This window comes from Scaptodrosophila lebanonensis, unplaced genomic scaffold, assembly GCF_003285725.1.
Source record: "Scaptodrosophila lebanonensis strain 11010-0011.00,11010-0021.00 unplaced genomic scaffold, SlebRS2 tig00000168-arrow-arrow-pilon, whole genome shotgun sequence".
Taxonomy (NCBI): domain Eukaryota; kingdom Metazoa; phylum Arthropoda; class Insecta; order Diptera; family Drosophilidae; genus Scaptodrosophila; species Scaptodrosophila lebanonensis.
Genome location: NW_022060601.1, coordinates 663,710 through 807,888, shown reverse-complemented (window position 1 = coordinate 807,888; position 144,179 = coordinate 663,710). Strand labels below are relative to the sequence as shown.

The following is a 144,179-nucleotide window of genomic DNA, read 5'->3' as shown; positions in this document are numbered from 1 at the left end:
AAGTTATTAGCGAAACAAATTCTCGCCAGTACAACCCCCACAAGCTGCAGCAACAAGTTCGCTCTTCTTCTTCCTCTTTTTGCTGCTGCTATGGGCGCATATAACTCAGTGACGGAAGTTTACCTGGGTACAGGGTATTACACTGTCGGGCTTGCTCGACTGTAGCGTTCTCTCTTGTTTTTTTTTTTATGTTTGTTACCTCGGTACACTCGACTGGGTGAACTGTTTTTAATGGTTCTTATACCATTTGAAAGCTGGTGCTTCCAGAATGGTCCCATATAAATTTAGTCCAGTTCTGACAATGGCATCCATGAGAAAACAGCATAAGTCTTAAATTTGTATTAAGTATGTGCAAGGCAAATGAACGAATAACTTTATATCACGCTAACCGATTTGTATGATTATTTTTTATTGGAAAGGATGTACTTCAAGGGTACTTTGATGAGAGTTTGGTTAGGTTCTGCAAACGGGGACGTTCTCAATTCGACTGTATTTTTCATTGTTACCTCAGAACTTTCGACTGTGTAAACCGATTTTGATGATTCCTTTTGTATTTGAAAGCTGATGATTCCCATGTGGTCCCATTTCAATATAGTCCAATTCTGACAGTGGCATCCATGAGAAATCCATATAATTCTTAAAATATACAAAATGTTCATGGGTTTTAGATATCATGCGAAGGCACCCGGTAGATGAGTGTCAAATTTAAATGAGATATCATGTGAAATAGAATTTCAATTTCAGTATAATGCCGTCGAAAAAATCTAACCGTAACAATGCGTGTAGCAAAAATACACCACCCCAGCGTTCTAAAAGCTCAAAAGTCAGAAGAACAAACTGCAACAAGACCGCAACTCAACAAATCAGAACAGTAGATATTCGCAGACGACAGACAGACAGTGTGATGAACGTTTTCGACAAAATATATTGAGAACAAGAGTGGCGCTGTCTCATATGAGAAACACGTTTATTAGGTCTACCCATATTCATACACATTAGTTAGTGTACTTCACATTCACTAAAAATCCAAAAATAAACAACAATTTAAACAAAAAAAGAATACGATTTCAAACTATTAACAGGCTCTAAAAAGTAAAAAATAATTGCGTATTCTTCTACAAATTAATATTCAATATATAATGTAGATACTATTATTGTTATTTTTGGAGTCGGTGTCAGCCAAGGAAACACTACAATATATCAATCAATCTACCAGTAATAATATGAGAATACTTTAAGAAATACTTTTTTTACAAATTAACTTTTATACGAACGACAATATACTGTGACAGATTACCAATACCTAATTAAACCCAATTTCAAATTAACTTTTATAGGACAATACACGTATAACTACTGTGACAATATCTGCTACCTTGAAACAACAAATAAACCGGTACCTAGTTAAACGAATCAAACGAATTTTAATACGACATTATGCTGAGACATACGGGTAATCAAGGAAATGCTGATACGAAAATATAGTCAACATTAAACAAGGAGTTACCGTAAGAATGACGAAGTAGATATAGAAAGAGAAAAGAATCTGAAATGGTTCGTAATGAAGGGCCTCTTTCTCTTGACTGGCGCGGCGTGCGACCGCTGACACCGACTCCAAAAATAACAATAATTGTATCCACATTATATATTGAATATTAAGTTGTAGAAGAATACGCAATTATTTTTTACTTTTTAGTGCCTGTTAATAGTTTGAAATCGGTTTCTTTTTTTGTTTAAATTGTTGTTTATTTATATATATAGATGTAGTTTAGAAATGAGTTTTATGAAGTTATTAATATTTACATTATTTGTCTCTGCGAGTAGTTGATTTGGCGTGGGAATTTTCAAGGAAGTACATTGGTTGAGGATAAATTGGCAGTAGTTGGTGAAGTGGTCTATAGTTAGAGTGCTTGCGTTGCAGTAAGGACATAGCGGTGATGATTTGGTGAGCAAGTATTCGTGTGTAAGTTTTGTGTGTCCAAGTCGGATTCTTGTGTATATAGTTGCGTGTTTTCTGTTTATTGCTATTGGTATATCTGTTGGCTTTCGAGACGGATTTATTGTCTTGTAGTGGTGAGTGTATTCACCCCAGATACTTTTTAAACATATTTTGCTTGTTGTGTTAATGAGATTGTTAAAGTCTCTTGGAGCTGTTGTGAAGAATTAGTGGAGCTGTTGTGGCGGCTTTCGCTGCCGTATCCGCCCGTTCATTTCCTCTTATACCTGCGTGTCCTGGTGTCCACATAAGTTTGATTTTAGTTTTTCTTGCGGAGATCGTGTCTCTAATTTTGCTTATGGTGGGTTCGTTGTTGTTGGTGTTTTGAACAGCAAGGAGTGTTGAAGTTTGTTGTGTATATCTCCTTAGGAGTGGTGTCCTTTTTATAATGTGCGAGTTGGAAAATGATTGAGTTGGTGTCAAAAAACCAGGGAGGAAACTTTTGTTTGTATCTTCGCTGGGGGGATATTATTATGTTGAGTTGCGAGGCTTTTTTGATGATGAGTTGGAGGCTTGATGGGATTCGTTGTTCTTTTTTGCGTTTGAGTTGGTTTATTAGTGTTGTGTGCAGCGACGAACCAGATGTGTTGTTCAGTCTGTTGATTTGCCTGCCAATGCTCTATTCGAATCTGGTACTCAGATCTGGGAGTCCAGCTTCTGCGAGAATGTTGGTGATAGGAGTGGTCCGGAAAGCACCCAGGGATAGTCTTATGGAGGATTGGTAGGGGGTGGATAGTTTGTTTTTATTTGTTTTGTTTGTTTTGCCGTACACGCAGAGACTGTTTTTGATAATATTACAGCTTTTGTAATATTAATCAGAGAGGTTGCGTTACATTTAAGGTTTTGGTTACTTAAACATTTTAGTATATTTAATCTATTGTTTAGTGACTTTATTAATGTTTTAACATGTTCGTTCCAAGAGTGCTTAGTGTCAAAAATTAGTCCTAATATTTTAAGGTGTTGTGTTTTAGGTACAATTGTATTGTTTAATCTAATATCTATGTTTGTACATGTATATTTTTTACATATACTATGTAGGTGTGATGACTTTTCACTTAAAATTTTGGTGCCACTTAAATTGCACCATTGGCTTACTTTAACAAACAGATTATTGATTTGTATGTTATAGCCGGCTTTTGGGTTAAATATTAGGCAGAGATCGTCTGCGTACATCGTATGTGAAAAAAATTTATTTTGATTAATTATATGGCTTACTTTGTTGAAAGCTATCAAGAAGAGAGTCACTGACAATGGAGATCCCTGCGGGATACCGTTGTGCAGTTGTTCTTCTCTTGAGAGGGTATTATTAACTTTTACACGGAATCTTCTGTTGCTAAGGTAGCTGCGTATGTAATTTATTATTTTTGGTCCGAGCTTCCATTCATATAGCTGTTGTATGATGCAGTGAATTCCTACTCTGTCAAAAGCTTTTTCCATGTCGATGGAATGAAGTGAGACATAGTTTTTTGTGGATAGACTCTTGCAAATATGATTATCTATTATTAAAAGAGGGTCTATGGTCTACCATCTATTTGGTTTATATGCGTATTGGCTTTGGGAGAGATTGTACTATATTCTTGATTAAGAAACCACATAATTCTTTTTGATTTTATTTTTTAAGGGTTTTTGAGAGACAGGAAAGGAGTGATATTGGGCGGTACCCATTTATTGAATTTTTTGGTTTGTTGGGCTTACTGATAGGAATGATTGTTGCTATTTTCCACTGCTGGGGGATGATACTGGTATCTAGTATTCTGTTGTAGAGGTCGAATAGTTTGTTGATGCCGGCTGGCGGTAAGTTTTTTAAAATTTTATAAGGTATGTTATCAAAGCCGGGCGTGGAGCCTTTTAGATTGTCGAGGCAGGACTGGAGTTCTGTTTTTGTAATGGGTGTTTCGATAAGTTTGGCTTTGTCTTTCGGGATATATGTTGGGAGTGATTGGGCTATGTGTCGGTGTTTGTTCTACAATTCTACAAAAAATTCTACAAAAGAGGTTTTTTGAGCTTTCTTTGCTTCATACTTAGACTTTGCATTTGTTTTTTTGTATCTTAGCATATTTTCTGTGCTTAATTGTCTTCTGAGATTATTTAGGCATTTAACTTTTTCTCTTTGTAAGTACTCATATTCCCTGTTCCACCAGTAAGTTTTCTTTTTCGTAGGTCTTTTAGGGTTTGTGATTGGTATGCATTCGTTTGCAGATGCCTTAATAATTTTGAGAAATTTGGCAGCGGCTTGGTTTGTGTTGTTTGAGATATTAATTCTGTCTGACCATCGGTTGATGTTATTTTGAAACTTTTCCCAGTTCGCTAGGTGTAATTTGTATCTATGTGCTTTGAAACCTATGTTACGCGGTTCTTTGGGAAAAAAACGTATGCATATCGGGTAGTGGTCGCTTCCATAAACTAGTAGGTCTTCACAAATAGACCAGGATGCATTAAGGTTAACTGGTGGCGAGCAGATGGAGATATCTACATACGTGAAGGTATTGTGAGTTGTGAATGGGTGTGATTTCCACTGTGAAGGAGAATCAGGCCGCTATTTTGTATAAAGTTTGCAACTACATTGCCCCGCTGGTTGTTAGAGGAAGATCCCCAGAACGAATGCCAGGCGTTAAAGTCGCCTATCATAAGTATTGGCTTATTAAAGTTGTTGAATAGATCGTGAAGATAGTGCTCGACAAATTTGTCAGTTGGTGAAATATAAACGCTTAAAACTATAAAAGGAATTTCAGATTGTATTTCTGCAGCGATAGCAAGAATGTTGGAATTAAAGCTTATTATTTTGTGTTGGATGGATTTTGATACAAGGAGAGCAACTCCTCTGCTTGCTTTTGTGTGTAGTGGGTGTAACAAGTAGGATTACTTGTTATATTTAGGATTAAAGTTTCATTATTTTAATGTGCGTCTTGCTTCATGCACGCTACATAGTCGATAGATTCATGCGATAAAATATACAGAGTTATCTTAAAACTATCGTTCATCGTTATTATTATTACCTCGATTGTCATTATTATTACACGCCTTTTTTTTTTTTAAACTTGACGATTACTTAATATAATAATATTATAACATTAATCCCAACCATATCTATTGGGAGCTCGTATAGTCGTATAGCGTGAGACTTTATTATTTTCTTCTCTCTCTATTATAGGACTGTTTGTATTTCGTTGTGGATCAATTTGCTCATCTTCTGAACTATAACTATTTGGGGTTTCATATTCATCCGAAGATTCTGTTAATTGTTTGCTTTGACTTTCTTCATTAGTGGACTGTTCAATTTCAATAGTTTAATTTTCAGGACTAACATTATAATTGTCATTTGAGTTTTCACAAAAGAAATCACTTGGGTCAAGTACATCATTATTGGTTTTAGCTATTAGTCTCCTATTTCTTCTGAAATATTTGTTTAAGTTATCTTTTACAATATACGATCTATTATTTACTTTTCTTTCAATGATTCCATAAGACCATTCATTTGCCATTTTCTTAAAAATTACCCGATCTCCAACATTTAACAAAGGTAGAATTTTTGCATGTTTGTTATAGTAATAAGATTGTTTTTCTTTCTTTTCCTTAATTTTGTTTTTGACTTCATCCTCATTTATCATTTTACGATACAGTAATGTTTTTTTAACTAGCAACTTTGTTTTACAAACTCTTCCAAAAAATAATTCGCAAGGAGCGTAACTTAAATTCGCGACAGGGGTCACATTATATTCGAGTATTCGGTATTGATACTGACAATAGTCATTACTTTCTAAACAGCGTTTTAAAATATTTTTAGCTATTGCAACGCCCTTTTCTGCCAAACCATTGCTTTGTGGATACCTTGGGCTAGAGAATTGCAAAACCATATTACATTCATTCACAAATTTTCCAAAAACACCTGCATTAAATGGATTATTATCACACTTTAGTTTGGTTGGATACCCATAATTGTTAAAAATATTTCGCAGCACCCCAGTAATATATTCTGCCGACTTGTTCTTCAATTCTCTTACAATCAAGAAATTGGAATATGCATCAAACATTGCAAGATGATCCTTCCCTGCATATTCAAATATGTCCATGCCTGCTATATGAAATGGGTATTCTGGTAGTTCGTCTTCAACTAAAGGTTCTTTCTGATTGTTCCGTCTAAACTTTTCACAAATTTCGCAAGAACTGACCATGTCCCTAATTTGTTTATTCATATTTGGCCAATAATAAGAACTTCGTGCTCGAGCTAAGGTTTTTTCTATTCCACGATGTGGTTCATGTAACTGTTTTACTACTTGATGTTGTAAACTAGTAGGTATTATTAATTTGCAGTTACGAAACAGAAGACCTCCTTCAAAATGCATTTCTGATTTATGTTTATAAAATTCTTGACAGAGTTTGTCCATCCTTTGAAAGGAAGGCCACCCATTCTCAACGTATTCACAAATTTTTTTATAGCCATCATCTTTTTTGAGAGCTGAGCGATAGCAAGTGTAACATTCTTCAGATATGCAGGCTGCACGAGTAATAATGTGTACAGCGTTAGCTAATTCTGGGATTTCCTCTTCATTCTTTAGCTGTGCTCGCGATAAACAGTCGGCCACTAGCATTTCCTTACCGGGCTTATATTGAACTGTCATTTTAGGGTATTTTAATAAATATAACAGCATTTTTTGTAAACGAACAGTGACTGCATCAATGTCTCGTTTCACCAATACTTCTAGAGGCTTATGATCACTTTCTACGTTAAATTCCCTGCCATAAACATAATAGTGAAACCTTTTGAGGCATCAGTCTGAATAGTAATTGACTTAGAGCTGTCATATACTCGCAATACTGGGTCGTTTGTAATTACTTTAATAAGATCATTGAGCTCTTTCTGACGCTCTTTATTCCATTCGAATGGTACCTCATTTCTGGTTAAATTTCTTAGGCCTGTCGTTCTGCTGGACAAATTTTGCGAGAAACAATCCTAAAATTCGCAGAACACCTGATTTGTTCTCTGGAGGTTTAATATTAATGATAGCTTGAAGATGTTTTCTTTGGGGCTTGATCTGGCCTTCAGACAAAATATGGCCCATAAATTGAACTTGTTTTTGTCTGTTCTGGACTTTATCAGAGTTAAATCGCACACCATTAAGTTTTGCTCGTTCTAGCACACGCAACAATGTTTCATCATGTTCATCTTCCGTTTGACCTAATATACATATGACATCAAAATATACAATTACATTCGGTAAGTCACCGAAAATTTGAACCATATTACGTTGAAACATTTCTGGTGCGCTACTTATTCCGAAAGGTACTCTATTAAATTTATATCGGCCAAATGGGGTCATAAAAGTTGTCAAATCGGAACTCTTTTGGTCTAATTCCATTTGCCAAAACCCATGGGACAAATCCAGAACAGTAAAAATTTTCTTGGGACTCATTTGGATTGTGAAGTCGTCCATTGTCTGAATTAAATAATGCTCTCTTTTTATTGCATTGTTTAATGGCTTGGGATCTAAACATATCCGTAACTTTCCATTTGGTTTTTCTACTACTTGCAAATTATTTACCCAACTAGTTGGATATGTTACTGGTGAAATAATTTCAGCTTGAACCATAGCGGACAACTCCTGTTCTAACGCTCCCAGCAGACTTTGGGGAAATCGTTTTTTATAATGTAAAACTGGTTTCGCATCTTCTTTCAAAACAATGGATTGTTTAGATGGCAGCTTACCAAGGCCTTCGAACAAGTATTTAAATTTCTCTATAAATTGATCTTTTGTTGAGGGCAAATTAAAAATTGAATCAATATTTAAATACTTAATTAATTTTAATTTTACTGCTGCTCTAAGTCCAATTATTGGTTCACATTTATCATCCACAACTAAAAATTCTGTTCGAGCAATTTCCTTTGTATTAAGATCCACACAATCCAATTCAACTGTACCAAAATTATTAACTTTAGCATGATTATAATCATAAATTAGGAACTTTTCATTTTTCATTTGTAGCTTAAGAGCTTTAACTAAACTTATAGGGATGCAGTTCACATCTGCCCCTGTATCAACTTTAAATGTTACAACTTTTTCATTAATTTCATATGACTTCATCCATTTTGCTTTGTCTGATCCACATTCACTTATACTAAAATACAATTGTTTAGTACTTATACTTTTTCTATTTTGCTTCTCTTGTTTTTTACCTGATTCCACCAACTGAATGCTATTTGATGTTCTCCGTTCTGTTGTCTCACTTGCGCCGTCCTTCAACACCTTTGGCTGCTTGCCGAATTTTGCGAAATGTCCCAGTTTTCCGCACGCGTAGCACTTGATCTCCTTTGTTCGACACTCCTTGTAATGCTTAGGTCCAAATACCGCTCCACAATTGTAACACCGGCGTGCAACTGCATTTACTGCTCTCGATTCAGCTACTGTTTCTTTGCCTCCACAAATACTTTGGCAATGATTCACGCTTTCTTGCAACAACACGGTATGTTTTGTTGCCGCTTCATAACTTTTGCATTCATTGATTTAATCCTCCAGCGTTTTATTATTCGATTCCAATAACTTTAGTTGCAGCTTTTTATCACGCACTCTAATGATCAGACGATCAAACAGCATGCGTTTTTCAAATGATTTGCCGCATTCGCATTTGAATTCACATAGTTGGGCCTGCTTTCGAAGCTGCGTTTCAAAATCAATGAACGACTGACACTCTGCTTGTGCTATAATGTTGAATTTGTACGACTCCATGGTTAAATTTTTCATGGGTGTACTATACACATCAAATGCTTTTAGCACATCTTCTAAAGTACGGCCTACAACAATTGCGTTGCTTGATGAAGGCTCAGTACTCAGCGGGCATGACCCCACCATTCCACTGACAGATCCATCGTTCGGAAAAAGTGTGTTGTATATTTCCGTATAAGAATATAGCTATTTTCTTCGACTCCGGCTCCTTATCTTTTCCCGTTGCTAACATGTACATAAGAAATGTACTTTTCCATTTTGGCCATTCATATGCCAACAAGGAGCAGTCGATTTCATTCAAGGCACGTTCCAGTGAGTTCATTACTCTCCACTCTTTAATAATTTCACTTCTGACACCATGTAACAGTGGGTCTATGTCGTTTTTTTGGTATAAGAAGAATTGTTTTGGAGTTTGAAACGATGCGTTGTCGTGGACGAGATGGGTTTCTTGTAGCGCTATTATCTTTGGTTTGTATTTAGATAGTAAGAGAGAGATACTGTAATAATTGTTCTTGTATCCGTTAATGTTCCATTGAATTATATTGAGTGTCATTGTTTTGTTTGAGCTGTTTTTATACTCTGTACATGAAATGTACAAGAGTATATTAGGTTTGCGGGAGCTGAAAAATGTAACAGGCAGAAGGAGGCGTGGCAGACCCCACAAAGTATATATATTCTTGATCAGCATGACGAGACGAGTCGATCTAGCCCTGTCTGTCTGTCTGTCCGTCTGTCCGTCCGTATGAACACCTGGATCTCAGAGACTATAAGAGATAGAGACACCAAATTTTGCACAAAGATGCGTTATGTGTGTATTCTATACGAGTTTGTTTTATTTTTTTGATTTTCCCCCCCACTTCCCCCCTATGGGGGTTTTCCCGATTTTCCATTCGTATAATCGCCTATATCTCGGAGACTATAAGACCTAGGAACACCAAATTTTAGTCCCAGATGCCTTATGTGAATACGCAGAAAATGTATATTTTGGAATTCCCTCCCCCCTCTACCCCGCAAATCGTAACTCCCGTAATTCTTGGAATTTCGAACTAAAATTTTGGAAATACCCCCAGTTGGTTATTATATATCCGTATACCAAGTTTCACTATGATAGACCGATTTAACGAGAAGTTATAGCCATAAATATATTTGCTGCTGCAGCGCTGCTCAAGCGCTGCCCGCGGCTGTTGTTGATGTTGCTGTTTGGTTGACTGCGAAAATGCTTACACAGACACGAATAGATGCGCATAGGCATACATACACTCACACAGACGCAATTGCTATGTAAATGTGCAATTATAAACCCTTTACGTGAGTTCGAATACCGAGAGAGGTAAAATCGATCAAATTTTTTTTTTATTTTCTTAATTTGTTTTATTTTCTATAATTATTGTAAACATATGTACAGAGTATTTCAAAGTCGGGACACCCGACTTTAGCTTTTTTACTTGTTTTTTTTTCAAGTTTACATGATATCTCTCTTTGCTACCTCTCTCAAAGTCGCGATAACGTTCCGATTATGCGTCGGGTCATAAAATGCGATCGTGTGCATTGAGAGTGAGAGCGAAAAGGGTATGATAATTATAGCTCAATATCTTCTCTGATATCAGCATCTGAATCAGAGAGAATTGAGTCATATTGGTAACATTTTTTCCTTAGTTGTTTTTCGTATGCTGTGAGCTCGTATGTGTCGATTTGTGAGTCGTGTGTTGTTATCATTTGTTCGTGTGTTGCTGCTTTCGAGGTGGACGGTTTTGTTTCCGTTAAGTTTTTTTCGTGAGTTGTTTTTGCGTAGTTTGTCATCGTGAAGTCGAAAGGTTTTTGTAGAGTGTTCTTCGTGCCTGGTTTTTGTTTTTTTGAGTGGTCTATTGGTATTGAGATATTTTCTTTTGTGGAGGTTTTTGGTTGTGTAGCTGTAAATTTTATAGCCTGTACCCAAAGGGTGAAAGGCTATACTAGTTTTGTGCGCATGTATGTAACACACAGAAGGAGGCGTGTTAGACCCCACAAAGTATATATATTCTTGATCAGGATGAGAAGACGAGTCGATATAGCCATGTCTGTCTGTCCGTCCGTCCATCTGTATGAACGCAAGGATCTCAGAAAGTATAAGAGCTAGAATAACCAAACTTGGTATCCAGGTTCTCCTAAGTCCGAGAAAGGACGAGTTTGTGTTTTTTTTTCTGATGCACCCCCCCACTCCCCCGCAATTCGTGTTTTTTCTTATAACTTCCGTACTTCCCGGAATTTTGAAATCAATTTTGGTAGGTACATCCAGTCCGTCTGTCTGTCCGTCTGTATGAACGCAAGGATCTCCGAAAGTATAAGAGCTAGAATAACCAAACTTGATTCCGAGAATTACGGGAGTTATAGAAAAACGCTAATAGGGGGGGAGTGGGGGGGTGGATCAGAAAAAATGAACAAACTCGTCCTTTCTCGGGCTCAGGAGAATCTGTATACCAAGTTTGGTTATTCTAGCTTCTATACTTTCGGAGATCCTTGCGTTCATACAGACAGACAGACGGACATGGCTATTTCGACTCGGCTTGTCATGCTGATCAAGAATATATATACTTTGTGGGGTCTACCAAGCCTCCTTCTGTGTGTTCCATGTGCACTCGCACAAAACTAATATACCCTTGTACCCTTTGGGTACAGGGTATATAAAGGTAACATAATAGCCAAATTCATCCAAAATTCCAACCTGATACTAATGAACGATAAATCGCCCACTCACTTTACAACTCACAACACCTTCACCCATATAGACCTCTCCCTTTGTACTCCAGATATTATAACAGAGGCTAACTGGTCCATCACAGACGATCTTAATGGAAGCGACCACTTCCCAATATCAATAAATTTATTTCAAAACACCAATAACACAGTACTACACAAGCCAAATTTTAAATTAGACAAAGCCGATTGGCACAAATTCCACTTACTTACCTCAACATTCAACACAAAAATTGACATATCTTCAAACATAAATAAAGAAACAGCCAACATCAATAAAATAATCCTTCAATCTGCCCACCTAAGCATTCTCCAAACCCCAGCAAAAAAAACTGGCCCAGTATGTCCCCTGGTGGAACAACCAATTAACCAAACCAAAACAAATCAAGGTCAACGCCTGGAAAAATCTTAAAAGAAATATAACCTCACTCAACATAATTGCATTTAGAAAAGCCAACGCAGTCTACAGGCTAGAAATTAAAAAATCAAAACGAACAGCTATTACAAAATTTACAACAGAAATCAACCCAAACACCCCCCTCTCCAAAACCTGATACAACATCAGACGCTTCTGCGGACTCAATCCTGCGAAAACTGTCTACTGTATCCAAGACCCAATATCTAACCTATACATAACAGATAATCAGATCACAGCAAATACCTTCGCCCTTCACTGGCAAAACGAATCAGACGACTCTAACTTCCCAGCTGAATTCTCCACATATAAACACTCCGCAACAACACGGCCACCCAACACCACATCAAAAATAGCCCAAACTATAGAAAAAGAAAAAAAAAGAAATAACAATAATTGAACTATCTTCTGCACTATCCAATCTCTCGGAAAAAACACCGGGGATAGACAGAATATCATACCCCATGATCAAAAATAGTTCCATAACTCTAAAACATAGAATTCTTGACCACTTTAACAATATTTTTAACAACTACATCCCCCAAACCTACAAAACCAGCCCAACTGTCCCAATTTTAAAACCTAATTCAGATAAAACAGCCATCAACTCTTATAGACCAATTTCCCTTAATCCCTGCTTAAACAAGGTACTGGACAAGATTATAGCACGAAGATTGTGGTGGTACGTTAACACTAAAAAACTTATTCACCCCAACCAATTAGGTTTTAGGCAAGGGAAAGGCGTTACTGACAACGTATTATATATAGACCATCAGATAACAAAATCCCTTGCAGCGGGCGCCCACAGCTCTATCATATTCTTAGACTTCTCTAAGGCTTTTGATAGAGTAGGCAGCCATTCAATCCTAAACCAATTAAGAGAGTGGGAAATAGGACCGAAAATTCTCAATTTCGTATCAAATGATCTCTATATATATAAAACAGTTTGTCCTGACTGACTGACTGACTGACTGACTGATTGGCAATCAACGCACAGCCCAAACGGTAATAGCTAGGAAGCTGAAATTTGGACACAAGATCCCTCTTATAGTGAAAGTGAGCACTAAGAAGGGGTTTCGGAAAATTCGAGCTCCAAAGGGGGGAACACGAGCTCCAACGTTTGTATGAAAAATCTACAATTTTTATCCGATTAACTTCAAACTTAGTTTGTATACTCTCACAAAGAATACAAAAAAAACTGTATACTTGGATTTTCAATATTTTTCCTGCGGCCTGAATAATAATGATTTTCCGGTGGAAAATTCGGTAAACGAAAAGCTATGTGCAATCAACGCACAGCCCAAACGGTTAGAGCTAGGAGGCTGAAAATTGGACACATGTTGTCTTCAGTGGTGTAGGTGAGCACTAAGAAGCGGTTTTGGAAAATTCGAACGCCAAAGGGGGGAAAACGGGCTCCAACGTTTGTATGAGAAATCTACAATTTTCATCCAATTAACTTCAAACTTAGTTTGTATACTCTCAAAAAGAATACAAGAAAAACTGTATACTTGGTTTTTCACCATTTTTCCTGGGGCATGAAAAAGGGGAGGTTTTCCGTGGAAAAATTGAAACACAATCAACACCCCACAGCCCAAACGGTAAAAGCTAGGAAACTGAAAACTGGGCTCAAGTATCCTATCATGGTGTAGATGCGCACTAAGAAGGGATTTTGGAAAATTCGAGCTCCAAAGGGGGGAAAAGTAGCTCCAAAGTTTGTTTGAAAATTCTGCATTTCTGAATCGATCAACTTTAAATTTGGTTTTTATAATCTATAAAAGAATACAAACAAAACTGCATACTCGGTTTTTCGAAATTTGTGTTGGAGCTTGAATTATTGGGGTTTTAATATTTATTCATTTTTTCAAATGAAAAGTTTGTGTTATAAATTTTGTCCGATCGATTTCAAATTTGGGTAATATAATCTACGTAACTAAAATTACAACTTTGCATTTAACGATTTTTAAAATATGCATTTTACAAATGCAGGCAGAACAAACAATACAAAATATCAAACAGTTGGGGACAACTAAGTATACATACACACACACATACATATATACAAGCAGCTGTTCGTGTAGTTGCGTGCAAACGGTTGAAGTAGCCAAAGCAAAATGTGAGACACTAATGTGTGAATATTCATTTGTACAAATGTATGTACATATATACATACATACATATGTATAAAAGTACATTCGTCTTGCACTGACAGGGCAAGAAATGTTAATTAATTAAAAATTATTAACATTATAACATAAACATTTTTATGTTATTTTTTCTTTATTTAGTACATTTGGCATAAGGGATTTTTAGGACAACGGACTACAAGGGCGTACGCAGGTTGGGCAGGGGGGACATTGCTCCCCTTAGAAAGAATTTCGCATTATGAATTACACCAGCACCATATGTATTACATACGTACATACATATATACATACGTCTGTATGTATAGTATGTACATATGTACAACAATAAGTATGTATGTACATACATACATTCTTATATACATATATAGGTTTGTATGTATGCAGTGGGCCATCGAACACTGTTGTTTAATTGTAATAAATTTTAATTGTAATAAAACAAAACTTCTTTCGTTTTGATAATTTACGGCTGTTAATTGCATACGAAAAATGCCAAAAGTTTACAGTTACCGTACACACACAAATACATTTGTATGTATGTATGTACATATGTGTACAGTGAACAATCGAATACAGTATTATAATCAATAACTCTCAAACGATGTTTTTCGATGTATTTGTATTCGACATGTATTACGATATATCAACACAAGTATCGATATTTTCGATATATCGCATTTAATTTTATTACTGGGGTTTTAATATTTATTCACTTTTTCAAATGAATAGTTTGTGTTATAAATGTTGTCCGATCGATTTCAAATTTGGGTAATGTAATCAACATAACTATATCAACAAATTGGCATTAAACGATTAAAATATAGCAATATGTTTTTTACTTGCCATATATCAAATATCAAATAGTTGGGGACATCGCATACACACACTCACACATACATACAACAAGCAACAGTTCGTGTCTATGTGTGCCCATGCATACATACATATGTACATGCATATGCATGTATGCCTGTATATGTATGTAGCATGTACATACAAAACAACAACAACAACTTTAAGTTGTTGGCTCGCACATCTTCTTTCGTTTTGACCATTTAATGTTAATTGCAAAGGCAAAACGCCAAAAGTTTACAGTTACCGTCGCTAGGCAACGACTTCGTAAGCGATAGTAAAGCAGAAACCGAATAACGGAGCTACGCATATTCTGCTTCGCATTGCGGGCAGATGTATGTTTGTTGTATGTGTATGATTTGTTCTTATCGATCTCAATAAATAATTAGATTTTATTATTTAAATATTCTGCTTATTGCATTCAAACTTCGATATTTTGATGGTATCGGTGGCTTCAACTATCGAAAGTTGTACTCTAGCAAATTGAGATAAGAATTGTCAGTGCTTTTTGATCGTGGCTCATCGCTGCAAGGCATTGACACGAGTGCCGTGTTTCATATTCCGAGTTTGTGCGTGACCGTATTGACTCAATATGGCACGAAAAGACTCAAATGTGATTTTAAAATTAGGATATACCCTTATAATTATTCCCCTTTTTTGCACATAGTCTATCTTAAAACGTTGCGTTATCTCTATATATAAAACAGTTTGTCCTGACTAATTGGTGATCAACGCACAGCCCAAACGGTAGAAGATGAAATTTGGACTCAAGTATACTTTCATAGTATCCATCATAGTGTAAGAGCACACTAAGAAAGGCTTTTGGAAAATTCTAGCTCCAACGGGGGGAAAACGAGCTTTAAAAAATATTAGTTATAGTGGTCATGTTCGTTTAACAAAATAGTTTGGCAAGAACAAAAATGTAACGGACTACTGAACAATTTTTTGTCAAGAACAGAAAATGTTCATTTAAATACCTTAAATGCCTTCCTACTGGTAACTTATAAGGTGAAAACATATGGGTAGGTTATGCACACACAAAATAAATACAATTGGAAACATTATATTGAGCCGGGTTAAGACGGGCAATACCTGCTAGTATGACATATAGGAAAATAAAAACGAGAATTAACAATCAAAAGTCAAATACATATTCTCTGTACAATGGAATACAACAGGGTTCACCAATCTCAGTAATCTTATTCCTCATAGCCTACAACTAATTAGCTTATATCATCCAACTACAAAGGAACATAAGCTTTAGTTCATTTGCCGATGATTTCCAGCTAATTATCCACCACAAAAGAGACAAAAACTCAACAATAAACTTAAATCAACTCTTCAATAAAATCCAAGAATGGTGCCTTCAATCCGGCGCCAACCTGTCCCCAAACAAATGCAAACATATGCATATATGTAGAAAACACCACTGCAATAGCCAAATTGTAATATATAATTTGTCAATTCCACAAGTGAACCAACTAAAAATATTAGGCATAACAATAAATAAAAGATACAAATGGAACTCACACATGGAAGATCTAACTCCAGCACTACACAAAAGATTCAACATTTTAAAATGTCTCTCCTCCACCCGATTCAACTGCAGTACATCCACTCTACTAAATATCTTAAAAGCACTGATAGTACCCAAAATTGATTACGGCTTAACCTTTTATGGTTACGCCCCAACAACACAGCTTAAAACAAGAAAGGAATGCTAAAGTCGAGCAGGCTCAACTCTTAAATACCCTGTACCACCCCACAAAAAAGTAATTAAATTAATTAATTAATTTAATTAAATTAATTAACTAAATTAATTTCATTAATTAACTAAATATTAACTAATTAAATATAAAATATTCCATGCATGCATACATACATTTACAATTACATCAGAATCGTGTCTATGCGTGTTTGTGTACTTGTACATATGTATGTATGTGTGCATTGAGCCTGGTTATATGGCTATAACTTTCTTTGCGATCATTCTATCATAATGAGACTTGGTATACGGTTATATAGAAAATCGTTAATAGGGGGGGAGTGGGGGGGTGGATCAGAAAAAATGAACAAACTCGTCCTTTCTCGGTCTCAGGAGAATCTGTATACCAAGTTTGGTTATTCTAGCTCTTATACTTTCGGAGATCCTTGCGTTCATACAGACAGACAGACGGACAGACAGACGGACAGACAGACGGACAGACGGACATGGCTATATCGACTCGGCTTGTCATGCTGATCAAGAATATATATACTTTGTGGGGTCTACCAAGCCTCCTTCTGTGTGTTCCATGTGCACTCGCACTAAACTAATATACCCTTGTACCCTTTGGGTACAGGGTATAACAAGAGAGAACGCTACAGTCGAGCAAGCCCGACAGTGTAATACCCTGTACCCAGGTAAACTTCCGTCACTGAGTTATATGCGCCCATACCAGCAGCAAAAAGAGGAAGAAGAAGAGCGAACTTGTTGCTGCAGTTTGGGGAGGTTGTACTGGCGAGAATTTGTTTCGCTAATAACTTTTCTTAGAATTGACCGAATTGAATAAAATTGAACAACAGTAGACAATTATATATAAATTATGTGTGCACAGTTTGGTTTAGGTAGCATTTGAAATGTGGACGCTATTGACGAAATTCTGCAGCGGGGGAAAATTCCTAACAATAAAATAAACTCGTCCTTTCTCGGACCTAGGAGAATCTGGATGCCAACTTTGGTTATTCTAGCTTTTATAGTTTCTGAGATCCTCGCGTTCATCCAGACGGACGGACAGACGGACGGACATGTCTAGATCGATTTCTCTCGTCATGCTGATCAAGAATATATATACTTTATGGGGTCGGAGATGCTTCCTTCTGTATGTTACATACTTTGCACAAACCTAATATACCCTTTTTACCCTACGGGTACAGGGTATAAAAATACAATCTATCCTAAATAGTGCTATAAGAACCTGCTTAGGAGCATTCAGAACAACACCCATAAACAACTTAATCATTGAGTCCAACATCCCCTACATTACAACCAGAAGAGACTTCCTTACCAGCAAATTGGACAAAAATGTAATATTCTCATCTAGCTCCCCTCTGGAAAAAATAATAAAAAAAACCTAATATTAACAATATAGTAAAAGTAAATTCCACTATCTCCAAAACAATAAACATTTGCTCACTCCATCACACACCATACAAACCTTTACAAATATTAACATCTACCAAACCATTCTGGCACTTCAACCAAGAATCTGTAAATATTACCCTACACCTTTATTCAAAAAATTCCACTAACCCAGCAATATTCCAACAAAATTTCATAGAGTTCAAAAACAACCACCAACAATATCAATTCGTATATATGGATGGATCAAAATCCACTCACATAACTGCTTTTGCCATCACAACTGAACAATCAGTGCTCAAAATCGGTATACTACCAACATATTCATCGATATACTCAGCGGAAATAATTTCCATCCTCGAAGCCATTAACTACTATATAACAAAACTAGAAGGGGGAAGTTCATGATATGCTCTGACTCATTGTCGGCGCTAAAATCCATCAGAAACATTGATAATCATAGCCTCTACGCCGAAATTATCAGAAACATACTTATGCGTCTACCGAACAAAATAAAACTTATGTGGATACCAAGCCATACGAGCATTAAAGGCAACGAACTCGCCGATGCATACGCTAAATCAGCCTACAAGCTTCCTCTTATCACCACAATCAATTACAACATAAACGACATCAACAAACATTTTAAGAACCAATATATTCTGACCCAACAAGGACACAATCTTAGCTCCAATTGGTACAAGAAAACTAACCCAAAAAAGACTAACATCCAAAATATCTTTAAAAATTTACACCACAACGAACTTTCAAGACTACACCAAACCAAAAATTATTAAATTAAGACTGTATAATTGCACATTTACATAGCAATTGCGTCTGTGTGAGTGTATGAATGCCTATGCATCTATTCATGTCTGTGTAAACCTGTTAGCAGTCAACCAAACAGCAACATCAACAACAGCCGCGGGCAGCGCTTGAGCTATATGGTTATAGCTTTATGGCTATAACTTCTTGTTAAATCGGTCTATCATAGTGAAACTTAGCATACGGACACATAATAACTAATTGGGGGTATTTGCAAAATTTTAGTTCGAAATTCCAAGAATTACGGGAGTTAGAGAAAATCACGATCTGCGGAGGAGAGGGGGAAGGGACGGAAATTCCAAAAAACACATTTTCTGCGTATTCACATAAGGCATCTTGGACTTTAAAGGACCTGGTGTCCATAGGTCTTATAGTCTCCGAGATATAGGCGATTATACGAACGGCGTTACGGAAAAACCCCCATATGGGGGAAGTGGGGGGAAAATCAACAAAATAAAACAAACTCGTATAGCGTACACACATAAGGCATCTTTGTGCAAAATTTGGTCTCTCTAGCTCTTATAGTCTCTGAGATCCAGGTGTTCATACGGACGGACTGACAGACAGACAGGACTAGATCGACTCGTCTTGTCATGCTGATCAAGAATAAATATAATTTGTGGGGTCTGCCACGCCTCCTTCAGCCTGTTGAATTTTTCACTTCCCGCAAAATATACTCTTGTACATTTCATGTACAGAGTATAAATATCTCAAAATTCTGTCCACTATGTCAAACCAACAGCCAAATAAATATTGAACATTGACTTATCCAATGCCCCGCATTAACAACCGCACGCACAAAATACCTAGCTGATAACAACCCCACCCAAATCCTCTCAAATCCCACAACAGAAAACATAAAACAAGTAAAAAAGCTAAATTCGGGTGTCCTGACTTTGAAATACTCTGTACATATGTTTACAATAATTATAGAAAATAAAAAAAATTAAGAAACTAAAAAAAAAATTTGATCGATTTTACTTCTCTCGGTATTCGAACTCACGTAAAGGGTTTATAATTGCACATTTACATAGCAATTGCGTCTATGTAAGTGTATGCGTCTATTTGTGTCTGTGTAAGCATTTTCGCAGTCAACTAAACAGCAACATCAACAATAGCCGTGGGCAGCGCTTGGGCAGCGCTTGAGCAGCGCTGCAGTAGCAAATATATTTATAGCTATAATTTCTTGTTAAATCGGTCTATCATAGTGAAACTTGACACACGGACACATAATAACCAACTGGGGGTATTTCCAAAATTTTGTGAATACGCAGAAAATGTATATTTTGGAATTTCCCTACCTCCCCCCTCTCCCCTGCAAATGCGATTTCCTCTAACTCCCGTAATTCTTGGAATTTTGAACTAAAATTTGGTAGTCACATTAGGTTAGTAATTATATATCCGTATACCATTATGATAGAATGATCGGAAAGAAAGTTATAGCCATATAACCAGGCCCAATGCACACATACATTCATATGTACAAGTAAACAAACACGCATAAGGCACGATTCTGATGTAAATGTATGTATGTATGCATGGAATATTTTATATTTAATTAGTTAATATTTAGTTAATTAATTAAATTACTTTTTTGTGGGGTGGTACAGGGTATTTAAGAGTTGAGCCTGCTCGACTTTAGCATTTCTTTCTTGTTGCAGACTTGACAAGTTGACTTTACCTTATTAACGAAGGCTCTAACAGATGGTATCCAAAATTTTGTTCTTATATTTGACATGATACTTTCCGTATTTTGATGCCTTGCTTTTGATGCTATGCAATTAAATATGTCAACTTATGATTTTTTGGCAATATTAAAGGTATTTTTACGTTACGTTGTGTTTTTACGCAGTTGTCATTGTTAATTCCACCGGATACACGCATAACTCCATCTTCGTCGATTTCTGAGGTTAAGCATACTATTTTACTGGCTTTTGGTACGGATTGTCCGTCCTGAAGTGCGGCTACTTTGGCTCTGAAACAATTCCGCTGAACAATGCGGCATAGAAAGTTTTCAGAAAGGCGTAATTCTCTTCTTGATGTCTAAAGACATGCTGCCTATTCTGTTTTTGAACGAGCCCACGACTCTAAGAACATAAGCGAATACTCTTATAAGCTTTTCGTATTTAGAATTCTTTTCAATTAAATTAAATATTTGACCATTTTCTTCTACGGTCGAAAACAGGAATTTTTATCCTTGCTCATTTAGTTGATCGTACTGCTTTATGTTATCGTTATTTATTTTGATTCGAGTCCATGTGAGTGGCGACATCAGTAGGGTTTTGCGATCCAGGTATCCATTTCCATTGGCTTACTTCAGTGCTGTCCAACATTTCTGCTATGCGATGAGCGACAAATTGCTTATAACGACGCACAGTGGGGCCTTCGGACTTTTTTCGTTGCAAAAATCATATCTTCTGAACGGCTGAAGCAATTTTCGTTATTCAAATTTTGTTTGAAAGAAAAATTCTTAAGTTTGAAACAAGTCATAGCGCATTGTGCTGTGATTTCTAGGAGCTGCGCAATGTGAGCTGCGAATGTGTGCAAAGTTGGATTTTGTTGCCAGTGCAATATTTGCCTAATCAAACTAATAAAAAACATTTAATGATACAATTATTTTCAGTTATGTTATATTTTTAGTTTTTAACAAATTAAAAATTGAACAAAAAATTGTTTAAATATTACAAATTTTTTTTTAAATTTAAAAATATTGAACATTTTTTTTACATAAAAAAAAAGTAAAATAAAATATTTTGTTAATATTTTATGATTACATTAATCTCTATATATATAAAACAGTTTGTCCTGACTGACTGACTGGCTGACTGATTGGCAATCAACGCACAGCCCAAACGGTAAGAGCTAGGAAGCTGAAATTTGGACACAAGATCCCTCTTATAGTGAAAGTGAGCACTAAGAAGGGGCTTCGGAAAATTCGAGCTCCAAAGGGGGGGAAACGAGCTCCAACGTTTGTATGAAAAATCTACAGTTTTCATCTGATTAACTTTAAACTTAGTTTGTATACTCTCACAAAGAATACAAAAAAAACTGTATACTTGGATTTTCAATATTTTTCCTGCGGCCTGAATAATAATGATTTTCCGGTGGAAAATTCGGTAAACGAAAAGCTATCTGCAATCAACGCACAGCCCAAACGGTAAGAGCTAGGAGGCTGAAAATTGGACACATGTTGTCTTCAGTAGTGTAGGTGAGCACTAAGAAGGGATTTTGGAAAATTCGAGCTCCAAAGGGGGGAAAAGTAGCTCCAAAGTTTGTTTGAAAATTCTGCATTTCTGAATCGATCAACTTTAAATTTGGTTTTTATAATCTATAAAAGAATACAAACAAAACTGCATACTCGGTTTTTCGAAATTTGTGTTGGAGCTTGAATTATTGGGGTTTTAATATTTATTCATTTTTTCAAATGAAAAGTTTGTGTTATAAATTTTGTCCGATCGATTTCAAATTTGGGTAATATAATCTACGTAACTAAAATTACAACTTTGCATTTAACGATTTTTAAAATATGCATTTTACAAATGCAGGTAGAACAAACAATACAATATATCAAACAGTTGGGGACAACTAAGTATACATACACACACACATACATATATACAAGCAGCTGTTCGTGTAGTTGCGTGCAAACGGTTGAAGTAGCCAAAGCAAAATGTGAGACACTAATGTGTGAATGTTCATTTGTACAAATGTATGTACATATATACATACATACATATGTATAAAAGTACATTCGTCTTGCACTGACAGGGCAAGAAATGTTAATTAATTAAAAATTATTAACATTATAACATAAACATTTTTATGTTATTTTTTCTTTGTTTAGTACATTTGGCATAAGGGATTTTTAGGACAACGGACTACAAGGGCGTACGCAGGTTGGGCAGGGGGGACATTGCTCCCCTTAGAAAGAATTTCGTATTATGAATTACACCAGCACCATATGTATTACATACGTACATACATATATACATACGTCTGTATGTATAGTATGTACATATGTACATCAATAAGTATGTATGTACGTACATACATTCTTATATACATATATAGGTTTGTATGTATGCAGTGGGCCATCGAACACTGTTGTTTAATTGTAATAAATAGTGTTCTATGTTTTCAAATCAAAATTTTTAAAACAACAACAACAAGTTATTGGCTCGCAAAACTTCTTTCGTTTTGATAATTTACGGCTGTTAATTGCATACGAAAAATGCCAAAAGTTTACAGTTACCGTACACACACAAATACATTTGTATGTATGTATGTACATATGTGTACAGTGAACAATCGAATACAGTATTATAATCAATAACTCTCAAACGATGTTTTTCGATGTATTTGTATTCGACATGTATTACGATATATCAACACAAGTGTCGATATTTTCGATATATCGCATTTAATTTTATTATTGGGGTTTTATTATTTATTCACTTTTTCAAATGAATAGTTTGTGTTATAAATTTTGTCCGATCGATTTCAAATTTGGGTAATGTAATCAACATTATATCAACAAATTGGCATTCAACGATTAAAATATAGCAATATGTTTTTTACTTGCCATATATCAAATATCAAATAGTTGGGGACATCGCATACACACATTCACACATACATACAACAAGCAACAGTTCGTGTCTATGTGTGCCCATGCATACATACATATGTACATGCATATGCATGTATGCCTGTATATGTATGTAGCATGTACATACAAAACAACAACAACTTTAAGTTGTTGGCTCGCACATCTTTCGTTTTGACCATTTAATGTTAATTGCAAAGGCAAAACGCCGAAAGTTTACAGTTACCGTCGCTAAGCAACGACTGCGTAAGCGATAGTAAAGCAGAAACCGAATAACGGAGCTACGCATATTCTGCTTCGCATTGCGGGCAGATGTATGTATGTATGATTTGTTCTTATTGATCTCAATAAATAATTAGATTTTATTATTTAAATATTCTGCTTATTGCATTCAAACTTCGATATTTTGATGGTATTGGTGGCTTCAACTATCGAAAGTTTTACTCTAGCAAATTGAGATAAGAATTGTCAGTGCTTTTTGATCGTGGCTCATCGCTGCACGGCATTGACACGAGTGCCGTGTTTCATATTCCGAGTTTGTGCGTGACCGTATTGACTCAATATGACACGAAAAGGCTCAAATGTGAATTTAAAATTAGGATATACCCTTATAATTATTCCCCTTCTTTGCACATAGTCTATCTTAAAACGTTGCGTTATCTCTATATATAAAACAGTTTGTCCTGACTAATTGGTGATCAACGCACAGCCCAAACGGTAAAAGATGAAATTTGGACTCAAGTATCTTTCCATAGTATCCATCATAGTGTAGGAGCACACTAAGAAAGGCTTTTGGAAAATTCTAGCTCCAACGGGGGGAAAACGAGCTTTAAAAAATATTAGTTATAGTGGTCATGTTCGTTGAACGAAATAGTTTGGCAAGAACAAAAATGTAACGGACTACTGAACAATTTTTTGTCAAGAACAGAAAATGTTCATTTAAATACCTTAAATGCCTTCCTACTGGTAACTTATAAGGTGAAAACATATGGGTAGGTTATGCACACACAAAATAAATACAATTGGAAACATTATATTGAGCCGGGTTAAGACGGGCAATACCTGCTAGTGCCTGTATATGTATGTAGCATGTACATACAAAACAACAACAACAACTGCAAGTCATTGACCGTATTGACTCAATATGGCACGAAAATGCTCAAATGTGCATTTAAAATTAGGATATATCCTTATAATTATTCTCCCTTTTTTGCAAATCGTCTATCTTAAAACGTTGCGTTATCTCTATATATAGAATAGTTTGTCCTGACTAATTGGTGATCAACGCACAGCCCAAACGGTAAAAGATGAAATTTGGACTCAAGTATCCTTTCATAGTATCCATCATAGTGTAGGAGCACACTAAGAAAGGCTTTTGGAAAATTCTAGCTCCAAAGGGGGGAAAACGAGCTTTAAAAAATATTAGTTATAGTGGTCATGTTCGTTTAACGAAATAGTTTGGCAAGAACAAAAATGTAACAGACTACTGAACAATTTTTTGTCAAGAACAGAAAATGTTCATTTAAATACCTTAAATGCCTTCCTACTGGTAACTTATAAGGTGAAAACATATGGGTAGGTTATGCACACACAAAATAAATACAATTGGAAACATTATATTGAGCCGGGTTAAGACGGGCAATACCTGCTAGTTTTTATTATAAAGTACTGACAGCTGCAATTATTTACATTAATATGTTTTCTTTAAAATAGTCGTCTACATTCGAAGGAATATCTAATAATTTCACCATGTCCGAAGAAGATTTACTAACTAATTCTTTTTGAGACCTCACATGTCTAAGGGATGAAACCAGTGGATCTGAAGAGGCTGACAACATATTGAAGAGATCCTCGTTTTGCCTTATTCGTGACGTCTTGCATATATGAATTTTTATAGTCCTTGTTCCTCGACTCTTGGGCTTCCTCTGACATTTCTCCAATTGGTCATGAAGTGTTACTTGCACTGACTGTTCCGTCACTATTGTGGGCTGAGGTACTGCCTCTTTCTTAGCCGATCCTATTTGTTTGTACCCAGGAAGAACATCAACATTATGCCGAATTAGGGAATGTCGCAATATTAAATATTTTTCCTCTGACAATCCCAAATCCATAAACAATGCCAAAGCCTCATCGGCACTGAACTGCTTTGGCAGTAAGTTTGGCGGAGTAGGAATGCTTTCCTTGATCCTTTTAAGTCGCACTGGGCTTGCGTCAGCAACCGCTTTTGTGATTTGCGATTTTATTTTTTCCTGATCCTTGGTGTATTTCATGGACAGCGCCTCCGACAAGTGATCCGTAGCTATGGCTTCTGTGACATCGACAAGCTTTCTTTTTCTTGTAAAATCCGAGCATTCTTCAATGGATTTCGTTGGTCTTCCTCTGGCTCGTCCAGTTGATGTAGAGGGTACATCGTCCATTGATGTATCCAAGTACGTAGTCGTTGATAGCCAGATTTCATATTTTAAATCAAATTTCTGCTTGCTATATCCTACGCTTATCCATTTCTGTTTGATTTTAGAATAAATTAATTTAAGCTTATTTCTCAACATTTTTTGCTGATCTGCACTTTCCAGAGCATCATACAGCTCTTTCAGAACAGCTTCTTCAAATTCCTTCTCATCATTGGAATTCCTAAATAGATCAAATAATGTTGCATTTTGCACAGCCATGTTAAAGAAAAATCACTTTTAAGGTATTTAAACGTAAATTATATTGAAAAATACTATTCACTGCTAGTTAGACACAACTGATTGCTTTTTAAGTCAAAATTCGACTATTACGCTGCACCAAAAATATTGGCAATATATACCATTTCTAAACGCATACCTAAGAAAATAAACTAAAACCTCTTTTTGCCTGTTCAAATGCTTTAAAGCAAAGAAATTACAATTCATGAAAGGGTCAAAAAGATTGCAAGACCTTCACCTGATATTGTAAATTACACTACCTGTAATAAATGTTATGCATAATTTTGGTTGCACAATATTAAATGTGGATCAAATAGGACCGCTTAGGTATATTTTTGTATCCATAATGCTAAATACAATGTTCCTAATAGCCGTTACAGCGAATCTACCTGCAATGCATTCTTCTTCTTATACCCGCGGCAGCGCCTTTTTCGCTGATTTTTTTCCGAAGTTGCGGCACTATTTTTGCTCTGGTGCACACCGGCGGATCCGGGCGGATGGAAGTTTTATTGCGTTAGTTAAAAGAATATTTAAGGAACATATTTTGGGCGAGGTACTTTTGGGTACTTTTTTTTTTTATTTTCCATCACAGTTGAAAAACACCCTAAAAATAGGTAGTTTAAAAAATAACGTTTTCTAGATAATTACAAATACGAAAGACATAGTTTTTATTAAATAATGCATAAAATTAATTCATCTAGCAATACAAATCAAAACATCAATGATTCGTTTCATAACTTAGCTAATATTATACCTGATAGATGAAGTATTTGCATCAAATTGAATTAACTGTTGCGAGCTTAAAAAAGGGTCGACTTTGAGTGCACATATGTCCTAAACTATAATTCCGATTTTTTTGAGAGTAAGATTTTCGTAATCTTTGCAAAATAACTATTAGACACGTTTATTCATTACTCCCAAAGCGTTCATGAAAATTTTGATTTTTGCAAGCTGTTTCGGCCCCACTGTGCGACGGCTGTTTAACTGAATCCAATTGATAACTGAATCGGACCATAAATACTTCAGTAAAATTGATATATGTGCAAAATTTGTTTTTGATATTACCGTTATTATACCCTGTACCCGTAGGGTAAAAAGGGTATATTAGGTTTGTGCAAAGTATGTAACATGCAGAAGGAAGCATCTCCGACCCCATAAAGTTTATATATTCTGAATCAGCATGACGAGAGAAATCGATCTAGACATGTCCGTCCGTCTGGATGAACGCAAGGATCTCAGAAACTATAAAAGCTTGCACACATAATTTATATATAATTGACTATTGTTGTTACTGAGTTATATGCGCCCATAGCAGCAGCAAAAAGAGGAAGAAGAAGAGCGAACTTGTTGCTGCAGTTTGGTTGGGTTGCACTGTAGAGAATTTGTTTCGCTAAAAACTTTTCTTAGAATTGACCAAATTGAATAAAATTAAACAGCAGTAGATAAATATATATAAATTATGTGTGCAAAGTTTGATTTAGGTAGCCTTTGAAATGTGGACGCTATTGACGAAATTCTGTAGCGGGGGAAGAAGGGGAAAATTCCAAAAAATAAAATAAACTTCTACTTTCTCGGACCTAGGAGAATCTGGATGCCAACTTTGGTTATTCTAGCTTTTATAGTTTCTGAGATCCTTGCGTTCATCCAGACGGACGGACATGTCTAGATCAGCGATGGGCACGTAGTGGCTTTTTGGGCTCCCAGGGCTCTTTCCGTTATGTTTTGCTGCCGACAGCCAGACGCACAAGCAAAGTACCGATCTCGAGCAAACTTACAATAACAAAATACACGCAGTGTTGTCGCCAGCCAGACGCACAAGTAGAAGACCGAACTTAAAAACCTATCGCGACAGAGTTTACAAAAACAAAACACATGCAGTGTTGTCGCCAGCCAGGCGCACAAGTAGATCGATGCAATAACAAAATACACACAGTGTGTGTACTGATGATCGATTTGCAATACCCGCTGACGGTAACTTATGCACTGACATTCAAAGTGTATTGACAAATTACAAATGATAGTGTTTCAGTAAAACTTTTATGATTTTTGTCAAGTTATTTACTTATAATCTTACTTATATTTGATTTAAAACTGAACAATGGCTAATGAAATTAATATTTCCGAGATTGAGACGCGGTATTTTTTTCGCTATTATATGTGGGAGTACATCAGTGTCTTATTTGCGGAACTGTGGTATGTTCAAAACAAGAAAGGAATGCTAAAGTCGAGCAGGCTCAACTCTTAAATACCCTGTACCACCCCACAAAAAAGTAATTAAATTAATTAATTAATTTAATTTAATTAATTAACTAAATTAATTTAATTAATTAACTAAATTAAATATAAAATATTCCATGCATGCATAGATACATTTACATTTACATCAGAATCGTGCCTTATGCGTGTTTGTGTACTTGTACATATGTATGTATGTGTGCATTGGGCCTGGTTATATGGCTATAACTTTCTTTCCGATCATTCTATCATAATGAAACTTGGTATACTAACCTAATGTGACTACCAAATTTTAGTTCAAAATTCCAAGAATTACGGGAGTTATAGAAAATCGTTAATAGGGGGGGAGTGGGGGGGGTGGATCAGAAAAAATGAACAAACTCGTCCTTTCTCGGTCTCAGGAGAATCTGTATACCAAGTTTGGTTATTCTATAATTTATACTTTCGGAGATCCTTGCGTTCATACAGACAGACAGACGGACATACGGACAGATGGACATGGCTATATCGACTCTGCTTGTCATGCTGATCAAGAATATATATACTTTGTGGGGTCTACCAATCCTCCTTCTGTGTGTTCCATGTGCACTCGCACAAAACTAATATACCCTTGTACCCTTTGGGTACAGGGTATAAAAAATCTCTACAGGACGGTGAGTTTATTAAGACCACGTCCATTGACATGCTGAAGTGCTTGGGTACCAAAGGCATTGAACTAAGTGAAATAGTATCACAAGTACCGCTTTTTTTTGCCGAACAGTGACAAGGCGAATAAACGCAATTAGTCGACAAATAAAAGAAAATCTGTTAAATAAATTTAAAAAAGATAGAACACTACAGTCGAGCAAGCCCGACAGTAAAATAGCCTGTACTCTCCACAAAAAAGAACAAGATAGAACGCTACAGTCGAGCAAGCCCGACAGTAAAATAGCCTGTACTCTCCACAAAAAGGAAAAATTAAAAAAAAAAAATTAAAAAAAAATTAAATTATTAAAAAAATGAATGAATGAATTAATTAAAATAATTAATTAAATTAAATTAGAATACATGTTTATGTTCAGTTTTAACAGCATACATTTACATCACGTACCTATGCGTGTTTATATGCGTGTATGTATGCATCACAAAGTTGAACCAAAGCAGAAACAACAACAACAGCTGCGGGCAGCGCTGCCGACAGAGCTGCAGGCAGCGCATGAGCAGCGATTTTACTTATGGCTATAACTTTCTTCAGAATTGACCTATCATGATGAAATTTGGCACACGGACACATTAGTACCAACTGGATGTACCTACCTTAATTTTAAAATTCCGAGAATTACGGAAGTTATAAGAAAAAACACGAATTGCGGGGGAGTGGGGGGTGCATCGAATCCTTGCGTTCATACGGACAGACAGACGGACGGACGGACAAGGCTATATCCACTCGGCTTCTCATCCTGATCAAGAATATATATACTTTGTGGGGTCTGCCACGCCTCCTTCTGTGTGTTACATACATGCGCACAAAACTAGTATAGCCTTTCACCCTTTGGGTACAGGCTATAAAAATGCAGATATTAATCCTTGGCGATTGATGAAAGCACTGATATCAATGATGTTGCACAAGTTTTAATATTTATTTAATTTATTGACTCGGATTTCAATGTGGAAGAGGATCTCCTAAACCTAGTTCCCTTATATACAACAACCACAGGGGAGGACATATTTCGAGCAATCGAAATAGCAGTCAATGAAATCGGCGGTTTTGAACAACTTTGTGGTATTTGCACCGACGGAGCAAGGAGCATGCGTGGTGATAATAAGGGTCTCAAGGGCCAGTTAAAGTTAAGGAATATTGATGTGCCATTTTATCACTGCCTTATTCATCAGGAAGCACTATGCGCAAAAACATTGAACCTGAACGAAACTATGGAGTGCGTGGTAAAAATTGTGACATTACCATGTTTTTGAATATTTTTTAATTCGCAGCTTCAAATACCGAAACAATCCATCGTAACAATGCTGTCCAGAATTGATGGTTTCAAACAGAAAATGGCAATTCTGCAAAGTGATTTAGTGAACAATTGCTTGAATCATTTCCCCTGTTGTCTTGAACTACTCACACAACACCCGACACTAAGGTTTGACTCATATGTTGAGTCCATACAAGGAATAAGGGAAATTTTTGAAAAACGATTCAACGATTTTGATGAAGTTAAAAAGTTGATAAAAATATATTTGAGTCCAAAAGATATAAATATAAAAGAACAAGACTCAAAATATCAAATGGAGCTATGTGACTTACAATCCGACTACCAAATACTTTCAGTTAAGGAATTTGGAAGTGAATTATGGAAAAAAGTGTGTGGCAAACAGTATCCATTATTAACATCTTCAATGCTTTAATTAGAAGCAAGTTTTGCCAGCACTTATGTGTGCGAAGCTGCATTTTCAAACATTAAATATATTAAAAATGTTTATAGGAATAAATTAAGTGACATAAATTTATCAGATTTATTACGAATTGCTTTAAGTGAAGAGGAAATAGACTTCGAAAAATTATTAAATGAATGTTCATAAATGTACAGGGTATAAAAACAAAGCAAAATATATGGTCTTTTGGATTCCAGTGTAAGCCAAAAATCTTTTCATTGATTGCCTTACATTGATCAATGTCTGTTAGGTTTGTTAGCTGTTCACTATGGTTTTTTTGGCCCTTTTTTTTGACAGAAGCTCGAAATATTAAGATTTTTACCCAAAATTTAGTTTGTACTCATATTTTAATACCTCGAGACGACATACCAAGTTTGGTTCAGTTTGGGCCACTATTTCATATAGCTGCCATATAACCGATGTGGCCGATTTTCACTAACTTCAGCCTATGCATGCAATATATTTTAGTTCACAAAATATAAATAACTAGCAGGTATTGCCCGTCTTAACCCGGCTCAATATAATGTTTCCAATTGTATTTATATTGTGTGTGCATAACCTACCCATATGTTTTCACCTTATAAGTTACCAGTAGGAAGGCATTTAAGGTATTTAAATGAACATTTTCTGTTCTTGACAAAAAATTGTTCAGTAGTCCGTTACATTTTTGTTCTTGCCAAACTATTTCTTTAAACGAACATGACCACTATAACTAATATTTTTTTAAACCTCCCCCCTTTGGAGTTAGAATTTTCCAAAAGCCTTTCTTAGTGTGCTCCTACACTATGATGGATACTATGAAAGGATACTTGAGTCCAAATTTCATCTTTTACCGTTTGGGCTGTGCGTTGATCACCAATTAGTCAGGACAAACTGTTTTATATATAGAGATAACGCAACGTTTTAAGATAGACTATGTGCAAAAAAGGGGAATAATTATAAGGGTATATCCTAATTTTAAATTCACATTTGAGTCAATACGGTCACGCACAAACTCGGAATATGAAACACGGCACTCGTGTCAATGCCGTGCAGCGATGAGCCACGATCAAAAAGCACTGACAATTCTCATCTCAATTTGCTAGAGTAAAACTTTCGATAGTTGAAGCCACCGATACCATCAAAATATCGAAGTTTGAATGCAATAAGCAGAATATTTAAATAATAAAATCTAATTATTTATTGAGATCGATAAGAACAAATCATATACATACATACATCTGCCCGCAATGCGAAGCAGAATATGCGTAGCTCCGTTATTCGGTTTCTGCTTTACTATCGCATACGCAGTCGTTGCTTAGTGACGGTAACTGTAAACTTTTGGCGTTTTGCCTTTGCAATTAACATTAAATGGTCAAAACGAAAGAAGATGAGCGAGCCAACAACTTGAAGTTGTTGTTGTTGTTGTTTTGTATTTACATGCTTCATACATATACAGGCATAGATACATATGCTTGTACATATGTATGTATGCATGGGCACACATAGACACGAACTGTTCCCAACTATTTGATATTTGATATATGGCAAGTAAAAAACATATTGCTATATTTTAATCGTTGAATGCCAATTTGTTGATATAGTTATGTTGATTACATTACCCAAATTTGATTGAATCGATCGGACAAAATTTATAACACAAACTATTCATTTGAAAAAGTGAATAAATATTAAAACCCCAATAATAAAATTAAATGCGATATATCGAAAATATCGATACTTGTGTTGATATATCGTAATACATGTCGAATACAAATACATCGAAAAACATCGTTTGAGAGTTATTGATTATAATACTGTATTCGATTGTACACTGTACACATACATACATACAAATTTATTTGTATGTGTACTGTAACTGTAAACTTTTGGCATTTTGCGTATGTAATGAAAAGGCGTAAATGATCAAAACGAAAGAAGATTTGCGAGCCAATAACTTGAAGTTGTTGTTGTTGTTTTAAAAATTTTGATTTGAAACCATAGAAAACTATTTTTTACAATTAAACAACAGTGTTCGATAGCCCACTGCATACTTGTACATACAAACCTATATATGTATATAGGAATGTATGAACGTACATACATACTTATTGATGTACATACATACATATGTACATGCTATACATACAGACGTATGTACGTATGTAATACATATGGTGCTGGCGTAATTCATAATGCGAAATTCTTTCTAAGGGGAGAAATGTCCCCCCTGCCCAACCTGCGTACGCCCTTGTAGTCCGTTGTCCTAAAAACTCCTTATGCCAAATGTACTAAACAAAGAAAAAATAGCATAAAAATGTTTATGTTATAATGTTAATAATTTTTAATTAATTAACATTTCTTGCCCTGTCAGTGCAAGACGAATGTACTTTTGTACATACATATGTATGTATGTATGTACATACATGTGTACAAATGAACATTCACACATTTAGTGTCTCACATTTTGCTTCGGCTACTTCAACCGTTTACACGCAACTACACGAACAGCTGCTTGTATGTATGTATGTGTGTGTGTGTGTATGTATACTTAGTTGTCCCCAACTGTTTGATATTTTGTATTGTTTGTTCTACCTGCATTTGTAAAATGCATATTTTAAAAATCTTTAAATGCAAAGTTGTAATTTTAGTTACGTAGATTATATTACCCAAATTTGAAATCGATCTGACAAAATTTATAACACAAACTTTTCATTTGAAAAAATGAATAAATATTAAAACCCCAATAATTCAAGCTCCAACACAAATTTTGAAAAACCGAGTATGCAGTTTTGTTTGTATTCTTTTATAGATTATAAAAACCAAATTAAAAGTTGATCGATTCAGAAATGCAGAATTTTCAAACAAACTTTGGAGCTACTTTTCCCCCCTTTGGAGCTCGAATTTTCCAAAATCCCTTCTTAGTGCGCATCTACACCATGATAGGATACTTGAGCCCAAATTTCAGTTTCCTAGCTTTTACTGTTTGGGCTGTGGGGTGTTGATTGTGTTTCAATTTTTCCACGGAAAACCCCCCTTTTTTCATGCCCCAGGAAAAATGGTGAAAAACCAAGTATACAGTTTTTCTTGTATTTATTTTTGAGAGTATACAAACTAAGTTTCAAGTTAATTGGAAATTGAAAATTGTAGATTTTTCATACAAACGTTGGAGCTCGTTTTCCCCCCTTTGGAGCTCGAATTTTCCGAAACCCCTTCTTAGTGCTCACTTTCACTATAAGAGGGATCTTGTGTCCAAATTTCAGCTTCCTAGCTCTTACCGTTTGGGCTGTGCGTTGATTGCCAATCAGTCAGTCAGTCAGGACAAACTGTTTTATATATATAGAGATTGAATATGAGTTTATTTTATTTTTTTGATTTCCCCCTCCCCCCCCCCCCCCCCCCTGCCAGGCTACAGAGTTTCGTTAATACTGTGCACATTTCAAAAGCTACATAAAAACTTTGCACACGTTATTTATATAGAAGCATCTATTTTTGTTTTAAATTTCAATCAAATCGGTAAATTTTTAGAAAAGTTGTTAGCGAAAACATTTCACTCCAGTACTACACCCACAAGCTACAGCATCAAGCTACCTCATCTTCTTTTTGCTTCCGCTATGGGCGTATATAACTAAGTGCTTGAAGTTGGTCTTGGTACAGGGTATTTCACTGTCGGTATTGCTCGACTGTAGCGTTTTCTATCACAGCTCAAAATCGCCATCAACATCAACAATCATGTTAAAAGCAAAACAATTTGTGATTTTTTGAATGGCTTTAAAGTTCGATTACAACTTGGCATGTGTTTTTTAATATAATTGGAGAAGGTTTTTAAGTTTACCGATATTAACAAAGTATTGTATTCATCTAAGATGCTTACGTTAATTTTCTGTAATACTTGTATATTCTGCTTAAATGCGTCTTCTGAGTCTTTGTTGCTGCTACAAATGTCAACAATGTTTGCATGCCCAAACAGTAGTTTTGCTGCAACAAACGCAATTTTACAGAAACGTGCAAATTGGGACGAAGTTCTTAGTAATTCCATAATAAACAAATAATAGTTAGTATTTCCACATTTATTACTTTTTGCAATTCTTTACCATTCAAAAGTACTATTCAAGGAAACACAGCGCAACTTATAAAGGTTAATTTTTAAAAAACACATGAGCAACACATGGCCCTATTACACGAACACACTTCATCGCTTTAAAACAGTTTAGGATTATAATTTTACATACCTTGATTAACGTGTGTCTTCAACGTACTGCGGTGAACAAGGGGAACTGGCTGATCCGAAAATCATTACTTGCATAACGTACATATGTGCTAGGCATGTTGACATTACTTTGTGAATCTTAGTCTTCTTTTCGAATGGCGACCTGATGAAAGATCTTGATGTCTCCACATATGGGAATGCGTAACGTAATTTCATTAAAATTATTGGTAACAGTACAAGCTGTTAAGCATCTGGTCCATTCATTAAGGTCGTATTAAGTTAGTGATGAAAATATGCATCGATACATCGATGTATCGATTTGTACGTAAGGGATTGTTTTCGATTAAAATCGATGTTGCGATCGATTTTTATAAAAATATCGATGTTACGGACATTTCTAAGCAGGGAAATCCCGGCAAATACACAAAAGTAATAAACCTATGATATGGCTTGTATCAAAGAAAGTGCTAAGAACTGCTAAGAAAACATGCCAAAGCAAGCAATTATACCCATGTCAATCGTAAATTCGAGGCCTAGCATATCATTGACGAGCTAGCAGGAATTTCACTTGTTTGTTCCTGAGTAGGGTTTTGGTTCAAATCACGCCGCAACCATAAAGGCTGAAGACTGATTTTTTTTTCGGGTGGAGGAGGGGAAATGCTCTATGCATCTCTTGATCTGCCGTCTCAGAGAGGTATGTGAGACTCCCGCCCACTAAAACCCCCCCTCCTATTGGACCTATCTCCACTTCGGTAGTGCTTTCGGATTGCTTCGAAGTGGGGTCCCTTATGCACTATGCGCTCTCGTCTTTTCTCTGCGTCCAGAGTACCCTATTGTGACCTTTCATCCAAGTCTCTCTTCTTTAGTCGAAGAAGGTCACCTACAAAGGCAGCGACTAGTCTCCAGTTCTCTTCTGTGTTCATCATTTTTCCAATTGTGTTCTCCGGTGTGATGTGTTGCGTTAGGCGGCTTCGTTGCCCAGAAAATTGTTCACAATGAAAAATTGTGTGCTCAACGTTATCCATGTCGGCGTCCTCGTATACACAGCTAGTTTCTGTGCTTTTTCCCATCCTGTGTAGAAAGGCGCTAAAGTAACCGTGTCCCGTCATCATTTGTGTTATGTAATAATCGACTTCTCCATGTTTTCTCTGTACCCAGGTTCTGATGTCTGGTAGCAGTCTGGCCGTCTATTTCCCGGTGTCCTCGTTTTCCCATATCAGTTGGCATCGATCCAGTGTCTCCATCTGCATTGTCTCCATTGGTTAATCGCTTGTTTTGTTGCTTCTCCTGTTTTCCGTAGTGTATAGCTGTCCTTCCGTTGTTTAGCCAATAGCTCGATCGGTATCACCCCTGCTATGACACGGGCTGCTGCTCCTGATACCGTTCGATATGCACTAATTATCCTTAGCGCGGTGGTGCGTTGGACAGCTTGCAGAGGTTTTAGTCTGCGTTTTACTTTCAGGCTATCTGCCCATACCTCGCCGCCGTATAGTAAAACGGTATTGTTGACTTCCATCAGCAGTTTCCGCCTCGATTGTAGAGGTCCACCAATGTTTGCCATAAGGCGGCTTAGGGATTTCGTCATCTCTGCTGGCCTGGGTTCCGCGTACTGTAGCTGTGCTCCAAATGTCAGTTTCGGGTCCAATCTGACGCCTAGGTATTTTAATACTGCTTGCGTTCTTTTGGTGTCTTCGTTAATTCTCATCTCAATTTGTGTCGGTATGTGCCGTCCAGTAACCATCAGTAATTCGATTTTTTCCGTCGCCAGCTGTAATCCGTGTAAGTCCAGCCAATCTTTTACCCGCACCCATACTTGTGTCAGCTTCCGTTGTGCCTACTCGGTGTTGCGCGAGTTACCACTTCGACCACATCCGAGATGGCACTGCCATAACCACATACCGTCATTGGTTCCTGATAGAAAAGACCCCCTGTATTTGTTCGGAAGGCTCGACTACCCTGTTTTGACCGTACACCGAAAATGCGAGCATAAAGAACGGAGAGATGGTTGGTTACAAAAGAAGCAGTTCCGATTATTGAGTCTCTTGTGGAGGACGTGTTCGACCAGCTGCTAAAAACTGACAAAAGCATAAAAAGAGTTGAATATAATAGTTTCTGACTACATTAAAACTGAAAAGAGCGTTTTATTTTCAACAAATACGTCCAGGAGTCAAGCATATCAATGTTTATTGGTAACTGGCGCAGTCGTTTTTTTATTTTTCTTTCCGAACCAAACCTCCCGAAGATGAAGGAATTAAATTTAATTTATTCGGTGTATGCTTAAGTCACAAAACACTATTGAAGTGCGAAGCGAGAAGGAATCAATCAAATATAACTCCTTGTAGTAAAGTGTAAGTGTAAAATAAAGTAAAATGTTACACTAAACATGCATTTCTACGCGAATACATACATATGTGGATTCTTACATATGTATGTATGCATATAAATTGCATTGCGGCAATATGCAACGGAATACTTAAAAAATATTTATGTGGTAGTATGTGTGTGGATATGCCAAGAATGTGCTAGTGCTGGACGTCACAATCCCAGAAAGTCGAACCCAACACGCTGGACGCGATCTAAATTCGTTGAAACGATGCCGATCGAACAGGTCACTGAAGTGTGTTACGACTGTATGGTGATGAAATTGCGACGAGCCGCAATTCGTTGGACGCGAACAATTACTGGTTGTTCGAACAGGTCACTGAAACAGTTGCGGCTCATTGAGCAACGCCAAGGTTGAGTATAAGCAGTTTGCTAGTAAACTCAATCAGCCGTCTCGTTGTAGACCTCGAGCTGCCCTACGTGTTGACGCGAATTTATTGTTCGAACTGGTCACTAACATGTTGCAAAGGTATGTTCAGGTCGAACCGAATCGGAGGCGGACAAATACAATAGAATATAGAAATACAAAAGAAAACACACGATGAATAAAATGTATGTATACAAGTGTCGCGTTGACAACTAAAGGCAACGCCTGGCAATTGTTATTTTCGTTATTTTCCCGTTACTCCTCTTTCTCTCGCTCTTTCCCTTTCATCTTATTCGAGTAAGATGTTTTGCGGCATCAATCCTGATGCCCTTCATTACACGCTCCAAAATAGTAAAGCATAACCGATTAGTCTAAACGCCTCACACACATCAACGTCATATACCTATCCCAGTTCCTCCAGTGCAGTAGCCGTCTACTCACACATAATTACAATGTGCATACGCTAACTGCCACTGGTTTGTCTCTATCCAATTTTAGTCTCATTTGGCCTACCATAGAAACAAGTGATGCAAATAAAGAGAGCATAATTTAAAATGTGCAGAATAACGAATAACAACGAAAGTGTATATATGTACATGTAATATGATTCCTTAAAGGTTCAATATAAGGAACACGTTTCGCAGTGAATCAAAATTCTTTAACAATAATAATATTAAAAACAGAACTACTACAGTACATTAAAAAAAAAAAAAAAAAAAAAAAAAAAAAAAAAATAATAATAATACAAAAAATACAAAAGGCATTTTTGATTGCTATCTGTACCTGTTGTAGACTGCACAAATATTTAAAGGCAATCGATCCAAAACATCACTTACTACAAACCACACATAATCAAGTAAAGCAAGACGATTAAAATATTATTATGAAACCATTCACTAATATATTTCATTACAGGCTCCACGTCACCCACTTACGCAATCAAATTATCTACTATTTTAAAACAGATTTATCAATACGTTGTTTTCAAAGAACTCAACACTAACACGCAACATACTTATACCACTCGTAATCAAGTAAAGACTACGATGGCAATTAAATATTTTATGAAACAATTTACTAATATAATCAATTGCAGATTACACGTTCACTCCCTTCACCAATCAAAATAAAATGCAATTGCTTTGAGAAGTTAATTAATATAACACAACTGTAGAAGAACACAGCACCAAATCACTACACACCACACGCAATTAAGCTCCACGTCACCCAGCTTCACGTCACCGACTCCTCCAATCAAAATTAATTACAAATTCTAAAGATAAGTGTACTAATATACTTAATTTTAAGAAAATTCTTGATTTGCTAAAAAATAGTAACTGGCGGAAACACATGTCTAGGATTCAGAAAGTAAAAGGGCCTCTCCCAACAACCAGAAACAAAACAAAAACCCAACAGATTGGTCCCACTAACTCACAGTTAACAGACCTAGGCAATCAAATTTTAGTCCGAGCTCAGTCGGAAGGTTCAACAATGTCCTCTTCAACAGGTTCCCCATCATCCCACCAACTGACCATTGTAAACCCAATAGACGTATTCACGTCCTTGAGAATCCCTGACCCAATACGATTCCTCCCTACCTATGACGGAAACCCCAAAACCCTGAGCGAATTTATAGCTAATGTTGAGGAGATTCTATTATTTATTAGAGGAACAGACAATACACCATGTGGACAACATTTGCTTAGGGCAATCAGAAACAAAATAGAAGGCAAAGCCAATGAGGCTGTCATAGCATCAGGGGCCACTTTAAAGTGGAACGAAATTAAAGACGCATTAATTTTGCATTGCTCTGACAGACGCGACGAACCAACACTGATGTACGAATTACATAATCTAGTCCAAAAAAGACTACCATTACAAAAATTTTACGAAGAAATAACAGAATTAAAATTAACATTGTTTAAATTAACTGAAACCAAAGAGTCAGAACCTACTTTAATCAAGACCAAGAAGGAGCTATTTGCTCAAACATGCCTAAACATATTCTTAACAGGTATCAGGGGTCCACTAGGAACAGCAGTTAGATCAATGAGACCCACCAATCTACAGGAAGCCTATGAGCTTGCGATTAAAGAGAGGAATATTTACTTCCAAGAAAATAGGAAGAAGCAAGAAGGACCGAGAATTCAATCGGCAAACCAAAGAGAAAGGCGTATTACAGGGTACCAAAGCGATAACCGCGGATCGTATAGGGAACCGTATGAACAGTGTAATCCATACAGAAACTACTCAAACAATACTTACGGTGAAGGCAGACTTAGAGGAGACAGTAATTTCAACCAGAACCCACGCAGAGAGGTTCCGGCAATAATGCCAAGACAGAAAGATCAGAGCTATCGTTTTGAGAAAAGGAATGAAAACTACACCAAGAACTATAACAACAGCAAGACTATGCATAATGTAGAAGAGAATGACCCGGTAGAAGTTAGGGCTTCACTACATAACTTTGACGAAGGGTCAAATTTTCGTATTCAAGCCTCGCGGAACAAACAGGATACATAAATAATCTAACACATACATCGACACTGCTCTATGTCCTGCTACATCTCAATAATTCGAACCCATCTAAATTTCTGGTGGATACCGGGGCAGAAGTGTCGTTTATAAGACCAGAACTAGTTAATGAGGCCTTTCAAATAGAACTCAAGACACCAGCCCTAATTAAAACAGTTCTAAACAAGCACAACATTCTTAAGAAAACTAACATTAAGCTATTTAACGAATTCAATGAGTACAGAAGCTTCTCATTATTACTTTTTAAATTTCACCCACTCTTTGATGGTCTTATAGGACTGGACATATTAACCCAAATAAAATCAGTTGTTGATATACCAAATAATGTTATAACAACACCAATATTCAATATGAACTTGTACAAAGAAAACAACAGAACTTCAGCTCTACACGTGGTCAACGAAATGTCAAAGTCCATTGTTAGGCTACCCGTTAAATTAAATGAAGGCACATTTTTTTTAGAACCAGTACACATAACAAAAGACCTTATTATTTCGGGCGGACTATACAATGCCAAAGACAATTTCAGCTACATAGAGATAGTGAATTACGCCCCACATAAGCAAAAATTATTATTAGATACCGACCTAGAGGTGTTAGAACTAAAGCAAGAAGACTTTGTTACGGTTAATGTTATAGCAAACGACGAAGTAAAAAATAATAAAGACTCTAAGGTAAACCAAGTAAAAATAGAGACAAATCATTTAAATCAGGAGGAAAAGTCAGCAGTTTTAAAACTATACTATGAATTTCCTGACTTGTTCTACAAGGAAGAAGAAACACTATCCTTCACTAATCTAGTGAAACACAAAATAAAGACCCTCGATGAGATTCCGTTATACACCAGACCATTCAGGTACAGCCAGGTAGAAACTCAAGAAATCCAAAGACAGATTATCAAACTCCTAAACCAAAATATCATTAAACACAGCCATTCGCCTTGGAGCTCACCCGTATTTTTGGTGTCCAAGAAATTAGATGCATCCAAAGAAAAAAAATGGAGACTGGTTGTTGATTTTCGGAAGCTCAATGAAAAAACGGTCAAGGATAAATATCCAATGCCGAATATAAACGAGGTATTAGACAAAATCGGCAGAGCAAAATATTTTTCGGCTCTAGACCTAGCCAGCGGGTACCATCAAATTGAGATGGATCCAAGAGATACCGCAAAGACGGCCTTTACGGCGAATGGCGGCCATTTTGAATTCTTACGAATGCCCTTCGGGCTGACAAATGCCCCGGCAACCTTCCAAAGGGTTATGGACAATATTTTGTCCGACCTAAATGGCAAATGCTGTTTGATATATTTAGATGACATTATAGTGTTTTCACCATCCTTACAAGAACACATCAAAGATTTAAAGACTGTCTTTCAAAAACTCACAGGAGCAAGACTTAAACTACAACCACATAAATCAAATTTCTTAAGAAAAGAACTAGAGTACTTAGGTCACGTGGTAACAGAGCAAGGAATTAAGCCAAATCCAGACAAGCTAGCAGCTATCAAAGCATTTCCTATGCCTAAAACAAAAAAGGAAATAAAGTCATTTTTGGGCCTCTTGGGATATTATAGAAAATTTATTAAAGATTTCGCCAGACTAACGAAACCACTGACTCAACAATTAAAAGGCAAGAAAACCTCAGTCGTTATAGGAGAGGAGTACACTAAGACATTCGAAAATTGTAAAAAATTGCTTTGCAATGATCCACTTCTGCAATACCCTGATTACTCAAAACCATTCATCCTAACCACGGATGCAAGCAATTTTGCAATAGGCGCAATACTATCACAGGGTTCCCTGGGCAACGATAAACCAATAGCTTTTGCGAGTCGCACACTCTCAGACACCGAAACAAAATATTCAACAGTTGAGAAAGAGATGTTGGCCATAATCTGGGCTACAAAACATTTCAGACCGTATTTGTTCGGTCAAAAGTTCAAAATTGTTACAGACCATAGACCTTTAACATGGCTGATGAATTTTAAAGAGCCAAATTCTAAGTTAGTCCGCTGGAAACTCCAACTACTGGAATACGACTACGAGGTCTGTTATAAAAAGGGATCACAGAATACGGCCGCAGACGCCTTAAGTCGTGTCATTTTAGATATAAACGTCAACAATGAAATTCACATAGAAGAAAATACAATCCAAGAATCCGATAAACCTTTAAACGAATTTAATATTCAACTTATCCTAAAGAAAGAACAACAGACTAAAACCGAAACGATAGTCCCATTTAAAAACAAATTAAGACGCACTATTCTCGATAGTACTTTCTCCAAAGAACAAGTCGCGCTAGTTTTTAAAAGTTATTTAAAACCTAACAAGACGTGTGCGATTCTAGTGGCAGACGAAACCTTCGAAATTGTCAAAACAGTATTTATGGAATATTTTTCCCAATCTGGAAAATATAAAATCATAAGATGTAAAACACTGTTAAAAGATATTACGGATACGAAGCTGCAAGACATAGAGATCAAAACATACCATACCAACAACAACCATAGGGGAATAGATGAAACCTTACTGCACTTAAAGAGAACGATTTACTTCCCCTATATGAAACAAAGAATAGCAAGCATTATAAATAGTTGCGAAATTTGTCAAACATTAAAATATGACAGACAGCCGCAAAAGATTATGTTTAAAGAAACCGAAACCCCAAAGAAACCTTTAGAAATACTTCACCTAGATTTATATACAATCAATAATAAAATGATTCTAACAATAATCGATAAATTCTCCAGATTCGCAGTTGGATATACAATTCCAGCTAGAGATAGTATCAATATCGTTAAAGCAATGCGAAACTATATTAACACATTTGGTATACCACTTAAAATCGTTTGCGATCAAGGGACGGAATTCGCGAATAAATTATTCAGTGACTTTTGTAAACAGTACAACATCCAAATACACATAACTTCGTTTCAACAGTCATCAAGTAACGCACCAGTAGAGAGACTGCACTCTTCCCTTACGGAAATATACAGAATAATATTTGAAAAGAAGAAAGCTCTAAAGATTCTGTTAGACCACGAAGAAATTCTGTCAGAAGTTTTTACCACGTATAACAACTCAATACATTCAGCAACAAAATTAACCCCATTTGAATTATTTACCGGACGTACACATACTTTTCAAAAAGACATAACGTTTAATACCGAGCATGAATATCTTAGGGAACTCAATGAATTCAGGCAAAAATTATACCAGGAAGTAAAACAGGAAGCGGAAGCATCAATAGAGGCCAGAACACAAAAATTAAACAAAGAAAGAACAAATCCCATTCCGTTACAAAGAGAAGACATAGTCTATAGGAAAGAAAACCGACGAAATAAGCTCACGCCTAGATTTACGAAACATAAAATTGAAGAAGATAACGATTTTACAATAACTACCAATAAAAAACAAAAAATCCATAAGTCTAAGACAAAAAGAATTATATTAAACATGTCCAAAAATAATAAGATTATTTATAGCCCATGCTGCAAAGCCTGGGGGCTGGTAATCAAAACACAATGCCCAAGAACAGACACCGCCTTTTACAATTTTTCATCGAATTCTAGGATCTCCATGACAACATTGAAAATAGAAGATTAGAAAATATAAAGAACGCCTCCAAACACTAACCCCTAGGCTAAAGAAAAGAGGCATTGTTAATTTTTGAAAATACACAAAAACAAATCATCGAAGATAATATAAGAAACATATTTGAAAGCATTAATGAACAAAACTTCATGATTGAACAGAAGAACTTTCATACTGTTACATTGTTATTATTATATTACTAAAGTTAGAAACACTTATATAAAATAATTTTTTTTTTGAAAATATTGAAACCTATATTGAAAAATGGAAATTCTAATTATTTTAATTAAATCAATGTTCCTAAATTTGAAGTATTCGAAAAAGAAAATTTTAAGTTTGCACACGCTATGTCATTACCATTGAACACAACATAATTTTACTACTACCTAAGATTTTTTTTTTTTTTTTGTATAACAAACACATAGCTTTAAGTACTACAATATACTTGTAATTGTACTGAATTATATAAGTCATATCTATGTAAGGAAAATGCAATGGTCGATCACGAAGCAGACAATCGCTGGAAATATTTGGGGCAATTACGCCGACCATAACAACGGTGGCAGCGACATATTTACAGGACCAGCCAATTACGTGTTGGCCATTACCTCGTTATGGCCGCCACTTCACTCCAGGGGGGAGGAGTTACCACTTCGACCACATCCGAGATGGCACTGCCATAACCACATGCCGTCATTGGTTCCTGATAGAAAAGACCCCCTGTATTTGTTCGGAAGGCTCGACTACCCTGTTTTGACCGTACACCGAAAATGCGAGCATAAAGAACGGAGAGATGGTTGGTTACAAAAGAAGCAGTTCCGATTATTGAGTCTCTTGTGGAGGACGTGTTCGACCAGCTGCTAAAAACTGACAAAAGCATAAAAAGAGTTGAATATAATAGTTTCTGACTACATTAAAACTGAAAAGAGCGTTTTATTTTCAACAAATACGTCCAGGAGTCAAGCATATCAATGTTTATTGGTAACTCGCGCCGTAATGACTGCTTTGATGTCGTCTGCGTATCCTACAAGAAATGTGTCCTCGGGCATTCTATGCGTAGAATTTCATCGTAGCTGATGTTCCATAGCTCCGATCCTAGTATAGATCCTTGTTCAGCTCCTGAGGTTATCCCTATACTTTTTTTACCTGCTCTGGTTTCATAAGTCAGTTTTCGGTTATAGAGGTAACTGCTTATTATTCTTCTTAAGTATCCGGGAATCCTGAATCTCTGGGTCATGTTGGTCCATTTGACACTGTTAATTGCGTTTCTTACATACAACGTTGCCAACAGTACTGTTTGTCGCGAGAAGTGGGATCTTTGTCGGGTTTTTACTGACGCGTTGACCACCTCCTGAATTGCGTCGATTGTAGACCTGCGTAGTCTAAAGCCGTATTGTCTCGGAGAGAGACCACCGGCACTTTCGACTGCCGCTGCTAGTCGGGGCTTTATTAGCTTCTCTAGCAGTTTTCCAGCTGTGTTAAGCATACACAGTGGTCGATAAGCCGAAGGGGTTGCGGGGTCTCCTTTGCCCTTGCTTATTAACACCAGTCGTTGCAACTTCCAAGGGTCGGGAAATATTCCATTCTGGATGCACGGGCTATACATATCTAGTAAGACATGAGGTCGGCTTTCAGCTATAGCTTTAAGCGCTTCTGCAGGTATGTTGTCCGGTCCTGGTGCTTTCCGATTTTTTTAGGCTCCTTGCGGCTTTTGTTAGTTCCTCCACACTAAATGGCTCCACGTCTTCTTCTGCCATCTGCTGCCTTGTGTCCAGTGCTCTTGTTTGGTGGGCGGGGAAAAGTGCTTCGACTATGTTGTCTATTGTTCCTTCTTCCAGGTCAGGCAGTGTTCTTTTGTTCCGTAGCTTTTTCATTACTTTCTTGTATCCGAGTCCCCATGGGTCCGTATTTACGTCGTTGCAAAGTTCTTTCCACTTCTCTCGTTTGCTGTCCCTTATCGCGACGTTAAGCCTCTTCTTAGATAGTCTATATTGCTCCTCTTCTGTTATGAAATCTCCTCTTCGTCTTGCTCGGGTAAGGAGACGTCTGTTTCTGATGCATGTTTCCCTCAACAGTTTTATTTCATCGGTCCACCAGTAAACTTCTTGGCCACGCCTGTGTGCATTGCCTGTTTTTGGCAATGCGGCACCGCAGGCCCTCTTTATGAGTGACATGGTGTTGTTAACGATGGCCTCGGTGCTCCCCATGTCCTGTGTGTTGTAAGGTTGTTACTCTGCCGCGGGTATACTCGCCGGCCAGAGTTTATGGTGAAATAAATTAGGAACCCCAAAGTGCCAAGGTGTCCGCCAATAAAAGGAGAGCGGTACGCCAAGTGAATATGTTCCACGTGGTTTTAATTTCTTAATTCAAAACAGGAGGGTGCGCTTCAGTGCGCGTTTGTCCACCTCTCAAACAAAACTCAAACTTCTCTCCAACTTACAACTACTTACACCTACTTAAAACTACTCATCACTCGGCATCGTGACGACGCGTTGCGTAGCTGGCAGCCGTGCGTCGTTACACGTCCCCCCTCCCTAGGTTGAACATGATTCGGTTGGGGGGGACGGCCGCCAGCGTCACCATTGGGAGTCTTCCCACGTCCGCCATCCGTCGCAAGTCATGTGCCTCCGCCTGCGAGAACATCACCCAACCAATGGGCTTTGTGGGGCCGTCCAACTTCTCCAGGACCACCATCGGCGCTGGTCCATCCGCTGCGTCTCTGGTATATTCGGCGCTGTGTGTGTCCTACATGTGTGTGGTAATCTACATCGTTTTACATGGCCTGAAACGTAACAACAAACTTCGTTTAATTATGTTCGTAGGCTTACATGGGCATCTTCTTCGGCTAGAACGGCAGCTTTGCTGTTCCCGCTGTGGTGGACGCCGGTGGGGTTGCTGTTGTTGCTGTCGATGTGGCTGCTAGGGGCCTGGTTGCCGTTGCTGCTGTCGTGCTCGTTGATGCGGCCGATGTTGTGGCCCGGACTGACGTTGTGGCTGCGGAGATTGGTGCTGAGCAATGGACTGCTGTGAAACCGTCGGTGGCGTGGCCCTCGTGATCATACTAACGCTGCCTCTGTCATCGCTGCCTTCGTCGGCTTCGCTGTCTTCTGCGTTCATCGCTTTTAGATCTCGCACATGTGCCGTTCTACCTCTGCCGCCCGCTACTGGTCGCACACGCACTATAACTGGGGATATGAATGCTCGCTCCGTGAATGGTCCATCGAACGAGGCGCCAGTTTGGCCGCAAACTGCTCGGCAGCGTTGGACAGGTGATGTTGTTGCACGAGCACCTCGTCGCCCAGTTTGGGTCGCCACTCGCGTCTCCGCAGATTGTACTGGCGTGCCTGATCCTCGCTGGCCACCCCTTGGTTTCTTCTTGCCATGCGGGCAACAAACTGTAGCAGCGTCGCGTGTGTTTCTGGGCTACTTGGTACTGCCTCAGGGGCGTCTGGATCCCTGCCGTACAGTGTGTGTGGATGCCTTGGTTCTCTCCCAAATAGGATGAAAGCCGGTGAGTAGCCCGTTGCGTCTGAAATTGCTGTGTTAATGGCCAATTGTGCTTCCGGCAGTGGTTCGCCCACGTGTTGTGCTGCCCGTCCGCCAACTGGGCAATCAATGTTTTGACCGTTCTGTTGGTCCGCTCCTTGGGGTTCTCCTGAGGTGTATATGGTGCCGTCAGTTGTTGCTGTATGCCTGCCTTAGCGAGGAACTGTTTCAGCGCGTGACTCGTAAACTGGGCTCCATTGTCTGTGATGAGTTTTCGCGGCGTCCCAAACCGCGCCAGGATCCGCTCTCGTAGGGCCAGCTTCACTGCCGTCGCTGTTGCCTTGCGGATGGGGACCAGTTCTGCCCACTTGCTGAACTTATCCACAATGACCTGTAGATACGCGTTGCCCCGTTTGGACCGCGGCAGCGGCCCTACAAAATCGGCGCATACGACGTCCCACGCCGCCTACGCTGGTTTAAAATGCATCTTGCCTGCCGTCATCTGTTGCTGGGCTTTATACCGTTGGCACAACAGGCACTGGTGCACATACTTCGCAACGTCGCGATACAGACCAGGCCAGTGGTATCGGTCTGCAACGCGCGCACAGGTTCGGCGTACTCCCATATGGCCCGCCGTTGCGTCGTCGTGGCATTCTCTCAACACCTCCTGTCGTAGAGGCGCGGCCACGCATAGCCTCCATGGTGACATCTCATCTTCTCCTAGCACGTGGGCGATGCGGCGGTACAGCCTGTCGTTCTGTATGGCGTAATCTGGGTACTTGCTGGGACTCTCCAACACCGCTGCCGTCAGCCGCTGTAACCATTTACAAGTTGGCGCTGCCTCTGGCTCCACGTGTGCACGGCCGGCCACCTCGCGCGGCTGTCGTGACAGCGCGTCGGCCACCACGTTCAAGGATCCTTTTCGGTACTGGACATCGAAGGTGTACTGCTGTAGCTCCAAGGCCCAGCGTGCGATGCGGCCGGTGGGGCTCTCGATCGAGTTGAGCCAACGCAACGCCAAGTGGTCGGTCACGACGGTAAAACGAAAGCCCTCCAGATAGTGTCGCAGCTTTCGGATTCCCCAAACAATGGCCAGGCACTCCTTCTCGGTGGCGCTGTAGTTGACCTCTGCCTCCTGCAGTTTCCTACTGGCGTAGGAAATCACGTGCTCCTGGCCGTCCAGGTTCTGCGTCAGAAGCAAGCCCAGCCCATGCTCGCTGGCGTCAGTCTGTAGGCAGAAGCGTTGCGTGAAATCGGGGCACGCTAGCACCGGCGCTTCTATGAGCTGTCTTTGGATGCATTCAAATGCCTCCTGCTGCGGTGTTCCCCAACTCCACTTGCGGCCCTTTTTCAACAGTTCGGTGAGTGGGCCAACCGTTGTGGCGTCCGGCGCAGTCGCCGGAACACCTCGCGCAAGTTGTTCAAGTGTTCTTCGAACGTCCTGCCAACTACCACTATGTCGTTGAGGTACGCAAACGCGTGCGGTGCCATGTCCGGGCCGATGACGCCGTCCAACGCCCTCTGGAATGTCGCGGGAGCCGAGTGCAGGCCAAACGGCATCACTCGCCACTGGAACAGCCCGCGTCCTGGCGCCGTGAACGCTGTGTATCGCTGGCTTTCGCACTCCATTGGAATCTGCCAGTATCCATTCCGCAATTAATATAATTTCGAGTCGCGTTCCAGTATACCATAATCAAAACCTTACTGGTCTCGGTTTTGATGTCGCTGCTCACACAGTTAGTTCGCTCTCAACGGGTGTTGAGTAGCTATCCAGTGGCGCCGAGTGGAGGCCGTGTGACAGCTTGGTTTGACCAGTGACAAGTATCGCGAAACTGGCTATCCCTAGGTGGATAGCAATCAGTGCTTTACCTTGTTTGTTCGCACTCATACTACCAGGCTGAAGACTGATTGAAATTTCATAGTTATCGTAAAATTCAATAACTGTCCAACCTAGGACAGATCTTAAATAAAGATTAAAAGTGAATAAAACACGTAAATTGCGAATTTATACAAACGAATTTATGCAATGCGTGCATTGTTAAAACTAACGGTAATTAACATGTGCGTATACATATGTAGGTAAGTATTTTACATGATGTGAATCCATGTTGGGATTAACAACTTTCTTTGGAATGGTAGACACCATCAGCAGCTCTTTAGCATTATGCATTTTAAATATTAGAGGTATTATTATAATACATATTTTTGAATTAAAAATTTTTAAATTAATGCAAAAATACTCTCCCAGCTTCTTTTTATACCCCGTAACCAAAGGGCATAATAGTTTCGTGCGCATATACATATATAATATGCATATATAATATGGCAAATTTTTTTTTTTATTTTCTTAATTTTTTTTATTTTTATTTTCTATAATTATTGTAAACATATGTACCACCGCAATATAATCCCAAGAGGGAATATATTCTACCACCTGGCTCCCGTATTGATGTTTTTAAAGCCGATCTCGAAAGAAGAATTAACCTGAACGTCGAAATTAACAGCCCAGAGGATATCGAAGACGCGATATCAATCCTCATGAAGAACATTTCACTGGCTGCGTCTTCTGCTGCACCGAAAACTTTACGCTTGCCAACCCAACATAGTCAAGCTAGTCTACCACCAACGGCTGCTGCGCTCTTAAGCCTGAAAAGAAGAGTCAGGAAAGAATATGCAAGAACTGGAGATACTCGCATTCATCAAATCTACAAAAGACTGTCCAATCGACTGCAAAAAGAGCTTGCTAAAATCAGACAAGGCAGAATTGATGACATATTGGAAAGTGCTGGTCCAGATGCATCATTTAATTACTCGCTCTGGAAGCTTACGAGGCGATTCAAGAGGCTGGTCATCCCTAAGACTCCAATTAAGGATCCTACAGGTGGATGGAGCTATTCCATTCAGCAGAAAGCTGAAATCTTTGCAAACAGCCTAGAGGAAAGATTTAAGCCTTTTGACTTTACATCAGCAGATAGGCGAAGGGTAGTCGAGCTTAGGCTGGAGATTCCATTCCAAATGGCCTTGCCTGCAAGCCCAGTTACACTGCAAGAAGTGGTACAGCAGATAAAAAATCTAAAGGTAAAAGAAGCGCCTGGAGAAGACCTTTTAGACAACAGGACGCTGAAACTGCTCCCCACAAGGGCTCTGCTGTATATTGTTTTGCTCATGAATAACATACTCAGGTTGAGGCACTTTCCAAACTGCTGGAAAACGGCGCTCATTACGATGATTCCAAAGCCAGAGAAACAGCATACTGAAGTAGATGAATACAGGCCGATTAGTCTGCTACCTGCCGTCGGGAAGATGATGGAACGCGTGATTCTGGACCGGATTCTCCAGCTCGAAGCCGTGACGCGCAGAATTCCAAAATGGCAATTTGGATTTCGAAGAAGTCACGGAACACCGGAACAGCTCCACCGTGTGGTCAACTTCGCCCTGGAAGCCATGGAGCAAAAGATGTACTCAGTGGCTGTGTTTATGGATATTAAACAAGCTTTTGATGGAGTGTGGCATGATGGTCTCCTCTGCAAATTGAAAGGCATGCTAACTCCTCAATTGTTTCAACTCATCGAAAGCTTTCTAAGGGACAGAAGCTTCAGAGTTGCTGTTGATGGAGTGAAATCCACGAGGCGCTCAATTTGTGCAGGGGTGCCCCAAGGTAGTGTTCTCGGTCCTACCCTGTATACGTTATTTACGGCTAATATGCCTGCACCGCAAGAGATCCTTGGAGTAGACGAGGATGACGCACTAATAGCTACTTACGCAGACGACACTGCGGTGCTTACCAGAAGCAGAGATATTGATGTAGCCCCGGAAGCCTTACAGCAGTATGTTAGTAGTTTCGAGAATTGGGCTCTGAATTGGAACATTGGTATCAACGCCAGCAAGTGTGCGAATGTCACATTTACAACAAGGCCGTCGTCATGCAGAGGTATCACAATGTTGGGGTCCACGTTCAGTCATACAAATTCGCACAAATATCTTGGTGCCATTCTGGACAGAAGACTCAACTTCAGCAAGCACACAACAATGGTCAAGCGATCGGTCATGGCGAAAGCCGGAAAGATGGCATGGCTGCTTGCACCATGCAACAAGCTGTCCCTGCACAGTAAGGTGACAGTATACAAGTCCATATTAAGTCCAATATGGAAGTATGCGCTACCAATTTATGGCATTGCCGCTGCATCGAACCTAAACAAAATAAGAGTTGCGCAAGCTAAAATACTGAGAAAAATATGCAACGCTCCCTGGTATATGCGCACTAGGGACATCGAAAGAGACTTATGTGTCCCCAAGGTTGGCGATGTCATTCAAATGCACGCAAGCAATTACGAGAAGCGACTCGGCAGTCACCCCAACGCACTAGCGAGGCGGCTCCTGTCCAAACCTAAGAAGAGAAGACTGAAGAAGTGCCATCCAAAGGATCTCCCCACAAGATCCCTTGTATAAAATATATAGTATATATCATAAAATATAATCATTTTTCATGTAAAACATTGTAAATATTGTATATATGTACATAGATATAAGTGCGTCCTATAGATGCTTACTATAGACAACTCTTGTATTCCCTAACTTTCAACTAGCTTAAGCTGCCATATTGGTAGTAGAAAACTAGTTTAATAAATTGTATATATGTAAAAAAAAAAAAAAAAAAAAAAAAAAAAACATATGTACAGAGTATTTCAAAGTCGGGACACCCGACTTTAGCTTTTTTACTTGTTTTAATTTGCGTTGAAGACAGCAAAGTGTGGAAAGTACCAAGTTCTGCGTCCTCTCTCTTCGTCTTTTAGCAAGAGCTTGCATATATAATAAAGTTTTATTTTGAGTCGAATCATTTGTGATTAAAAAAAAACAACGTTGTGTGCGGAAAGCAAATGAGCTTTATTGAAATTTGACTTAAGACTGACATTAATGTTGCAACCGAAGAACAAAGCAACCTTGGCTCAGTTATTTACGTAGGACTGTGGCATATATGCTATTTAACATTATGTACTAGGTGTTGGCGCGGACGTTCAACTAATTTCCACATACCACAGCATCATATGACAATTTGTTGTTGTTAAGTCTAAAGTTGTGAGTCAAACGAAAATTAAAAACAAGTAAAAAAGCTAAAGTCGGGTGTCCCGACTTTGAAATACTCTCTACATATTTTTACAATAATTATAGAAAATAAAAAAAATTAAGAAAATTAAAAAAAAATTTTTTGATCGATTTTACCTTTCTCGGTATTTGAACTCACGTAAAGGGTGTATAATTGGACATTTACATAGCAATTGCGTCTGTGTGAGTGTATGTATGCCTATGCGAATCTATTCGTGTCTGTGTAAACATGTGTGCAGTCAACCAAAGCACCAGCATCAACAGCCGCGGGCAGCGCTGCAGCAGCGCTTGAGCAGCAAATATATTTATGGCTTTAACGTCTTGTTAAATCAGTCTATCATAGTGAAACTTGGCATACGGACACATAACTAACTAGGGGTATTTGCAAAATTTTAGTTCGAAATTCCAAGAATTACGGGAGTTAGAAAAAATCGCAATTTGCATGGGAGAGGGGGGGAGGGAGGGAAATTCCAAAATATACATTTTCTGCGTATTCACACATGGCATCTGGGACTAAAATTTGGTGTTCCTAGGTCTGATAGTCTCCGAGATATAGGCGATTATACGAATGGAAAATCGGGAAAACCTCCATAGGGGGGAAGTAGGGGGAAAAATCAAAAAAATAAAAAAAACTTGTATAGAATACACACATAAGGCATCTTTGTGCAAAATTTGGTGTCTCTATCTCTTATAGTCTCTGAGATCTAGGTGATCATACGGACGGACAGACTGACAGGGCTAAATCGACTCGTCTTGTCATGCTGTTCATGTACAGAGAATAATAAAATATATAATTGACGCAATTCTTGCTTCAAATAAGTACTAAATAACTGTGTATCAGAGAACTGCAACGAGTACTACATTTTCGGTCATACTCGAGTATTTACCCATACTTGGTATGATTATTTCATTTGGGTATAGTGACAAGCAATAACTGGTTGCGAACGAGCCCTCAACGAACACTCAGTTCGAATCAAAACTGCAAAAACTCAGAAGTATGCGGTTGTGACTGAAACTTGTTGCATGAATGGAAGCAATGATTGGTTTTAAACGAATCCTCACCAACCAGTCAGTTCGACTCACAACTGCAAAGACTCAGAATGAGCGGCGGTGACCGAAACATTTTACCTGCGTGCAAGAAATGATCGAACGTCGTACTTACAATCATACCCGCATAACCGAAATGACCAATGATATCGGCGGGTGCACGTGCACTTGCATTTTCTATTGTTTTTTCGGCTATTAGTTCAATAGTAACTTCGTATACAAGTATGTAAATGCATATAAATTAAAGAAGCCAACAAAACTATTAGCGAAAAGATATACCTTCCTTTTTATTTAAATTATAAAAAGTTATGCTACTTTAATTTATAGTAATAGTTTTTATACCCTGTACCCGTAGGGTAAAAAGGGTATATTAGGTTTGTGCAAAGTATGTATATATAATTGTCTACTGTTGTTCAAAATTTTATCCAATTCGGTCAATTCTGAGAAAAGTTATTAGCGAAACAAATTCTCTACAGTACAACCCCCACAAACTGCAGCAACAAGTTCGCTCTTCTTCTTCCTCTTTTTGCTGCTGCTATGGGCGCATATAACTCAGTGACGGAAGTTTACCTGGGTACAGGGTATTACACTGTCGGGCTTGCTCGACTGTAGCGTTCTCTCTTGTTTTTTTTTTTAAATTTGAGTTCCTTTTGTAAGAAATAAAATCATGCTAAATATCATAATATAAAAATAAATATGTATATGTATAAGTACATATGTTTTCTTTTCATTCTGTACCTCGTTATTTAAAATACGTACATACATATACATACATACACATGTTTGCGCATAATTGCAAACAACACATTCACGCACAAATACATAAATATGTACATACATGCATATTTTATACGGTCATACTCGGGTAAAACCCGCGCAATACTCGAGACATACTCGGGTAAAACCTGCGCAATACTCGAGTATAGCTCGCGCAATACGCAAACAATACTCGACCAATAACAGCACTATACTCGTTCGATCAAACGCTCATTCTGCAAAGTCTGGTTTGCTTCGATCAGGACCCAGTCATCTTAAACGAAGTGACCGAGCCTGAAGTGTTTAAAAGCAAACCAATCAAGGCTGGTACCCGTTCACAACGAACAGAATACTCAAAGTGACCGAGCCTGAACTGTTCGAAAGCAAACCAATCAAACCGGTGCTTGTTCGTAAAAATAGAAAGATTGGTCATGCAAGTTCGATCATAAGAAAAATGATGAGAGTACTCAACTCGTTCGAGCTCGTTTGCAGCCAAGCAAAGATCTGATTTCATTTAATTTTCAGCAAGGGTGGTCGAACATTCTTGTTGCAGTTCTCTGCTGTGTATTAATTAAACAAACTTGGCGAAAAATGTGCGCCGCCGATTGGGCAAGTCTGCTTGTTATCGAAAATGTGAATGGTCATAAACTGCCATTTGAATATATGTACAATGCGGACCATTGTACTTTACAGAATTTTGAACACAATTAATCAATTGAACAGTCAGCTGTTGCTGGCAGCTAAGTGCGTTACACGATTTCGACAGAATTAACCAGTAAAATGTGAGCGTCGTCAGCCAGCTGTTGCTGACAGCTGGCTTGGAGGAGAAGTTCGAAAAAATGAAATCTTGTGAAGTTGTTTGGCATTTCAATGTTATCTTCCTCCATAATAATCCGGTCTCATAGCAATATCCTATTTTCTTCGTTGTAGCTTCCAAAATTTTTTCGGCTCTAATTTAACGGGCTTAAAAGATGTTACCCCAAATTTTTCTGTATTCAAATATTCGTTCATTAGATCGTACATCTCTGTGGAAATGTAATTTTGTTTTTACTAAGTGGCATACGATTTCTTCACCTTTTGATTCGTTAGAACCAAAAAGTGTCCAGCCCAATTTGGTTTTGTGTACAGAAAAATTGTCATTAAGATTTATGACTTTCTCCGGCCTTATCAATGTTGTATGTGGCATTCCAATTAGCATTTTAAAGGTGCCGTCAGTGTAGTTCTCAATTGGTAGGTTTCTCAAAGATAAGAAATGAGATTAAAATTTATTTAAGTTCAGGCTCTGGCAAAAACAAATTTGTATTGTGCAAACATTCTTCATGTTGTAGGATATACAAGGTGCCTTGCCTTACAATTGATGAAATGTCATGAAATTCTCACTGGACAATCGATAAAGATATCAGATTCTAGCGCCACCAGGGGTCGCTAGATTCAAAAAGTCCTGTTTACGTTGGAACACACCTTGTAGGCCCACAGTTTATACCATATTAACTTGTTCGGACATTTCGCTAACGGATTTGTCACCAAACCACTATAGCGTCATTAGGTTTTTATTTTTACTTTAGCTCCTATCAAATTAAGGACATCGTTCTCAATCGAAGAAATAGTTGAACCTTCATCAACGAATTGAATAATTTAACATGTTCCTCTTGGACTAGAAACACTTACAGGCAGAAACTTAAGAAGCGTTTTTGTTGGCTTGGTGGAGATTACGAACTTCTTAGAGCAACTGAAAGAAATACAACACTGCTGCGTATCGTTTTTAACAAGTTTATTTAACTATAACTGATACCGATATAATATAAAGTAAAGAAATAAAGTGCTGAGGAAGCTTAAAAAACTTTTCGTGTGTCTCCGATTGTGTTCAACCAACTAACTGTTAGCTTACTATACAATGTATTGGTGTTTTTAACAAAACAATATTCCTGGAAGATTTTTAATTTAAATTTGAAAATATGATTTTGGCGGCCACAGTTGTATTAACAACACTGTCTTCTGATTTTGGTTCCCCGGAGATAGTTGTATGTTGGATTTTCTTTTTACATTGCATCGCGGCATTATAATGCAGCAAACGATATTGCGGTTTAGTAGAAGAGTTGTTATTACAATCGCTTCGGCTTAGACAACAAAAGCACAATCGGTTCTTTTTGACAAATTCCCATCTATTTAACCAATTGTTTTTGGCGAAAGACATTAGATTTATAAAGTTGATGTTCGGCTTTTCATAGGACACATTTGTGACATCGTATAAAGTAAATGTTTGCTTTGGTTTAGTCTTTTATCTTTCAATTCAAGTTTGAATTTTGATGGTTGTTGCTTCTAATGCGATTGTTAAGTATTTCGCGATTTGTTGCAGCCAATCTGAAATATCCCTTACTGTTGGGTATATCAATTATTTTTCGGACATATATTTTTCCCACTCTTTTCTTTTAGACATAGGCAGTTTACTTACCAACTCGTCAATGAGAGTTGGGTTACTTAAGTGTGGCTGAGCATTACAATTTTCTAAAAATGCTGTCAAGTTGGCGGCTAATACACTAAATTCAATTAATTTATTTATTTTATTATATTTTAAAATTTCAGGGCGACCGTAATACTGATTCAAAGTGGCAAAACCGATTTCGACGTTCTCAGAGTGTATAAGCAAAAACGAAACTATGTTCCGCGAAGTTCCTACAAGAGCATTCTGAAGGCGCGTCAAGTTTTCCAAATGAGTGCATTTGTACGATTTCGTTGTTTCTTTATAGGCTACGTAACATAGGCCACTGTTCTGGTATTCTAGAAAACTCAGGCAAATCCTGGAGTTTACGTACGTAAGGTTGACTTTGTGAATTGCCTTGATAATTATTATAATGTGATGACAAACATGTATGCGAAGACCTCGGCGACATATGAGAGATACATTGCAACGAATGCGGCATAAGATTCGTAGCTTGTAGAGTCGTGTTATCTGACGGCGGCGGCATAGAATCTGCAGCTTGTGGAACAGCGTGGTTTGACATCGGCGGCAATCACTGTAGCGTCGAGTTCATCTTCATTGTCTGACCTTTCAGACATGTTGGGTTCAAATCCTAAACGGACTGGCGGCTTTCCTTTAGTTGTACGATGACTGACTCTGGGCATAAGAGTCGATGTGCGGTGGGCGATGCAAAAAAGTTTATATATTCCACTGAGCAGCGGGCGATCCACAAAACTTTATTCACCACTCTTTGTATATCCACCACTGTGCGGCAGGTAACGCACAGTGATCGTGGATATATTTGGTGTACTCATATCTGGCGTGACTTCTAAAGGTTTTTCCAATTGTGCGGCGACTATGCACAAACTTTATATCAACCACTGAGCGGTGGGCGATACAAAAAAAACTTTCCCCACTCTTTGTGTGACACGCAGTGCACTGTGATCCTGGATATATTTGGTAGACTCCGATATTTACGTGACTTCTTCAGGTTTCTCTCTAGATCAGTCCAATATTGGCGGCAGACAATGCCCAAAAAACTCAAAATAGCGCGGCGACAGGTGCGTTTGATCGGCGTATCGAACAACAGCTACGGGCAGCGCTGCGGGCAGAGCTACAAGCAGAGCATGAGGAGCGATTTTATTTATGGCTATAACTTTCTTCAGAATGATCATGATGAAACTTGGTACACCTAGCTCTTGCTTAACGCTAACTCGGTCTAACGCGATTGCAAAATTGCTCCTTTTCTCTTTTAACGCAGTGAAATACCTCGTCTAACGCGATTAACAAAATCGATTTTTTTATTTTGTCGAATATTGCATGAGTATCTTTGGGTATAGTATGTATCACCGCACATGACATGTGTGTAGAAAAAGGGAAGTCCAACTTTCTACACCATCAGAGTAAGATTGAGTGCATACTCGTATGTCCATACATAAATAGTTGCTAAGGTGAGCAAAACTTTATTTCTTCAGACGCGCACATAGTAAGATTAAAATTCTTGTGATAAGTGAAATGGCTTAGCGGTTGAATGAAATAAAATGGTATAAAGTAAATTATACAAATTGCAGTTTCTACATGACAACAAAAAAAAACAAGAGAGAACGTTACAGTCGAGCAAGCCCGACAGTGAAATAACCTGTACCCAGGTAAACTTCCGACACTGAGGTATATGCGCCCATAGCAGAAGCAACAAGAAACGAATGATAAAATCGAGCAAGCTCAATTCTTAAATATCCTGTACCTCCCACAAAAAAGGAAAAAATGAAAAAAAAATTGTTTAATAATTAAAAAAAAGTATATTAATTAAATTATTTAATTAAATTAAAGACATGTTCATGTACAGTTTCAACATCATACATTTACATCAGAATCGTGTCTCTGCGTATTTATACGCGTGTATGTATGCAGCACAAAGTTGAACCCAAGCAGCAGCAACAACAACAGCTGCGAAAAGCGCTGCCGGTAGCGGTACAAGCAGAGCATGGGCAGCGATTTGATGATGACACTTGGTATACAGAAACATAATCACTAACGGGATGTAGCTACCTAATTTTAGTTGCTCGTGGACGCCGCCATCAGGGTCCCGGCCCCATGTAACGAACACCGGCCAAGCGAGCCGAGGCCGCGCTACATGAGGCGCCGGACGCCGCCCACGCAGCTCGTGCAGGCACCTGGCGTACCACAAGCGCGCCTCCACGCCCTGCGCTGCCCATTTCAGCAGTCGTTGCCGCTCCCGTTCGCGCTGCTGGCGCTCGTACTGCCACTGCTCCAGCTGCCGCTGCCTCTCGCGCTGTCGCTGTTCCCGCTGCTCTTGATGCTCGCGTTCGCTCTGTCGCTGCTCCTCCACCTGCTGCTCGCGTTCGCGCTGTCGCTGCTCCTCCACCTGCGCCCGCTGCCGTCTCTCGTCGACTCGACGTCCCCCGCGGCGTCCACGGTGGCGGCGTCGATGGCCCGCCGGCGTCGGCGACTTTGTTTGGGCAGGTGCCCGAATGCGGAAATTGCGGGAGTCGCGATCATACTGGTTTTGCGCCCGGCGCCACTCCGCTTGGTCAACGTAGCTCCCATCTGAGTCCATGCTACTAATTTTTTTTTCTTAAAAAATATTCGTGCGACGCGTCGTTTTCCCGCCAAGTGTGATATTGTTGTGCCAGCTCTTTTGGTAAAGCTGCCACATCTTAATTCCGCCAGTGCTACGATAGTGGCCGGTGTTGCCATTTATCGTATCCCCTCGATAACACATTATCGACGGCCGCCCGCCGCTCTGGCAACTCGTCATCACCGCCCACATGTTTATGTTGTAATTGGCTTCCCGTCTTCTGCTATTATTCCGCGTTGTGCCCAACCTCCTTTTTTGTTGTGCTCGTCTAGCTACCCGCCCGGCACTTACCCATCTGCTGCGCCTCTGGCATATTTGGCGCTGTGTGTGTCTCAGGTGGTGTGGTAATCTACATCGCTTTACATGGCCTGAAACGTAACAACAAACTTCGTTTAATTATGTTTGTAGGCTTACATGGGCATCTTCTTCGGCTAGAACAGCAGCTTTGCTGTTCCCGCTGTGGTGGACGCCGGTTGGATTGCTGTAGTTGCTGTCGGTGTGGCCGCTAGGACCCTGGTTGCTGTTGCTGCTGTCGTGGCTGTCGTGCGGCTGCTGCGAAAGTGGCTGCTGTCGTCGTGCTCGTTGATGTGGCTGATTTTGTTGCCCGGACTGCCGTTGAGGCTGCTGTTGTGGTCGCTGAGGAATGGGCTGCTGTGGCCGCTGTGCAGTTGTCGGTGGCATGGCCCATATTAACGCGGCTTCCGTCGTTGCTGCCTTCGTCGGCCTCGCTGTCCTCTGCATTCACCGCTTTCAAGTCTCGTACATGTGCCGTTCTACTTCTGCCGCCCGCTACTGGTCGCACACGCACTATGACTGGGGATATGAATGCCCGCACCGTGAATGGTCCATCGAACGAGGCGCCAGTTTGGCCGCAAACTGCTCGGCAGCGTTGGACAGGTGATGTTGTCGCACGAGCACCTCGTCGCCCAGTTTGGGTCGCCACTCGCGTCTTCGCAGGTTGTACTGGCGTGCCTGATCCTCGCTGGCCACCGCTTGGTTCCTTTTTGCGACTCGGGCAACGAACTGTAGCAGCGTCGCGTGTGTTTCTGGGCTACCTGGTGTTGCCTCGGGGCCGTCCGGGTCTTCGCCGTACAGTGTGCGTGGCCGCCTTGGTTCTCTCCCAAATAGGAAGAAAACAGGTGAGTAGCCTGTTGCGTCTGACCGTGCTGTATTAATGGCCAATTGTGCTTCCGGCAGCTGCTCGTCCCACATGTTGTGTTGCCCGTTTGCCAGCTGCGCGATCAGAGCTTTGACGGTTCTATTGGTCCGCTCCGTGGGGTTCTCCTGAGGTGTATATGGTGCCGTCAGCTGTTGCTGTATGTCTGCTTCGGCGAGGAACTGCTTCAGCGCGCGACTCGTAAACTGGGCTCCGTTGTCCGTAATGAGTTTTTTTGGTGTACCAAAACGCGCCAGAATCCGTTCTCGTAAGGCCAGCTTCACTGCCGTCGCTGTTGCCTTGCGGATGGGGACCAATTCTGCCCATTTGCTGAACTTATCCACAATGACCTGTAGATACGCGTTGCCCCGTTTGGACCGCGGCAGCGGCCCTACAAAATCGGCGCATACGACGTCCCACGCCGCCTACGCTGGTTTAAAATGCATCTTGCCTGCCGTCATCTGTTGCTGGGCTTTATAGCGTTGGCACAACAGGCACTGGTGCACATACTTCGCTACGTCGCGATACAGACCAGGCCAGTGGTATCGGTCTGCAACGCGCGCACAGGTTCGGCGTACTCCCATATGGCCCGCCGTTGCGTCGTCGTGGCATTCTCTCAACACCTCCTGTCGTAGAGGCGCGGCCACGCATAGCCTCCATGGTGACACCTCATCTTCTCCTAGCACGTAGGCGATGCGGCGGTACAGCCTGTCGTTCTGTATGGCGTAATATGGGTACTTGCTGGGACTCTCCAACCGTCAGCCGCTGTAACCATTTACAAGTTGGCGCTGCCTCTGGCTCCACGTGTGCACGGCCGACCACCTCGCGCGGCTGTCGTGACAGTGCGTCGGCCACCACGTTCACGTTTCCGGTACAAAGCCCAGCGTGCGATGCGGCCGGTGGGGCTCTCGATCGAGTTGAGCCAACGCAACGCCAAGTGATCGGTCACGACAGTGAAATGGTAGCCTTCCAGGTAGTGCCGCAGCTTTCGGATTCCCCAAAAAATGGCCAGGCACTCCTTCTCCGTGGCGCTGTAGTTGACCTCCGCTTTCTGCAGCTTGCTACTGGCGTAGGAAATCACGTGTTCGTGGCCGTCTATGTCTTGCGTCAGAACCGCGCCCAGCCCACACTCGCTGGCGTCCGCCTGTAGGCAGAAGCGTCGAGTGAAATCGGGGCACGCCAACACCGGAGCTTCCATCAGCTGCCTCTGGATACACTCGAATGCCTCCTGCTGCTGCATTCCCCAACTCCACTTGTGGCCTTTCTTCAGCAGTTCGGTGAGGGGCCCAACCGTTGTGGCGATATTCGGTACGAAGCGTCGATACCACGAGGCCATTCCAATGTACTGCCGCAATTGCTTTAGATTTGATGGCGGCTTCAGCTCGTGAATGGCTGCTACCTTCTCCGCATTCGCACTTATCTCGATTAATTCGCAGATTGCCCGCCCGCAGTCGCCGGAACACCTCGGGCAAGTTGCTCAAGTGCTCCTCGAACGTCCTGCCGACCACCACTATGTCGTTGAGGTACGTAAACGCGTGCGGTGCCATGTCCGGGCCGATGACGCTGTCCAACGCCCTCTGGAATGTCGCGGGAGCCGAGTGCAGGCCAAACGGCATCACTCGCCACTGGAACAGCCCGCGTCCTGGCACCGTGAACGCTGTATATCGCTGGCTTTCGCGTTCCATCGGAATCTGCCAGTACCCATTCCGCAAATCGATGCTGCTTATGTATTTGGCCTGGCGCAGCTGCTCCAAAATGTGCTGGATCCGCGGAATTGGGTACGCATCTGGTTCTGAGCGTTCGTTCAGCTGTCGGTAGTCGATGCACATCCTCCAGGCGCCTGTCTTCTTGCGCACCAACACAATGGGTGCGCTGTAGGCGCTGTCGGAGCGCTCGATGCAGCCCTTTGCCAGCAATTCGTCGACTTCTTGATTGATCACTGCTTGCATGGCCGGATTCCGGGGGTAATACCGCTGTTTGATGGGACGCTCGTCTTTCATCCGGATTGTGTGCACCGCTGCCGACGAGACTCCTGTGATGCTCTCGAAGCTTGCCAGTTCCCCCTCGAGGACCCTGGCTGTCATCTGGGTCTGCTGCTCCGTTAGGTGGGCGGCTATAGTGAGCCCCGCCTGCTCACTTGTCACCAAGGCTGCATGTCGGGCTCTGCGATTCCGCCTCGGCCGCCTGCGTGGCCGTTGGTCGTCCGCTCGCAGTTCTACAGTTTGGCCGCCCACAGTCACTGCCCCGTTGGCCATATGGACGTAATCTAATCCCAGTGTGAGCTCATCTATGCATCCGGGGAGTGTGAGCAGCGGCAGTACTACGCGACTGTCGCCCACCGTGATCGTTGCCTTCGTTTCTTCACGGACCGTCTTCTGTGTCCCGTCAGCCATGGACACAGTCACGCTCACGGACCGTACATTTTCTCCGTCTGGCGCGTGTCGTTGTTAATTGGAATTTGCCTGCGTGGGCTCGCCGACTGTTGGTGTGGGGCGAGCCCCCCTGGCGTTTCCCGTCGCGCGTCGGCAGCCTTCGTTCGCACGCACCCCCATCTTCCCGCAGTCCCAACAGTAGAGCTGTTGAGTGTTTGGGCACGCGCCCATATTGTGTCCTCCCATCCCGCAACGTCTGCAGATGGGTGGGCGACGATGCGTGTCTTGGCGGAACTCGACCCAAATTGCGCCTTGACCACTCCCACTCCTTTGCCTCGCCGACCAGGACTTCCGGTAATACTGTCACCAAATCGTCTAGTCGCACGTTGCTCATATCTGCCTTATCTTCCAGATCCCGAAGGAACGTTCTTGGGTCCCCGCTGCCATCAAATCGGAGCCGCTGTTGGCGTCGCTGAGGCTGCCGTGGGCTTGGCTGCGGACGCTTCAGGCGAGGCCGCGACCATTACCGATATGGTCGGCACTGACGCTGGAGTTGGCGATGTCGTCCGCGCTGGAGTCGGCGATGCGGCTCGCACCGGGACCACGGCTGGTGTCGTGTTTGCCTCTGTCGCGACGAGTAGCCCCTCCGGTACGTCCTCTTGTTTCGGGACTCCCAGCCGTCCGCCGGGCACCGGGCTCAACTGGCCTGCCGCCGCGGTACGCGATGACATGTTTTCGTGATATGCCGCTAGTTCTTCCAGGCGGGGTCGGTACTCTTCTTTGGCCAGTCTCTTCGGTTTCGAACTCGTGCGGCACCGCGCTGAGCTCTTCCTTCCGCAGCACACGTATCCAGCTCCTTCGTAGCATCGTAGGTCCACGCTCTCTTCTCTCTACTTGGTCGGATATAACCTCAAACTTCTTTGGGGTCCCTGCTCGGGCGCCACTTGTAATGTTATTACTCTGCCGCGGGTATGCTCGCCGGCCAGAGTTATACTGAAATAAATATTAGGGACCCTAAAGTGCCGAGGCGTCCGCTAAATAAAAGAGGGCAGTATGCCGAAATCTGTTCCACATGTTTAATTATTCAAGTTAAAATTTACAGGCCGCGCTTCAGTGCGCGTTCGACCTTGAAAACAACCAAAAAAAATAACTAAAACTACTCAATATTCAAAGAACTTAGAACTAATTTGCCTTCATGGCTCATAACTACTTATTACTTATTACTACTTAACGTGACGACGCGTTGCACAGCAGTCAGCCGCGCGTCGTTACAAATTAACTAAATTAATTTAATTAATTAACTAAATTAAATATAAAATATTCCATGCATACATAAATATGTAGAAGAATAACACTTAAATAAAGAAATGTAAATCATTAAATGATGTTGTGTGTAAAACAAATACAAAGAGAATGTGTCATGTGATCGGCTTGCAGGCTATAATAAGAGCAGGGTTTAAGAGCAAATATTGCCTTAGCCGAGCAAAGCGCATTGTTGTTGTCTAGGCAGTTGAAAAAAGGGAATGTCAACGAACAAAAAGGAAGAGTAGAACGAGTAAGACAACGAGCCTCGAGAGAGAAGTCATGCGAGTCAGTCTGCTTCAAGAAGTCAAAGGCAACACTACAACTGCGAATTGCTGTGCTCAATAAAAAGAATGGCCGAACAGCGCGTCACACCGCGCGAATTATCTAACCCTTCTCCGACACATACATTTACATCAGAATCGTGCCTTATGCGTGTTTGTGTACTTGTACACGCATTGGGCCTGGTTATATGGCTATAACTTTCTTTCCGATCATTCTATCATAATGAAACATGGTATATATTATCACTAACGTAATGTGACTACCAAATTTTAGTTAAGTTAGTTGGTGGTAAATTTAAAAAAATAAAATAAACTCCTCCTTTCTCGGACCTAGGCGAATCTGGATGCCAACTTTGGTTATTCTACATTTTTTAATTTCTGAGATCCTTGCGTTCATCCAGACGGACAGACGGGCGGACATGTCTAGATCGAATTCTCTCGTCATGCTGATTCAGAATATATATACTTTACGGGGTCGAAGATGCTTCCATCTGCAGGTTACATACTTTGCACAAACCTAATATACTATTTTTACCCTACGGGTACAGGGTATAAAAATCTGCAATTTACAAGAAAAACTGCATACTTGGTTTTTTGAAATTTTTCTTGGGGCCTGAAATATGGGAGTTTTCCTGTAAAAAAATGTTGGGGCACAAAAGGAAACCGCGTCAACAGCCCACAGCCCAAACGGTAAAAGCTAGGAAGCTGAAATTTGGTTTTGGTTTTGAAATTGAAATTTTTATTTTGGAAAATTCGAGCTCCAATGGGGGAAAACCAGCTCCAAAGTTTGTTTTCAACCGACCGACTTAAAACTTGGTTTATAAAATCAATAAAAGAATACAAAGATAGTTGCATACTTGGTTTTTTAAATATTTTCTTCGAGACTGAATTATTGAGGCTTTTTTGGAGCACAAGAGGCACAGGCCAAACGGCAAGACCTATGAAGCTGAAATTTGGGCTCAAGGATCCTATCATAGTGAAGGTGCCCACTAAGAAGCTCCAAAGGGAGAAAACGAGCTCCAAAGTTTGTTTGAAAATTCTGAATTTCTGCACCGGTCAACTTTCATTTTTAAAATCTATAAAAGAATACAAACAAAACTGCATACTCGGATTTTCGAAATTTGTGGTGGAGCTTGAATTATTGGGGTTTTAATATTTATTCACCTTTTCAAATGAAAAGTTTGTGTTATACATTTTTTTCGATCGATTTCAAATTTGGGGACTGTAATCTACGTAACTAAATCTATAACTTTGCGTTCAAGGATTTTCAAAATATGCATTTTACAAAAGCAGAACAAAGAATACAAAATATCAAACAGTTGGGGACAACTAAGTATACATACACACACACACACACTTACATACATACATACAAACAGCTGTTCGTGCAGTTGCGTGCAAACAATTGAAATAGCCAAAGCAAAATGTGGGACACTAATGTGTGAATGTACACACATACATACATATGTACACATCTATGTACATGTACACATCTATGTATGTATGTATGTTCATTCGTCTTGCACTGACAGAGCAAGAAATGTTAATTAATTAAAAATTATTTTATATTTTTAAAAGTAATTATACCCTGTACCCAAAGGGTGAAAGGGTATACTAGTTTTGTGCGAATGTATGTAACAGGCAAAAGGAGGCTTGGTAGACCCCACAAAGTATATATTCTTGATCAGCATGACAAGCCGAGTCGATATAGCCATGTCCGTCTGTATGTCTGTCTGTATGAACGCAAGGATCTCCGAAAGTATAAGAGCTAGAATAACCAAACTTGGTATACAGATTCTCCTGAGACCGAGAAAGGACGAGTTTGTTCATTTTTTCTGATCCACCCCCCCCACTCCCCCCCTATTCAAGATTTTCTATAACTCCCGAATTCTTGGAATTTTTAACTAAAATTTGGTAGTCACATTAGGTTAGTAATTATATATCCGTATACCAAGTTTCATTATGATAGAATGATCGGAAAGAAAGTTATAGCCATATAACCAGGCCCAATGCACACATACATACATATGTACAAGTACACAAACACGCATAAGGCACGATTCTGATGTAAATGTAAATGTATGTATGCATGCATGGAATATTTTATATTTAATTAGTTAATAATTAGTTTATTAATTAAATTAATTTAATTACTTAATTTAATTAAATTAATTAACTAATTTAATTTCTTTTTTGTGGGGTGGTACAGGGTATTTAAGAGTTGAGCCTGCTCGACTTTAGCATTCCTTTCTTGTTAAAACTAAAAACAACAAAAGCTGCATGTCATTGGCTCGCGCTTCTTCTTTCGTTTTGATCATTTACGCCTGTTAATTTCAAAGGCAAAATGCCAAAAGATTACAGTTACCGTCGCTAGGCAACGATTGCGTAAGCGATATTAAAGCAGAAGCCGAAAGCGGACCTACGCATATTCTTCTTCACGTTGCAGGCAGATGTACATATGTATGTTTGTGTATGATTTGTTCTAATTGATCTCAATAAATTATAAAATGTTATTATTTAAATTTTTTGTTAATTGCATTCAAACTTCGATGGAATTATTGATTGTATCGACGGATTCAACTATCGATAGTTTTGATGCTCTAACACATAGAGCATCCGACACATGCCCATCTCTAGCATCTCAGCTGATCGCATATTTACAGCGACTTACCGTTTTAGTGTTAGCTAACAACGCTACAAATATACTCTGAACAAATCGAAGAGTCATTTATCGTTAAGCCTATTTTGTGAGTTTATTCATGCGATTTACAAAAGCAGAAACACACCTTTTACATTCACAACAATCATATTTGGAATTGAAGACATAAATTTGTGTTGAATTAAAAAATTTATTACATACTTATATATGTATGTATATAGGCGGATAACGCCTGCATGAAAAATTTAAACGTATGTACATATCAGCGTTGCCGAACGCTTCCATTTTGGCGGGACGTCCCGATTTATAAATCAAAATTAAATGTCCACCATCGGACTTTTCTGGGATAACTCGACCGTGCGTACAACATGCTGAGAAAGCACACAGTTAAGTCAGGACTGGCAGTCCGCCCGTTGCGTAACGAAGATATGTACATAGATATGTATGTATGTACGTATAACCATACATAGTACTTATTGTACTATATTTGCTATTTGGAAAATGAACTCTTTAAAAAGCTTTAGAGAGCGTCGAAAGAAGAATATCATATAGTAATTAAACTCATAATTTTAAGAACATTTTACTTAGCCCAGCAAAGACGGGCAAGACCTACTAGTATATATATATACATACTAGCAGGTATGGCCCGTCTTAACCCGCCTCAATATAATGTTTCCAATTGTATTTATTTTGTGTGTGCATAACCTACCCATATGTTTTCACCTTATAAGTTACCAGTAGGAAGGTATTTAAGGTATTTAAATGAACATTTTCTGTTCTTGACAAAAAATTGTTCAGTAGTCCGTTACATTTTTGTTCTTGCCAAACTATTTCGTTAAACGAACATGACCACTATAACTAATATTTTTATACTCTGTACATGAAATGTACAGAAGTATATTAGGTTTGCGGGAGCTGAAAAATGTAACAGGCAGAAGGAGGCGTGGCAGACCCCACAAAGTATATATATTCTTGATCAGCATGACGAGACGAGTCGATCTAGCCCTGTCTGTCTGTCTGTCCGTCTGTCAGTCTGTCCGTCCGTATGAACACCTGGATCTCAGAGACTATAAGAGATAGAGACACCAAATTTTGCACAAAGATGCGTTATGTGTGTATTCTATACGAGTTTGTTTTATTTTTTTGATTTTCCCCCCTATGGGGGTTTTCCCGATTTTCCATTCGTATAATCGCCTATATCTCGGAGACTATAAGACCTAGGAACACAAAATTTTAGTCCCAGATGCCTTATGTGAATACGTAGAAAATGTATATTTTGGAATTTCCCTCCCTCCCCCCTCTACCCCGCAAATCGTAACTCCCGTAATTCTTGGAATTTCGAACTACAATTTTGGAAATACCCCCAGTTGGTTATTATATGTCCGTATACCAAGTTTCACTATGATAGACCGATTTACCAAGAAGTTATAGCCATAAATATATTTGCTGCTGCAGCGCTGCTCAAGCGCTGCCCGCGGCTGTTGTTGATGTTGCTGTTTGGTTGACTGCGAAAATGCTTACACAGACACGAATAGATGCGCATAGGCATACATACACTCACACAGACTCAATTGCTATGTAAATGTGCAATTATAAACCCTTTACGTGAGTTCGAATACCGAGAGAGGTAAAATCGATCAATTTTTGTTTTTTTTTAATTTTCTTAATTTTTTTATTTTCTATAATTATTGTAAACATATGTACAGAGTATTTCAAAGTCGGGACACCCGACTTTAGCTTTTTTACTTGTTTAAAGCTCGTTTTCCCCCCTTTGGAGCTAGAATTTTCCAAAAGCCTTTCTTGTGTGTGCTCCTACACTATGATGGATACTATGAAAGGATACTTGAGTCAAAATTTTTATACTCTGTACATGAAATGTACAAGAGTATATTAGGTTTGCGGGAGCTGAAAAATGTAACAGGCAGAAGGAGGCGTGGCAGACCCCACAAAGTATATATATTCTTGATCAGCATGACGAGACGAGTCGATCTAGCCCTGTCTGTCTGTCTGTCCGTCCGTATGAACACGTGGATCTCAGAGACTATAAGAGATAGAGACACCAAATTTTGCACAAAGATGCGTTATGTGTGTATTCTATACGAGTTTGTTTTATTTTTTTGATTTTCCCCCCTATGGGGGTTTTCCCGATTTTCCATTCGTATAATCGCCTATATCTCGGAGACTATAAGACCTAGGAACACAAAATTTTAGTCTCAGATGCCTTATGTGAATACGCAGAAAATGTATATTTTGGAATTCCCCTCCCTCCCCCCTCTACCCCGCAAATGCGATTTTCTCTAACTCCCGTAATTCTTGGAATTTCGAACTAAAATTTTGGAAATACCCCCAGTTGGTTATTATGTGTCCGTATGCCAAATTTCATTATGATAGACCGATTTAACAAGAAGTTATAGCCATAAATATATTTGCTGATGCAGCGCTGCTGCAGCGCTGCTCAAGCGCTGCCCGCGGCTGTTGTCGATGTTGCTGTTTGGTTGACTGCGAAAATGCTTACACAGACACGAATTGATGCGCATAGGCATACATACACACAGACGCAATTGCTATGTAAATGTGCAATTATACACCCTTTACGTGAGTTCGAATACCGAGAGAGGTAAAATCGATCAAATTTTTTTTTTTTCTTAATTTTTTTATTTTCTATAATTATTGTAAACATATGTACAGAGTATTTCAAAGTCGGGACACCCGACTTTAGCTTTTTTACTTGTTTACTGTTTGGGCTGTGCGTTGATCACCAATTAGTCAGGACAAACTGTTTTATATATAGAGATAGCGCAACGTTTTAAGATAGACTATGTGCAAAAAAGGGGAATAATTATAAGGGTATATCCTAATTTTAAATTCACATTTGAGTCTTTTCGTGCCATATTGAGTCAATACGGTCACGCACAAACTCGGAATATGAAACACGGCACTCGTGTCAATGCCGTGCAGCGATGAGCGACGATCAAAAAGCACTGACAATTCTCATCTCAATTTGCTAGAGTAAAACTTTCGATAGTTGAAGCCACTGATACCATCAAAATATCGAAGTTTGAATGCAATAAGCAGAATATTTAAATAATAAAATCTAATTATTTATTGAGATCAATAAGAACAAATCATATACATACATACATCTGCCCGCAATGCGAAGCAGAATATGCGTAGCTCCGTTATTCGGTTTCTGCTTTACTATCGCTTACGCAGTCGTTGCCTAGCGACGGTAACTGTAAACTTTTGGCATGTTGCCTTTGCAATTAACATTAAATGGTCAAAACAAAAGAAGAAGAAGAGCGAGTGTGTGTATGTGATGTCCCCAACTATTTGATATTTGTTTGTCAATCAAATTAGATCTTTGCTTGGCTGCAAACGAGCTCGAACGAGTTGAGTACTCTCAGCATTTTTCTTATGATCGAACTTGCATGAGCAATCTTTCTATTTTTACGAACAAGCACCGGTCTTGATTGGTTTGCTTTCAAACAGTTCAGGCTCGGTCACTTCGAGTATTATGTTCGTTGCGAACGGGTACCAGCCTTGATTGGTTTGCTTTCAAACACTTCAGGCTCGGTCACTTCGTTTAAGATGACTGGGTCCTGATTGAAGCAAGCCAGACTTTGCAGAATGACCGTTTTTTTAATTTAAATAAAAAGGAAGGTATTTCTTTTCGCTAATAGTTTTGTTGGATTCTTTTATTTATATGCATTACATACTTGTATATGAAGTTACTATTGAACTAATAGCCGAAAACCCAATAGAAAATGCAAGTGCACGTGCACCCGCCGATATCATTGGTCATTTCGGTTATGCGGGTATGATTGTAAGTACGACGTTCGATCATTTCTTGCACGCAGGTAAAATGTTTCGGTCACCGCCGCTCATTCTGAGTCTTTGCAGTTGTGAGTCGAACTGACTGGTTGGTGAGGATTCGTTTAAAACCAATCATTGCTTGCATTCATGCAAGAAGTTTCAGTCACAACCGCTCACTTCTGAGTTTTTGCAGTTTTGATTCGAACTGACTGTTCGTTGAGGGCTCGTTCGCAACCAGTTATTGCTTGTCACTATACCCAAATGAAATAATCATACCGAGTATGGGTAAATACACGAGTATGACCGAAAATGTAGTACTCGTTGCAGTTCTCTGGTATGTACATAACACGATGTTTATACTCTGAGCTGAAAAATGTAACAGGCAGAAGGAGGCGTGGCAGACCCCACTTCCCCCCTATTGGGGTTTTCCCGATTTTCCATTCGTATAATCGCCTATATCTCGGAGACTATAAGACCTCCGGACACCAAATTTTAGTCCCAGGTGCCTTATGTGAATACGCAGAAAATGTGTATTTTGGAATTTCCCTCCCTCCCTATTATTTACTGTATTATTTCACTGTCGGGCTTGCTCGGCTGTAGCGTTCTCTCTTGTTTATTGTTGCTGCATACAATTTTTTTATTTTTTAAATGTTCACAATTTTTTTTAATTTCTATAAGTATTCTACACATATGTATGTACAGAGTATTTAAAAGTCGGGAAACCTGACTTTAGCTTCTCCACTTATTTTGCTTTGGCGATGGGGAGCCCCACTAAAAACATTTATTTATTTACATACTCGTATATACTCGTAAGTGATGTTTTCTTAACCACTATACAGGGTTCGCCATCTTTTATGTCGGTATGTAGATATTGAATAACTTTGTCATTAGTGAACCGATTGACTTGAGTAGACCAGTGCTGAAAACCTCAGTTCAAGAAATTGTACAGAACCAAATTAAATAAAAATATCTCATACTTGAAAATCGGTTGTTTATTTTCAAGGATATTCAATGTTTGCATCCCGACATAAAAGATGGCGCACCCTGTACTATCTATGACGTATGGACCAAAAGCACTGTGTCTCGCTGGTATTTGCACAACTGTATAAAGAAACCCGCAAGGTGCCCACGAAGGCAAAGGTTCTGACTGGGCCTCGGTTAATATAAAAAAGAAATGAGACACGTTTCCGGAATACAGTTTTCTAATAGAGATATAGATGTCAGCATGCGCCACACAGCCATTACGCTATTGATAGCCCTGTTCATCAGCCAAGCGTTAGCAGAGCTGAAGGTTAAATTTGTGGCCCGCGTGGCCAACGTCAATGAGGCTCACATCTTGAATGCGAGAAATGATAATGAAGCAGAGGATATAAGTCATATCACTGATGCAAAGGACATTGGGGATGTTGATAAAGATCCGACATTGCAATCGAGCATTGACGAACGGAGCTGTGAAAAAATTTGCCCACGTTACTACCGCCCGCTCTGTGTAAGCCGTGATGGTGAACTAATTACATATGCGACGCCCTGCGAGTTTAAGAATGAGCTCCAGTGTGCGCGTGTAGCACATAAAAGGGACGTGCCGCTGCCGAAATATAAGGTGCTCTTTGATGGTGCCTGTGAGTGAATATATAGGGAGAGTGAAGACATGCATTATGATGTCAATAAGTACTTTCTGTTAAGCTATTTTTTTAAAACTTAAACAACAGTAAACAACGGTTCAAATACTTTTATGCAAATAAATGTGCTCTCGTGTATGTAGAGAATATAAGAAAGATTGGGTATCATTGGCAAAAATGAATAGCAGCCGCGTTGGAGGCTTAGCGTTGGAGGCTTAGCTTCGTACTTTATAGGACCAGCATGAACAAACAACACAATCACAGTCATAATTTTATTTCGTAGCCAAATAATCAGTTAATACACCCGCTGCGAATTTGAAAGATAAAGTATATGGAAATAAATATACCGCGCACAGGTTTAGTCTTTTTACCATGTAAGCCTATTAAGCTATTTTTAAATTTAAAGAGCTTCAGTGTCATCCAGTCTTAAAGACCCGTTATATGGCTGAACTCGAAAAAGTCCGCAGTCTTGTTCGGAAACATCTCGCGGAAAACGCGTTCGATTATGTGATATTTTGCATATATACCACCGCCTGGCGGTAAGTTAGAAATTATGATATCAACACCATTCATTGCGCGCAATAGATCGTCAAAGTCGACAATGTTATTATCGTGTATAACCTGCCGCGTCTTCTCTGCTACAGCTTCATCGAGAAGTCTGTCCTGTAAAACTGCATCTGCGCACACCCCCGGCGCACCAGGCAAGATAACCAGCAGAAGACTCATGTTATCGCGGCTGCCTTTATAGAGACACACATCTAGGATGCTGTTTACGATAAGTGGAAGGTTGTCCGTCACGCGCATGCGCCAGTGAATAAAGGCACAGACTTCGTCACTAGTCATCACATCCCAGATACCGTCGCAAGCAACAACCAGAAATTCATCTTTCTCAATGCGTTCCCGTGTTGTCACATCTGGTTCCGGTGAGACCAGCTGATCACAAGGGGTTCGCAAGGCATCACTTTTAAAGTCAAAGTCACCTAAGGCACGTGAAACGGCTAACGTGCCATTAACGCGATGAATTATAACACTACCACCAGCTTTCTGTATACGTGCGCGCTCTAATGGTAGAGTTGGTTTGTGGTCACGAGTACTGAACACAGCCAATCCACGGCGCGAAAGAACAGCGCGCGAATCGCCGCAATTTGCAAAGATATATTGTTGTGGCGTGACAAAGACGCATACAGCGGTGCTACCACCAGGTTTTTCCAGTGGAAGCAATCGCATATCTTCATCAATTTTAAGAAAGGCCGCACGTATTCCTGCGGCGTACTGACCTTTGGTAAACGCTTCAGTGCTCAATATAGCATCGAGCATTTTTGTTGAGCAGTGTGAAGCTACGCGATGGCCCGCATGGCCGTCGTAGACAGCGAAAAAGCTCCAGTCTTCGTAGGGCTTAGGAAGGCGGCAGTTGGTAGTATGTGAGTCCTCCATCTCCAGTCGCCAGCCCTGCATCGAGCTTACACAGTATCGGATACCATTGCCACAGCCAATATTGACATGTTTTTCCGTAATGGGCTTATCTAGAAAGCCTCCCATTTGCTGGTCTACGTTTGGCTGTGGTACTCCGTACCTCGCTGTCTGAGGAGAAAGTCTTTTGGGTCGAGTCGAAGGTAGCACACAACTCATGAATACTTTCCGGTAGTATAAATGTGCACCAGACCTATTTTTGTTATGTTTGTATTGTGTGTGTATTTGGTTTTTTTTTACATGGCAGTTGGAAATATTCTTAATTTTGACTTTTCCGTGGTTTGCTGTAAAAAATAGAATGACACTAATGCCGAAAATTCTGAATGAAATTAAAACAAGAGAGAACGCTTCAGTCGAGCAGTCTCGGCAGTGAAATACCCTGTACCCAACCAAACTTCCAGCACTGAGTTAAATACACTTCAATTTATTTCAACAAAATAAATAATATGCACAAAAAGTAAAAAAAAGATTATTGCAAATTCCCTTACAATAATGTAGGTACAATTTTTGTTATTTTTAGAGTCAGTGTCAAAGTTTGGTTAAACTCTTATTAAACTACCCTTGAAGTACATCCTTTCCACTAAAAAAATTGTGATATTGAGTTATTTGTCCATTATATCACATACTTAATTTAAAATGTAAGACTTATATGGTTTTCTCATGTATGCCATTGCACAGTGGTCGGTCTTGTATGGGATCAAATTTTTTCTACAGAGTGCTATATGTAGTAAGATCCCAAGCTCGTCAAGATTATATGGCCAATAGATTTGCATATATAAAGATTAATTAATCAATAATGAAATGAAATAAGTTATTAAATAAGACTTAACCCCAAGTTGAAGCTGTATTTGTATTCTTCTATGTGTTTCATTTATGTTATGGTAAATAATAATATATGTAATATATATATATATATATATATATATATATATATATATATATATATATATATATATATATATATATATATATATATATACTAATATTATAAAGAGGAAAGATTTGATTGTTTGTTTGTTTGTTTGAATTGAAAAGGCTCGGAATCTACTGGACCAATTTAATGGATTCTTTCACTGTTGGGAAGCTACACTATCGACGATAAAGATGGGCTATATTATATTTGCAAAAATAATGGAATCCTTACTAAAACGCCAATAATGTAACCAAAGGTGTACAACAATTACCTTAAAAAACTCCTGAATAGCAAGCTGTTACTTCATAATAATTCTCGAACATTGTCACTTTTAATATTAAGGCAATATTATTCAGAAGCCCCCAGCCAAATAAAAAATTACAAATCGATCGACACCGTGATTAATATTGAAGACATTTAAATTCACTAAACCTTCTGGGCTGCCGCCACATGAATTGACGGTAAAATTCGGAATTGCAATCATGCTTTTGAGAAATTAAACCCTTCCAAGCATGTGCAATGGGAGGAGGCTGCTTATTAAACAATTTAAGTGCAGCAACTATTATCAACTGCCCAGCAACTGGTCAACTAGCTCATATAACGAGGATACTGAAGATACCGATGATCCCATTTGATCATTTATACGGCTTCAATTTCCGGTAGTCCCAAAACCAAGCCTTCGAATTAGTAGGGGTCGACATATGAAAGCAATGTTTTGCTGTATGTGGACCTATCACGGGTCGGAGGTCCTGAAAATCAATTTATTTTGCTACCACAAAATAAAACATCAAATAACTTTTACAGAAAACCTCTGACCTAATAAAGAATAACAAAACAAGAAAGGAATGCTAAAGTCGAGCAGGCTCAACTCTTAAATACCCTGTACCACCCCACAAAAAAGAAATTAAATTAATTAAATGAATTATTTAATTTAATTAAACTAATTAACTAAATTAAATATAAAATATTTCATACGTGCATACATACATTTACATCAGAATCGTGTCTATGCGTGTTTGTGTACTTGTGCATATGTATGTATGTGTGCATTGGTCCTGGTTATATGGCTATAACTTTCTTTCCGATCATTCTATAATGAAACTTCGACACCCAAATTTTAGTTCAAAATTCCAAGAATTACGGGAGTTATAGAAAATCTTGAATAGGGGGGGGGGGGGGGGGGGGGGGGGGTTGGATCAGAAAAAAATGAACAAACTCGTCCTTTCTCGGCCTCAGGAGAATCTGGTTTGGTTATTCTAGCTCTTATACTTTCTGAGATCCTTGCGTTCATACAGACAGACGGACATGGCTATATCGACTCGACTTGTCATGCTGATCAAGAATATATATACTTTGTGGGGTCTACCAAGCCTCCTTCTGTGTGTTCCATGTGCACTCGCACAAAACTAATATACCCTTGTACCCTTTGGGTACAAAAAAGCTTAAGTCGGGTGTCCGACTTTGAAATACTCAGTACATATGTATGTGTAGAATAATTTTAGAAATTGGAAAAAAAACTTGATCGATTTTACCTCTCTCGGTATTCGAACACACGTAAAGAGTGTATAATACAAAGCATATACAAAGCAATTGCGTCTATGTGAGTGTATGTATGTTTATGCGCGTCTATTCGTGTCTGTGTAAGCATGTTTGCAGTCAACCAAAGCACCAGCATCAACAAAAGCCGCGGGCAGCGCTTGAGCAGCGCTCCCGCAAACCTAATATACTCTTGTACATTTTATGTACAGAGTATAAAAATAATAAATGTAATTAATTAACTTAATGAAATATAAAATATTTAACACATGCATACAGACAAGTGTTTACGTAAAATTTCAACAGCATAGATTTACACCAGAATGGTGTCTATGCGTACTTGTATGCAGTAAAAACAAGAATATATATACTTTATGGGGTCGGAGATGCTTCCTTCTGTTACATACTTTGCACAAACCTAATATACCCTTTTTACCCTACGGGTACAGGGTATAAAAACATTTGTTTAACAAAAAAAAATGGAGCTACTTTTGAAGCAGAAATGATTAATTCCAGTGGTAAGTTGCATCGTAAATTTGGTTATACTAACATGCACACATACTTATGTACATTCGTATGTACATATTTACGTTTATGTATAATCAAAAGAACTTCTCGAAGGCCTATGCAAAAAGATGAATGAGGCGTTATACAGTAAGTATAAAATTTTTTTCACCGATATAAAAGAGTGGTAAACAAAAACTAATTTTTAATTAAATTTTTCCATTTTAGAGGCCAAGAGCAAAACCTCTGATGGTGACGTTAACAAAGAAAACATTCAAAAAGATTCTGGTAAGGTATCTTGATTATTACAAGAAAGGAATGCTAAAGTCGAGCAGGCTCAACTCTTAAATACCCTGTACCACCCCACAAAAAAGTAATTAAATTAATTAATTAATTAAATTTAATTAATTAACTAAATTAATTTAATTAATTAACTAAATTAAATATAAAATATTCCATGCATGCATACATACATTTACATTTACATCAGAATCGTGCCTTATGCGTGTTTGTGTACTTGTACATATGTATGTATGTGTGCATTGGGCCTGGTTATATGGCTATAACTTTCTTTCCGATCATTCTATCATAATGAGACTTGGTATACGGTTATATAATAACTAACCTAATGTGACTACCAAATTTTAGTTCAAAATTCCAAGAATTACGGAAGTTATAGAAAATCGTTAATAGGGGGGGAGTGGGGGGGTGGATCAGAAAAAATGAACAAACTCGTCCTTTCTCGGTCTCAGGAGAATCTGTATACCAAGTTTGGTTATTCTAGCTCTTATACTTTCGGAGATCCTTGCGTTCATACAGACAGACAGACGGACAGACAGACGGACAGACGGACAGACGGACATGGCTATATCGACTCGGCTTGTCATGCTGATCAAGAATATATATACTTTGTGGGGTCTACCAAGCCTCCTTCTGTGTGTTCCATGTGCACTCGCACAAAACTAATATACCCTTGTACCCTTTTGGGTACAGGGTATAAAAACAAGAGAGAACGCTACAGTCGAGCAAGCCCGACAGTGTAATACCCTGTACCCAGGTAAACTTCCGTCACTGAGTTATATGCGCCCATAGCAACAGCAAAAAGAGAAAGAAGAAGAGCGAACTTGTTGCTGCAGTTTGTGGGGGTTGTACTGGCGAGAATTTGTTTTGCTAATAACTTTTCTTAGAATTGACCGAATTGAATAAAATTTTGAACAACAGTAGACAATTATATATAAATTGTGTGCAAAGTTTGGTTTAGGTAGCATTTGAAATGTGGACGCTATTGACGAAATTCTGTAGCGGGGGAAGGGGGGAAAATTAAAAAAAAAAAAAAATAAACTCGACCTTTCTCGGACCTAGGAGAATCTGGATGCAAACTTTGGTTGTTCTAGCTTTTATAGTTTCTGAGATCCTTGCGTTCATCCAGACGGACAGACGGACGGACATGTCTAGATCGATTTCTCTCGTCATGCTGATTCAGAATATATATACTTTATGGGGTCGGAGATGCTTCCTTCTGCATGTTACATACTTTGCACAAACCTAATATACACTTTTTATACCCTGTACCCGTAGGGTAAAAAGGTCTAGACATGTCCGTCCGTCCGTCCGTCTGTCCGTCCGTCTGGATGAACGCGAGGATCTCAGAAACTATAAAAGCTAGAATAACCAAAGTTGGCATCCAGATTCTCCTAGGTCCGAGAAAGGACGAGTTTATTTTATTTTTTGGAATTTTCCCCCTCTTCCCCCGCTACAGAATTTCGTCAATAGCGTCCACATTTCAAATGCTACCTAAACCAAACTTTGCACACATCATTTATATATAATTGTCTATTCAATTCGGTCAATTCTAAGAAAAGTTATTAGCGAAACAAATTCTCGCCAGTACAACCTCCCCAAACTGCAGCAACAAGTTCGCTCTTCTTCTTCCTCTTTTTGCTGCTGCTATGGGCGCATATAACTCAGTGACGAAAGTTTACCTGGGTACAGGGTATTACACTGTCGGGCTTGCTCGACTGTAGCGTTCTCTCTTGTTACCCTACGGGTACAGGTTATAAACATTAAAAAAAAAAATTTGATCGATTTTACCTTTCTCGGTATTCGAACTCACGTAAATGGTGTATAATTGGACATTTACATAGCAATTGCGTCTGTGTGAGTGTATGTATGCCTATGCTCACCTATTCGTGTCTGTGTAAACATGTTAGCAGTCAACCAAACAGCAACATCAACAACAGCCGCGGGCAGCGCTTGAGCAGCGCTGCAGCAGCAAATATATTTATGGCTATAACTTTTCGTAAATTCGGTCTATCATAGTGAAACTGACATACGGACACATAATAACCAACTGGGGGTATTTGCAAAATTTTAGTTCGAAATTCCAAGAATTACGGGAGTTAAAAAAATAGATAAGGTGCGCGAAATAAGTAAGTAGGACAAACACATTTATTGTTGTTGCATCTGCACTATGCATTTTTTGCATTTCATCTTCCCACCATAATTTGTTTACTCTTTGCTCTCAAAGTGGCATATAAAATATTTGATAAGAACCGTTAGGTTGTCCCGTTATGCCTATTAATAGCCGGACTACCTCACTTTTGCGTGCGAAATAAGTAAGTAGGACAGTTTAGTCTTTGATGTGATGCAGCTATTGTAACACGTAAAATTCCAGATTTTTGAATTAAATTTATCGTTAAACGATAAAACAAATCAAAAGAAGTAAGTTTTTATAAAAACCACCGTTTTTCGGAGGAATAATACGATTTTTTTGGTAAAGACATGTCGGTTTTCAGCCGTTTAACTGATGAAGACCGTGGTCAAATACAGGCACTACGAGAAATGGGTATGTCGATTCGGAAAATTTCGGAGAAAGTGCGCAGAAGTAAACGTACTGTGGAAAATTTTCTGAAAGATCCACAAAATCAAGGTAAAAAGCCACGTTCTGGTCGCCCACCACTAATAAATTCTCGTGATGTTCGAAGAATTAAATCCCTGGCGGTCAACGAAAACATTAGTGCCTCACAGATTCGGCATGAATTGTCTCTTCCAGTGTCCAGTAGACGAGTACAACAAATTTTACAGTCCTGTGAGAACATTTCATATGAAAAACAAGAGAGAACGCTACAGTCGAGCAAGCCCGACAGTGTAATACCCTGTACCCAGGTAAACTTGCGTCACTGAGTTATATGCGCCCATAGCAGCAGCAAAAAGAGGAAGAAGAAGAGCGAACTTGTTGCTGCAGTTTGTGGGGGTTGTACTGGTGAGAATTTGTTTCGCTAATAACTTTTCTTAGAATTGACCGAAATTTTGGACAACAATAGACAATTATATACAAATTAGTGTGCAAAGTTTGGTTTAGGTAGCATTTGAAATGTGGACGCTATTGACGAAATTCTGTAGCGGGGGAAGGGGGGGAAAATTAAAAAAAATAAAATAAACTCGTCCTTACTCGGACCTAGGAGAATCTGGATGCCAACTTTGGTTATTCTCGCTTTTATAGTTTCTGAGATCCTCGCGTTCATCCAGACGGACGGACAGACGGACGGACAGACGGACGGACATGTCTAGTTCGATTTCTCTCGTCATGCTGATCAAGAATATATATACTTTATGGGGTCGGAGATGCTTCCTTCTGTATGTTACATACTTTGCACAAACCTAATATACCCTTTTTACCCTACGGGTACAGGGTATAAAAACTCCTTAAACCAGAACTACTTGCTCGACACAAAGCAGCTCGGGTGCAATTTGCCGACTCGTACAAATTTTGGGACTTAGAATGGCGGAATGTTATATTTAGCGATGAAAAAAAATTTAACTTGGACGGCCCGGATGGATATCGTTATTATTATCGCGATTTACGTAGTCCAAAGAAAGTCCGCGTATCGAGAAATTTTCATGGTGGATCTCTAATGATTTGGGCCGCGTTTGGCTATAATGGAAAGTCTCCTATTTGTTTTGTGACACATTCCATGAATGCCGAATATTATGTTGAACTGTTAGATTGAGTTTTGGTAAACTTTGGGAAGGAATATTTTGGAGATGTATGGACATTTCAGCACGACAATGCGAGAATCCATACTGCAAAGCGCACACAAACTTTCTTTGCGGAACACAAAATTCCAGTTTTGAAGTGGCCAGCTCGAAGCCCTGACCTGAACCCTATTGAAAACCTTTGGGGCATTTTATCTCAGCGAGTGTACATAAATGGAAAACAATACAATTGTCTAAAAGACTTAAAAGAATCCATTATTGAAGAATGGGGCAAATTGGAAATTTCTATCCTTCAATCTTTAATAAATTCTATGCCAGGACGAATATTGGCCGTGTTAAATAAAAAAGGAGAGTCAATTTAAACTCTACGTATTAAATTAAGGCGTTCTCTTAGAAATAAAAATCAAGAAGTACGATTTTTTACTTTGTCCTACTTACTTATTTCGTATGGATATATTTTATTTTATTTTTTTTATCTATTACTTTTATTTGTATGGCCTTGCCAAAGACTCATATGAATTGTTAGCTATTTAAGTTTCAAAAAAAATTTATTTGGTTGAAATATAATATATAGTTCAGTTGTTACGTTAAAAAATGTGTTGTCCTACTTACTTATTTCGCGCACCTTAGATAGATGTTTTTATACTCTGTACATGAAATGTACAGAAGTATATTAGGTTTGCGGGAGCTGAACAATGTAACAGGCAGAAGGAGGCGTGGCAGACCCCACAAAGTATATTTATTCTTGATCAGCATAACGAGACGAGTCGATCTAGCCCTGTCTGTCTGTCCGTCCGTATGAACACCTGGATCTCAGCGACTATAAGAGATAGAGACACCAAATTTCGCACAAAGATGCCTTATGTGTGTAATCTATACGAGTTTGTTTTATTTTTTGATTCCCCCCCCCCCCACTTCCCCCATATGGGGGTTTTCCCAATTTTCCATTCGTATAATCGCCTAAATTTTAGTCCCAGGTGCCCTCCCCCCTCTACACCGCAAATCGTAACTCCCGTAATTCTTGGAATTTCGCACTAAAATTTTGGAAATACCCTCAGTTGTTATTATGTGTCCGTATGCCAAGTTTCACTATGATAGACTGATTTAACAAGACGTTAAAGCCATAAATATATTTGCTGCTCAAGCGCTGCTCGCGGCTGTTGTTGATGCTGGTGTTTTGGTTGACTGCGAACATGCTTACAAAGACACGAATATACGAGCATATACATACATACACTCACATAGACGCAATTGCTTTGTATACATATGTGCAATTATACACCCTTTACGTGAGTTCGAATACCAAAAGAGGTAAAATCGATCAAAAAAATTTTTTTTTAATTTCTATAATTATTCTAAACATATGTACAGAGTATTTCAAAGTCGGTACACCAGAATTTAGCTTTTTTACATGTTTTTAATTAAAAAAATGGCAGCACTGTAAGTGTGGTATGTATGTGTGAAATTTGTATGATGGCAAATACTAACTTTAAATTATATTTTGGTCGTGTTGTTTTTGTTTCCATCGCATTTTCACGTTCGTGTCTTTTCGTGCTTTATTGTGTCAACACGAACACGCACGAAATTGGAATTGAAACACGGCACTCGTGTCCACGCAGTACAAAGACGTACCACGAACAATTAAAAGCACCGCCTTGGCCCATCTCTGTTTGTGTCTGCGAGTATGTCACTGTGATGTCCCCAACTGTTTGATATTTGGCGTTCTTTGTTATGCTCTGTACATGAAATGTATAAGAGTATATTAGGTTTGCGGTAGCTGAAAAATCAAACAGGAAGCAGACCTTACAATGTATGTATATACATATGTATGTATATTCTTAATCAGCATGACAAGACAAGTCGATCTATCACAAAATTTTTAGTTCGAAATGCCTTATGTGATTACGCAGAAAATTAGTTTTGGAATATATGTACAGTTTATATAAGCCTCTTTTTCTACGAAGCTTATATTTTAAAGCATCAATGCATCAATATTTTTTGAATTGCATCGATTTTTGTTTTTGTTTTTTTTGTGTTCGACGTTACTGGAGATGTTCGGGTTGAGTTTGAGTATTCGAGTACTACTGAAATGCTCGTGTAGAATAGAAATGTTTCTATCTTGCCGCAAAATTCGTGCCAACAGTGTTGCCCCATCATCATTTGTAAAAGAAATATTTGGGAAGTACACACTTGTGAAAATGAGTAATAAATTTGTGCTAGATTTTATAGAATCCTTGCATAATGTGCCGTCGTTGTGGAAAAACAAAAGCGACGAATACAGGAATAAACATTTGCGCAATAATGCATAGGAAGTATAAAAAAATATCCATATTTGAATCGCCATTAAGGATAAAATTGTATTTCCGTCGGCATCCATCTAAACGTCCGCACTTGTCAAAATTTTTTGTCAAGTGATGTTCGCAAACAATGTTCGCTACGTCAGTGGGCAAATGTATGTATTTATGCCGACAGCAAGTTCAGACAGCTTGCTCGCGTGTGGATGGCCTGCCAAAAAAATGTTGAGAAGCCGCTGTGTTGACAGAACACATTTGATAAGTGCTGAGAATTTTCGCAGTTGTATGCTTAAGCGAAAAATTTGATTTTCCTTGGTGCACATGCAACATCAACAGCCTAACTATTAGAGGTTAGCGATAAGCAAACACCTGTGATTTGTCACAAGCAGTAACAAAATGTTAAAATTTGGAGGACCAATATCACTATTTGCTGCAATTTTTATCGCGGACTGACAGTGACTTTATACTTTATGCAACAATGGGGAATCACATGGGCAATTAAATTTTCTAGTTTATTTGAATAATGCAGAATGTAGTAGAGAATTTGAATAAGCACCCTATCAGCGAAATTTTGAATAAAACTTAAAATATCGTCAGTCACAGGTTTGTTCCACTGACACCATTTCGTTACAATTAACACAGTGACACCATAATCATAATACCGCCCATCTCTATTACTATTTAAAAATCGTCAAAAAGCAAAGCTCATGTTCTACTAATTGTTATGCAGCGACGTAGTGTTGTTTTTTATTTATTTAATGGCTATTGTTAGTGTGGTATAATATTGCTAATATAAGTTTTGTTTTATGTATGTAGAAGTCGATAGCAGTTACGTTTTTGCAAGACATCTCTTTTTATCGATACTACCGCTAGATAAGCAACTTGAGATCAAAACAAAACTCGACTAGTATTATTTGTTAATTAAGGCCCTTTATCGTAACAGCGTATGATCTAAACACTCGACGTATAACTGAGATAATAGATTTGTTAGTTTGTGAAATCGTTAGTCAATTGTTTTTTTGTTTTGCTTCATTGCCAAAATGTCTACACAACAAGAACAATTAACTTATATTGAAAAAAATTTAGTCTTTGAGATTTCTAAATATTTTGGAAAGGAAGCTAAACTAGTCTCACATCGGGTGGAGTGTTCCAATGGCTTGGATGGTTTCATGTCGGCGTTATATAACGTCGAGCTAGAGCTAGAGATATCGGGCGAGTAAGTACAAGACCGTAATATCAATATAACGTACAAGATAATTTTAAAAACATACTAAAAGGCCAAGAAAAGAAACTGTTTTGGTTAAGTTTATGAAGGGCAACAAGGCATTTCGCAGCTCTAGCAAATCTTACACACAATTTGCCAATGAGGTGTTCGTCTATGCTGAAATCATTCCTGCCTTTGAGCACTTGTTGCGAAGCAGCAAACTCTCTACAAACCTTGCAGTGGATATGGTGCCGAGGTGCTATCGTGCTGAGTTCGGCCGTATTGAGGGTAAGCCTGGTCCTTTAACTTCTACAATCACGTGCAGCATGGCGCTAAAAAACGGAAACACCTTGTAGGCTTGGGTGAAGATCTCGAATCCGTACTGGCGCTCAAGCACCTAACGACCGATGGTTTTTCGCTTGGACCCCGTATTGTACTGCGCCACGATCAATTGGAGGCCATGTGCGCCGTTGTAGGCACCTACCATGCTCTTGGCTATGCCCTGCGTGTGGTACAGCCGCAAGTGCACGAGCGCCTTAGAGCTGGGGTGATCCCGTTGCCATTTGTGGCCGATGCCACTCAAACCACAAACATCTACCACGTGCTCTATAGTGCTGCCATGGAGCGTTTTTACAAATTTTATGATAGGAAGAGACAGGATTTGCTTAAAGTGGACGAACTGGAGCAGGATAGGCGGTTTGCTGGTGCGTTAGAGCTGCTACGGGAAAAGTATTTTGCCCACCCCGTGAAGTTATTAGAGCGCATTCGTACAGGCTCATACGACACTGCGCAAACGGATAGCTACTTCAGCACTTTTCTGCATGGAGATTTTAATCGCAACAACGTTCTCTTTCACTACTCTAATAGCCACGGCGTTGGCGACGGTACCGTCAACGGTATTAAAGTGATTGACTTCCAGGAGCTTCGCTATAGCACACCGGCCATCGACTTAAGCTTTTTCATGTACATGAACACGCCGCCTGAAGATCGTGACATATTATTTGCGAGCTTGCTGAGAAAGTATCATAAGCACATGCACGAGGTGTTAGAGCTGGTGCTGCAACGCAATAGAAATACGCTGTCAGAAGCTGATCTGCAGGGTATTCTGGACAATTACAGGTATAGTATTACCATCTTATCTCTAATCCCAATCTTACAGCCTGATTATCAATATGGAAAATAAGATTTAATATAGATTGCAGTTTTTTGCCATTCTCGAATAATTACAACCGGCAACTTTCGACATGTACATATGTATGTATCTATGTATTTATAATTCTTTCCTATTAACATACATATGTACATACATACATCAGCTGTGGGCACACCGGTAGAGTCACGAATAAATCCTACTGAAAATCTAGCAGCGGCACACACACACTGCGTGTTTTTTTTTACCGTTCGCGGATGGCTGGCGCCACTTAAGCAGGCCGTCAACAGTCAAATTTAATCCGAACATTTTCACTAACGCCAAACATTTCGTCGAACCGAACAAATTGGCCTGTGGATGGTCTGCTTTACCAAATCATAACGGAAAGATCACTGAGAGCCGAAAGATCCGCTACGTGCCCACGGCTGTCGTACATACATATATGTACATACTTATATGCATTACAAATACCATTTATTTTTTCTTGCTTATAACATATTATTACTTTCAGCTTTGAACGCTTCGAGGCGCACTTTAACCGTTATGCCTTCTATGGTGCTATGGTTTGCATGCACTTCAAGCCTTGGCTTCTTGGCACCGAATCAGACTGCGAAGCGTTATCTAAACTTTTTGAGTCAGACATGCATGGCACAGCATTTTGGCAACTGTCGCTGGACATTGCCGGCGACAAGGCAAATCATGAAATATTCAAAATAATGCGGCATGCATTCAAACAGGGATATATGGATGCAATTTAAGTTCTGCGCCCCTTGAAGAACAATACAACACATTTTCCAAACACATACATATGTACATACATACATATGTATATTTGTATTCTACTTCTCTATACAATGTATGTACATACATACATATGTAATTATATACATACATATGTATAAATATATAAAACAATTTGTCTGGGTAACTCACTGACTGATTGATGATCAACGCACAGCCCAAATGGCATTAATAAATTGTGCAGTCGATACAGATTACAATAAAAATATACAAAAATATAACGCTATAATTTTAACTTAATGTTGTGTGTGTCTGTGCAAAGTAGCAACAATTACAGCCGTGGGCAGAGCTTCGGCGGATATTATATTTATGGCTATAACTTCCTTTCAAATTGACCTATCATGATGAAACTTAGCTTGTGGACACATAATCATTAACTAGACACATTTGTTAAAATTCGAAATTCCAAGAAGTATTGGAGGCGTGAAAATCCACTAATTGCATGGAGGGACGGAAATTCCGAAATTCACATTTTCTGCATCACATAATGCATCTTAGACTACAATTTGGTGTCCCCAAGTCTAAAGTCTCCGAGATATGTATGATTATACGAACGGCGTTTCCGAAAATTCTCCATGGGTGAGGAAGTGGGGGGGGGGGGGGGGGGGGGGGGGGGGGGGTGCGATAGTTTGGAAAATTTAGCGATTGAAAGTTTAAGGATAGCACTTCCTTAAATGCGTTGTGCATATGGACCCGTTACGTAAAAATTGCTGCATCCTAATCTCCAACCTAGGCTAGTATTTGTTTTTCACGATAAGCAGATTATTGCTTTGGATAGTAGTGAATATACGCATATGTATGTATGTTGATCAAACTCGTAATATACATGTGTACATACATACATACATATATGGGAATATTAAATAGTCTATTGCGAATAACATGTCATTAATTCATGGTTACAGAATATGTACTACAGGTGGCAAGGCATTGAGTGCTGCCATTCACCTTGTCAAGTTGGTGATTTTCATTTTTAACCTTGCCACCATATTTATTGTCAATGTTTGAGATTTCACATCCCTTTTTCTAATGCTTTATTTTTTTTTTACATTTCATATATGTATATTGGCATTTGTACCACATTTGTTTGTATTATTATAATGTTTTATTAAAGCAACTCCAAACCGCCGAAACGAATTTCAAACACATGTTTAGTTTCCTGTAGAAAGTTATTGTAAATGGGAAAGCTTTTGTGAAGCTTTAATCCACCTTAAAATAGCAGCTGCGCCAATCAAAAGCTCCATTACAAATTCTGTTTCAATGTTGCTTTGGCAAGTACTTTGAATTTACTGCTGCAACACTGGGCCTGTGAATTGCGTCGTAATGTCACAGCTGCGATTTTGAGATAAAGTAACCGATAAGTACACATCGCTCATCTCTATCCGCCATTACAGGGGAGAAAAAATATGTGCAAGTGCAAGCTAGAACAATAATCCCGTGAAAATTTACAAATTTAATGCATTTGCAACCTGTGTAATATAACTATATAATGTTAATTATATCACCGGGACAATAATCCGTGTTTTTGTGTAATTTTTATTAAGAATACGCCTCAGTACATAGACAAAGCAGCGGCACAACCAACAAATAAAGCAAGGAGCAGCTGCAGAGAGCGCTACAGGGTGATTGTATGTGGGTTTGTGTGTCCGAAAGAAATAGCCAAACAAAACGAAACAACCAACAAAACGGACTAGCAAATAAACTCGGCGAAATAACATAAACGAAAATAAACGAAGCGCTGGCATTCAAAAGTAAGTGAGAGTGCGAGAGTTTCGCCGCACAAACAAAAAGAGACTACGAAAACAACTCATAAGCGAAAACCCAGAGCTGAGCGCGCTTCTGCATAGAGAGACTCTTGGTAGTAGTTGCGAAAAAGTTGGTGAAAAAAGTCGTCGTCGCGCCGTTCTCTGTCGCACGAAACTGCGTGTGTGTGTGTGTGTGTAGTTTTTTTTTTTGTGTTTTCAATTTTTTTTTTGAATGTAATTAAAAGGGAAATAACTACAAGTCCAAAGGAGGTGTAAAAAAGCGGGAATAGTCAAAACGGTATTAAGTGTCCTTCCTATTTTTTTACGCTGTTTCTTCTCTGTTGCGACGCGGTGTTTTGTTAGCTGTCACCGCTATACATGCGCCACCGCTTGTTACCTGGTACGCATGCAACTTCTTTTCTTTTTCCTTTCAAAACACTAAATTGTTGTCGTCTGAATATTATTACATATAACGCTTTGTATTGGATGCAGCTGCAAAAGCAAAAACCATAACAAAAACAAAGAAAGTCAATTCATTTTGTTGCCTGTGTGCAACTACTTGGAACTCTAAGCAACATATTTTTGCTTTGGTTTTAAGTGAAACATGTTTTTGTATAACGCTGCTACCGAAAACATCGACAGCAGCTGCAGCACACGCCGATATCAACCGGCGTTGTCATTGTTTTCAATTATTTACGTTTGTTGTTAATCGAACACAACAATTTGATACAACTCCATACATACTTGTATATCTACATACATTTGTATATGAGGATGTAGCGTTGCAAGTGAGTGCTTCCTTAAGCAAAAAGAATAGGCAAAAAAAAGAGTTAGTGATGCTTTATGGATGGCATACTAATTTTTGTGGTTATGTTGAAAGGCAACGGGCAACGTCGCTGTTGCTGCCTGGCGTCAACGGCAACATTGTACAGACAAGAGAAGTGAGGGCAGATTTTTTAAACAGAATATGATTCTCTCATTTCAACTGAGCACGACCGTGAGCGCCACTCTTTGGGTGCGTATGTGGGACCACGAGAGAGTCTTACTACCGGCAGAATACCTCTTTTTGTAGGAAGACCTACCAACATAGTATTGAATAGAATGTAATCAATGTATTAATAATAAGTTTGTTTATATAAAGGGGTAACCACAGCAAATTCACATAAACATACATGTATTTACATATGTATGTTTTTGTAGCTATACTGAATTCAAACTGAAACTCAAATACACACTTATGAGCTTTAAAAAAAATTGTTTACCCAATTCCCGAAGGATAAAAACAGTATATTAGGTTATTGCGACGTATCTTATAGGGAGAAGGAAACATCTCCGACCCCATAAACCATAAATATTTTTTTAATCAGCAAGAGGAAACGAATCTGTCTGGATGAACGACTGGATTTCAGAGACGGCTGAGCCCACATTCATCAAACATAGTATGTAGACTCTCCTTATATTCAGGCAATATGAGTTTATTTAATTTTTCATACCCTGTACCCAAAGAATATACTTATTTAGTGCGACTGTATGGAACACACTGAAGGAGACGTTACAGACCCCCTAGTATATACATATATTCTTGATCAGTATGACGGTTGGATATAGCCATGTTTATCTGTCTGTGCGTCTGGATGAACGCAAGGATCTCAGCAAGTAAAGTGCTAGAATAACCAAATTCTGGTTCCCCTGAACCCTAAGCAAATCAAGTTTGCTTATTTTTTCTGATACACCCCCAACTCCCCGCATTAGTGTTTTTTCATAGCTGCCGTAATTTTTAGAGTTTTCTTAATGTGGTAATAACGTTCAATTAGTGATTACGTATCCGTGTGTTAAGTTTCATCATCATAGGTCGATTATGAAGAAAGTTATAGCCATAAATGTAATCCTAAGATGTGCCCGCAGCTGTTGTTGCTGCTTTGACCTAATTCTGCACACATACATGCACATAAGCACGCATAGACACGATTCTGATGTAAATGTATGCTGTTGAAACTGTAAATAAACATATGTCTTCTGTTATGTATGTATTTATTGAATAATTATACTCTACATTAAATGCACAAGAGTATATTCATAATCATAACAAGTCTATCTACGGGGCGTCTGTTCGTATGAACACCTGTACCTCAGAGACTATAATCTGGAGATACCAAATTTTGCACAAAGATGCCTACGGTATGCAAGTTTGTTATATTTCTTTGACATACCCCCCTCACTTCCCCGTAATGAGGTTTTTCGGAAACGACGTTCGTATAATCATCTACAGTGATGGAAAAAATAATAGAAACGACAAAATGCTCGTTTATTCGCAATTTCTTCCATAACAAATAAAAAAGCTCGGATGTCCCGACTTTGAAATACTCTGTACATATGTTTACAATAATTATAGAAAATAAAAAAAAAATTTAAAAAAAATTGGATCGATTTTACCTCTGTCGGTATTCGAACTCACGTAAAGGGTGTATAATTGCACATTTACATAGCAATTGCGTCTATGTGAGTGTATGTATGCCTATGCGCATCAATTCGTGTCTGTGTAAGCATTTTCGCAGTCAACCAAACAGCAACATCAACAACAGCCGCGGGCAGCGCTTGAGCAGCGCTGCAGCAGCAAATATATTTATGGCTATAACTTCTTGGTAAATCGGTCTATTATAGTGAAACTTGGCATATGGACACATAATTACTAACTGGGGGTATTTGCAAAATTTTAGTTCGAAATTCCAAGAATTACGGGAGTTAGAGAAAATTGCATTTGCGGGGGAGAGGGGGGAGGGAGGGAAATTCCAAAATATACATTTTCTGCGTATTCACATAAGGCATCTGGGACTAAAATTTGGTCTTATAGTCTCCGAGATATAGGCGAATATACGAATGGAAAATCGGGAAAACCCCCATAGGGGGGAAGTGGGGGGGAAAATCAAAAAAATAAAACAAACTCGTATAAAATACACACATAACGCATCTTTGTGCAAAATTTGGTGTCTCTATCTCTTATAGTCTCTGAGATCCAGGTGTTCATACGGACGGCCAGTCGGAAAGACGGACAGACAGACAGGGCTAGATCGACTCGTCTTGTCACGCTGATCAAGAATATATATACTTTGTGGGGTCTGCCACGCCTCCTTCTGCCTGTTACATTTTTCCCCTCCCGCAAACCTAATATACTCTTGTACATTTCATGTACAGAGTATAAAAATGTTTTCTTTCAAAATTTAATTATTTGTACTAAATATTTATCAGATTACATTAAAAAAGAAAAGCTTTTTGAAAATTTAGATCGCCTGTACCCAAAAGGGTAAAAGGCTACACTATTTTTGTGCGAATGTGTGTAACACACATGTACATGAAATGTACAAGAGTATACTAGGTTTGCGGGAGCTGAAAAATGTAACAGGCAGAAGGAGGCGTGGCAGACCCCACAAAGTATACATATATATTTTTGATCATCGTGACAAGACGAGTCGATCTGGCCTTGTCTGTCCGTCCGTATGAACACTTGGATCTCAGAGACTATAAGAGATAAAGACACTACATTTTGCAAAAAGATGCCTTATGTGTGTACGCTATACGAGTTTTTTTTTTTTTTTAATATTTTTAAAAATTAAATTTTCTAATTCCAAGACATAAACCATGTATAAAATTTGGGGTTATTACTAATATTTGGTAGTGCCAACATTATTTTTGAAAGCATCTGCGCCTGGACGACCAATAGATTCCGCCAGCTTAGACCAAAGGTTGGGGGATCAATGGCATACCATACGGTCTGCACTTTTTGCCATAAATCGTCTCTGTTTTTGGACTTAAGCCCAAAAATATTCTTCCCCCCTAGGTGCTTTTATGGGATTTAGGTTAGATCATTGTGAAATCCGTTCCATCAAAGAACCTTTGATTTAATGGAACCTTGTATTGCAAGCTACGAAGTGTGTTTTGGGTTAGTATCTTGAAAAAACTCCCACATTACCGGCATTTCTTCCTCAGAATATGGAAGCATTATGCTGTTAACTATATTAACGTAATCCATAGCGCAGATTTCATCCTTGAACCAAAATATTGGACCAACACCTAAATGATGAAAAACATCCCCATAGCATTATGTTGACACCACCATCCTTAATAGTTTTTATAGTGTATTCCGGATCATGAACTTGATTTTTGGGGCGTCTTCCCATCAGATCCCAACAAACTTAGCTTTGTCACGTCTGATCAAAGCACGGTTTTGCAATTTGCTCGCAGTACATGCCTTTTGGAAAAGTAATGCGATCTCGGAATTTTTTTCTTTACTACTACGTCCTTTTCTTCCAGAATGTGCTTTCAAATCAGCAGCTATTAGCCAATTAATTATTGTCGTAAAAGAAGTTTCTAACATTTTATTAACGTTCTACCTTGTTTCTTCCGTTTGAATTCAAAAAGGACCGCAAAAAAAACACTCATTTTTGATCAGTGCAATAATAATGCAATTACAGCCATTGATTTGCTTTTATTTTGAGCTTAATTATGTTTTCTCTTTTCGTAGCTGTGAAATGATATCCCCGACCCATTCTTAACCGTAAGAGGAAAATTGTACAAGAATTGTTATTTTGAGCTTACCTCTTACTTATAATGTTAAAATATTACCTTAATACGTTTAATGAGCGCTTTACAATGCAATATTATCTCAAAAAGTATATGCGTTTCTATTTTTTTTTCCAACCCATTGTCACCTAACAAATCAGAGAACACAGCAAATATTTCTGCCAGAATACGCATTAAAACGAAATCACAATGAAGTACCTTTAACCAATTATCGTATATAGTAGAAGAAACTTGAAGAAGGATAAGAATAAAGTAAGGATAATAAGAATAACTAAGCTTATTAATAAGTTGATAAATCAACATGAAATACACTATGTATAAGCATTAATATAGACTTTTTTAAAATCGCCATTAGTAGAAATTCGAGCAAAACAACCGTCCGTATGAACACCTGGATCTCAGAGACTATAAGAGATAGAGGCACAATTTTTTGCACAAAGATGCGTTATGTGTGTATTCTATACGAGTTTGTTTTATTTTTTTTGATTTTCCCCCCCACTTCCCCCCTATGGGGGTTTTCCCGATTTTCCATTCGTATAATCGCCTATATCTCGGAGACCATAAGACCTAGGAACACCAAATTTTAGTCCAAGGTGCCTTGTGTGAATACGCAGAAAATGTATATTTTGGAATTTCCCTCCCTCCCCCCTCTCCCCCGCAAATGCGATTTTCTCTAACTCCCGTAATTCTTGGAATTTCGAACTAAAATTTTGCAAATACCCACAGTTAGTAATTATGTGTCCGTATGCCAAGTTTCACTATGATAGACCGATTTACCAAGAAGTTATAGCCATAAGTATATTTGCTGCTGCAGCGCTGCTCAAGCGCTGCCCGCGGCTGTTGTTGATGTTGCTGTTTGGTTGACTGCGAAAATGCTTACACAAACACGAATAGATGCGCATAGGCATACATACACTCACACAGACGCAATTGCTATGTAAATGTGCAATTATACACCCTTTACGTGAGTTCGAATACCGAGAAAGGTAAAATCGATCAAATTTTTTAAAATTTTCTTTTTTTTTTCTAGCAAATTTTTTTAATTAGTAAACATATGTACAGAGTATTTCAAAGTCGGGACACCCGACTTTAGCTTTTTTACTTGTTTTCCTTCTAAAAAGTTGTCACACTGCCGACAGTAAAATAGCCTGTACGCATTCCCATAAAAAAGGATAAATGAAAAAAAATTTAATTAAAAAAAATTTCATTTTTTAAATTAAATATAAACCATTCAATACATACATAAACAAGAAAGGAATGCTAGAGTCGAACCAGCTCAACTCTTAAATACCATGAACTCACTCCCACAAAACAGAAAAAAAAATGTACAAATTAATTTTAAAAAAAAATTAAATTCAAAATATTTAATACATACATACATAAATGGAGACTTATGTTTATGTACAGTTTCAACATCACACATGTGTGTACATCAGAAGCGTGTCCATGCGTGTGTGTATGTATGCAGACATATATTAATGGTTATGGTTCAGACATTATATTTAGGGTTATAGTTTCCTTCCGAATTGACCTATCATGATGAAACTTAGCATACACATAACCACTAACGGGATGTAATTGATATTGTTGTTGCTGCTTTGCACAGGCACTCGAGACATACACACACAAACACGCATAATGTACAAAGTCGGGACATTCGACTTTACCTTTTTACTTTTTTTTTCTTAATTTCCTTTTTTGTGGAGAGTACACGGTATTAGTTTGCTCGACTGTAGCGTTCTCTCTTATATGTATCTGAATTCGAGCAATTTGAAGAAAGTATTCACGAAATATAAACTTTGAATTAAAACCAATCAAAACATCAAACCGAATATAGTTAATTGTTATCCAAGCATTTTCTGTAGAAATGACGCCCATGTAAAAAAGACCATCTCGGTTCGTCGCTTAAAAGGTCCTGTTGTTGCCGTCGTTGTCGAACCATGGCTAGCATGCGACAGCCGCGGCTCGCGGCTGCCTTTTGCTTAGCCTCAACGGCCGCACAGGCGGCTTTATACGCCGCTTCCTTGACCTGAACATACTCTTCTTTGGCCTGGGCCAGTTGTCGAGTGAGACGATGAGCTCGTGTCTTTGCCGCTGCAAGCATTTGTGCCTTCTCTTCCATTTCGGATTGCGCTTGTTCGACCAGCGACTCAACGTCGTTGAGGCTCAACCCTGCATCCTGCACAAGGCATTTCAGATCAGACAACTGGGCCTCTGCGGCTTTAGCAGCTATTACCGCAGTATCCGCATTGCTTTCAGTGCCGTCTAGTGAGTTAGTCACCTGGTTGACTACTGCGTTAGCCTCTCGTATCTCGCGCTCAAAGTTCGCCACAATTGCCTCCTTGCCTTCGAGCACGGCCTCGGCAGCATTCGCTGCCTGATAAGCTTTCTCCGCCAACTGAATCTTTACCTTCTGGGCGGCATCGTGGGCAGCGTCCGCTTGGGCTTCGTTGGCGGCCTTGGCTACCTGCGCGGCATTCTGTGCTATGGCGGAGGCTTTAAGGCGTGGGTTGATATTTCCTTCGGAATACTGGCTGCCATCAACGCCCCCTTCTCCCCTGCAGGACATTTCGTCATCGCCGGTTGATTGTGGAGAGTTGCAGTCAGCATCTGCATCTTCGGAAGCCGGAGCGGGAGTGGGTGCAGCATCGCCGCAGCGTAGTAGATCGCCGTAGAGACTGCTAAGTAGTTCCCAATGTTGCATCTGTTTTTAATCCATACTATTATTGTTGTCGGCTTTGTTACAACCAGTGATATTTACCATCCGACCAGTATTGTAGCTGCGAGTAGGCGACCATAGAAACAGCAAGTGGATTAACCACCAATATCTGGCAGACATTTTTATGCAGTTACAAGTTACGGCCCGAAGATTAATTATTAGAGTTCAGCCTACTTGAAAACTGTGCTGTGATTTCGACTTTTATCGCATAGGTTGTTTTTAACATACATTTTTTATACCCTGGGGGTGGCGCATCGGGAAAAAATGTTCAAACTCGTACTTTCTCGGGCTCAGGAGAATCTGTATACCAAGTTTGATTATTCTAGCTCTTATACTTTCTGAGATACTTGCGTTCATACAGACAGACACACCGGCATGGCTATATCGACTCGTATTGTCATCCTGATCAAGAATATATATACTTTGTGGGGTCTGTCCCGCCACTTTCTGTGTGTGACACTCGCACTAAACTTGTAGATTTGTTTTGGTGCACGGTATAAAAATAATTTCATCAACCTTCATTGCAACGCAATTTCGACACAAATAATAGGACGAATAAAGCAAACACTTGGGCGGCAAACCACAACAATTCAATGTCAGAAAGGCGCATTATACGTGCTGCCAATGCTGCGGTCAATGCTACTGCAGCTTTTCTGCACAAAGTACATACAAGTACATACTTGTAGTTGCGTCATTGTGTTATCTGTTGCAATTAAATTTTTATTTTTTCCAAAACGTCATTTTATTGTTCTAGTCCGAGCTAATGATAGGCGGTTAATTTACGAGATTTACTTTTTCATTTTTTCATTTAATTTACTTTTTCAGAAAGCAAACTAGGGGGAGCACACCTTGGCTGGTTTGTGTTGCGAATATTAATACAAGGTGCAATTCAAAGTAAACAGGACTTTTTGAAGCTAGCGCCCCATGGTGGCGCTATCTATATGTCGACTGGTGCGTTAGAATCTGCTATCTTTATCGATTGTCCAGTGAGAATTTTATGACATCTCATCGATTGGAAGTGTAGTTATTGCGTTTTAAGTGTCAGTATGTTTGTGTTATCGGTGCGAAAATGAGCTTCGAAAAAAGAGCCAACATTAAATTTTGTTTTAAAATTGGTAAAACTTTTACCGAAATTGATGAAACAAGTTTATGGCGATGATTGCCTATCCCGTAGCAGAGTGCACGAGTGGTTTCAACGTTTTCAAAGTGGTCGTGAGGACATAAATGACGATCAACATGTGGGCCAATCAAAATTCGTGATCACCAAAAATGCCATCAAAACAGTGCGTGAATTCATCAAAATTCAGCCGAAATCATCATTGAAATTGATGGAAATGGAATTGAACATCTCCAAAACATCGATTTATCGCATTTTGACCGAATATTTGGGCTTACGAAAGGTGTGTGCACGGTTTGTTCCGCACAAATTGACTGACGACCAAAAATTGCTCAAAAATCAACCGATTGTGACCGATTATTTGACCAAAAATCACATTTTAACCATTAACCACTCGCCGTATTCACCTGATATGGCACCGTGTGATTTTTATTTGTTCGGAAAACTACATTTGGCCATGAAAGGAAACCGCTATGCTGACGTTGATGCCATCCAACAGGCGGCGACCGCCATCCTCAACGCTATACCGACAAATTACCTAAAAAAGTCGTTCGATCACCTTCTTGAACGTGCAAAACGTTGTATTCAGGCGGAAGGAGACTGTTTTGAAGGCGACCAATAAATTTTTCAAAAAAAATAAATAGTTTTCGTTTTTTAATAAAAGTCCTGGAACTTTTGAATTGCACCTTGTAACAATATCTACAACAAACATTGCAGTAAACCACATTCGAATTTCTCTTGTGAGGATATGTGTATATCGTACATTTACACGCACTCGTACAAAATGTTGTACGTACACACATAAAACCGGGGTAATTTCTGATTGTGAGTAAAGAGTCAGGTAATCTAATTAGAATTTCGTATTGCTTCCCATGTTATTATTTCTATGGATGTTGCTTAATCTATTACTGCTGCTTCGACCTGTTGTATACCGACATTGGCGTCTATACCATGTATGCAAAGGTTTGTTTATAAAGCGTTGGGATTTAGGACCGTATTGTTGTAACTGTAGCGGGGGATGGAGGTGAAAAATCCAAAAAATAAAATAAAAAACGTTTACATACCAATACGGGATCAGCCGATTCCGAAATAAAGGTATTCATACACACAGGCGGACGGACATGTCTAGACCGATTTGTCTCGTAATGCTTAAAAAGATGCTTTATTCTACACAATTAAATTCGAGTCATGTGCGTCCGACTCTTAAAAAATATACCTACAAGTAATTGTCAGGTAAAATTTAAAGTAGAGAAAGCAATTCCTAATGCTATAAAGATATGTAAAATTAAATTTCCGCGTCACAATATTGGGGATGCATACATAAATAATACATATATCTGTGTATGGCATCTGTTTACAAACTTTTCAGGTTTTTTTGATCGCATAAACTTGGTTCATTAATTGAAATGTTTCGGTAAAATATTTACTAAGTTTCAAACACAATCTAATATTGGTTCTTTGATTGACGCTTCTTATCATTACATTTTTAGCGGAAGTCGGTACCTTTTCAACCAGATACCAGTCATTTGTAAATGGCTCCATCAAAAAATGCTTTATTCCAAAGGTCCTGTTCACTTTGGAAATCACCTTGTTACGTCTCTATGTCATTAAATTAATCAATATTATTGTAAATATCGTAAAGGCTTATTAAGCATTTAACTAGTGTGTTTGGTTGAAGCAATCACAGGTTGATAAGAGGGTGTACAGTCCTAAAAGCTGAAACTGTGTGCGCCGAGGCGGCACGACTGCGAGTGTTTCGGCAAAATAGATCAATGAACTTTGAGCCAAACTACGAGAAAAGCAGCAAGCACCACAGCCGTCTGCCGCGCTTTGTTGCGCCATCTCTACCCACTTCGATATATTTGAATATAAATATACATATGTATTTATTTATGTATATACGATGAAATCGTTCATATATTATATTATGAGCGTCGATTTTACTATGGACCAAAACGCCAAGATGAAAGCATTCTTTCTATATCTACATTTTTTTAATTAATTTGGCTCTTGCGCAATCTTCATTTTAAGTGTTTTTTAACGTACAAGACTGCTCTGCTTTTACTTTTGCGGTTGTTGCTTTCGCTTATTTTGTGTCTAATCAGCAAGAGACCAAATCCGCCTACACTGTATTTTTAGTCTCACCTAAAATGTGGAGCAGCAGCACACATGGCAACACAGACATAAATACATTTAGCGGCACCCTTCTCACATCAACGTACGAACATACCAATACATATACTATATAGTAGGTTTACCCCAAGCGTTAAAGGGTACTATATAATCTAATCGTTAAGATTTGCTACAACACATAAGAAGGCGTGGCAGATCTCGCAAATTATATATATTCTTAATCAGTGTAATAAAACGAGTCCATATGGAACTGTCCGTCCGCCCGTATGAACGCAAGGATCTCAGAAAGTATAGGAGCTTGAATTACCAAAGTTGATATACAGATTCTCCTAAGCCCAAGAATGACAAGTTTTTTTACTCTGTACATGAAATGTACAAGAGTATACTAGGTTTGCTGGAGCTGAAAAATGTAACAGGCAGAAGAAGGCGTGGCAGACCCCACGAAGTACCCCTGTAAAAAAATTATATGTGCAAATACTGTTTTCTGTGTTCCTCATTGGAAAATACCGGTACTTTCCTTTTTGGTATGCAGTTTTTATACTCTGTACATGAAATGTACAAGAGTATATTAGGTTTGCGGGAGCTAAAAATGTAACAGGCATAAGGAGGCGTGGCAGACCCCACAAAGTATATATATTCTTGATCAGCGTGACAAGACGAGTCGATGTAGCCCTGTCTGTCCGTCTGTCCGTCCGTATGAACAGCTGGATCTCAGAGACTATAAGAGCTAGAGACACCAAATTTTGCACAAAGATGCCTTATGTGTGTACGCTATACGAGTTTGTTTTATTTTTATGATTTTTCCCCACTTCCCCCTATGGGGGCTTCCTGATTTTCTATTCATATAATCGCCTATATCTCGGAGACTATAAGACCTAGGGAGACACCAAATTTTAGTCCCAGATGCCTTATGTGAATACGCAGAAAATGTGTACTTTGGAGTTCCCCTCCCCCCCCCCCATTAGTTATTTTCCAAAATTCCCGTATTTCTTAGAATTTCTCATTGAAATTCGGAAATTACCTCCCGTTAGTGATTATGAGTCCGTGTGTCATAACGATAGGCCGATTTAACAGGAAGTTATAACCATATATATATACAACAACAGCTGCTGTCACCGCTTGGTTATATATCTATATATATAAAACAGTTTGTCCTGACTGACTGACTGATTGGTGATCAACGCACAGCCCAAACGGTAAAGGCTAGGCTAGGCTGAAATTTCGACTTAAGTATCTTTTCATAGTCTAGGTGCCCACTAAGAAGGGATTTTGGAAAACTCGAGCTCCAAAGGGGAAAAACAGGCTCCAACGTTTGTATGACAAATTTCTACAATTTTCATCTGATTAACTTCAAACTTAGTTTGTATACTCTCAGAACAACTCCCAGAAAAACTGTATACTTGGTTTTTTGATATTTTTTTGGAGCCTAAAATATGGGAGTTTTCCAGTAAAAAAATGTTGGGGCACACAAGAAAACCGCGTCAACAGCTCATAGCCCACACGGTAGAAGCTAGGATGCTGAAATTTTGACTCAAGTATCCTATAATGGTGTAGATGAGCACTAAGAAGGGATTTTGGAAAATTCGAGCTCCAAAGGGGGAAAACGAGCTCCAAAGTTTGTTTGAAAAATCGGCATTTTTTAGCCGATCGACATAAAACTTGGTTTCTAAAATCAATAAAAGAATACAAAGAAAACTGCAAAATCGGTTTTTTTAATTTTTTGTTTTAGCTTGAATTATTGGGGTTTTCTTGGGGCCCAAAAGGAAACCGCGTCAACAGCCCACAGCCCAAACGGTAAAAGCTAGGATGCTGAAATGAAAAGTTTGTGTTATAAATTTAGTCCGATCGATTTAATATTTGGGTAATGTAATCTACGTAACTAAATCTACAACTTTGCATTCAAGGATTTTCAAAATATGCATTTTACAAAAGCAGGGAGAACAAACAATACAAAATATCAAACAGTTGGGGACAACTAAGTATACACACACACACACATACACACACACACACACACACACACATGAAAACAGCTGTTCGTGTAGTTGCGAGCAAACGATTGAAATAGCCAAAGCAAAATGTGAGACACTAATGTGTGAATGTCCATACATATGTGCACATCTATGTATGTACATATGCATCTACATATGTATGTATGTACATTCGTCTTGCACTGACAGAGCAAGAAATGTTAATTAATTGAAAATTATATAACATTTTTAAAAGTAATTTTTTCTTTGTTTAGTGCATTTGGCATTAGGGTTTTCATTAATAACTTTATGCAGCAACAACAAATATCAAATAGTTGGGGACATCACATACACACACTCACACACACAACAAGCAACAGTTCGTGTCTATGTGTGCGGTTCTCTACGTACGGTTGAAAAAGTAAAGAGAAACATACATACATATGTATGTATGTATGCCTGTGTATGAATATTGCATGTATGTACATTCGTATTATTAATGTATACATTGGGCAATCGAACACAGTTGTTTGATTGTAAAAAAAATAATGCTCTAAAAACAACAACAACTGCAAGTCATTGGCTCGCTCTTCTTCTTTCGTTTTGACCATTTAATGTTAATTGCAAAGGCAAAACGCCTAAAGTTTACAGTTACCATCGCTAGGCAACGACTGCGTAAGCGATAGTAAAGCAGAAACCGAATAACGGAGCTACGCATATTCTGCTTCGCATTGCGGGCAGATGTATGTATGTATATGATTTGTTCTTATTGATCTCAATAAATAATTTGATTTTATTATTTAAATATTCTGCTTATTGCATTCAAACTTCGATATTTTGATGGTATCGGTGGCTTCAACTATCGAAAGTTTTACTCTAGCAAATTGAGATGAGAATTGTCAGTGCTTTTTGATCGTGGCTCATCGCTGCACGGCATTGACACGAGTGCCGTGTTTCATATTCCGAGCTTGTGCGTGACCGTATTGACTCAATATGGCACGAAAAGACTCAAATGTGAATTTAAAATTAGGATATACCCTTATAATTATTCCCCTTCTTTGCACATAGTCTATCTTAAAACGTTGCGTTATCTCTATATATAAAACAGTTTGTCCTGACTAATTGGTGATCAACGCACAGCCCAAACGGTAAAAGATGAAATTTGGACTCAAGTATCCTTTCATAGTATTCATCATAGTATAGGAGCACACGAAGAAAGGCTTTTGGAAAATTCCAGCTCCAAAGGGGGGAAAACGAGCTTTAAAAAATATTTGTTATAGTGGTCATGTTCGTTGAACAAAATAGTTTGGCAAGAACAAAAATGTAACGGACTACTGAAAAATTTTTTGTGAAGAACAGAAAATGTTCATTTAAATACCTTAAATGCCTTCCTACTGGTAACTTATATGGTGAAAACATATGGGTAGGTTATGCACACACAAAATAAATACAATAAGAAACATCATATTGAGCCGGGTTAAGACGGGAATACCTGCTAGTATATGTATATATATATATATGTCCAAGCGGTGACCGCAGCTGTTGTTGTTGTTATTGCTTTGCACAGGCACACAGACACACACAAACACACACATACACGCCTAGATACGCATAATTATACTACACATATGTACAGAGTATTTCCAAGTCGGGATGCCCGACTCTAGCTCTTATAATTTCTGAGATCCTTGCGCTCATACCGACGAGAGCGTAGACAGACAGACATGGCTATATGAACTCGTCTTGTCATGTTGATTAAAAATATATGTACAGTTAGAACTCAGTAATCGTAACTAAAAGAATGTGGGTAGTTGCACCTATTGAAATTGTCGCACCTAACTTGAAAAATGATATGACACGGTAAACCTAATTATACTATGTACATGAAATGTACAATACGAGCCAATCTAGCGCTGTCTGTCCGAGAGCTAGACACACCAAAATTTAAATAAAATAATTTTTTTTTCATAACTCCCGTAATTCTTGGAATTATTTGGCAAATGCTTCCAGAATTTGGTAGTCAGATCCAGTCAGTGGTTATGTGTCCGTCTACCAAGTTTTATGATGATAGGTCAATTAAGAAAAAAGTTATAGCCATAAATATAATCCCTGCCGAAGCTCTGCATGATGCTCTGCCTTTTGTTGTTGCTGCAGCTTTGATTTATTTCTTTACTGCATACAAGCACATTCACATGATTCTGATGTAAATGTATGCTGTTGAAATTGTACATAATGTACACTGCCGCTCTGAAGGGTTCAACGAGCACTGAATAGGTTCAACGATTTATCAAAAGTTCAAATAGCTATATCTTTTCAACCAAATCGTCGATTTTGATCAAATAAATTTTTGTAGAAGCAATAATTTATTGTTAATAAAACAGCAAAAATTGGGGCTTGAAGGAATTTTTATACTCTGTACATGAAATGTACAAGAGTATATTAGGTTTGCGGGAAGTGAAAAATGTAACAGGCAGAAGGAGTCGTGGCAGACCCCACAAAGTATATATATTCTTGATCAGCATGACAATACGAGTTGATCTAGCCCTGTCTGTCAGTCCGTATGAACACCTGAATCTCAGAGACTAGAAGAGCTAGAGATACCAAATTTTGCACAAAGATGCGTTATGTGTGTACGCTGCACGAGTTTGTTTTATTTTTTTGATTTTCCCCCCCCACTTCCGCCCTATGGGGGTTTTTCCATAACGCCGTTCGTATAGTCGCCTATATCTCAGAGACTATAAGACCTACGGACACCAAATTTTAGTCCCAGATGCCTTATGTGAATACGCAGAAAATGTGTATTTTGGAATTTCCCTCCCACCACCCTCTCCCCCGCAAATCGCGATTTTCTCTAACTCCCGTAATTCTTGGAATTTCGAACTACAATTTTGGAAATACCCCCAGTTGGTTATTATATGTCCGTATACCAAGTTTCACTATGATAGACCGATTTACCAAGAAGTTATAGCCATAAATATATTTGCTGCTGCAGCGCTGCTCAAGCGCTGCTCGCTGCTGTTGTTACACAGAAACGAATTGATGCGCATAGGCATACATATACTCACACAGACGCAATTGCTATGTAAATGTGCAATTATACACCCTTTACGTGAGTTCGAATACCGAGAGAGGTAAAATCGATCCAATTTTTTTTTTATTTTTTTTTTTTATTTTATATAATTATTGTAAACATATGTACAGAGTATTTCAAAGTCGGGACATCCGACTTTAGCTTTTTTACTTGTTATTTTTAGTCTCTTCAAATGCTTGGCACTCTGAATAATCCGTTTTACCGTTGCCAAACTTGCGGTTACACCGCATTCTTCCCTGATTTTAGCCGCAGAACGTTGGGAATTAGAGGCGGTTCTAAGGATTAGTCTCCTGTCAGTTGGAGTTGTCGCATGCGGACCCCCTCCTTTCATATTTTTCCCGTAAAATTCTTCATTGCGCACAAAATTACCAACAACATTTTGACTTCTGCCGATTATCAGTGCAATTGCGCGCTGATTTAGGCCGGAATTGAGATAACCTTTTATTTGACCTTTTTTAAAGTCATTCAATTGTTTTCCGCGACCCATTCCACCAAAAAAAGAACGGTAAATACTTCCAATTCCAATTTGAAAAGAAGTTGGCCCCATTTACTTCACGCTGTCGATCACAAAGTAACACTGAAGTTGTGAACCTATTCTGATGAGCCAAAAAAATGCAGCGTTTTTAGCGAATGTAAAACGAACTCAACTACCGTTAGAAAAATCCCGTTACTGTTTTGTGCTATGTTAAATGTTAACAAATCAAGGTCACAACACAAAACAAGAGAGAACGCTACAGTCGAGCAAGCCCGACAGTGTAATACCCTGTACCCAGGTAAACTTCCGTCACTGAGTTATATGCGCCCATAGCAGCAGCAAAAAGAGGAAGAAGAAGAGCGAACTTGTTGCTGCAGTTTGTGGAGGTTGTACTGGCGAGAATTTGTTTCACTAATAACTTTTCTTAGAATTGACAGAATTGAATAAAATTTTGAACAACAGTAGAAAAGTATATATATATTATGTGTGCAAAGTTTGGTTTAGGTAGCATTTGAAATGTGGACGCTATTGACGAAATTCTGTAGCGGGGGAAGGGGGTGAAAATTCAAAAAAAACTCGTCCTTTCTCGGACCTAGGAGAATCTGAATGCCAACTTTGGTTATTCTAGCTTTTATAGTTTCTGAGATCCTCGCGTTCGTCCAGACGGATAGACGGACGGACGGACATGTCTAGATCGATTTCTCTCGTCATGCTGATTCAGAATATATATACTTAATGGGGTCGGAGATGCTTCCTTCTGCATGTTACATACTTTGCACAAACCTAATATACCCTTTTTACCCTACGGGTACAGGGTATAATTAAAACAAGAGAGAACGCTACAGTCGAGCAAGCCCGACAGTAAAATAGCCTGTACTCTCCACAAAAAAAGAAAATTAAAAAACAAAAAAAAATTAAATTATTAAAAAAAAATGAATTAAGTAATTAAAGTAAATTAGAATGTATGTTTTTGTTCGGTTTAACAGCATACATTTACATCACTTGCCTATTCGTGTTTATATGCGTGTATGTATGCAGCACAAAGTTGAACCAAAGCAGCAAAGCCGGCAGAGCTGCAGGCAGCGATTTTATTTATGGCTATAACTTTTTTCACAATTGACCTATCATGATGAAACTTGGCACACGAACACATTAATACTAACTGGATGTACCTACCAAAATTAATTTCAAAATTCCCAGAATTACGGAATTTATAAACAAAAACACGAATTGCGGTGGAGTGGGAGGGGGGGGGGGGGGGTGGTGGTTTCAGAATAAAAAAATAAACTTGACCTGCCTAGGACTTAAGGGAACCTCGATACCAAGTTTGGTTATTCTAGCTCTTGTACTTCCTGAGATCCTTGCGCTCATACAGACAGACGGGCGGACGAACAGGCGTGGGAAAAAAATCGGTAATTTTTGACTGCTTCGTGGCTCTTGAAGCTTCATAGTAGCATTCCTTATATGGTTTATTTTCTTTTGACGCCATTGTAGGAACTGCAATTTGTATAATTCACTTTTAACCATTTAATTTCATTCAATGATTAAAACATTTCACTTATCACAAAAGTTTTAGTCTTACTATGTATGTATGTGCGCATCTGAAGAAGTAAAGCTTTTGTATGTACATACAAATGTACGTATGTATATGTTTGCGTAGGCATTAGCTGTAGCTGTTGATGTCGAAGCCCATAAATTGTGAACTGTGCAAAAAGTGCTGCTGCGTCTAAAAATATACATATATGTACATACATCATTTTACAATTAATACGCAAGGGTATTTATATACATAAACGCACATGCACATTTGGAGAAAGAATACATCTACAACCAAAAAGCCGAATTACAAGCGTGATCGTACTGTTTTGAAATGAAAGGGGGAATCCCTGCAATAACAAGTGTAGAAGCTTAAGTCGGGTGTCCCGACTTCGAAGAACTCTGTAAATATGTTTAGAATAATTACATAAATTAAAAAAATTAGGAAAATTAAAACAAAAAAATGTTCGATTCTACCTCTCGTATTCGAACTCACGTAAAGGGTGTATAATTGCACATTTACATAGCAATTGCGTCCATGTGAGTGTATGCATGTCTATGCTTGTCTATTCGTGTCTATAAGAGCTAGAGACACCAAATTTTGCACATAGATGCCGTATGTGTGTACGCTATACGAATTTCTTTTATTATACCCTGCATCCAAAGGGTGAGAGGGTATACTAAGTAGTTTTGTGCGAAGGTATGTATGTAACAGAGAGAAGAAGGCGTGGCAGACCCCACAAAGTACATATATTATTGATCAGGATGACAAACCGAGTCGATATAGCCATGTCCGCCTGCCCGTCCACACGTCTGTATGTATGAACGCAAGGGTTTCAGAAAGTATAAGACCAAGAATAACCAAACTTGGTATCCAGATCCTCCTAAGTCCGAGAAAGCACGAGTTAAAGTTTTTTTTGCGATGCACCCCCACTCCCCTCCAAATCGTGTTTTTTTTTTCATAACTCCCGTAATTCTTGGAATTATAAAATTTGATTACTACATCCAGTTAGTGATTACGTGTCCATATGCTAAGTTTCATCAGGATTGGTAAATTCTGAAGAATTTTTCGTTCGAATATTTATCTATATCTCGGACTTTCCGAATTCCATTCCTCCGCCTCTCCACCGCAATAAGTGATTTTCCATGGTTCAAATATGTACTAGAGCTGGGAAAATATCGATATCAACATATATTGATGTTTGGGCAATATCGAAAACATCGATGTTTTAGTTGACAACATCGATAATCGGATATTTTGTATAGCCTGTACCCAAAGGGTAAAAGGCTATACTAGTTTTGTGCGATTGTATGTAACACACAGAAGAAGGCGTGACAGACCCCACAAAGTATATATATATTTTTGATCAGGATGACAAGCCGAGGCGATATAGCCATGTCCGTCCGTCCGTCTATATGAGCGCAAGGATCTCAGAAGGTACAAGAGCTAGAATAATCACAACTCGGTATCCAGATTCCCATAAGCCCTAGGCAGGTCAAGTTTATTTTTTTATTCTGATACACCCCCCCCCCCACTCCCCAGCAATTCGTGGTTTTTTTTTTCATAACTCCCGTAGTTCTTGGAATTTCGAACTAATAATAACTAACTAGGTAGCTACATCCCGTTAGTGCTTATTTGTCCGTGTGCCAAGTTTCATCATGATAGGTCAATTCTGAAGAAAGTTATAGCCATAAGTAAAATCGCTGCTCATGCGCTGCCCATGCTCTGCTTGTACCGCTGCCGGCAGCGCTGCCGATGTAACTATAAGACCTAGGTCAATTTCGTGACTACGCAGAAATGTGTACTTTTTCCACATTTATTTATTTCCATATTTATTTATTTTATTTAATTAATTCCTATGTAAATGTGCAATTATACACCCTTTACGTGAGTTCGAATACCAAGGGAGGTAAAATCGATCGAACGAATTTTTAAACGTTTTTTAATTTCTATAAATATTGTACACATTGTATGTACAGAGTATTTCAATGTCAGGACACCCGAGTTTAGCTTCTCTACTTGTTAAAAATGTTTTTTTTTCGGAAATGGGTACTGGGTATTTAAGAGTTGGGCCCGCTCGACTCTAGCATTTCTTTCTTTCGATTTTTTTTTATTTATAATTTTTTTTTTTTATTTGGTCCAACGTGCATAAGTGGATACATTGACTTTATCCAATTAAGTTAATTTTTTGTTATTAAAATTATGTTTTTAAAAAGCAGTTACCATTTTTTTTTATTAAAGTAATTATAATAAATAAAACAAAAAAATAATTACAAGGATTGATGCATTTTTATAGAAGTCATAGGCATAATAGACGAAAAGTGATAAACATGTATCCACAAGTGCTCGCCACTGTACATAAATTATTTCATTTGAATTTTTAATCTGAAATTTCTCAAAAAATTATTTTTACTACATAATTGATCCCTTATTTTATTTTGTTTCAGCACACTATGTAAAACAGCGACATCAACGGAGCCAATTAGATTCAGTGCAAGTTCGCTGCCAACATTAAACAACAATCAGGCAGCAAACAGCTGCAGTTGTCCATTAGATGGCAGAATTGCCGATACGCAGCAAATCAAAAAACAAAAAACTGCTTCTAAACAAAGCTCCGTGCCACCAGTTTTGCGACCGCTACATAACATCAACGACTTGCGGCAGTATCGACATCAGCGAGGAAATTATTTATGAAATTTACAAAATTGCTCATTCAATATAACAGCAATAATAATAACCACATAGTACGTTTAATTGCATTTCTTGCTGAAAGCTAGCGAGCAATATTTAAACAAGAAACAATCAGTACGCATTTTTATTGTACCGTGCACCATTTTCTGCCGTTGTCATTTCCGGAAATGTGCGGAATAAATGTTTTTACGCAAAATGTGCAAAATACTTCGCATTAAAAAAAACAATATTAATCTAACAAAAGCATCAACAATAACTTAAAACTGCTCTGGTGGCAAATCGTTGCAGCAAAAATTTGTATCCTTTCACCCGGAGTGAAGGGTGTGTGTGAGTTTGTGGTTGCTACACCACCAACTTAACACACACGTACGCACACTTGATAGAGATCTTGTGGTGTGTGTGTGTGAGCGCTAATAACTTTCTATCGTATAAAAGAAGTACGGATAGGTATAGTAAATGTAAATTAACAATATAAATTTAAAAAATAAATAATTTACATTTAATATCAAAACAACGCACCAAAATTCAATCTGTCTCCTGGCAATTTCACGTACATAACGCAATGCAAGTTTTACAAAAGACTTTTAACGTGTGTTCATATTTTAAAAAAAATAGTAAAACGAAGAATACTAAAAAACTGAACACTAGAATCAGTAAACAAGAAATTCAACGTATACATACAATTACCGCAAGAATAGGTAAACAAAGTTATTAGGAACCATTAATACATATTAAATTGATATATACGTGTGTATATAAATAATACAAACATATGTATATATTACATATACATACATCGGTATAAAAAACGAACAAGTTTTGTTAAGCCCAGTTAAAATAAAACAAAACATAAAGCAACGATAAGCAAAACCGTGCAATAGCAGTAACAACAATAATAAAGGAAACGGAGCAATAATCCTACTCATAAACAATAATATTAATTAATAACTATTTGAAATCAACCAACGTCAAACTGCATTGTTTTTTTTTACAACGTACCCAGATTTTATGATCAAATAACGCAATATCTATAAATTTAACAATATAAAGAATTACATATTACCAAAAGCCAGCCACATGTATAGATTAGAGGATACAAACAGTGGCGGCGTTATGGATAAGAACAAACAGAAATGTAAGTATAAGTTATAAAATGGTATACTGTTTAGTGCGAATTTATGTTACACACCGAAAGAGCCGTTCCAAACCTCCAAAATCAATTACATGTACATTTTTGTTCAGTAGGCAAGACGAGTCCGACCGTTTGTAAGATCGCAAGGAGGAAAGTACCTCAGCTTTGAATTTTGTATCCAGACTCTCTTTGCTTATGTGTCTAATGTTAAGATTCATTCGGCGCATTCACCATGGAAAATTTATAACTGATAAATTGTTTATCCGTCCGTCTGTCCGTATGAACACCTGGATCTCAGAGACTATAAGAGGAACAGACACCAAATTTTGCACAAAGATGCCTTATGTGTGTACGCTATGCAAGTTTGTTTTATTTTTTTGATTATAACCGATATAACCTAGGGACACCAAATTTTAGTCCAAGATGTCTTATGTGAATACACAGAAATTGTTTATTTTGGAATTTTCCTCTGTCCCCCTCTCCACCGCAATTAGTGATCTTTCAAATTTAACAAATTTCATTACGATAGACCGATTTAACAGGAAGTTATAGCCAAGCGCTGCCCGCAGCTGTTCTTGATGCTGGTGTTTTGGTTGACTGCAAACATGTTCACACTGACACGAATAGACGCGCATAGACATTCATACACTCACATAGACGCAATTGTTATGTAAATGTGCAATTACACACCCTTTACGTAAGTTCGAATACCGAGAGAGGTAAAATGGATCAAATTTTTATACCCTGTACCCGTAGGCTAAAAAAAGAGTATATTAGGTTTGTGCAAAGTATGTAACATGCAGAAGGAAGCATCTCCGACCCCATAAAATATATATATTCTGAATCAGCATAACGAGAGAAATCGATCTAGGCATGTCCGTTCGTCTGTCCGTCCGTCTGTCTGGATGAACGCAAGGATCTCAGAAACTATAAAAGCTGGAATAACTGAAGTTGGTATCCAGATTCTCCAAGGTCAGAGAAAGGACGAGTTTATTTTATTTTTTTTTAATTTCTGTAATTATTGTAAACATAGTTACAGAGTATTTCATAGTCGGGACACCCGACTTTAGCTTTTTCACTTGTTTTTATAGCCTGTACCCAAAGGGTGAAAGGCTATACTAGTTTTGTGCGCATGTATGTAACACACAGAAGGAGGCGTGGCAGACCCCACAAAGTATATATATTCTTGATCAGGATGAGAAGCCGAGTCGATATAGCCTTGTCCGTCCGTCCGTCTGTCCGTCTGTCTGTCCGTATGAACGCAAGGATCTCAGAAAGTATAAGAGCTAGAATAACCAAACTTGGTTTCCATATTTTCCTAAGACCGAGAAAGTACGAGTTTGAGTTTTTTTTCGATGCACCCCCCCATTCCCCCGCAATTCCTGTTTTTTCTTATAACTTCCGTAATTCTCGGAATTTTGAAATCAATTTTGGTAGGTACATCCAGTTAGTACTAATGTGTCCGTATGCCAAATTTCATCATGATAGGTCAATTCTGAAGAAAGTTATAGCCATAAGTAAAATCGCTGCTCATGCGCTGCCTCTGTCGGCAGCGCTGCCCGCAGCTGTTGTTGTTGCTGCTTTGGTTCAACTTTGTGCTGCATACATACACGCATATAAACACGCATAGGTACGTGATGTAAATGTATGCTGTTAAAACTGAACATAAACATGTATTCTAATTTAATTTAATTAATTAATTCATTAATTTTTTTTAATAATTTAATTTTTTTTTAATTTTTTTTTTTTTTAATTTTTCTTTTTTGTGGAGAGTACAGGCTATTTTACTGTCGGGCTTGCTCGACTGTAGCGTTCTATCTTGTTTTTATATTTGGACTTTCACCTTTCTTCCCCCTCTCCCTCGCAATTAGTAATTTTCCATAATTCCCGTGTTTCTTGGAATTTTTGAAATCTTGAATTCGGAAAATACCCCCAGTTAGTGATTATGAGTCTGTATGCTAAGTTTCATCATGATAGGCCGATTTAACAGGAAGTTATAGCCATATATGTATGTTTGACCAAGCAGTGCCTGCAGCTGTTGTTGTTGTTACTGCTTTGCCCAGGCACACGAGGCATACACAGACACACCCATATACGCATAATTATTCTACACATATGTACAGAGCATTTCAAAGTCGGGACACCCGACTTGTTACTATTATTTTTTTATAGGTAATAATTCGTATTCAGCCGACCTGCTATAAAGCATATTGGAAACTTTCCAAAGGAGCTAAAAGCCACCCATATCATGAGTGAGCCTCCACCATGGTTGCATGTTTCAAATCTGTCGGGGATCGCTTGGGTCGCGCCAATACTATCTTGGCCATTAAAAATTTTTAATTACTGAAGTTGACCATTTTAAATTCCCTGTCCCAAAAATTGTATTTTTCGTAAAATGCAAGGCGGACCATTTTATATCGGTGCAATAGGTTTGGTTTATGCACCTTGGAGTCATATTTGAGACCCATTTCCTTTCTGCAAATTTGTTGCAACAGAAGCCCAGTTAATTCTTTAATTCTGCCCTGACTTGGGTGCAGCTCATTCATTTGGTGGTTACCAAAGCTCGAATATGCGTTTTAGTTCGGTCACCAACTATAGGACCCCCACTCCTTTCCGGTGGTTTTGAGCTTATTGTTTCGGAAATCTTAAAAAGTTTGAGACGGTATTCCGATGTTTGATTAGTGCTTTAACAATAACACCGACTTTAATGTTACAACCATATGTAGTTATGATTTTTATTTCATTTTCTGTGTTTAACTCGTTTCCGCGGGACATTTTAGGATATTATTAAATTTAAGTTCACCAAAACACAACGATACGGCTTTTAATAAATAAATCTGCTTGACAATTCGATTTTTTTTTCTGGAGATAATATATGTGTTTCACACTTAAAATGTAAATGGATAAATTGCACAAATATCAATTTTCTATGAAACTCGTGACTTAGTATTCTTCTTAATTGTAACTAGAGATTAAGAGCTGATAAAAAACAAGTAGAGAAGCTAAAGTCGGGTATCCCGACTTTGAAATACTCTGTACATATGTGTAGAATAATTATGCGTGTATGTGTATAATTGTGCGTGGCTGTGTATGTCTCGTGTGCCTGAGCACAGCAGTAACAACAACAACAGCTGCGGGCACTACTTGGTCTTATGTACATATATGGCTATAATTTCCTGTTAAATCGGCCTATCATGATGAAACTTGGCATTTGGACTTGTAATAACTAAATTTGCTAAGTTTGAGTTCGAAAATTTGCGCGAGCTGAAAAATGTAACAGGGAGAAGAAGGTGTGGCAGACTCCACAAAGTATATATATTCTTGATCAGCATGACAAGACGAGTCGATCTAGTCCTGTCTGTCTGTCCTGGATCTCAGAGACTATAAAAGCCAGGCAATAATAATTAAAGCTAAGGCAAATTGTGAAACTCTTCAATGTAATTGTAATATTAAATGTCAATTTAAACTAAATTAAACCTGTAATTAAATTATCAATTAACTGAATGAAATCGAAATGAATATGTAATGACTAGCGTAATAACTAGAAAGTAATCTCGTACTTGTAACGCTAGGATAAGTTAATAAATAAATAAATAAATCAAATTTTAGTCCCAGATGCCTTTATTTTCACTTCCCCCTCTCCACCGCAATTAGTGATCTTTAAAATTTAGCAAATACCCCCAGTTAGTGATTATGTGTTCGAATGCCAAGTTTCATTATGATAGACCTATTTAACAGGAAGTTATAGCCATAAATATAATTGCTGGTGCTGGTGTTTTGGTTGATTGCAAACATGTTCACACAGACACGAATAGACGCGCATAGACATTCATACACTCACATAGACGCATTGCTATGTAAATGTGCAATTATACACCCTTTACGTGAGTTTGAACACCGTGAGAGGTAAAAACGATTTTTTTTAATTTCCTTAATTTTTTAAATTTCTATAATTATTTTAAACATATGTACAGAGTATTTCGGAGTCGGGACACCCGACTTTAGCTTCCCTACTTGTTTTAACAACGAGTTGGCATTGCTAAAATCCATGAATAATGCTTTGAACTGCTTCAAAACGCACCTTACTCTCCAGACCTAGCCTAAAATACGTCTATTTAATCCTTATACTCAGAGTTGCGCTTCAATAAAAATTTTTATCAAATGAAGATGCTGTTACCAAAGTAAACACGCATTATGAGGAGCATAACGGCGAATACTTTATTAAGAAGTTGAAAATGTGGGAGCCTCGCTGATATTTTTATATAATAAATATATATAATTAAAACAATATATTTTGAAATTGTATTATTGTCAAGGTATAAACAATTCGGAGTGTGTGTCTTTTACGAGCTCTTATTCAACTGCAACAGATTCAAGCACTACAAATGCACTCATTGTTGAGAAGCTGCATTATAAATAAAACTGCTATGATTGGGGACCGTCGTCGTCCCAGCTAAATACCTGCCACAGTTTGTGTTCTATTTTAACGCAACGCAGATCGCGCGAGTAGTTGGCGCGATTAGTTAATGTATTTACGAGTGTGTGACGCACATATGTAAAGTACATATTAATATGAAATATTTAAAATGATTTAGCCAGTGAAGAACAACAAAAAAAGAAGAAGGAAGTTAAACTAAAATTGACAGTTCTTCATGAACATTAGTTTTTCTGCATCTCAAATATGTTATGCGCTTATGTATGTACATGTATGTATATAAATTAGTCTGCTAATGTTTGACCGAAGTTATTGATATTTTAAGAAATAATAAAATACAGTGACTCATTTTTTTATACAGTGACACAGTGCATACTTTTTTTTTATCAAAACATTATATATTTGTAAAACCGATAGGTAGAGTTTAGAAACGGAAATGCAGTTTAACAATAATGAAACGCAAGTCAATCCTCAATTTGATGGCCTGTGGCATATGTGTATGTACTATGGCAAATGAAGATTTAAAAGTCAAAAACTAGCTTCGTCTGTGGCTTCTTGTTCCAAGTCAATAAAAGCATCTCACAAAGGAAGAAACTATGTACATGTTGCATATTAATATGTAACGTACATATAGTACTTTTTTTGGCAGCCACGAATTTAGTTTATTGGTAACTAAATAAACGGCAACAACAATGGCATTAATACTCAAGTCAAGACGACTTCTTCAGCTGAGACAGCCGACAGTTAGTAATTAAAAGTCCGTACGCCAAATTTCATTATGATCATTATATAACAGGGCGAAGGAGGCGTGGAAGACCCCACAAAGTATATATATTATTGATCAGTATGAGACGACGAGTAGATATAACCATGTCCGTCTGTCCGTCCATCTGTATGATCGCAAGGATCTCAGAAAGTACAAAACCTAGAATTACCAAACATGGTATCCAGGTTTCCCTAAGCCCTAGGCAGATTAAGTTTGTTTATTTTGTTTTGATATCTTTTACTTAATTGATTAAATTAAAAATAAAGTATTTGTGCTTGCTGTACTTTTTATGTGTTTTCAATCACTTGACAATTTAATTTATCTTTTTACACCCAACCACTTTTGCTTCTTCCGTGTTCGTTACAGTATCCGCTGCGTATGGGTCCAGTGCAGGCGCCGTTGCCGTTGATTCATCGCAGGCTAGTGGAGGTGGCCGACAACGCCATGCTCCACTTTATGGACGCTTTGTGGTGGAGGAGGATCTGCCTGCTACGCATCGTGATGTCATGCACCATGTGAGTTCATCGAAAATTACAACAATTATTGTCTTCTTGATTATTTCTTCTGTCTTATTATACCTCGCAGCACTCTAGTCCCTCGTCTTCATCGGAGGTACGTGCCATGCAGGCGCGTATTCCCACACACTTTCGGGATCCCGGCACCGCACCCTTGCGAAAGCTCAGTGTCGACCTGATAAAGACCTACAAGCACATTAATGAAGTAAGTTGCAACAACTAGTAAAATACCTTGGTTGGCAACAACATTTTGGCAGCTTCTCGTTTTTATTTATATGATAAATCGTTCTGACCGCCCCAGCCACAGCTACCTACTCAACCATTGTCGTTTTATTGTCACTTGACACATGGCTGCCAATCATATAAGCAAATACCTAAATAGATGGCCAAACGCAGGAAAGAAGAAACGAAATAAAGCGCGCGTTGTGTTTTACGCGCCAACCGTTGACAATAATGTCGACCGTCCTTGACCTCGTTTTCTGTTCGGTTACAGTTACCCTTGTCTCGTCCCCTGAATTTGAGTTTGACGTCCACAAAATGCTGCATGTGCCAGTGACACGCAATTTGAATCCTGTTTAAGTAATCTAAAAATACGAGTATTTCTCTCGCCTTCTTGTATTTTTGATTTGATATCTAAATCAACGAATACAAATGTTTTAACACCCACAACTAAGAACTTCATATTATTGGTCGAATTGTTTTTAATTATTAAAGTTGTACTAAAATTTGGAATGCACGGTTACATCATGGCAATTTGAGAGTGGCCTTATAGAAGCAGTTGGGTGAACTTTTCATTTTGAATATATGCAGCAGCGTCAATATATTAATGAGTAAGGGTTTGATTTTAGTGTCTTGCGTTACAGCTAAAACCCTTAACAAAAGGTTAAATAGAATATGAACGAAATAAAGAACCATCAAATTAATTTTGAAGAATGAACTTGTCGACTTAGTTGGAATCCTGCCAATATATCCAACCAAACCAACTTAGAGTCGACTTTGGATATTCGTCGAATAGGGCTCGAAACGCGTTACGAATGCGTCTTTTCGGCATACCCATTCGGTGCATCCACAGCGCCATAGCTAAAAATATGATTCCCAGAACTGTAATTAGAAAAGTGCGTGGTTTCATTAGTTCCTTTGCTATCCACAGAACATAGGCGTGCATTAAATATATATTGCAGTTGGCTTGAGTCTTTAATATCCCATGCGACAACAGCGGGTGCCCCTGAACTCTATTAATGTTGCTGAAATTTTTGTCTGTATTCGAAAATTCAACATGCCTTGCGACTTGAATCAATTTGCGTAAGTTGGCCTCTTGGGCTGCAGTGAATATCTCCATTCGCTCGTTGAGAGCACTTTCAACTACTGCGCTGATTCGATGTTCCAGCCCCCGTATGGAGATATAACTTTTTGAGCGACGGTGACGACTATCTAGCTGGGGCAGCCCTGTGTGTCGGCTGGAGGGTGTGCAGCTTATACTTCGTTGTTTTTTGGCAGGGGTCTTTAACTGTGGAATTTCTTCCAGAGGTGATTTTTTTAACCGGACCATTTCTTGTTGCTTTTTGGCTGCGTTATCGTTTGTTTTACTACTTTTTCCTCTCCCTTTGCGCGGCTTTACACTAACAACTTTTTGTGAAACTGATTCATTATTTCTTTTTTGTTGATTGATGCGTAAATCCAACTCGCATTCCTCTTTGTCTCCTTGCTGTTGTTGCATGTAGTTATTAAAGTCAAACACATCAGGACGGGATCCTCGTACGTAGAACAGGCGACCGCGGTTTCCGCATAAACTACTAGCGTCCTCGTTAGCTTCATCTGTGTCGACAAAAATACGAAGCTCAATGATTATATGTTTATGCTACATATATATTGGAAATTTCTTACTTCGCTGTTGTTCCATCGCTTTCAATGACTTGATTCGGTGCTGACTTTTGCCGTTTTGCTTATCTCTTTGCTTAGCTGACAGATTATTTTGTGTTTCCTGGACACGTTCTTCTTATATCGTTCAGCTCGCAGATAATTCTCGATAATTTCTTAAAACTTCCTTCGCACTCTTTAGTTAGCCACCATAACACAATGCAATGGTTCAATGAGTAGAAGCTATAAAGAAGAGCACTCTATGAATTATTTCCGACAAAGCATTGACTATATGGAACAACTTGTAAACTATTATTTTACTTATAAGAGACGTTTTCCAATATTTGTGTTTTTCTAAAAAACATATGTGTATACGACAAGTCTTAGTTGTAGAATGAAGTTGGAGCTACTAAAATATGAAGATGGAAATGTAAAGGACTTCTAGACGGAATGGAAACAGGCATATTGGAATATGTTGCTTTTTATACTCTGTATATGAAATGTACAAGAGTATATTAGCATGCGCAAGCTGAAAAATGTAACAGGCAGAAGGAGGCGTGGCAAACCCCACAAAGTATACATATATATTCTTGATCAGCATAACAAGACGAGTCAATCTAGTATTGTAGCCTGGATCTCAAAGACTATAAGAGCTAGAGGCACCAAATTTTGTACAAAGATGCCCTATGTCGTTTATTTTTTGATTCCCCCCTTCCACTTCCACCCTATGGGGGATTTTCCGATTTACCGTTCGTATAATCACCTATGTCTCGGCGACTACAAAACCAAGGGACATCAAATTTGATTCAAAGGTACTTTAGATGAATGCGGAAAACGTTGTATTTTGGAATTTCCTTCCCTGCCCCGAAATTACTGATTGTCTATAACGCCCGCAATTCTTGAAATTTTTTATTCAAATTTGACAAATACTTCCAGTTAGTGATTATGTGTCCAAGTTTCATAATGACAGGAAGTTATATGTATGTATATGTAATCTCTGCCTCAGCTCTGCGCGCAACTATTGTTGTTGCTGCCTTTGCAGACACATATAGACAAGCAAAGACCCACGTAGACACAATTCCTATGTCAATGTGCGGTTATACACGCTTTACATGTGTTACATGGAGATAAAAGCGATCAACAATTTATTTCTTTCTTTTTGTATAATTTTCGTAATTTTTGCATTTCTATAATTGTTCTACACATATGTACAGAGTATTTTATAGTCGGGACACCCGACATTAGCTTTTCTACTGTTTTTTTAATGCTATTTCAACAGCTCTAAAGACACAAAATCATCGCAACCTATGCTTATTACCATGTTAGCATAGCCTCTGGCTTTATCAGCGTCATGCAACGCGTTCTTGCCGCAAAGAGGCACACGCGCAGAGAAAAAAGTTTGGAACGCCATTAACAACCTTTGCAGATTAACTGTGACGTCGATGTTCGCTTCTCTATTATTGTTTCAGCCTTAGCTTTTGTTCGCCTTAAAACGTCATTGCCAACAACACCTTCAACCCCAATAACAACACAGACGATAAGGAACGAGTGGCAAATGACGACACCCATTTTCGTGCATTTTTATTCGCTCCCTACCTATATTTCTACAATGTGACGCCACGAATGCCAAGCTGTGCAGCCTTCTTTCAGGCGGCTCAGCAACATTCTCTCTTAGCTTTGTTGGTGAAACATATGTACGTTTCACCAACACTGAGGTTAAAGCGCTGCAAAGCAGCCGAGCTGCGTCTCCATAGGAAGTCTCACTCGCACGTGGTAGTCTCGCTCGCACCAACGTTCGCGCGCCTCGTTAGCAACAACGTTTTTTCGCCACCTTCCAGCTGCCTCCATATGAAATTTTTTCCACAGCCAACTAACAATGATATGGAGCGGAGTACGTTGTACTAGTGAAGCTGGGTTATGTTGAATGGGTTTATGTTGTTAATGTTGTTCGCTGTCGCCGGCATTCAATGTTTACATTTTTCTTTGATGAAGTGGAAATAAGGATAGGGTGGCAGCATTGACTACATGTGTAAGGGGTGGGTGGTGCTTGTATTGGCCGAATTCTTTGATCCGAATTAAAACAAGAAAATTGTGGGATAATAGTTACGAAAATAAATAATCTGTTCAAAAACAATTTTTGCAATCCAACTAAGTATATATTTGAACAAATTGTCTATATTTGATATAAGTTGAGGGCAATGGACTTGCCATAGGTCATCGATTGCGTTAGATGCGGAATAATCGATGTGGTTTCTTTTACAGGTTTACTATGCAAAAAAGAAACGTCGAGCCCAACAGACACAGGGCGATGAAGATTCGTCAAATAAGAAGGAACGCAAACTGTATAACGATGGCTATGATGATGATAATCACGATTATATTATAAAGAATGGCGAAAAGTTTTTGGATCGCTATGAAATTGATTCGTTAATCGGTATGTATACTGGAGGATAATATGTATGAAGGAATTCTGAATGTATATTTTCACAGGAAAAGGCAGCTTCGGCCAAGTGGTCAAGGCCTACGACCATGAAGAGCAATGCCATGTAGCGATCAAAATAATTAAAAATAAGAAACCGTTCCTAAATCAGGCACAAATTGAAGTGAAACTCCTGGAGATGATGAACCGTGCAGATGCTGAGAACAAGTACTATATCGGTAAGCATCCATAGCAATTCCATCATATTTTATACAATTATTGTACCAGACCACCTCTTTAGTCAAGCTCAAGCGTCATTTTATGTGGCGTAACCATCTATGTCTCGTGTTTGAGTTGCTATCGTACAACCTATACGATTTGTTGCGCAACACAAACTTCCGTGGCGTGTCGCTGAACCTCACTCGCAAGTTCGCACAGCAGCTGTGTACAGCGCTGCTCTTTTTAAGCACACCCGAACTGAATATTATACACTGTGATTTGAAACCCGAGAACATCTTGCTCTGTAATCCGAAACGTTCAGCTATTAAGATCGTAGACTTTGGTAGTTCGTGTCAACTGGGTCAGCGAGTAAGTATCTCAATTAAAATGTTTTTAGGCCTCGGCATTAAAAACTCAATCCCTTTCTTCTTTTTCAGATCTACCAGTACATACAGTCACGTTTCTACAGATCTCCAGAGGTGCTGTTGGGCATACAGTACGATCTGGCCATTGATATGTGGTCACTTGGCTGCATCCTTGTCGAAATGCACACAGGTGAGCCGCTTTTTTCTGGATGCAACGAAGTCGATCAGATGAATAAAATCGTCGAGGTGCTGGGAATGCCACCCAAGTATTTATTGGACCAGGCGCACAAGACGCGCAAGTTCTTCGATAAGATCGTCACGGACGGCACCTACGTCCTGAAGAAGAACCAAAATGGGCGGAAGTACAAGCCGCCGGGCTCTCGAAAGCTGCACGATATTCTTGGCGTAGAAACGGGCGGTCCAGGCGGTCGCCGGCTGGATGAGCCAGGTCACTCAGTGTCCGACTATTTAAAGTTTAAGGATCTTATATTGCGCATGCTAGACTTCGATCCCAAAACGCGTGTCACACCATACTATGCCTTGCAACATAACTTTTTTAAGCGTACCACGGAAGAATCCACCAACACAGGCGGTACAAGCGCCACGGCAAACGCGGGTGCTGGTGGCAGCGGTACAGGCGGAGCCGGTGGAGGTCCCAGCTCAGGCTCGGGTAGCAGCACAGGTGGTGCAGCTGGTTTATTGGCCAGCACGGCGGCTTCCTCCACGCCCAGCAGTGGCAGCGGTGCTATGGGCAGTGGTGTAGGCGTTGGAGCCTCAATGGCACAACAGTCACTACCGCTTGTGGTGAGCAGCGGTGCGGCAGTCGTCGATTCACATGGTAAGTGTCACTTGCATGCAAAACATGCTCCTTTTTGTCCATTTTGTATTATTCCAATTTGTGACATTCTTTCAGTTTTTGACAATTCCTTTATGTTTGTTTTCATTTCACATAGTTTCACAGTTTGTTGTATGTCGAGACAATTCTTATGGCATTCCAAAAGTTTTTCAACTTATTTCTAAATATAAGTAGCTTAAAAATGACCACCGAATCTTATTTTTGATCGATTTTTACCAATTTGTATACATGTCTCGTTTATTCGGCAAACGCCATTAATTAAATTTAATAAGCCCATGATCTCATAGGCTTAACAAAACAAGTAGAGAAGCTAAAGTCGGGTGTCCCGACTTTGAAATACTCTGTACATATGTGTAGAATAATTATGCGTGTATGTGTGTGTATGTCTCGTCTGCGGGTACTGCTTGGTCATACATACATATATGGCACGTATATAACTTGTTAAATCGGCATATCATGCTGAAACTTAGCATACAGACTCATAATAATAACTGGGGGTATTTTCCGAATTTCAATGAAAAATTCCAAGAAATACGGGAGTTATGGAAAATCACTAATTACGGGGGAGAGGAGGGAGGGAGGGAAACTCCAAAGTACACATTTTCTGCGTATACACATAAGGCATCTGGGACTAAACTTTGGTGCCCCTAGCTTTTTGCAAAATTTGGTGTCTCTAGCTCTTTTAGCCTCTGAGATCCAAGTGCTTATACGGATAGACAGACAAACAGACGTACAGACAGGGCTAGATCGACTCGTCTTGTCATGCTGATCAAGAAAATATATACTTTGTGGGGTCTACCACGCCTCGTTCTGTCTGTTACATTTTTCGGCTCGCGCAAACCTAATATACTCCTGAACATTTCATGTACAGAGTATAAAAATGCTATTGGTACATAGTATAGATGAACGAATATCTATTAAGTTTTGTCATTTCTCTTTTTGAATTATTTCGGTCATTATTTTATTTACATAAATAATTATCCTGCCGAGCATAAGCTGACCATTTTCCACAAGGTAATGAGAATGAATGTCAAACGGTCATTTACTATTCCTGGAAAATCACCTGCGAGGTCTAGTAAGATCGTCAAGTGAGGATTTTTGTTGTTGATGTAGGTTCGTGCGGAACATTTTCTAAATAAATAAATCATATGAAGAGGTGAGAAGATACATACATACATGTATATTGACAGAGGAAAGTTCTATATTTTTGTTACTCATATATTTTACTCATTCTATGTTCCGCTGGTGATCCCAGGGTGTGCAAAGTAATGGAAATATTTTTATGGAACACAAAAATTGGTAAAATGTTTCGGGAACACCCAAGTAGTCAAATTGGTGTACTACAGGAATAGTTGAAACAGTAAAGTTAAATGTAGTTGAATGACTTTTTCGGGGAGGAAGTGCGGTTATTGAGGATTTAAGCGTTAAACTTATGTGCTTTTAATGTTCCCTGCTCTTCTTCAAACATTTCCGATTGTATGTGCGACTTAAGCTTACCTGTTCAGTATCAGTCCTCTCTGTTTTTTGTAGTACTTTTTTCATTTTCCCTCATTCTTTTCTTAAGAGCGATCAACCTTTAAAAATATTAGCTTTTTAGGGGATGAATATTAAGAAAACATTGTATTATGGCTTTGGCGCTTGTGCATAAAATGGTCGATTTGTGTTTAAGTAAATATATTAACTAGGTAATTATGTTATATTGATCGTCGCAATTGCGATGAAAACAAAACTGCAAATAAATATTGTATCAAAACTAGTTTATTCTTTTACCCTTTACGTACGTGGTATAAAAACAATAATAATACCTAAATTACTAGACATTTGTATCTAATTGAGTTTATTAAATTCTAAGTATAGTCTGTTTATGTTTTCCTTTTTGTTTTGTAGTGCTTTCTTAATTGCAATTGTTAAACAAAAAATACAAAAAATAATTAAATTATTTATTATACCTCTAGATAATTAAGCGCAACTAATTTAACTAACTCTTACAAATATAATATGCTCTCTTTTTCTATTTTCTAAACATATATACAAACATAAATATACTCACACAAAACATTGAAAAAAACCAATCCTGCAAACCCTGCAGATGAACGCCGATGACCGCGCGAACATTTATCGGCTTCAACTTCCGCCTCTACTGCAACGACTAATTAGGCACACTCAGGACTACATCAACAAAAACATAAACAGCAGCAGCAGCAATCTTCAGTTAAACAAATGGCCACAGTAACAGTCATAACAGCAGCAACCGCACAAAAAATTACAACGCGCTCTTTTGAGACCCGGGAGACTGCTTTTTGTAACATACTTTTGAGAGCACCAAGTGTTTTGAAATACAGCCAACTTCGTCGTATATATACATTTATGAGAGTACAGTTTGTGTTTAATATGGCTTTTTGACAATTTAGGCTGTGGCAACAATTGCTAAGCAACAGTCTGTCATATGTAAATTGCCAGAGGCTTGCCGCATCTTTCTCCTAACGTGTGGTTTTTCTTTTACATAGAATATAAATAAACTGTACTCGCGCATTTTGTTGTCCACACTCTTAACTGATACATCATGCATTGCATCTTCAAAATATTTTTTCTCTAATTTGTAAATAAATACTACCTTTAAGCACCTACAATATAAGCTTATAGGGCAATAGCATAGTACGATTTAAAAAAAATGTTAAAAAGGAGGGAAACATGCAACAAAAAAACGAAAAAAGCCCTAACGACTTTCTTAATGACTGCCATTCATACATGTATGTATTTATTATATATAAGATACATTAAAACCTACAATTGCAAGGTACACAAAAATCAATAATATATATGTATGTACATATATACATATAATGTTTGTCATGAAAGTGTTTTTACATGTCTGGTCTCTCAAATTTATGTAAAGGACGCATATATTTTATTTGCTCAATCTTTTTATTCATAACTACATAGAGAAGTGTTGTAGACATTTGATTCAGAGAGGGCGGGGGCTAAATATTTCACGACGTATTTGGTAATAAAATAAACAATGAAATGAACACTTTCTTCACAGGCTAATTTAAGACTACCTTATGTTGTTTTTTTTTTTTGTTCCCCTCTTCATAGTAAAAATACCAAAATTCAAACATAACATTAAAGGAAAACATAAATTAAACGAGGCGTGCTTTACATATATATTATTAGGGGACAACGCTAGAAAATGGATTTATTTTCACTCTTGTGGAATCACTGTATATACATACATTCATACATATTCAAATAAAAACGCAGCATTGCCAATTGCAATATAATTTAATATACAAAAATGATCATACATACAAACAGAAAATGAAAAAACATCAATCGTAAGATAGGATGTATTCGTGTTCATGCAAACATAACAAAAACACGTAAGAAAAAAACGGGCGATTGAGATCGATCGAACATAAGCATCAATTTCAGTATTTTTCCAGCATATTGTGCTTCTACAACTTGTGCAGCCGATACAACGAATTAAGTTGAAATGTATTTCTTCGTTAAGTTTTGAACAATTCATGTGTATCTATTTTCGAAGAATCTCTATTCTATGAATATTAATAATAATAAATTAAATGTAATGATATTTTGTGTTTCCACAATTTTCTGGAGTTATAATGAAATGATAAGCAATAGTTGTAACTGTTTCCCGCTAGTGTATATGTATGTACATCCTATGTATAAATACACACACATACCTTTGCATACATTTCGCATTCAAGAGCAGTTTAATAATGTATACAAGCCCTAACAATTAACAATTACATTGAATAGCTTTTAATTATGTATAGGTGATGGCTGCACATACAAGTTTTTACATATTTTATTATCGTCAAGAAATCATATCAAAAATACTTATAGACACAAAAAGAGCGGGTACAGAGCCCGCTCGACCCTAGCATTCCAATCATGTTTTTATTTTCAAAGCTGTCTGTCTGCCTGCCCGTATGAACACCTAGCTTTAAGAGACTAAAACCTACAAACACCAAATTTTTTACGCAGATGCCTTATATGTGTGATTTTCCATAACTGCCGTAATTCTTGGAATTTGGCAAATACCTCTAGTTAGTGATTATGGGTCCGTATGTTACATCATGATAGGGCGTTTTTAATTAAAGCTATACCCATAAATGTAGTCTCTACTCAAGCTCTGCCCGAAGATGTTACCCACAATTCCGATGGAAATATTCAGACATACATCCTTCACGTGAATTCTAATCTCAATGAAAGTATAATCGATGCAAATTTTGTTTGTAATTTTAGATTTTTGTAAAAAAAATTTTATGTACAGTCATTACCAAGACATAAAGATAAGCTTTTGAATGTAGCGCAGTCGGAAAAAGCTCGCTGTACGAATTATCACAGCTTGTATATGGAAACGAAATGGTTCAATTGCAAGTTTGTACTTCTTTTTTTAGTATCGTTAAAGAGGAACATAATCGTTTTAAATTCCTTCGCTTTAAATTTTTCGTAAAAATTAAGACTCCGCAGAGGATGTGCCTTGGATATAAATAATTTCATATCGACAAACCTTTAAAAAAGAAAACATAGGACACAATAAAGTTTGTTCTGTAAAATATTGGACAGAAGACGATTTCGGAATGAGTCCAAAGGTTTCGATAAATGTATATTTGAAGAACAAGACAAGAGTTCCTAAATCTCGTTTCCTTGACTTATGACTAAAACCAATTCAAATGCTATGTAAAACACTGTCAAAACGTAAAAAAAAAACAGTAACCACATCTAACGTAGTGTATTCAGCTGACTATTTCATTCACCCCAGTTCTTCTATTTTTCACATGAAAGGTGTACAAGCCGTTTTAGCATTCAGTGTTACAAACAACGAACTCTCCATAAGAAGTCGCTGCAAAGAACCCTTTTATGTTAAAAGATTCAACATCAATTTATCTATTTTCATAGAACAAGTACACAAATAATGTTATATTTCCAGCTATTGGATCACCCGCCCTTTCTCAAAAATGTAGTTTTATCTTAATTGCAGTTTGATGAATAGATGACAGTGAGCTATACTATAAAGGGTGTTAGTGTACCCATTTTTTAATTCCTTGTATCGCGTTGCCGTTTTCATATAAACATGTACATTGACATAGACATTCCCTCATACGCGTATGTGCTATACGTATTAAACCGAAAAAGAGCACTACGGGGAATTGTATTAATTATTCATAATAAATACAAAGAAATGTTACATATATATAAACATATATATAGTATAAAGCATAAAAGAATGATAACACACAACTGAAGTGCAGACGGCACCATATCGCCGACTGTTAAATAACAAATGAACAGTCGTTGGCGTTGCTTATATACATATGTATGTATATGGTCAAAATAAAATTTACACGTTAATGATTTTCTTTGAAGTCTAGAAAACCTTTTTAATAATCATGTGGTTACTTCAAAGCAGTCGCTTCAAAAATCTATAAAATATTAACAGAATTAACCTTCAAAAAAAACCTATAAGAAATAAAGGAAAAATTAAATAGCTGATGTCAAAATAATAAGTACAGTTTTTTTGACAAAACGAATTGAATTGTTTTAGCTAGTTCAGTATTTTGTATATTTTTGGTACCTTTTGCATAATAAAAATAAGTTTGTGGCTTGGCTCGATCAAAAATGCATACCATGTTTAAGGTACAACTTTCCACAATTGGTCAGCACTTCGAAACGTTTTTGTACAACTTTGACGCTTTAACATATACTGTACTGAAGTGTTGTCAAAGAATCAGAGTTATTCGATGTACCATGGCCGGTATTCCATGCCTCTGGGGTGCTTAAAATGTCGTCCATTTAATTGAAAAAGCTTTTGACAATTAAGGAATATGATTTAGCTACATGTGTATGTGTACTGACGATGTCGCTTATCAGATGTTTGTTATGACTTCTTCGGTTGCACCTGGCATTGAGGAAGTAATTGTGATTTTTAGGCATTCTGCACAAACCGTGCGTTACCAAGTATGAGCAATTTCTAATCTTATCTTATACAAGTATATCTTCTACATTACAATGCCCTTTTACTTATTTATGCAAGCAATCAACAAATAGGAACAAACCTTTAACATAATTGTGATATAATCCTTGAACATCAGCATAAACATCAAAGTTCTTATTTTGACCAGCAAAAAAATGCACATCAGCACATATATTATTCAAATGTACCATTGAATCAAGGGGATTCCTCGCTTTAATATTGCAACCGTGAAAAATATTTCACGATATTGCATTGAAATGCGTACGATGTTCTTATTATTTTGTCCATATACGTATGTATATATATGCATAAATATATATAAATTAATTTACATGATATAAATATATATACAATAAACCCAAATACAAAACTAGTTCTAAAGAAAACATTGTAAAAATAGTAAAAAAAAAAAAATTAAATTATAATAGTAAAAACGAGAGAAATGCATAAATCGTTTACTGTTCAAGAAAAGCTTCATATTATAACTAATACTGATGAAACTTTGAGCATGCAATTTGTACTAAGCATCTCACAAGCATACTTACAATACATACGTATTTCAATATATGCTACATATGATAAAAAAAAACACACATTCTAATTTAAAAAAGGGGTGGCGTGGGGAGGGAGGGGGCAGGGGGAACATAAAAAATGAAGACAAAGAGCTAGTATGGAAATTCCGACAACAAACGCCGATCCGTAATACATTTTAAAACGTACAGCATACATACACTGGTCGGCACAATTATTTTGACGAGAAGAAAATTATACATTTTTGTCAATAACTGGTTATTGGTTTAAGATACCAAAGGAAACTTTGTTTTCTCAAATACATATTGGTATTAAGAACTTAAAAATAATTCAAAGGAGATATTTTTATAAAAGCTTCTAAAATTATAAATCAAGCTAAGTTTCATGGGTTTGCATAAGTATTTTGACAATGGATATTAACAATACTAAACAAAACATAAGAAATTGATGATAGATTAATAAAATGTATACCCTCCTTTGGCTTCGATAACTTTTTGAAGACGTCTTGGAACTGAGTCCACTAAATTTTGAAGGACCTCGAATGTGAAGTGAAGTGAAGAAGTGACCTCGGAAATAGTCTCTTCTTCGGTTTTATGCAAAGACACATTTCTTTTACGTTTTACAAGAGACCACACATTCTCAACAACATTTAACCGGACTTTGGGGTGGCCAATCCAGAGTAGTAACGCCAACATTGTTTAAAAATGCTGTTATCTTTGTGGCATGGGGCGTTATCCTGTTGCAGGATATATGACTCTCTAATCAGCCTGTCACCGGAAGGGAAAGCGTTTTCGTTAAGGGTACTCAAATATTGTTGCTGGTCCATTGAGCCGGTGATGGGAACGAAATTACCTAACCCATTGTACGCAATGCATCCCCAGAACATGACTGAGCCTCCGCCATGGCTCACTTTTTGATATACGGGGATATTTTTTTGTCTTTGAAACTGCGGGAGCGTTACAAAAATCGTTGTTTTTGGTGAATTGTATTCAAAAAAACTTTCATCTGCCCATAGAACGCTTCTCCAAAACTCTTTTGGCTTATGCAGATGCTCCTTTGCAAAAGCCAATCTTTTGAGCTTGTTCACCTTTGATATGTAAAGTATGTCCTTCGCTTTGTATGCCTTAAAATCTTCTTCTTTTAGGCGTCGCCAAACAGGAGGCTCACTGATTGGAGTCTTAGTCGACTTATTCCATTGATCTGCAGCAGCTTGCGGCTTTAAATGAATATTTTTTTTAAATTCCCGCAAAAGGACTCGGTCTTCAATGGGTGTTGTTTTGCGGTTCGCACCTGATCTAGGCAAGTTGTTGACGTCATTGTGGGTCTTATATTTGCTAATATGATAGTAGACAGTTTGCCGTGAGAAATTATATTCATTTGCAATGTCTTTTGGTTTTACGCCGGCATTAAACTTCGCCACTTTTGAGGCTCTAACAACATAATTTAATTCTGCTGTTTTTCCCATTGTATTTATAACTTTTCAATCAAATTTGAATGAATTTAATGTTAAAAGGTCAGCAAAAATGGTTACAGCAAAGTTATTTTAGTATCACTTGACAAAGCGAGCGCGAAAACGGCGACAAAGATTTTATCAAAATACTTATGACGTACCTGAATCTGCAGTCTGCTCACATTATCAATTGTAGAAAGAAGGTGTGAAGAGTAATAGAGAACATGTTTCGCCTACATATTGTTGTTGCTATGAACTCTATATCCCGCATAAAAATTGTACCGTTATTCCTTTAAACTAGAAGCAACAAGCACCGACAGTCGTGAGTACGGTTATTCAACATAATTGTGCCGACCAGTGTAGGTCTGTACACATAGTATTGCAAGAGAACAAGTACACATAGATAGAAGAGGCGCCTTGGGATATGCAATAAGTTTACATACTTTCAGTCCATATCTCGTTTTGTTGTTAAATCCGGTTAATCCTTTCATGTAACAATGGACGCAATCTGGATATTCCGTTGAAGTGGTTCAACTGAAAGTTGACTCACAGGCACACTTACTTGTATTTGTTTCTGTCCGTTTTATCAGTGTCCGATTAGTACCTGCTAAAGATTGTCAGCTTTTTAAAACGACGTTCTTTATCAATCATTTTTCACATGATCAGCCTTTCAAAACAAGGCTTTTAAGCGAACATTTTTCTCACGATCATTTACTAAACAAGTAAAAAAGCTAAAGTCGGGACACCCGACTTTGAAATACTCTGTACATATGTTTACAATAATTACAGAAAATAAAAAAATTAAGAAAATTAAAAAACAAAAATTTTGATCGTTTACCTTTCTCGGTATTCGAACTCACGTAAATGGTGTATAATTGCACATTTACATAGCAATTGCGTCTGTGTGAGTGCATGTATGCCTATGCGCATCTATTCGTGTCTGTGTAAACATGTTAGCAGTCATCTACACAGCAACATCAATAACAGCCGCGGGCAGCGCTGCAGCAGCAATAACTATATAACTGGCTATAACTTCTTGTTAAATCGGTCTATCATAGTGAAACTCGGCATACGGACACATAATAACTAACTGGGGGTATTTGCAAAATTTTAATTCGAAATTCGAAGAATTACGGGAGTTACGATTTGCAAGGGAGAGGGGGGAGGGAGGGAAATTCCAAAATATACATCTTGGACTAAAATTTGGTGTGCCTAGGTCTTATAGTCTCCGAGATATAGGCGATTATACGAATGGAAAATCGGGAAAACCCCCATAGGGGGGAAGTGGGGGGGAAAATCAAAAAAATAAAACAAACTCGTATAGAATACACACATAACGCATCTTTGTGCAAAAAATGGTGTCTCTATCTCTTATAGTCTCTGAGATCCAGGTGTTCATACGGACGGACAGACGGACAGACAGACAGACAGGGCTAGATCGACTCGTCTTGTCACGCTGATCAATAATATATATACTTTGTGGGGTCTGCCACGCCTCCTTCTGCCTGTTACATTTTCAGCTCCCGCAAACCTAATATACTCTTATACATTTTATGTACAGAGTATAATTAATTAGGTACGCTCAATAGCTGAAGTGACATTTGACCACTAGGTTGGTAAGCATAACGAACATGATTTGCCGGAAATTTCTATCGAAGATAGCAAGCTAGTGTTAGTAAAACTAAGAGAATTACGGTGACAAACAATAGCAAAAGCAAAAATAATTTGTCGCTAAGAACTTTAAAAACTCAACTCATCAACCAAACCAACTTGGAATTATTAAGAGATTTGAAAATAGAGCTAAAAGTCAGCCATAATCTATCTTTAACTGGTCATACACTAATTACAATTGAACATTTGTATTTATATGATTCTACTAGCAGGTATTGCCCGTCTTAACCCGGCTCAATATGTTTCCAATTGTATTTATTTTGTGTGTGCATAACCTACCCATATGTTTTCACCTTAAAGGTTACCAGTAGGAAGGCATTTAAGGTATTTAAATGAACATTTTCTGTTCTTGACAAAAAATTGTTCAGTAGTCCGTTACATTTTTGTTCTTGACAAATTATTTCGTTAAACGAACATGACCACACTATAACTAATATTTTTTAAAGCGCGTTTTCCCCCGTTGGAGCTAGAATTTTCCAAAAGCCTTTCTTAGTGTGCTCCTACACTATGATGGATACTATGAAACGATACTTGAGTCCAAATTTAAATTCACATTTGAGTCTTTTCGTGCCATATTGAGTCAATACGGCCACGCACAAACTCGGAATATGAAACACGGCACTCGTGTCAATGCCGTGCAGCGATGAGCCACGATCAAAAAGCACTGGCACCGATACCATCAAAATATCGAAGTTTGAATGCAATAAGCAGAATATTTAAATAATGAAATCGAATTATTTATTGAGATCAATAAGAACAAATCATATACATACATACATACATCTGCCCGCAATGCGAAGCAGAATATGCGTAGCTCCGTTATTCGGTTTCTGCTTTACTATCGCGTACGCAGTCGTTGCCTAGCGACGGTAACTGTAACATTTTGGCGTTTTGCCTTTGCAATTAACATTAAATGGTAAAAACGAAAGAAGAAGAGCGAGCTAATGACTTGCAGTTTTTGTTGTTTTTAGAGCATTATTTTTTTTTACAATCAAACAACTGTGTTCGATTGCCCAATGTATACATTAATGCGAATGTACATACATGCTATATTCATACCCAGGCATACATATGTATGTATGTATGTTTCTTTTTACTTTTTCAGCCGCACGTGGAGAACCGCACACATAGACACGAACTGTTGCTTGTTGTGTGTGTGTATGTGATGTCCCCAACTATTTGATATTTGTTGTTGCTGCATAAAGCTATTAATGAAAACCCAAATGCCCTAAACAAAGACAAAATTACTTTTAAAAATGTTATATAATTTTCAATTAATTAACATTTCTTGCTCTGTCAGTGCAAGACGAATGTACATACATACATACATACATATGTAGATACATATGTACATACATAGATGTGCACATATGTATATATCTATAGACATTCACACCTTAGTGTCTCACATTTTGCTTTGGCTATTTCAATCGTTTGCACGCAACTACACGAACAGCTGTTTGCATACATTATCCAAATTTTAAATCGATCGGACTAAATTTATAACACAAACTTTTCATTTGAAATAGTGAATAAATATTAAAACCCCAATAACAACACAAATTTCGAAAATCTAAGTATGCAGTTTTGTTTGTATTCTTTAATTGATTTTAGAAACTAAGTTTTAAGTCGATCGGTTGAAAAATGCGGATTTTTCAAACAAACTTTGGAGCTACTTTTCCCCCCTTTGGAGCTCGAATTTTCCAAAATCCCTTCTTAGTGGGGACCTACGCCGTGTGGGCTGTGGGCTGTTGACGCGGTTTGCTTTTGTGCCCCAACATTTTTATTAAATATCAAAAAACCAAGTATACAGTTTTTCTTGGAATTGTTCTGAGAGTATACAAACTAAGTTTAAAGTTAATCAGATGAAAACTGTAGATTTTTCATACAAACGTTGGAGCCTGTTTTCCCCCTTTGGAGCTCGAGTTTTTCAAAATCCCTTCTTAGTGGGGACCTAGACTATGAAAGGATACTTGAGTCCAAATTTCAGCTTCCTAGCCTTTACCGTTTGGGCTGTGCGTTGATCACCAATCAGTCAGTCAGTCAGTCAGGACAAACTGTTTTATATATATAGATTATTTAAGACGATAAATTCGTTGAATTTTTATAGCCTGTACCCAAAAGGGTGAAAGGCTATACTAGTTATGTGCGCATGTATGTAACACACAGAAGGAGGCGTGGCAGACCCCACAAAGTATATATATTCTTGATCAGGATGAGAAGCCGAGTGGATTTAGCCTTGTCCGTCTGTCTGTCCGTATGAACGCAAGGATCTCAGAAAGTATGAAATAACCAAACTTGATTTCCATATTCTCCTAAGACCGAGAAAGTACGAGTTTGAGTTTTTTTCGATGCACTGAATTTTTTTTTTTTAATTTTTCTTTTTTGTGGAGAGTACAGGCTATTTTACTGTCGGGCTTGCTCGACTGTAGCGTTCTATCTTGTTATACTCTGTACATGAAATGTACAGAAGTATATTAGGTTTGCGGGAGCTGAAAAATGTAACAGGCAGAAGGGGGCGTGACAGACCCCATAAAGTATATATATTCTTGATCAGCATGACGAGACGAGTCGATCTAGCCCTGTCTGTCTGTCTGTCCGTCTTTCCGACTGTCCGTCCGTATGAACACCTGGATCTCAGAGACTATAAGAGATAGAGACACCAAATTTTGCACAAAGATGCCTTATGTGTGTATTCTATACGAGTTTGTTTTATTTTTTTGTTTTTCGCCCCCATCTCCCCCCTATGGGGGTTTTCCCGATTTTCCATTCGTATAATCGCCTATATCTCGGAGACTATAAGGCCTAGGAACACCAAATTTTAGTACCAGATGCCTTATGTGAATACGCAGAAAATGTATGTTTTGGAATTTCCCTCCCTCTCCCCTCTACCCCGCAAATCGTAACTCCCGTAATTCTTAGAATTTCGCACTAAAATTTTGGAAATACCCCCAGTTTCTCTATGATAGACCGAATTTACGAGAAGTTATAGCCATAAATATAATTGCTGCTGCGAAAATGCTTACACAGACACGAATAGATGCGCATAGGCATACATACACTCACATAGACGCAATTGCTTTGTATATGTGCAATTATACACCCTTTACATGAGTTCGAATACCAAAAGAGGTAAAATCGATCAAAATTTTTTTTTAATTTTCTTAATTTTTTTTATTTTCTATAATAGTTGTAAACATATGTACAGAGTATTTCAAAGTTGGGACACCCGACTTTAGCTTTTTTTACTTGTTTATTAGCAATTACGTCAACAAATATGGGCTGTCGACATAGGTTAATAAATGCAATAAGTTGTAATTTAAGCTTCAAAGATGAGACAGCCTAAAAAGTAATAGAATAAAAGTACAATAATATCTATAAACGCCTCGTCAGAGTAATTTTTTTTTTTGTCATCTGGCACATGTATTCGTATGTACATGTATAATATATCAGGATGGGAAACAAAAATAATAGTAAATCCAGTCATAATTTAGAAGATTGCAGTCCAATTATATGTTTGAAAAAGAAACTCTTCAGAAATCAGATTTAGGCCCGGTATCTCAATGTCCAACATAAATTTGCAATTAAACCAAAATCACATACATTTTATACTCTGTACATGAAATGTAAAAGAGTATATGTTTTAGGTTTACGGGAGGTTACAAATGTAACAGACAGAAGAAGGCATGGCAGGCTCCACCTAGTATAGTATTTACATTCTTAATCATCATTACAAGACGAGTCAATCTATACCCGTCCGTATGAACACCTGGGTGTCAGAGACTATAAGAGATAGAGACACGAAATTGTGTACACAGATGTGTGTACATTGTGCATTTTTTTTTTATTATTTGATTTAAATACCTCCAGGTATGTGTCCTTATGCTAAGATTAATTCTGATAGGTCAATTTCTTGTTGTAGTTGCTGCATGGCTCAACTCTGTCCTGCATACATGCTCACACACAGAAACGCATAGACTCACATAGACACAATTCCTATGTAAATGTGAAGTTATACACCCTTTTCGTCAGTTTGAATACCAAAGCAGGTAAAATCGAACAACTTTTTCATTCACTTTGTTTTTAAATTGGCATAATTTGTAAATTTCTATTGTTATTAGTATATGTTACGATGCATAGTTCTGCTCCAACCCTGTGTAATACCTAATGCCACCAAACAACGTTAGGTGATATTGCTATGAACAAATTAGACTCAAGCTAAGTATGTATATACTATGTATATACCTCATGAAAAGGGTACATAGAATTGCGACCAAAGAAGAATTTTGCACACTCATTCTCAAAATAGACTACAACAACACACTTCTGCAAACCAAAACAAAATAGAACGCTACAGTCCACTATGGAAATATTAAGATATTTACCCCAAATTTAGTTGGTACGCATATTTTGGTACCTCAAGACGACATACCAAGTTTGGTTTAGTTGGGGCCACTATTTCATATAGCTGCCATATAACCGATATGGTCGACTTTCACTAACTTCAGTATTTTTAACTGTATCGAGCCAGAAACTGGCCTATATATTGCTCACATGCAATATATTTTAGTTCACAAAATATAAATAATTGAATATGGGTTTATTTTATTTTTTTGATTTCCCCCCTCTTCCCTCTGCCAGGCTACAGAGTTTCGTTAATACTGTGCACATTTCAAAAGCTACATAAGCAAAACTTTGCAATTTATATAGAAGCATCTATTTTTGTTTTAAATTTCAATCAAATCGGTACATTTTTAGAAAAGTTGTTAGCGAAAACATTTCACTCTAGTACTACACCCACAAGCTACAGCATCAAGCTACCTCATCTTCTTTTTGCTTCCGCTATGGGCTATGGGCGTATATAACTCAGTGCTTGAAGTTTGTCTTGAAACTGGGTATTTCACTGTCGGTATTGCTCGACTGTAGCGTTTTCTATCACGGTTCAAAGTCGCCATCAACATCAACAATCATGTTAAAAGCAAAACAATTTGTGATTTTTTGAATGGCTTTAAAGTTCGATTACAACTTGGCATGTGTTTTTTAATATAATTGGAGAAGGATTTTACTTTTACCGATATTAACATAGTATTGTATTCATCTAAGATGCTTACGTTAACTTTCTGTAATGTATTCTGCTTAAATGCGTCTTCTGAGTCTTTGTTGCTGCTACAAATGTCAACAATGTTTGCATGCCCAAACAGTAGTTTTACTGCAACAAACGCAATTTTACAGAAACGTGCAAATTGGGACGAAGTTCTTAGTAATTCCATAATAAACATATATTAGTTGGTATTTCCACATTTATAACTTTTTGCAACTCTACCATTCAAAAGTACTATTCAAGGAAACACAGCGCAACTTAAAAAGGTTAATTTTTAAAAAACACATGAGCAACACATGGCACTATTACACGAACACACTTTATAGCTTAAAAACAGTTTTGGATTATAATTTGACATACCTTGATTAACGTTTTCCATTATATAACTTAAGTTTTGTGGGTTCTTTTCTTAATTCTGCAAGCTCTGAAAGTTTACCAAAAATTGCTGCCAAAATCACAAATACAATCAGGTAACTTTGAATGCGCGCCAAGAAAATGGTGTTGCCATATCAGCAGGAATTCATTTAATTTTCGCTTAATTAAACAATTTATAATAAAATAAAAATATAATTTTTTATATTTGGACAAAATTTCTTTCTGTAATAAAAAAAAAAACCGAGAAAAAAACCATAGTGCAGTCGAGCAAGCCCGACAGTAAAATAGCCTCCACAATAAAGAAAAATTTAAAAAAAATTATTAAAAAAACTAAATTATTTAAAAACAAGAAAGGAATGCTAAAGTCGAGCAGGCTCAACTCTTAAATACCCTGTACCACCCCACAAAAAAAGAAATTAAATTAATTAATTAATTGTTTAATAATTAATAATTAATTAATTAATTTAATTAACTAAATTAAATACAAAAAATTCCATACATGCATACATACATTTACATCAGAATCGTTTCTATGCGTGTTTGTGTACTTGTACATATGTATGTATGTGTGCATTGGGCCTGGTTATATGGCTATAACTTTCTATCTGATCAACTTATCATAATAAAACTTAATATACTAAATAAATTTTCTTAATTAATTTAATAAATTAATTAAATTTTTATACCCTATACCCAAAGGGTATATTAGTTTTGAGCGAGTATTAGTTTTGTGCGAGTGTTCATGGAACACACAGAAGGAGGCGTGGTAGACCCCACATAGTATATATATTCTTGATCAGCATGACAAGCCGAGTCGATATAGCCATGTCCGTCTGTCTGTCTGTATGAACGCAAGGATCTCAGAAAGTATAAGAGCTAGAATAACCAAACTTGGTATCCAAATTCCTAAGCTCGAGAAATGACAAGTTTGTTAATTTTTTACGAAGCATCCCCATACCCGGTCCCCCACAAATTTGGTAATTATACCCAGTTAGTGGTTATGTGTCCGTTTATCATAATAGGTCAACTGTCAAGATAGATATAACCATAAATGTAATGTTTGACCATGCTCTGCCCGCAGCTGTTGTTGTTCCTGCTTCGACGCATAAACATAAAACTCCGTTTGTGTATCTATGTATTTAATATTTTTTATTTAACCTCAAGTCACAGTATTTAAGAGTGGAGCCCGCTCGACTCTAGCATTCCTTTCTTGTTTTTAATGTTGATAATGTAAACTTTCCACACGAATCTATGTATTCAGAAAGCATCAATGGAATCAGTCATTCAATCATTTGCTGTTAATTGGCTTATACCGTGCTATAACATACTTCATTTTTTTATTTTATGGAATATAAATACGTATGTATGTAGTATAAAGCACATACAAGTATGTTCATGTTAAATCCACACACACGGGGCTCTTATGTCGATCCACAGGATAGAAGCCACCATCTGGCATGAAAGAAATGCATTTAGTTGTAGAAATGTAACACAAAACACACAACAGGCACCCACGCATGTAAATGTGTAATGATAAAGACAAAAGCAATTCAGACAAGCAGACTCAGGGAAGAGTCGGAAACGGACACACAAATTTGTGTCATTTATATACATATTATACAAGTGATTTCCGAACTTTTTTCCTGTTGCTTTTGTCATATATATACATATATATGTATGTATAGGGGGATAATTTATTAATGATAAGTAACAAAAAAAAAAAACAAATGAAACGAAAAATCCGTAAAATTGCAGCCGAAAAAAAAATGAAAAAAAAAACGAAAAACCGTTAATAAAAACTTACGATATAATCAGCAAAAAGTAAAATTCTAACAAAAGCTATTGCTTGCGTTTTTGTTTATGGGCCATCAGCCTTCATCCCCCACCCTTTCCAATATGCAGCCCATTGCGAGCAATCAACTGTTAAGATGCTGTTAACTAACATTGTGAATCCTTATTTTCAGGCCTGTTATTACACCACTCGAGCGCAAATCTAAACACGACTGGCAATGCAAACGTCATAAACTTCTCAGCACTGCTGCAAAACTCGGGTCCACCCGTACACACAATTGCCGAAGTCAGTGCGGTGCAGACTAACAATAACTATCCGCACGCCATGGATTGCGATCCACCTGCACCAAGCGCTGGCGCTATTTCTGCCGTTACCACGTCAGCCAATATGGGGGCGACTGCACCGCGATTTGTTCAGGCGACCAACGGTCGCGTGCGACCTAGCTTCAGCAATATTAAATACAACGGCTTGCATGTAATTTCAACCGGATATCAGCAGTTACCTGCTCCGACGCTGCAGCTACAACATCACAACTATGCACCAACGTCATTGCCCCTCGATCTGGTGCATCACTACAACATCTCGGCGGCTGCATCTCACCTGATGATGGCTGATTCTAGTGTGATTAGTGTATCGGCAGCCGGAGGGCCAGTAGCTGCTGCCTCCGGTCCAGCTTCCTATACAGCACTGCTTTACCAGCCGTTGCAGCTTCCACCGCCGCCATGTCCCTCGTCAACCGTGCCTGCCCAAGCGCCTGCGCTCAATCAACCGTTGTCGCAGCGTCGAGTCGCTTCTATGATAACAAATCCAGTCTCTACCGGCAGCAGTACAGGCAGTGGCAGCTCTATAGCGGGAACTAGCAGCAGCGAGGCATCCGCAACGTCGTCGTCGTCGCCCATGGTGGGCGTATGTGTTCAACAGAATCCTGTAGTTATACATTAGCATTTTTCGCACCTATCAGCCTCATTTTTAATCCACTCTTTCGTAGTCTGCTGCTTCCATACAAGGGAAATAGCTTACCTTTTTTTGTTCGTAAGCCAATGCCAGCACACTGCTATTTTGTATTTCGCTTTTGCATTACAAATCCACAAAGCCACATACAATCATACGTCTACTATACGCATGCATATATATATATATATATTGTTAGATGAAAATTACACCCATCATAAACACACACACGCGCACGCTCACACATACATGCCTTATTTAAAATATCATACTCGCTGTCTCATTCACCCATGCACGCCCACAGAACCGTAACCGCCCCTGCAAACGCACGCATCGCCCAGCAATGCTGCAAATTCGATTAAACTGATCAGTTGATGTTCCAACGGATTGATAACCGTTCACCTTAAGACAGCAACTATCGTCAATCTGGGCGGCTTTAATTAAAAATACAAATTTTTTTATAATAAGTGAGCTCTTTTTTAACCTAATTATAATTAAATATGTATATTATGTTGTAACGATAGAAACTTAAGTTTACTGGTACGAAATCAAAAGTTAATTTTATTTAATAGTTTTTTTTTAAATGTAATTTTATTTGAAAAAATTGCTAGTGTAAAGAAAACAATGCTTGTTTAAAGCAAAAAGCAAGAAAACATTCGATTTTGTTTTCTTCAATCAATCAACATCTGTATACATACACGGTACATGTTTGCTTAAACAAGTATCTGGGCACGGTAGTGTTTCTGCAGTTTGTTGGCCTTCGTGCCCAACTGCATTTGCCATTTAGACTGCACTCGCTTCATTAGATGAATATCGCGTGCCTTGCGTGCCGCCGCATGCTGCTGCGTCTGAGTCCAACCAAGCGCACGGTATTCGCTGAGAACGCGGTGCAATTTCCGATCGGACTTCCTTATCGCCACTGCGCGTTCTGGATTCAAGTGCTGTTTGTAGTAGCGCAGCAGGGATCTATGACCAATGACCGCGCCAGATGGCAATACCAGCTGATACTCATCACCGTCCAACAGTTCGGGCACCACCTCTTCGTCAATGTCCATGCCCTCTTTCTGCATATTTGAAATGAAATGAAACGAGAATTTCATTAGTTACAGCATGCATGATATATACATATTTTGCGTACTGACATGATCAGGATAGCTGCTACTATAGTCGTAATAGTCTGCATATTCCGCCAGTGCCATACCCTCGTGCAACATCTGACAGTGGCCCTTATCCACCATATGCTTGCGTACAGCGTCCAGCGAGTAAAAGGTCTTGCCGCGGTCATTACACCAAATGCATATAAAGTAATTGGCGACCTTTTCACCAAGGTAGTATAACAGACCCTCAATATCGGTGCAAAACTCCGTGTCGGGTATAAAGAAGGAATGTGTCACTGACATATGCTTCAAATTGTCAACCAGATCGTTGCTGGTGTGTTTGCAGAATAGGCAATCATTTTCCGTGAGCGGATTTTCCGCAATTTTGTCCCATTCGTCTGAGTCCACCTGTAGTTATATGCGTGAAGATATTTGAAAATTAAAAAAGAACCTTAATATTATTTACCTCTTCCTCCTCTTCGATGTCTTCAAAATCACTGTCCTCTTCATCATTATCCGCACTCATAGCTACGGCGCGCTCGGTAAACGCGAATCGGCTTTTACATGCTAAGCCGGGATGTTGCCGCGGCTTCAGAATGCTCTTGTGGCACAAATCCTTGGTTATTCTACTACATCCAGGCTCTGTTTCCACAGACTGTGCATATTTTACCAAACATTCCTTGTGCTTTTTGCTGTTAAGGTGATTGTCATATGCTTTCTGACTACCAAATTGCTTGCGGCATGCATTGCAGTAAATGCTCATATTTTTCTCCTTTATGGCGGTTTCTGTAGCACTTCGAGCGCTCAGTACCCGCTGCTGGAACTCCTCGGCAGCCACGGGTGGTAGCTCTGCTACACGCCGCTTGAGATTGTAACGGTGCCAATCTGTTTTGTAATGCTCGCGCTGAATTTCCGGATTGGCAAAACGTACATCGCAGTTGATGCATGTAAACTGGGGCATTGCATTCGTACACAAAAATTTCGATTTTCTAAATAAATTTTACAGATTGATAACATACAACCCACGTTTCTTAGGGAAGAAAAGGTATTGATGTGACCGTATTTAAAAACTTATGAGTCTTAGCAAAATATTCGTTTCAAAGTAACGATTGATTCTGTGAAATACATAATTAAATCGTTTTTTTTTTCTGTTTTTTTTTTCTTTGCTAATAAAAGTCAAATCTGCCTATAATCGACTTTGATACTTTAAACTAGAGTTTTATTTAGGGATATAAGTCGAAGGGACAACATCGATATCGGTGTATATCGATAGCTGTTTGAAAAATTCGATGCTTTGCAAAAAACATTGATGCATCGATGCTTTAAAACATAAGCTTCGTTGAAACAGAGACTCATAGCGTCGGATTGATTTGTTTTTGTATTATTAATTATTAATATTTGTATTGTTAACATAAAAAGTTATCTTAATGCTGACTTTAAATGACTTTGTGTGATTTACTTAAAAATAACCAGGGGTGCCACAGAAATCTTTTCCGCCCAAGTTTTGCCTAAAAAACCAATTCTCGGTGCCACAGGAATTGGAGGTTTTTAATCTCGTTTCTTTTTCCAGGTGTTTTGATTAAATCACTAACAAAGACATTTTTCCAAATAAAAATAATCATTGGAATATATACCCTATAGTTTTCCTGAACAATGTGCATTAAAAATATTTTGTTTGTCCTATGTAAATATTATTAAATTAGCGAATTACTAAATGTATTGTAACGATGCTACTCTGCCTAATTTATGGGCACCCCAAAGTTCCAAAATATATGTACTTTAATTAATAAGCATGGCCTTTCATTACACGTCCACTCCCGATTGCCTCCAGAGTCCGACTAACCTAAAACTAAACTCCAGCCACGTTTCTTACTTACACTACTATAGAATTCAGTACATACCCTTCAGTTCGGCATGTGGAAATTGTTCGCTTTGGGCTACCCAGGGACCGGTCCTAAATGGGCCAGTGTCCTTAAGAAGACAGCGCCATACCGGTAGGACAACGACACGAAACAGAATTACGAAAAGCTAGAAACGAAAAATGTAACATATAAATATTAAGAATGAAGTATTTATACAAATAAATGATATACTCGTACAATTAAATAAATTTACAATTTCAGAATTTCATATAAATTTATTATGAAGGCTTTGTAGAAAACGAGTTCGGCACCGCTCTGCAGCTACTAAAGCTGTCCAAGAAGAGGACGTAAAAAGGACAGGAGAAAAAAATTCAAAATAAAGAGAGAATATAAATGCTTGTAATTGCACACCTTAATTTAATGTATTATGTAATTAATATGTATCCAATAAACGTAATTATAACGAATTAATTTTCATTTGTGTATTGATTTATCTGTCTGGCAGAGATATACCCAAATAGGTAGTCACGACCATTGGTTAGTCCATTTTTTCTGATCCACCCCCCCACTATTAACGATTTTCTATAACTCCCGTAATTCTTAGAATTTTGAACTAAAATTTGGTAGTCACATTAGGTTAGTTATTATATAACCGTATACCAAGTCTCATTATGATATGATCGGAAAGAAAGTTATAGCCATATAACCAGGCCCAATGCACACATACATACATATGTACAAGTACACAAACACGCATAAGGCACGATTCTGATGTAAATGTAAATGTATGTATGCATGCATGGAATATTTTATATTTAATTTAGTTAATTAATTAAATTAAATTAATTAATTAATTTAATTACTTTTTTGTGGGGTGGTACAGGGTATTTAAGAGTTGAGCCTGCTCGACTTTAGCATTCCTTTCTTGTTTAAAATGTTTTTTCTATACATTTTTAGCTTTTTTTGCCCTTTCTTCCAGTTAGAAACAACTTTTTTTGTACTCTGTACATAAAATGTACAAGAGTATATTAGGTTTGAGACGAGTCGATCTAGCCCTGTCTGTCTGTCCGTATGAACAGCTGGATCTCAGAGAATATAAGAGGTAGAGACACCAACTTTTGCACAAAGATGCGTTATATGTGTACGCTGTGCAAGTATGTATTATTTTTTTGATTCCCCCCCCCACTTCCCCCCTATGGGGGTTTTCCCGATTTTCCATTTATATAATATCCTATATCTCGGAGACTATAAGACCTACGGGCACCAAATTTTAGACCCAGATGTCTTATGTGAATACGCAGAAAATGTGTATTATGGAATTTTTGTTTTTAATTTTCTTAATTTTTTTTATTTTCTATAATTATTGTAAACATGTGTACAGATTATTTCAAAGTCGGGACACCCGACTTTAGCTTTTTTACTTATTTTAAATTAAAAAATGGCAGCACTGGCCCCTATGGCCACTATGCACTGCGTACACTGTGTAAGTTATTTAATTCAATATTGGTATTAGGATAATATTGGCCAATCGGCTTAATAAAAGAATATAATTACGACTTGCGCCGGAGCTGTTACTTTATTAGCACTTTAGTGCTTGAATAAATTGTAAGAATTAATTACAAAGGTGAAATCGAACTTAAAGCTAAACTCTAATGCTTACAGCTTGGTGTCGGCGTCACTGCAGTGGTTCACCGAAAAGTGCTGATCCCGCAGTTCTATCACCACCTGCGGTCGTCGTTCGTAAGAATGCAACGTAAGCTTGTGCATTCTCTTTCCGGTCTTCGCAGTGGTGACTGGGTTAGTAGAATCTGGCAACTGACCTGGTTCTTGCCCGGGAGCAAGAACCCAGTGCCCGTTTTACTTAGTGTTAACTTGTACTCTTTATGTGCCCATAGTACACCACCATGACCGATAAACTAACTAACAGTTATATTAAAGAGAAATGGTAAAATTTTATTAAATTAAAGAGTTCAAAGCTATACCAATTTGCAATGGCGAGATATAGACCTACAAAGTCCAAGTTCGGGTTTTGGTCAGCTTCGTATATTTTGAGAGCATTTTATCTTTTCCATTTACGATTCTAAGAGTTATTGTGCAACAGCGTTTTTTTTTTTGCATAAAGGTTGCTACAACAAAAACAAACCTTAAGATAAATACCGAAGAGCAAACCAATATCAATTGACGGTACAATTTTTGACTTGCTTTTATCTATCTTCTAATGTAACGTCACGCAAGTGCGTGAAAATTTGAAATTGAACAAAGTTTAATATACTTAGTTGTAATAAAAAATATCAGCAAATAGTATTTTGATTTTCAAAAGTATGTAACGTAACGTGAGATAGTAAATAATTTAATTGCATGGTATTTGTTTATTTTCAATTTACTTTAAATTGCA

General features: G+C 38.3%; 7 protein-coding genes across 10 annotated transcripts; 3 read left to right on the top strand and 4 right to left on the bottom strand.

Annotated features, from left to right (window-relative positions):
* The first annotated feature begins 72,071 nt into the window (after positions 1-72,071).
* LOC115629891 lies at positions 72,072-72,478 on the top strand. The gene has a single exon (XM_030526488.1). It carries the CDS (start codon positions 72,072-72,074, stop codon positions 72,471-72,473), a length of 402 nt encoding a protein of 133 aa, XP_030382348.1. The 3' UTR covers positions 72,474-72,478.
* Positions 72,479-72,723: 245 nt separating this feature from the next.
* LOC115629879 (protein phosphatase 1B) lies at positions 72,724-74,148 on the bottom strand. The gene has a single exon (XM_030526476.1). The coding sequence runs from the start codon at positions 74,092-74,094 to the stop codon at positions 72,892-72,894; it is 1,203 nt and encodes a 400-aa protein (XP_030382336.1). The 5' UTR covers positions 74,095-74,148; the 3' UTR covers positions 72,724-72,891.
* Positions 74,149-83,953: 9,805 nt separating this feature from the next.
* On the top strand, positions 83,954-86,554 carry LOC115629864. Its single transcript, XM_030526452.1, has 4 exons — positions 83,954-84,394; positions 84,456-84,670; positions 84,739-85,501; positions 86,044-86,554. Exons 1-4 carry the CDS (start codon positions 84,219-84,221, stop codon positions 86,288-86,290), a joined length of 1,401 nt encoding a protein of 466 aa, XP_030382312.1. The 5' UTR covers positions 83,954-84,218; the 3' UTR covers positions 86,291-86,554.
* A 1,188-nt stretch (positions 86,555-87,742) lies between these two features.
* LOC115629895 (serine/threonine-protein kinase minibrain) lies at positions 87,743-139,394 on the top strand. Of its 3 annotated transcripts, none has more exons than XM_030526493.1 (9): positions 87,743-88,084; positions 108,146-109,524; positions 115,089-115,237; positions 115,308-115,442; positions 119,357-119,528; positions 119,585-119,752; positions 119,815-120,101; positions 120,170-120,935; positions 138,047-139,394. In XM_030526493.1, the coding sequence occupies exons 2-9, from the start codon at positions 109,467-109,469 to the stop codon at positions 138,814-138,816; spliced, it is 2,505 nt and encodes an 834-aa protein (XP_030382353.1). In that variant the 5' UTR covers positions 87,743-88,084; positions 108,146-109,466; the 3' UTR covers positions 138,817-139,394. The 3 variants fall into 3 exon arrangements, with proteins under 3 accessions (XP_030382353.1, XP_030382355.1, XP_030382354.1); XM_030526495.1 differs by lacking the exon at positions 138,047-139,394 and adding an exon at positions 123,043-124,420 and having other exon boundaries at positions 87,745-88,084; XM_030526494.1 differs by lacking the exon at positions 87,743-88,084 and adding an exon at positions 88,331-88,478.
* Positions 94,494-95,207, bottom strand: LOC115629849 (the record flags this gene model as incomplete). The annotated part of the gene is made up of 1 exon (XM_030526430.1): positions 94,494-95,207. A coding segment is annotated over one exon (714 nt), but the record flags the coding sequence as incomplete, so codon positions are not given.
* Positions 115,921-123,101, bottom strand: LOC115629897. 2 transcript variants are annotated; one of them, XM_030526498.1, is made up of 3 exons: positions 123,004-123,101; positions 117,122-117,337; positions 115,921-117,052 (listed from the first exon to the last, which is right to left on the bottom strand). In XM_030526498.1, exons 2-3 carry the CDS (start codon positions 117,135-117,137, stop codon positions 116,184-116,186), a joined length of 885 nt encoding a protein of 294 aa, XP_030382358.1. In that variant the 5' UTR covers positions 117,138-117,337; positions 123,004-123,101; the 3' UTR covers positions 115,921-116,183. The 2 variants fall into 2 exon arrangements, with proteins under 2 accessions (XP_030382358.1, XP_030382357.1); XM_030526497.1 differs by lacking the exon at positions 123,004-123,101 and adding an exon at positions 117,416-117,432.
* Positions 139,395-139,412: 18 nt separating the features above from the next.
* Positions 139,413-140,957, bottom strand: LOC115629896 (zinc finger protein 622). Its single transcript, XM_030526496.1, has 3 exons — positions 140,389-140,957; positions 139,968-140,330; positions 139,413-139,889 (listed from the first exon to the last, which is right to left on the bottom strand). Exons 1-3 carry the CDS (start codon positions 140,881-140,883, stop codon positions 139,539-139,541), a joined length of 1,209 nt encoding a protein of 402 aa, XP_030382356.1. The 5' UTR covers positions 140,884-140,957; the 3' UTR covers positions 139,413-139,538.
* Between the last annotated feature and the right edge of the window lie 3,222 nt (positions 140,958-144,179).

Excerpts from the sequence above, each read along its gene's own strand:
- LOC115629891 (XM_030526488.1), top strand. The coding sequence starts at position 72,072 with ATGCGCCACACAGCCATTACGCTATTGATAGCCCTGTTCATCAGCCAA.
- LOC115629879 (XM_030526476.1), bottom strand. The coding sequence starts at position 74,094 with ATGAGTTGTGTGCTACCTTCGACTCGACCCAAAAGACTTTCTCCTCAG.
- LOC115629864 (XM_030526452.1), top strand. The coding sequence starts at position 84,219 with ATGTCTACACAACAAGAACAATTAACTTATATTGAAAAAAATTTAGTC. Across the intron at positions 84,671-84,738 it reads TGAGTTCGGCCGTATTGAGG|GCTTGGGTGAAGATCTCGAA; the intron begins GTAAGCCTGGTC and ends AACACCTTGTAG. Across the intron at positions 85,502-86,043 it reads GGTATTCTGGACAATTACAG|CTTTGAACGCTTCGAGGCGC; the intron begins GTATAGTATTAC and ends TATTACTTTCAG.
- LOC115629895 (XM_030526493.1), top strand. The coding sequence starts at position 109,467 with ATGTATAGATTAGAGGATACAAACAGTGGCGGCGTTATGGATAAGAAC. Across the intron at positions 115,443-119,356 it reads CCTACAAGCACATTAATGAA|GTTTACTATGCAAAAAAGAA; the intron begins GTAAGTTGCAAC and ends TTTCTTTTACAG. Across the intron at positions 119,529-119,584 it reads TGAAATTGATTCGTTAATCG|GAAAAGGCAGCTTCGGCCAA; the intron begins GTATGTATACTG and ends ATATTTTCACAG.
- LOC115629896 (XM_030526496.1), bottom strand. The coding sequence starts at position 140,883 with ATGCCCCAGTTTACATGCATCAACTGCGATGTACGTTTTGCCAATCCG. Across the intron at positions 140,331-140,388 it reads ACATCGAAGAGGAGGAAGAG|GTGGACTCAGACGAATGGGA; the intron begins GTAAATAATATT and ends ATATAACTACAG. Across the intron at positions 139,890-139,967 it reads GTAGCAGCTATCCTGATCAT|AAAGAGGGCATGGACATTGA; the intron begins GTCAGTACGCAA and ends TCAAATATGCAG.